This window comes from Coffea arabica, chromosome 5c, assembly GCF_036785885.1.
Source record: "Coffea arabica cultivar ET-39 chromosome 5c, Coffea Arabica ET-39 HiFi, whole genome shotgun sequence".
Taxonomy (NCBI): Eukaryota; Viridiplantae; Streptophyta; class Magnoliopsida; order Gentianales; family Rubiaceae; genus Coffea; species Coffea arabica.
In genome coordinates this window covers 45,526,115-45,662,271 of record NC_092319.1, presented here as the reverse complement: position 1 = coordinate 45,662,271, position 136,157 = coordinate 45,526,115, and the positions used below count along the sequence as shown (strand labels likewise).

The following is a 136,157-nucleotide window of genomic DNA, read 5'->3' as shown; positions in this document are numbered from 1 at the left end:
GCAGTGCAGAAGAAAGTATTGAGCGAGATGAGGGTTCCTGTGAAATTGCTGGATATAACCACCCTTTCTCAATTGCGTGTAGATGCACATCCCTCCTTTTATGGCGCTGCAACTGCTGCTGCTGACTGCACCCACTGGTGTATAGCTGGACTGCCTGATACCTGGAATCAATTATTATATAATCTTCTTTATTGATATACAGAACAAGAAAGCAAAAAAAAGATATCAGAATTAATCATGGGTTTCACACCAAATACTAGAAAACAATTAGTGTACAAAATTCTCCCACTTAGGCTGTTGGTGGGGTTAAAGAATCAAACATTGCCTCCTACCAGCCACTATTCGTGGCTTGCCACTTTAAGTGAAAGTGGCTTTCTCCGACGGTGGTTTCCGTTGGTTAGGTTTTCCTTCTTCTAGAATAGAATATTAGTAGATTATAGAAATGTTATCGTTGTGAACTGTACAAAATTCTCAACTTTGAAGAATTTTATTATCATACCGTACCATACAAAGGAACACTAGAGAGGCCCCGCTCATTCAAAATCAAATGTAATCCAAAGGAGTTGTTGATTTTTATTTTTATTTTTTGGTTTTGTATGTCAATTATATATGGAAAGATTTCCATGGTGATTCTCTTTAATTTTTAAAAAAAAATTTTGTCTTTCGCAATTCATGAACGGATTTGGTAATCAATGTCAGCAACTTAGGACCGGAGTTAGTGTTATACTTGTACAGCTTAAAATCATGAAATTTGAGAACTCTTTATTAAAAATAAATAAATAAACCTTACCACAAAAAATTTTTCAGAGCTAAATTTTGGAGACGAGCAATTGAGTACCGGACATTTGGTGCCCCTGCCCGCATTGGTACTACTTTCTTCTTTACTTTTACATTTTAATCACAGTTTTTTATTTTGCTGCCATAAAATGTTGCATAAATCTAAATTAGTTTTTTATTTTAACTAGCTAAGATTGCTTTCTAACTTCTTCCTAATATGGACTTAACATTTCTTTTAAAGTTACATATATACACCTTGAAATGAGAACTGAAGTTTGTTCACGGGTGTCCATCGGAGCATTCGTTAAGATATATTTTGGAAATGTAAGATTAATTAGAAAAAAATAAATAAATACAAGTAACGGAAGGTATGATTAAATAGAGAAAGTATATAAACGTATGGGAGGATAATAATTATTGATATGTGTAATATATATAGTAGATTAAGTGAATTTTAAATTTGTTAATAAGTGCCTTTAAAAAAAAACTTGTTTCTTTTTAAATTCATCTAAATTAAACAAAGATGTGTGTGGGAACAATCAATTATATTATTCATACTAAATCTAAATTGTGAGTTGCGGAACAATATTTAATTATTCACAGTAAATAATAGATTCTTTGTCTCCACCACAAATATACAATTTGTCTCTGTCAACCAAAACGATAAACTTGCCTTGTTTGAATTGCATTTTTCTGAATTTTTTGTAAAAAAATTATTGTAGCGATATGATATATGTGAGGTAAAAAGGTGATTGGAAAATGTATTCACAAAAAACGTACCAATTTTTCTTTGAAAAATTGCTATCCAAACAAGGCCGACCGGTGATGTATTATGTGGCATGTCCTATTAATCTTATAGCGAACAATTATGTTTACAACATTTGAGAATGTTAAGCACCTTAGATTGATTTGGTTAAAGTATCCAAATTCATCTAACCCAGAATAATTAACTATTAAAGAGGTTGTGAATGCTCTCAAAATATTAAATCTTCAAGACTCTTTACTATTACTGTTAAGGGTTTTTCTAACAGGGTGCCCAATTGACACCGATCAAAACACCTAAATATTACTCAACTTATTATGTACATATACATACTAATAATTACTATCCTCATTTGCATTTATATATTTTTTTATAATTAATCTTATCCTTTTAAAAGTCTAAAACTTGAAATACATTTTAATGAGTCACAGTAAGCACTCGTTAGACAGATCCTAATGTTAATTGCTATTGTCCAAACTACTTGACATGGAGTTATCCAAAAATGTAAGGGTATAATAATTGTAATTTTATATATATATATTTAAATGTTAAATTAACTGATCCTTGATAGAGAACCATGGGTTCATTTCACCCTTTATGAACGTAAATATGCGCTATTTTAGGGTCCCAATTGCTTTGCTCTTTTTCACATGACAATTGACACCAAGAGTTTATTCTTGCAAGCTGCAAGTTGTCAAAGGGACCCATTTCCAAACCAAAAAAAAAAAAGAATATATATATTTATATGTCAAGCGGACAACTCCCTTTATAGGAAATCAAGAAATATATGTCATAGATATACATGTACATGTCCTCCATATTACTATATAAGTGGCTATGTAGAAAGATCACTACAATGTGTGTGTGTGAGAGAGAGAGAGAGAGTGGGGGCTGCAAGAAGACAGGAACTTGTGAGTTTTGACATTTCTCTCTTCACTCCCTCTCTCCCTCTGAAGGCATTTTGCTTTTTCTCACTGCCCTGAAGGAATGAATTTTGTCTGGGCTCAAATGCTGCTCATTCCTCTTCTCCTGCATCTCGTTCTTGAGCTTCACCAAGCAAATGCAGGGAGCTGTAATTTCTTCCAAGGAAGTTGGGTCCCTGATTCTTCCTATCCTCTCTATAACTACACAGCATGTCCATTCATACAGAAAGAATTCAACTGCTTGAAGAACGCCAGGCCCGACCAAATGTACCTTAAACACCGGTGGCAACCCCAGGATTGCCAATTAGCAAGGTCTGAGCTCTTCTACCCGTGCATATCTCTGATCATTAGTCTTCTTTTCCCATCTTTTATGAAATTTTGGGTGTTTTGTTGCTGTCCCTTTCAGTATTATCATTACAGACCGCTACTACTGAGCAGTGGCTCATTAAGTTTCTGCAGCACCATAAAGCTGCTCAGACTTAGTCCGCAGAATATTAAAACCATATGTGCCATATTTCTTCCTCACAAGTCACAACATATTAAGTAAAGGTCGACCATTTGTTAGCTCATCTTAATCCTGCCTTTCTTGTACATCAGCGTAGAGAAATGCGGTTGGCATATGTAGTTTGAATCAGTATAACTAATTAAGAATGTAATTTCATGGTATTCATGGGATAGTGCTAAGTGCTAAATCTACCTCTAATTGCTTGCACTAATTTTTCTGCCAACTTTGATTAAGTAAGTTAAGATGGCATGTTAGTTTTGAGTTGTTTAGTTAGGCAGATTATGTATGACCCAACTGTCCAGAACCAAATTGTCACTGTATGAGTTATGCGCCTCATGTGACCATAAGATTGATTAGGATAGACACTTTTTTGTGATTGTACCTCTTATATTGTGTAACACCAATCAAGTGGTAACAGCAATGATCAGCTGATGGGAATCTCCAAGAAAACAATTAAACCAATGCTTGACAGCCATCGGCTATAGGATTCTTCTCTCCCTGCATTTACAGAAAGGCAAATAAATTACTAAACTAGGTGATTAACAAACTTATATCTACCAGAAGAGTTAGATTAGTGGGACAAAATGAAGCTTATTGTCTAATCTAATTGCATATTAATTACTTGTCAAGAAAAATTACTCATTGATTATAGGTAGAGAACGGTGAGATGGGATCCTTGTGAATTCTGTCTCTTATTCACGTGGGAAGGAAATGAATTAGATAGGTTATTGTTATTCACTGAATCACATCTTGCAAGGTAGAATGTCTTGTAGCATTGTTCCTGTGCCCTATGTTAGCCGCAGTTTTGGAATTCTTGGCTCCGTGTAAATCGCATACTAACACACAATCAAGTTTGGTGCTAAACTAATCATAACAATTTGACGACTCTCGGGTCACCAACAACATCACTTTCTTACCTCACTAGCCATTCTTTTTCGGTCCACAATTATCATTTCCACTTGCCTTTTTTTACATTCCTTCCCTTGAATATATATAAGTAGTCCGTGAAGTACAAACAAAATGCACTAAAATGAGATCGTTTGGATTGCTATTTTTTGAAATTTTTGTACAAAATATATACGGTAATAATTTTGAATATAAAAGTCGATTCTCTTTAAACTCCATGAGTGCTTCGGTCCAAATATTTGCACCGTTTGATTTCTTAGTGTCATTCATGATTCATAACGTACGTGACATTATTGGTTGCAGATTTGATGCTCGTGAGTTCTTGCTGAAATTCAAGGGGAAAAGCGTCATGTTTGTCGGTGATTCATTGAGCCGAAACCAGTGGCAGTCACTAATTTGCATGCTTTACGCCTCCGTCGGTAGGACAAAGTACAATGAAACCAGAGTAGGAGACGTCTCCATTTTCACATTCATGGTAATTGCTTGATTCACATGACATATTCAATTTGCTGCATTTCCTGCCTTGAAAATTTCAAAGTTTTTTCAATTATATCTTGAAGTTTCCCAATTGGATAGGATAAGCTCTTCTTTTCACGAAACAAATTTGGTAAGTTACCAATTTGACTGAATGGATTAATAATTATCATACAACATCATCCACGATTTCAATAATGATTTCATTGATGTAAAAATGAATTTGCCCATCAGATGATTTGGGGTTTCTTGGATCAACTCATGTGTGTATAAGAACAGTAACAGGAGGTACTGGTACAGAATAATACAGATCAAGATCGAGGAATGTCCAATGTCACGTGAAATTCTATTTTGACTGAAGGACCTCAACAACAATAAATTGAGAAAATAAAGGAAACAAGAAATGTTGTGGTCCTCCATCCCAAGTCCAATATGAACAGTTGGTCTTCTGGACATGAGTGCAAGAATTGATTTAAATCAGACATCAATTACAGAAGAAAATGCTGGCATTGCCAGATGGGTCTTTTTCTTATCACATGCTTGTTCCATAACCCTTGGCTATTAATATAGGTGCCAGAAACCTCATATTAAATCAGTTAAATGCCCATATTAAATATAGGTGCCAGAAACCTCTTATTAAATCAGTCAATTATTAACTTTTAATAATATGCGGTTGTGGGATGAATTTGATTCCTCAGAATTTCAATCTTTATCCCAAGCTGACAACCCCTTTAAATTTGTCTCCTTTTGGTTAAGTGAGGCTTCCAATTTAGCCAAAAAAAAAAAAAATTTTTTTTGTGATGTACAGAACTTGGGACTTAGAATGTGTACTAATCCAGAAAATTTCTTGCAGTGTATGTCTTGTGGCGACATGTATTTATCGCCTTGGAACCCGTTTGAATTTTTTTTTTTTAGGAAATTTTGTAGAAAAATATATTGTAACGATTTGATGTATGTAAGATAAAACAGTAATTGAAAAACAGGCTCACGGAGAATCCAAAAATTTTTATGTGGAAAATTGCAATCCGAATTTAAAGGAAATTTGCATTTTCCTTATTTTTGCAGTGAAAAAATATATTACAATAATTTGATACATGTAAGGTAAAAAAGGCAATTGAAAATGTGTTTACGGAAAACCCAAAAATTTTTTGGTGGAAAATAGTGATCCAAATTTAAAGGAAAGTTGCATTTTCTTTATTTCTGCAGTGAATATTCATTTTAGCCAACCTTTCATGTGATCGCTATTCATATTTTAATTATTTTTAAGTGTTGTTTTTGAATCACGTTTGGATTTTTTTTTCCCTTGGTAAATACATGTATGTTGCAGGATTTTGGAGTAAAAATTATGCTAGACAGAAATGTGTACCTGGTAGATGTTGTGATGGAAAAAACTGGCAGGATACTAAACCTAGATTCAATTGAGGGTGGAAAGCTGTGGAAAGGCTTAGACGTAATAATCTTTAACACATGGCATTGGTGGAACCGTAGAGGTGAAGGACAACCGTAAGTTTCATACAATATACTCCATGGTGTTCGACTATTCTGTGATAAATGATGAGCAAAAACAAAACATTGATGAAATTTATGTCATTTGTGAAAATATACTGCTCAGATGGGATTACATTCGAGTTGGAAATCAGACATTCAAAGACATGGATCGGATGGTTGCCTTCGAGATGGCACTCAATACTTGGGCTAAGTGGGTGGATGACAATATTGATCCTGCCAAAACTACTGTTTTCTTCCAAGGAATTTCTCCCTCACACTACAAGTAAGTATTTCTAATGGAAATCCCAGAAGAAGCTGCCAAACATATGCATGTATCAGTTTAGAAAAAACAGAAATCTTGACTTAGCTTTACTAAGTAATTTACGAATTTGCCAATTGAGTAGCATATTTTGGAGGGTCATAGCCTAAAAATGCAGTCTTGAATTTGTCACTTTACATTCTTAATCTAACTATCTTGTTTTGCCAATTGAAAATGGTCTTTGATTAATAATGTAAAGTGGAACTGATTGGAATGAACCGACGGCCAAAAGTTGCGTGAGACAGGAAGAGCCGGTGGTGGGCTCAAGATATCCAGCAGGACTACCACCAGCTCTAACAGTGCTAAAGAGAGTACTCAACACAATAAAGAAGCCAGTGCAATTGCTGGATATTACAAACCTTTCGCTGCTGCGAAAAGATGGACATCCTTCTATTTATGGGCTTGGCGCAGCCACCGGGGGAATGGACTGCAGCCACTGGTGTCTTCCTGGAGTTCCTGATACCTGGAATCTGCTACTCTACAATCTTCTTATTCTTTGATTACTTCAGTAGCCATTAGCCATTTTGATATCATATCATTCTTACTACAATAAATTTGGACTAAAAATTAATAGTAGAAATACAAGTTTGATTGAACATGATCATGCAAGAACGTCTATGTAATGTTGCTATTCTATGCAAGCATACAGTATATTTCATGGAGAAGTAGAACTAGTTTTTTAGTTGAATTGATTGAGTCACATTTGGATAATTTGTCTTCTTCCTTGCTCAGATGTTACATTATGTAGTCTATTTATGCATGGGACCGGTGAAAGTTACTGCAATAATGCTTGGTGGGTATGACTAGACAAAAGATTAGCATCATATTTGTCTTTTGCAAATTTTAATAGATATCTCCTTTTTTTTTTTGTGATCTGATGTTCATATATCAAATCATTACGGTACTTTTTTTTTTATTTAGATAGTCAAATATCCCTTTTCTTGGTTTGGATTGTCATTTTTCTCAAAAAATTTTTACATTTTTCAATCACTTTTTTATCACAATATATCAAATCATTATAGTATATTTTTCTATAAAAACTCCAGAAAACAGCAATCCAAACGGTGTAGTTAGTCGTTTCCTAGCTACTTCTGCCATTTTCCTCCATGAATATTCAACACCGGGTGTTTCATTCCGGGTCAAACCACAAATAGCATATTATAAGCCTTCGTGGTTAGGAGAAATATGGGACCCCATTTTCATGTTAAAGTGTAACAGTCAAACTTCTGGCTAATGTAACAGGCAAAATTACGATCAAACAAAAGCATGTAAAAGAACTACAGAAACAATAAATGTGGTGTCAAATGAACTAGCTTTAAACTGAATAATGAAGAAACAGAACAGGAATATAACATTAACTTCACAACTTTAAGGTTTCAAACCCGTTACCTTCCAGACGAAGCCGATATTAACATTATTATCATCTTTTTTTTTTTATTTGCTCTTTGCGATGTTGTTGCCATTGTTTCAACAAGCTTTGGGCCTCCCTTGTTTCTTTGAGCAAGCAAACCGGAAATAGAGGAAAGAAGGCTTTCCGTAGAAGACTAGATTTGAAACTGAAACAATCATGGAGGAGGAATGATGGACAAAAAGGAGTATACTCCACTGCAAGGACACAGCTCCCACCAATAAGTTCAGCTGCCAAAAGGAGCAAAACAGGCTGGGGAATCAACCCCAAACCAATAAAAAAAAAAAAAAAATTGCAGATTTCCCCTCCCCAAGCCATTCAATCTAACAACTCAAACACCACCAGGCACCAACTAACAGCCTATCAAACTCATCTTATATGGCCTTTGTTTTCTTCATTAAAAGCTTCATCATGCTGCATTCTCCCTTAAGTTCCCTCACCTCATCTCACTGATCCTTTGCTTCTCACAAGATGGGAAGCTGTCAATTTCGTTCTGTGAATACTTTTCTTCTAATTATATGTCTTTTTGTCATATTTGTTCGACAATCATCCAATGCCTTGTTGCTAGAGCTTTCTCATAACTTTAAGAGATCATCAGAATCAATTAGCAGCGGCTGCGATATCTTCCAAGGAAGTTGGAGCTACGATGACACATATCCCCTTTACAATGCATCTTCTTGTCCATTCATCGAGAAGCCATTTGATTGCCAGGGAAATGGCCGCCCTGATCAACTCTATCTCAAGTTCAAATGGAAGCCCAACCGATGTGAATTGCCTCAGTACGTTTCATTATAGTTTACGGTTTGTAGAATAGTATGCCCAAGGAGAAAGGGATGTCTTTTGTTGTAAGAGGTAGCACAGTTGGTAAGGCGTTACGTGCACTAAGCACAAAATAGACGTTGAATTTTAAATCCTCATCCCATCCCGGCTTGATCACTGCCAATTCCAAAAAACCAAAAAAAAAAAAAATTTTATTTTTCAACTACAAAAGTGTTTTATTTTTGTGGTGATCACATTTAGTACCATGTTTTAGTTTGACATTTAATTTGATGATTAGATAAGGAAGGCCAAGAATGTAACCTACATGTTTTTTTTTTTTTTTATTAAATGCAGATTTAATGCTCCACATTTCTTGAGGAAATTTAGAGGGAAGAAGATATTGTTCGTAGGGGATTCACTGAGCCTCAATCAATGGCAGTCCCTTACATGCATGTTGCACGCAGCTCTGCCCCAATCAAATTACAATCTTCAAAAGAAAGGCAACCTCTCTACCTTTACTTTCAGGGTGAGTTTCTCTGATTTTATATAGGCTCATCTATTAATTTTTGATCTCATGCATGCATGCCTTTTTAGCTTCGATCATCTAGTGCAAGAAAAGCAGACTCTTCCATTGATTAATTAATTAATCCACATTACGTGAACGATGGCAGGAATATGATGTTTCTTTGATGCTATCTCGCAACGCATTTCTGGTGGATTTGGTGGAAGAGAATAATAATAGAAGAATCCTGAGGCTTGACTCCATACAAAATGGGGATGCATGGAGGGGTTATGACGTGCTTATTTTTAACACTTGGCATTGGTGGCTCCACAAAGGAAGATCAAGATCGTGAGATTGTGCTACCAATATTCAAAATCTGGGTTTTATTCAAGATCAATCTCTAGCTATATGGTTTTTAAATCCCAACTCGTATATTTTTTTCAAAAATAAGAAACAAAAACACCATGAATCTTTTTTTTTTTTTTTTAACTACTTGTTTAGGAATACAAGAGTGCGGACCCATGTACCATCACTAGACATTGACATGCATAATTACAGGATCAATTCTTGGTAACAATTGATTAAGATACATTTTGGAAAGGAAAATGCCATCATTGTTAGCAAGAAATTCAACTATTTTCAACATTGCAACAGCTTGTGAAGTCAATCCCTTCGGTATTTTTATTAAAAAAAAAAAAAAAAGTAGTGATACGTTCTTACTAGTGTATTTATTTTTTTTAAAATTTTTTTAGTAAAAAAAAAAAAGAGAGATTTTTACTTACTGGTCTATTTTGGATGTCAGGTGGGATTATTTTCAAGAAGGAAACAAACTTTATAAAGACATGGATCCTTTGGTTGCATTTGAGAAGGGCCTGAAAACATGGTCCAGGTGGGTGGACTCTAACGTGGCTCCTTCCAAAACCCAAGTCCTTTTTCAGGGCATCTCTCCAACCCATTACGAGTAAGCCCTTCTTCCCTAACAAACAAAGCAGTGCAGTCCTATGGGACTTGTTCAGTCGTTCTGACTTGAAATTATTTATTTGCTTGATTTTAGATTTTAATTTTGATGTTCTTATTTTTTTTTTTAACACCTACAATTTAGAATTTTTTATAGAAATAAAAAAAAATTTTAAAAAATCTAGAACGGCTTGAATTGATTCTGATCATTTTCTATAATCACTTTCTGTATGTAATCAGCATTTGCCCCCTTACTTCTAACTTCTACTAAGATTAATGAAATGACATATTCATATTATCTTCTCTTTATTTCCTCCTTCATATTGTATGGTAGTATAGTGGCAAGGAATGGGATGCTCCAATAGCAAAATCTTCCTGCATTGGGCAAACTCGGCCGATCCTGGCTCCTGAATACCCTGCCGGACCACCACCAGCTGCGGCGGCGGTGGTGAAGAAAGTACTGGCTAACATGTCCACCCCGGTGACTTTGCTAGACGTAACCACACTTTCACAGCTAAGGAAGGATGGGCATCCTTCAATTTATGGTGATGGCCCTGATAGCCATGAAGGAAAGGATTGCAGTCATTGGTGTCTACCTGGTGTTCCTGATGCTTGGAATGCACTATTGTATGGAATCCTTGTGAGAAATGGACAACTAAAATGACAGTTGATTCATTAATTGATTCAATTAATGCAGCTATCAAGTGAAGAAAAACAAACTATTGTTGAATTTTATCCTTTTCTTTTTGGATAGCATAATATTATTATTTGTTTCTATTTGGTTGAAGCTAATGGTGACACTTGTACTTGTACGTGACAATTGCAATCAAAGGAGCAGATATATTTCCCCTTTCGCCTGGTAATCAGTACAAGGCAAAAAATCAGAATTTTAATAGAATTTGATGCTCTTCTGATTCTCAAATTAGACAACTATGCCTCAAAAATTAACAGAATTCTCTCATAAAAGCAAGAAGTTAGTGGATGAAATGAAATCCATCTTTCTGGAAAAGTTCATTACAAGAAGTTTGACGCTTGAATAAGGCAAAATGCTTCTTCTAGACAGATAACCAATGGATCTGCTCCGTACATTTTTTCAGTCATTTGCGTCAATGGAAAGTGATCACTTCCTAATATTTAATTGATACTATCTCGATGATGAATTGTTTGTTATTCATTATTAAATAGATGAAAGCTCAGGTTTCCTTGAATTATTGCTAATATACATAGAAACATGCCACATAAGATCCACAATCTATTTTTGTAAGCTGCATGGCATCCAAGCCTCCTAGGAAACTGTAAGGGACATACTACTAAGAACAAACTTCCACACCCTGTAAACACTTGGCATTTGGGAGATGCCTTAATTGCTGCTACTTATTTTAATAATAATAATAAAAAAAAAAAAGTTTCGTTACTTCGTCAGAATTTAACCCTCTCTCCATAAGGGACAAACTTTACCGAAATGGGTACACATGCTTCTCGCTGCAAAATTGTGGTACTTCTTTGCCTTGTGACATTTCTGTCTAACCAATCAAATGTGGAATGTGAAGATGAACAAGGGACACAGTCAGAAAGCTGCGATCTTTTCAAGGGAAGTTGGGTTCTTGATGATTCTTACCCGCTTTATTATGATGCATTGAGCTGCCCCTTCATCGATCCTGGGCTCAATTGTCAGAAAAATGGCAGACCTGATAGTATGTACCTAGAGTACAGATGGAATCCGATTGGTTGTGAGCTTCCAAGGTAATTGAATTTATCCATTTAAGCTGCCAAGACTGATTGCATGTAGTTTAGCCGTATTTGCTAATATCTTTCATGCCCCACATTCCAGAAGATCAAGAACGTGAAACTTTGTTCTCTTTTTGTTTCTTTCTGTCCTTTTCTCCAAAAGCTGCTGAAGTTTTTCCTCTGTTGTTTTTCTTAATGTCAATCTGCTAACATTTGAAGAGGGATGCTTGTGATTTTTTTTTTTTTTTTTTTTTGGTTAGTAGTATATCTTGCTATGGCGTTTTTGTTTGTTGGGCTGATAATGATGATGAGGACAACTTGGCACAGGTTTGATGGTCAAAACTTTCTGCAAAAGTTCAGGGGTCAGAAAATTATGTTTGTGGGGGACTCTTTAAGCAAAAACCAGTGGCAGTCACTAGCCTGCATGCTGCATTTTGCAGTCCCGAGTTCTAATTATACCTTAGTGGGATCTGGTGGAGGAGCACTCTTAAATCTTTCTTTTCCGGTAGGTTGGCAACTTACTGTGGAAAGAGCAATATAATCTGATGAAGTTCACTCATCTTACCTTGGCATGAGATTTTAGCCCCATTTTCACTGATGCTCTGTTTTTACTTGTGGAAGGAATATGGGCTGTCGACAGCGTTCTTGAAGAATGGGTTTTTGGTGGATTTGGTGGTAGAGGGAGTAGGCCTTGTTCTAAAGCTTGATTCCTTAAGTAGAACTCAGCACTGGAAAGGGGTTGACATTCTGATTTTCAACAGCTACCACTGGTGGATACACACAGGAAGACTTCAAACGTACAGTTTTATATTCGACTGGAATTATTGAAAACGACTTTTAAATCCGATGAAACAGGGAAATCTTGATTCGAGTACCTTGACTCTTTGATACAGATGGAAATATTTTCAAGTTGGTGAGAATCTGATTAAGGACATGGATCGCATGGAGGCATACAGGATTGCCTTGACAACATGGGCCAAGTGGGTCGATTCCAATATAGATCCTGGCAAAACTAAAGTTTTCTTCCAAGGAATTTCTGCTGTCCACAATCAGTAAGGTTCAATACACCTCCTTGTAAAATATTTGGCTTGTCTTAGTTTTAACATTTTTCGGAATATGTTTCTGACTTGTTGCTGGGAATTATATCCAGTGGGAGTGAATGGAATGAACCAGCAGTGCAGGACTGCAGAGGACAAACTAAGGCAATAGAAGGAGCAGACTACCCAGGCCAACATTATCCAGGGGAAGCAGTGGTTAAGGATGTACTAGGTAACATGACCAAGCCTGTCTACCTGCTAGATATAACATTGCTTACTCAATTAAGAAAGGATGGACATCCATCAAACTATGCAAATGGGGCTCTTGATTGTAGTCATTGGTGCCTTGCTGGAGTTCCAGATACCTGGAATGAACTCCTGTACGCAATGCTGCTAGAGAGCTAAGTGTAATTTTCCTAGAACATCCCAGTATACCAAACTCACTTTGCGTGAAAATCTTGAACTACAGAATGCACATTTCGGCATGCCATTAACTCATTGTTTCGTGAGAAAAGGGTAAGGATGGTTTTCAGTTGGCATCTAGCTTTCGATCACTGACAGAACCGCAATAACTTCTCAGGCAAAATAGAACGAGCTCCCTGTTTGATAGGAATAAATATTTGGCCATCCTGTCCACTTTGCATGTGAATTTTATTAAACTTAACAGATATCATCAAAGCTGTTTTTCTTTTCCTTCATCACCTGGTAAAGAAAGGGAAAATCATTGCAGAATGGAATGGAACTGTTGATATAACTCCTTGACATGATTTTACCCACGTGTCATGACCGTGTGTATGCAAATAGGCAACAGACATTTTGTTTTTAGAGAATCTTTCTCTCAAAGCTTCAAAGCTAATTAAGAGAAGTATGCTGTATAAGTACACAATTGAATCTGGTTAATACATCAGTTAGACAAATGAAACCTACAAAATGACCTCCAAAAAAGGTGAAATTTTAATTAGATGCTTCAGATAGAACTGACGAGTTGCTGAACCAAAAGAAGCAGAAGGTAAACTGACAGCTGATCTCCTAATAGATTTGGATACCATCTACTTCTGTATCCTTTTGTCCCTTATGGGCAAGTCAATGGGTTTTTGTGCCTCGTGAGGATGGTTTGGGCCTTTATATACTTTCAGATGATTGAATAATGCTCTTCCGAGCTGCATATAGAACAAAGAATGTGAATAATTAATGGCACACATAAGATGGGATAAGCAACAAGTGATTGTTATCTGTGAACTTTATATTGAGCACAGTTACTCACCCGCCCTTTTGGAAGCATGCCACGGACTGCATGCTCAATGATTCTTTCAGGAATTCTCTTTTGAAGCTGATCAAAGGTTTCCACTTTCATCCCACCAGGTCTCCCTGAATGCCTTCTGTAAAGCTTTTGGTTCCTCTTCTTGCCAGATACGGCTACCTTTTCAGCATTAACCTTTGACATATAAATAGAACATAAGTGCTCACTTGAAAGAATAAGGCAAGGCATTCAGGTTAAGCCATCATAGTAATGTCCTTGGAGACAATTCAAAGACATTAAACAACTATGTCAAAATCTGGAAAGTTACATGAAATTACAGGAGAAAACATATCCCAGTACAGACTAAAAAAAATCAGCCATTAGGCGACACATGTTTTGTCCGGGATAGAAATTTTGGGGAAAACACAACCTCTTCCCCTACACCATTTCAAGCAGCCAGAAGAATCCCTTGCTTCCATCACCTTTAGTTTTCCCAAATATAATGCTTTAGTTTGACTAAGCACAGTATTGAGAAAATACTGAAGAAAGAAAAAATGTTCAAAATAGGATGAGAAACATGCGAGGATCATTCTATAACTTAATGTACATATGGGAAAAACCAGGAGTTTTCCATGACAACCCACACCAGAAAGAGGTTGGCGGCCAAGAATTAGCAGAACTTAAAACACACAGAAACTCCAGAGTATAAAGTAAGCATACCACTATGACAAAGGCTCCCATGTCCACACTAGGAGTATAAGTTACTAGATTCTTCCCTCTGATATAGATAGCTATAGTTGAAGCTAATCTGCCAAGAATTTTATCAGTCGCGTCAACGATGTACCAGGGTTTATCAGTATTTACATGATCTGCAGCTTTGGGATACCATGTTGTGTTCCAAATATCCTGGACAAGTAGAAAGAGAACAAATGGTTATCAAATTCTCGGTTAAGCATGACATGGGACATCTATATGCTCTTTCCTACAGAATCAACAATCACACTGCATCAGAAAGGCACATATGTAGATGAAATATTAACACTTTTCACCCAGTACTTCCAATACCAATTTGCAAGTGAGAAAATCTATTAGAAGACACACGATCAATGGAGAATCATTAAAGAAACGAATGATGCCTACTTAGTGAGTCAAGATGAGAGACCAAGTTCTAATTGCAAGGAAGCCATTCTCTTTAGACAGTAAACAAAAGAGTGGAGCTTTCTCAGTAACGTACCAATTCGAATGCGGCAAAAAATTGGACTGAAATTTACCCAATATGGTCCTGAAATCGCATGCTGAACGATAATTACCATAATGGTGCCAAGGTGGAGCATAGTTCTCTTCTTTTTACTTCTTTCACAGAAACATTAGATTGTTGAATGTCTTTCCCATAGCTAGTAAAGTTCGATAGGTACGGGCACAGGGGAAAACAAAACTCCCTACTTCCAAATGGTGCTATAATAACTTCCAAGGTCCTTCCCATATAAGAAGGTGCAAGCTGCAAATCTTCTTACATAAACATCCCAAGTTTCTAACAGGAAAATATCATCTAGCAGAAATGCGACAGTTGATGAGATACATCTTTTCTATTTCCTGGTAATTAAACTAACTTTTGGCATTTAACTTCCTCAATACACGAATCCAACAAGGGATTCTATACCCAGTGCAAAAAACGAGTCTCAGATATCACTCTCCATACTGAATTTATCTTATTATCCACCATCTATATCGTCCCTAAAACAACTTAAAAGTTGCAGATTTTTAAAATAGTAAAAAATGTGGTATCATCTCATTGCTGCACAACAGCTAGAAATTAACTCATCTCACTTAATCACTGTTGCCTCCTAACAAGCAAGTTCTACACCAGCATTTTCGCAGCTTATAGCCACAAAGCTAATCAAAATAGCAGCGAGAGAAACCCAGACTAATATCATGTTTCCAAAGAATGATAGAACCATAAAAATTAAGCGAAAAAAAAAGCTCAATCTTGAGGTGCAAAAGGAATTCAATTGGAGTTTCCATCTCTTTCCAGCAAACACCCTGATGATGAAAAGATAAAATTTTTTTTACATAATTAAAATGGCAAGGAAGAATTTTTACAGGGCCATTAATTTCAGATTCTTCAAACATCCATCTCTGGTCCACAGGGATGTGAACAGCAGCATCTTTGCTTTGGCAGCGGACAAGGGCATTTGGTTTGGTTCTGATGAGGGACGGCCTTGTTGATGACAAGGCGGCAGAAATTGAGAATCCCAGAAAAGGGCTCTTCTTTATAGAAGAAGAAGAAGAAGAAGAAAAGGCCACTGGCGAAGAGGAGCTAAGAAACAGAGAAGATGTAGAACATTGTATTGCCATTTTTGCTGAAAATGGACTCCACTTCTTCCTATTTGGCCTTTGCAGAGCTCTGCGGGAAGTACTAGCAGTGAGTCGCGATAGAGAGGTGAAGATAAGATAGGGAGCAAAAGGACTTTTGCTTTTGCTCTTTTCTTTTTATCTCATTTTCTGTCGTTTGTTTTTTATTTTATTTATTTATTTATTTGGCGTTGTTAATTTGTTGTTGAGTTAAAGAGATCAAAATGTGATTTTGCATCACAAAGAGATTTGTTATGCCAAAATCTCTGTCGAATCCCTTTGACTCTCTTCTCACCATTGTCAAATAAATTGTGTCGGACGATTTTTTGAATTTTGAATAATAAAATATCTTTTCTAAAAAAAATATGTTTCAGAAAATCCAAATACATTAACCCTTTATTAGAAGAGCTATGTATTCTCTCTTTATAATTGAGTATTCTATTAATCATCATATTCTCTCTTTATAATTCAGTATTTTATTAATCATCTATGTAGCACACATCATGATAATTACGACATACCATACTCTTTTCTTTTAATCAATATTCAAGTATTTAAATTTCATATTCAATTGGAAAAATAATTTCACTATTAGGCATTTACTCATCAAGCCAACGTCGTCCCAAAAAAGTGGAATGAATTGAATTTATGAATAACACCTCATTGATAGTTCTACAAACCGGACAAAAATTGTAATTTGATTAATTATTGAGGAACTATCATCAACTGAAATTAGAGGCTTGTTAGGTTGTAATTTGAATGGCATTATTATGTCAAGTTTTGTACTTACTTAACGAATCATCATTAGGTCCTTTGTGCACTTAAAAAAAAGGAAAAAAGAAATATTAATAGTTTTATAAGGATACTAACATCTTCATTTGCCTAAATCTAAAAAAAAAAAAAAAAAAAAAAAAGGAAACACCATAAAGAACAATAAAAGTTGATTAGATTATTAGACTACCATTTTAGTTGTTGTTGTACTGGTACTTCAAGTCCTTGTACGCGCTCGAGTGAAGTCATGAACCAAAATTATGAACAAACCATTTCGGCTGCAATTATTTGTAAAAATATATTTATTTGTATCATCAACATGCTTTTTAATTATTTTTATTTTACATATATTTTTTAAAAAAATAATATAATATTTTTTTCAAAAATTTATTCTAAATAATCTATTACCCAAATACACTAGTATGGAAGCAGAGAATGCTGATTTTAGTGCATTTACTTCTGTACTGCCAGAAAGTTTTTGTTAGGCGATACTGCCCCTATATTTTCTTTAATGAGTAATTCCTTCCTAAGCACTTTTGGCATCTCCTTTTCCAACTTCAGTCAGCCACTCCAAGTCCACAGTCCCAAAGTGTATGAATCTTCTTAAGGAATGGCAATTCCTTTGTCAACCTTCTTAAGTTTCCCATCATCACCACCATCTCCACCGTTCCTGCACCCTCAAAAACCCAAAATCACAGCATGCCCAACTCATCTCCCAATACCCTTTAAACCCTCTACTTTCTCCCTGAATCCCAGACCAAAAACGCCCAAAAAAATGCTTACCACACCATTAGCTGCGGCCACCGATCCAAGCCTAGTACAACAGGCAATTAAATTGGTCCAATCTTCACCACCAACATGGCAATCTTCTCTGCTGAGTAATCTCCTAATCTTCATTCTGGGCAGTCCAATTCTGGTCTCTGGTTTGTCTCTATCTGGCATTGCAGCTGCTTTCTTGCTTGGCACTCTCACATGGCGCGCTTTTGGCCCATCAGGGTTCTTCCTTGTTGCTTCGTATTTTGTTATTGTGAGTCAAAATCAAATCTTATTCGATATTTCATGAAGATGCAATTAAGTTGATTATGGTAACGGGATTTCTTTAAATTTGATATGAGTATAACTAGTTTTGGATTGGCTCCATTTTCTGTTCTTGTGAGTAAAAAGCAAATCTTTATTGATCTTTATGCTGCCGAGTTGATGAGTGTTCTTGGAGGTTTTTCGTTTAATGCTTAAATTAGATTACACCTGGTTTTGGATTGCGATTTCCATTAAAAGGAATTTATGCAGTTATGAATAGGCTTTCATCCTTAAAAAATTAATATAAACCAATTAATGCTAATCCTTGATCCATCGATTGCATATAGAAAGGACATTTTTCTGGTACTTTGATTTTCTTATCTGTTATTCCTTTGTGTGTAAATCAGTCTTTTTGTTGTTGTGTTGTTTAAAACTGTTTCAACGCATACAAGTATGTGGGACTGGATAGAAAGTAGAAATATTTGAGAACTTGATCAGGAATGAATCATGTATTCGTGCTACTACAAGAAAGTAGATTTATGAATATAAGTTTGTCAGGGCACTGCTGCAACAAAGGTGAAAATGGCTCAAAAGGAGGCTCAAGGAGTTGCTGAGAAGAGAAAGGGAAGGAGAGGACCTGGCAGTGTGATTGGTTCTAGTGCAGCTGGATGTGTTTGTGCTGTCTTATCGATTTATAGGATAGGAGGAAAGGCATTTTCCCCGCTATGGTTGCTTGGATTTGTTGCTAGTTTCTGTACAAAGTTGAGTGACACCGTATCAAGTGAGATAGGGAAGGCGTATGGCAGAACAACGTGAGTACTGTCTCTTATTTTTCATTGAGTTCTCCTAGTTTCCTACAGGAAGAAACCAACTGAAAAGGGGAAAAAGAAGAAACACATGTCAATTTATGCATGAATAAATTTGACTTTTTATTTCCTGATTCCTTTTGTTTCATTTCACCTAAATTTAATCGTTTAGGTAATCAAAGCTTGCTTTTGGTGTATGTTCTTCACCAGATGTGTCCATCTAAAAGATCTGTGTTTATCTTAGAGGGGAGATGAAGAGTTATTCTGGATTAGAAGTCATGGCTTTTTAGGATGTATGTTTTCCTTGCTCTCATGTTTCAACTGTCAATCCTTGAATTGCAGATATTTGGTCACTACGTTTAAGGTGGTACCTAGAGGAACAGAAGGTGCTGTGAGTGTTGAAGGAACATTGGCTGGACTACTGGCTTCAATTCTTCTTGCTTCAGTTGGCTGTCTAATGGGTAATGTATGTCATTTCCATCGGATTCTTCTTCGTTTGGCATTCTCTGTCAATTTACTTTATGCTAAATTTGTAACCTAGAAGTCCTTTTGTCTTCGTTAGACCACACACACATTAATGGAGTATAAAATACAGGCAACGGTTGATACAATAGAATCAAATGGACTGTCCAGGTAGTTGGAGTTTACTCGCAATGTGCTCTGCTTTTTTGTTGAATGTGGGTTGGATTGAGGATGCGCATCAGATATATAGGCGTGTGTAATATTATGTAGGTGTCAGGGGGAACTAATTACACCTCGATTATGCAGATTGAAGTAGCAATAATGCTGAGGAATTGTGCTTTTCATCATATGAGGAACATGATTACTTCTGTTAGTGGTATATGTAAGTGAACGCACTGCATGCTCTCACTAAGAAAATTTCTCTTTTACAGATTAAACCATCCGAGGCCATTATATGTGTAGTAGCTTCCCAGATTGCTAATCTTGGAGAGAGTTTTATTGGTGCAGAATTCCAAGGAAAAGAAGGATTCAAATGGGTAGGTGCTATCATGAAAATTCTGTTGTCACAATAAGATTCTGCAGCACCCAACCCCTCTCCCTTCCCTCTTCCCACTTCTCCCTTGGGGATTGCTTCTCCCTTGTGTGTTTGATCTATGTCTACAAACTGTCCCATTCCTTTGCTTAACTTAATCGCCTTCCTCCCTTTCGCCGATTTGCAGCTTAACAATGATGCTGTCAACATCATCAACATATCCTTGGGCAGCATTTTGGCAGTCCTAATGCAGCAACTCATACTCCAAAAGTAGCAAATTTACCGAAAATAGTTCATAGATACCATCATTAGGAAGCATAGGCATATGATTTCAAGCCTGTTACTGCTTGTGTCAGCAACAAGCAATCGTGCATGGAAGAAAGCAGATTCAAAAATGGACGCCATTGAGGGCAAAACTCCAGGATATAGCCCGCTATTGTGAATTCTAATGAGAAACACATCCTCGATGAGTGACCCCTGAGATACAACGTAGTGATTAACCCAATCTCTTTATTTAGTGCAAGTGTCTGAACCTTTTCTTCTGAATTCGTTGCACGTCATTCTTCACCGCTTGTAGAAAATTTTCCAGCCTGTAAACTTTAGTGGAACTAATCATTAACTAATTTTATGTACTTTCATGCTCTGTTATTAGCATCGACTGTGTGCTAGATGATTGGCAAGAAAACATTTTTAACTTATTCTCTTGCTTTGATACATTATTTCGTGCTTTTCAATGATTGGGTTCAGATGGTAAACTTTATAATCAAGAAGAGTTTCAACAGTGCATGCTGATTAAGAAAATGCAGCATTAGAGGACAAATTAGAGCCTGGATTTGGACCCTTTTTTTTTTGCCTTTTTCTTTAATTTCCGTTACTAAAAATATTCTATTAGAGGTTCGTCGATTACTTAAAAAGATGCAGAGTATTGGCTGGATCTGGCGATTGTCCAGTGCTCTTTTTGAATACCTGCTAAGTGGTTTCTTGATCTCAAGTTCTCAACTGGTGGGTATTTTAATATACCCTTTTTCTTGAACAGAAAAGATAGCCTGACGTAGCTAAGGCATCAGCTTGACATCTTTGTAAGAATCAGATTTTTGTGACAAGTCCTTTCTTCAATTAATACGTTTTGCAAATCTGGCTGCAAGGTCCACAATTTTCTTCATTGCAAATTCAAAGAATTGTCAAGGCGTAGTTTTGCAATATGCGGAGGAAAAGGAGGTAAATACTGCCATTAATCAAAATGCTAAGGGCTGATCAAGAAAAAGCAGAAATGCATACATCAGCATGATGAAACACGATGACGCAAGAAAACTAAAGGTTGACTTCAGGCAGAAGGCAGTTTCATGCAACTCTTATTCGACTGGCCTGGAAGCTCCATCTGGATGATTATGTGTCTGTCAACAAAATATACTGTATTGGACAGTTTGTTTAAATCAACCTGTAATTGCCCTTTACATTGCCACTTGTTAAGAGTATATTAAAACAGTTTTGAGTAGAGAGCCAACTCCTTTTCTAAGACCAAGTTTCCAGCAGCTACATGTGTAAAAGCTAGTAGAAGCATGCCCTTCTCGTGTTAAGCTCACAATCTTCATTCGAGTTTCCGGCCTGAAAATGGCATCATTTGTGCAAGAGTTTGTCCTTACTAGCTCCCCTGATGGTCGAATCACTGCTTATGATGCTTACTCAGGTTCTAGCCTGGGTCAGTACAATGGCAGTCGAACGCCTCGTAAAGGGCTAACCATGATCGGTAAGAAGCTGATTGCTGCTTCTCATGTTTGTTCAGACACTGGCCTTGGCTCAGTTCACCTCTATCACTGGTGGTACTCCGCTCCCTTCCATCAACTCCCCATGCCTGAACCTGTTGCACCCCTTGTTGCTACTCGAGACGGATCGTATCTCTTTGCTGGTGGTGTATCTGGTCATGTACACTCCATCTCACTCCCTTCAGGAGATATAATTCTGTCTGTTGCTGCCCACTCCAAAGCCATAACCTGCCTGGAAATCAACGACGATGGATCACTTCTTTTCTCAGGCAGTGATGACGGAACCATTGCAGTGTTCCCTATACATCGGCTTGTGGATTCATTTTCTTCCAGAAGTTCAAGCTATTCGGCACCACTGCAAAGATTCGTTGGCCATCAATCTTCAGTAACGACCATCACAACAGGCACCGGTGGATGCAATTGCACCATAATTTCGTGCTCGTCAGATTGCACGTGCAAGTTCTGGGGCCTCATGCACACATCACCTCTCCGTTCAATTACATTTCCATGTACAATATGGGAGGTGAAAGTAGACCCCCTGGAGTCAGAGTTCTATGTTGCAGGGTCAGATGGATTGGTGTACAAATGTGCACTTAAGGTGAGATCCAGAATGATGATGAAACAAGGACCTCAATTGATCACTTGGAAGAGGCAGCATGATGATGCAATCACATCCATGGCCACAATGAACTGGGGAAAGAATCTTGTTACAGCATCAGAAGATGGAAAACTTTGCTTTTGGGACGTGGGACGAGGAGATTTGATCAAAGTTGTTGATCAAGAGAAAACGGGAAGCATCAGTAATGTGATGGCAGTAGCCGCAGGAGTAAATGGTCATGTCAGTGCAGCTTTGGCTAGGATGAGAAAAAGTGTCGCTGGTTTTGGTAGATGGGATTTGGGCTTCTCTGGTAAGAAGGACCTGTATGTTCCAATCACGGAGATGAAGGAAATGGAAGAGCATTTGGCAGTTTCAGTAGTGGACAGGAAAAGATCCATTGATACGCTAGAATTGGCCCTTGGAGCTTATGAGAGAGTGTTGAAGCTCATGCACAAGGAAGTAAAAGGAAGTGCAAGCAGCAGTAACAGTGTTGATCAAGACAAAACCGAAGGCAACTAAAATCAAAAACAAGATTTGGATTAAGTGCAGAAAAACAAGAGTTAATCATAGTATATTAGTGTGGAATCTTGTTTTCAAATACATAAGTCCTAGCAGAAATTGGAAGCCAATCTCTTTTTTCGGCTAGACAAGATCCGCATTTAAGCTTGCTAATTTTGATGACGGAAAAAATAGCTTTTATTTCCGGTATAGTAGCTGTGTGATCTCTGTATTACACCTCCATTTTATCAAGTAATTTTGTTGGATGATTATTATTCTCTAAACCTCAAAAATGAAAATTTTGAGGGGGCCATATGCATGTTGCTTTGAGCTTGGGAGGAAGGAAAGGAATAGAAAGAAAAAGTTTTGAAAAGATATGAAACTTTTTCCATTATTTGACAGTAAAAATGAAAAAGAAAAGAAAAGATCTGACTTTCCTTAATCTCTTTGAAAACTTTTTCCCCAAAGTTGGGTGAAAAAGAAAGGAAGACACGTAAGCCTTAAGTGAATTTTTTTCGAATATAACAAATATTATCCTTAAAATCGTGATACAAAAAAAAATTTTAATCTCCTCCGATGAATCCCACCATTACAAACGGCCAAATCTCCATTAGGTTACTTAATTCACATTTGTTTATAAGAAGGGCGTATTTGTAAATTAACTTATTTGAGTATATATTTTTTCCATTTTTCTTCAATTCCCAGAAAAAAAAGAAGAAATTATTTACTTTCTTTTCTTTTTTAAAACTCCCAACCAACTTACAAAAAAAATTGGATTCTTTTCCTTTCTGACTTATTCTTTCTCTTTTTTTTTTTTTTTTCTTTTCCATTCTAAACTCCCGAAGTAGCTATTATTAGAAGGACAGCAGAAGCTCTCACCGTGCAGTTTTTTCCTCACGGGGGAGAGACTAGAGAGGTGCCCCCTGCATTACTAATTTCACTGGCCGGAGACCATATATTTGGCTTAAGACGAGCTGCCACCACAGCCTTTTGCTGTTAAACTTAGAAGCCACAAATAAAGAAGATGATGATGTATAATTACAGAACAGGTACTCTTTTGCTGCTCCTTTCGAGAAAACAAGAGGATAAGAGTAGATAATCCCCTGATGTTTCACTGAAAATTTCATCTCCGCGATACCAACTTGCAGAGAATTATGTTCATCATCCATTTTTCAGGACCGCTAGTACTCCACGGAGGAAACCCAAACTAAATATTATTCATTCACCGTTACAGATCCTTCAAATGTGACATAAATTCAAACATGGGGAACTCATCCAGCAGACAAGTGTCAGCTTCTGACATAATCTTTTTTCCTCACATAATCTTTTTATTCCCAAAAAAAATGTGTCCTTGGACAGAGATTATTTGAAATAATGCTCTGAGAAAAAAATTAATTGAGAACATAAAAATATGTTTAAAAAACTTGTTTATGATGTCAGTAAAAAAAATTTTGCAAATAATACTCCATTTTTTTAAATGATATTTTGCTTGCATTATAAATGTATTTTTCAACCCATTTTTTTGTATTCGCAATCACCTTTTTATCTCACATACATCATATCATAAAAAATGGTATATTAATTATTTCAAATAACACTCTATCCTAACAGACCCAATATGTTTTCATATCAAATATAATGCTCGTAAGTTACCCATACAATTCTAAAGTAATCAGTAAATAAATGAATATTTTAAAAGTTCTTATTCCACATTAAAAAATCAAACGGACTTTTCATCACTTTATAATGCTTAATTTTTTTTATTGAATTTGTGTTAGATTGGTAACTAATATGTATTCACGTGCATGTATGAGAGAAAAGTTAATTGAGCCGTTTTAATACAAACTGATGGATCTGCACCCTTTCTGCAAATGAGTTAAATACGGCCAGAGATAATTTTCCCACAAGCAAGAAGTAAAATTTATTATTACTATTTTTTTACGTTTTACATATCCTCTTCAACGTACACTTGCTAAACCCTATAAACAGCAGCTACTCCCATTTTAAAGAGCACACTCAAATTTTTCTAGGTACACTTTCTGAACCTTATAAATGGCAACTACTCCCACTTTAAAATGGACACTCAAATTTTTCTTTTACATTTTACATATCATTTCCAACGCACACTTTTTAAAACCTATAAATAGCAGTTACTTTCACTTTAGAAAGCACACTCAGAGCTGACAATAGAAACTTTCCTGACAGCTTTCTTCTTCTTCTTCTTCTTCTTCCACTATCTGTTGAATTTACGTAACATTTACTAGTTCTGATTTTTCTTATTTATAATAAGAAGAAGACTTATTTAATCCTCGAAAACCATTTCAAGAAAAATGCTTGATTAATTCTAGAAAAACATTTCTACCTCTTGAAAAAATTTCTTAGAACCGTACTATTAAGCACCATTCAAACCTCATTTTATTAGTTTTAATTAACATTGTTTTTGGCTATTTTTCCTACACAATGGTCATGAAATTCAAGTAAACATCCTTGTCAATATCCAACGCAGATCTCATTTCACTCGGAGACATTAAAGATACAGCATTTTCATGTATTAATTTGACAATCCTACATCACCCAAATGGAACAATAACACAATATATTTACAATAAGGTAGGAATGACACCAAAAGCAAATACAAATTACTATAACTGCTCTAAATCTAAGGAAACGAAGCTACTTTCAAACACAACACCACACCAACTTATGAGAGAATTTTGATCCTTTATGACCTAAAGCAAGGAAAATTCAGAGGACGCCTACATCAGAAATGCTTTCGCCTTTTGAAGGTTGAACCATGTGACTGATGATTGTACAAGTTCTGCATAGGAGAGCCAGATATATCAGGCACAAAGACCGCAGTGTCAGGTGGATTCTGATAAGCCTTCTGCCAATAGAGTCCAGAGGCAGTAGGTGGGGATGGAATTTCTGGCACTGCCCAGGAAGCTTCTGGTACCTGACCTAAACAATCATCACCATCTAATTCTTCATCAGCAGCCCTTAAAATTGAGGAGCAATCTGAGCCTCCAAGCTTCCCACTATCGGCCTGGGAGAATTCACCGAAAGAACAGGGGCAATTAGGGCCTGCATCGGCTATTATTCCCTACAGACCTCTACAGGGTCACAGTAAGTTGAGAATGTTGCCTATGAAGGTTACAATTGGGATTTGAGAGGAGAAAAGAGCAGTTCCAAAGGTGCATCAAAAATGAAATACAAACAACAAACAAGGCCTATAAATATATCCATTGGAATAAAAGTTCAATTCCTCCAGACAATTAATGTACTGAAAGGGTTCCAAATCCTCTCCTAGTGTGTCCTAATTCTCTTGTTGGGTCAGTCAACAGAATAGCCAAATCAGCCATTCCCAAACCTTTCTGCCCCTTAAACACCTGAAATTGCAGCCTACTAGGAACTGACAAAAAATTCAAGAAACCAAAATGAACTAGCAAGTAAACAAACACAGGGCTGAAGGGTACATATTAAAAAGTACGATTATATATCATTAACCTTAAAAGAACGGTTATATATCATGAACTGCAAGTTCCAGAAAGATGAGGGAAATGGGCTTTTTTTTTCTTTTTTCTTTTTTTTTGGGGTATGAGGGAGGACCACCACGAAATACTGGTCACTTGTTGAAAGACATGCAAAGGGTTAATTTCTGTGCCTCTCCAACCCCTCCAGGCTCCAACCTTTTCCCTCTTTCATTAACTTTCTGCGTCTTTCTTTTCCCTGGTCGATGTCTTTCCAAGTTGAAGGAAAAAGATTGCATGTTCATGTGATTGTTTACTCAAAAGTCCATAAGGGCACAAGCAGTAAGATATAAGCTCTAGTTTCTTCCAAGCACCATGAAACTTAATGCACCTGAAAACTTAAGTAAATCAATTGCACCTCTAGATTAGCAATTAAACCAACATTGAGCCTAGACCTCTACCTGAGTGATAAACCCATCCAACCACATTTGCTAATCCTAGGATTCTGAGCACCATTTTGGACAATCCGTATATCCTCTGAATCGTGCCCAGGCCTTGCGTTTCATGCAAACATTTCAAAACCGGGTGCAATACTTATTTTGCTCCCTACTAGATTCTTGAGTGATGTAAATATCAAGCAATGCCATGTAACATCTGCTGTACACAGGAAGACTGGAGTTTGTTCCACTCCAAGAGAATGCAACACATGTCCAGTTCTCCATGCAGTAACTTCACCTTTGACTGAAAGCAAGTTCATACACAAGCAACAACAGACATATGCAAAGTGCAAATAAACAATTACTCTGTGTGTAATATACATACTCTGTAAGAAACTAATTATCCATTATCCCTATGGAGAATTGTATGATCAAGAAATCAAATGAACGTTGCCAGTGGCCATAGAAATAGCCTATCACCTATGTTGATCAAAGAAATGCCACAAGATTCATTATGACCTGAATCATACCTTAGATGAACCATTATCAATATAATTGTAACTCTGATTGAAGTCATTTAACCCAAGATACTCATCAAACTGCCACTGTGGAATACTTCCAGCTGCAGAACCTCCAGTTAAACGAGTCTTTGTTGGGACAAAATCCCCAACCCCATTGACCTGGGTGGGTAACACCTTATTATACTGACTACTGGAGGAAACAGGAGCAGGCCTCCTCGAAGGGCGGAGTTCAGTTTCTGATATTTTCTCACCAGAGTGAGAATTCCCTGTCAATGATGATGACCCAGGTTCAGCAGGTTCAAGCCCTACTTTTACTCCAGTAAGGAGGAACCTCTGGTGAGTGGAAACATAGGTATTGGCTGTATGGATGGCAACATCACATTTCCTGCAGAGCAAAGCTCGATCCTCTAGACAAAAGAAGTATCCAACTGTCTCCTGCAGAATAAAGAAATTCTTCATTAACATTCAGTTTTTAAGTTCATTTAGAGGATTAATTTTCATCAGGAATCTTAGCAGTTAAGAAAGTAATAGAGACATACAAATACTCTGATTGTTTTGATGAAAAATGTAGATACTGAGAAATCAAATAATGAAACTTAACCAATCTACTACTTCCTAGTAAAACTAAATCATTGATTCAATACTCGACCATGAAAGCTTACACCTATATATATTATTAATTCTGATGCTTAACGGTGGGCCAAAAGCAAGGTCTTGATGAAACAGACACATTGATACAATAAAATAACATGGCAGACCTCAGTGTAAAGCTCAGTATAAACAAGCGAAGCAATTCGCACATCAAAGCCTTGCACATAATTTCCACAACATATCAAAACTGTTGCATTAGATAAGGAAAGAGATTCGTCACGCATAACACTCGGCAAGAAAAAAATATACAACCTTTACCCAATTAAATAAACCATTATAGGTGTACCAGGTCTATCGCTGTCCTCTTAATATTTCAATACCACATAAAAAAAAATAGAGCATCTATTTCCCATATCGTTCCTAATTTAGGTACAGTAAAAGTTAGGGACCAGAGGCAGCTTACACCTATTTATAGTTCAGCAACTACCAACCCCCGAAAGCCATTAAGAGAATATATAAAACCAATCTAACCACTCAATGGATTAGCTAAAGGACACAGCATGCAATCCAACCATTAACCCAAAAAAATCGTACCATACGCTTGATAACAACCACAAGCTAAGTACAATAAGGTTGAAAAATCATCACTTTCTCAACCAATCATGAATTAACAGGTCATACCTCACCTCTATATAATAACCATAGAGAAGACCAATGGAGAATAAAAAAGAAAAACTTTTGCAGTAAAATAATCTTATTCATCAGATATTTCAACCACTAATCAAATTAAATACAAATTTCAGCATCCCATTGTATCCCATCACATCAAGAAGCATATTAACAACTAAACATCAGAACTTTTTTATAAAAATAAAATATTAAAGCAGGAAAATGTCCAATAACCATATCATAATTTTTTTTTTGTTTTAAAATAGAACTTTACCAATCAAATAAATTTATCCATTCGGGATAGTTTCAACTACTGATCAAATTAAATGCTAATTTCGACATTCCAGTTGCATCCCTTCATACCCAAAAACGAAATTAACAACTAAAAGCCACAATCCTCATCAAATTCAGCTGAATTAAACAGACCAAAAAAAAAAAGACCCACAACAAGAAGAAAGAAATCAAACCTGGCAGATATCACACTTGGGCATCTGAGAAGAAGAGGTAGAAAGAGGAACCCTTTGATGCTTACTAGCAAGCTTATTAGCAGCATGAACTTTTTCATCACAAGCCCAGCAAAGCGCCGCCTCATCAGCACAGCACAGTACACTTGCTTCAGCTACCTCACATACGTTGCACTGAATCTTCATCCTACCTATCCTAAATCTCTCCGCCTCAAAAACCCACTTGGAAATTCAATTCAATCTTTTATTTTCCCTTCCCTTTTTTATTTTTATTTATTTATTTATTTATTATTATTATTATTGGGTTGAAATGAGCGAACGAGGGCAGTGGGTGGAAATGAGAGACTGCGAAGGAGAAAGTGGGCAGAGGGGTTTAAGGAAAGAAGAAAAGTAGTTGTCTCTGTGATATTTTTGTGGGGATTTTTGGGAAGGGTAAGGCGGTTGCTTTGCATGCGTGTCGGGTCTTTAATAAATTATGAATGCGTGGAGCGAGTACGGATCTGACCCGCTGAGCTGGCACGGGTTATTAGAGTGAGTTGGGATCTTTTTTCAAGACTGGCACGCGCCTTGCTGGAACTGGAAGCAAGCAGAGGACCCCATAAATGTAGCAGCAATTGCTATTCATTTGAAGGACCAAAATCAAAAGATCTTCTTTGCTTTGTCCATCTAAATATCTTTTGGGTACTTTTACTCCGTCAAGACTCAAGATTCGAGTTCCCGTCCACTAGCTAAAATTATACTAACAATTTGTATAGTTTTTTTTTTTTTTTTTCCGTAGCAGGGAATGGATGGGACATACGAAACGGGAAGACGGCGGGGGAATTTAAATGTAGAATCTACGGAATTTCTAATTCTTGAAATTTTAATCTCGATTACTAAATCACTGTTTCATCCGCGAGTTTTGTATAATTGTTTGATTGATTTAAAAATAAATTTTTTTCCGACACTTATTGAACACATATAAACCACACTCTCACATATTATTGTCTTCTTATATTTACATATTTTTCTCGAATTAGTTTCACTCTTACTAACGAACGAATCGACACTTGAAACTATCTAAATCATTGCTACAGTGCCTTCAAAAATTACTCAATTATAGCTTCTGCGGCAATACCTCCATCTCTTAAAACTTTGTAGTGTTTAATCAGTAGAATGTAAAGAGAATATTCAATTATTTTTGGTAAGGAAAAAAATCAGAAGTATATGAATACTGAAAAGGGCCCTGTCAAAAATAAAAGGCTGATCTAGACAGTGTGTTAATGCATAAATCGAAAAAATACACTTCATGCTAAGTCGTACAGGAAGAGGACCAAGAAACTTTACTGATTTTACCTGGATATTAAATTTTTACCGCTCAAAATCTATTTTAGTACCATGCAGTTAGTATTAGGGCATGCCGATTGCCGACGACGTGATTATGCTTTGGTCCCAATAGTCCTTTTCATGAGATACTGGGGGTGGGGGGGGGGGGTGAAAAGCGTGCAGTTTGTGCTGAGAATATCTTCTCCGCCTAAAGCTTGGTGCTATCTTGAATTCTTGAACCCTACTTGCTATTATGGAGAAATTTTCTCAGCCACAACAACTAAAATACGAGATGAATGAAAGAAGCAAAAGACGAAGAGGAATGAGGAAATATGCTATTTGGCCAACATGATGGAGGCTCTGGATCCTTGTCACACTCACGCATTTGGTTGTTATACCTTTTTTACACTGTCCGATTAATTGTTCGATTAGTGTATTAAAAAAAAAGTAATATTAAATGCATCCTTTTGTTGAGTTAGTGTAAATCAATGTTCGATGTGACTTGTATATCATTTTCGATAAAAAAAAATGAGAGTATAAATTACATTAAATATTAATTTATGTCAATTCAGTAGAAAAATACATTAAATTGTGCAAATTTTACACCGATTTAAAGGAGTGTAACACATTGGTTACGGAGAATAGAGTGTATGGGGTGCAAATTCAAAAGGGATAATTTCAGATACCTCCCATGAGGTTTCTGACAGTCTCACTTTTTTCTTTTGTGGTTTCAAAAATATCACAAATTTCCCCAATCAGAATTTAGTTCACATTTCTTACATCATCATGGTCAAAAAGACTTAAATACCCTCACAAGTCAGCTAATATTTCGTGATTATCAGGAAAAATATATTCCAACTCAAGTAATTACTTTTTTTTACGCTATATCTAATATCCCTTTTACATGTATATATAGTCAAATAACTAATACCTAACATGATGTACATTTTTTTAACACCTACCCATTCAAAATTTATGTGTACCATTACACTACCTTTTATAGATATATACGGTCAAGTAACTAACATCTAACATAATGTATATATTTGTAAACTGATTGTACCTCATAGATCACCCCCGTGTAAGGTGTTTATAGGCAAATTAGTATTAGTCATATAGATAAAATAACATACCCACTGCAGTTTGTAAGGAGATGCACAAGTTGATCAAAGCACCAATAAACCATTTCAGATGTATACATACCATTGCACTATGCATATTGCTGCGATGACTAATTGCAATATGCATGTGAACAAATAATTGCATGTTCAATAATTTCTATGCATCGTACTTGGTCGATAACACGGTGTATATTATTACAACCAGATTGTACATTCATTAAGTATTTATACACATGCTACTTATTGAAGTAAATTGCATCTCTACTAAATATTTAATGCACTCTCATAAGCACTAATGGTTAATTTAATATGCAATTGGAACAAATAACCATCTAATAAAAGCTTTTGATATAATATTATTGATGAATAACATATTATATCTGAAATTATCCCCGGTTTCTAATTTATTTTTGGCTTTTATTAGTTTTCATTATTTCACTAATATAGCTTGTACACCTACCTCAGGGCATTTATGAAAATAAAATTCCCTCTCATTCCTGAAAACACTTTTTATGTTCACTTTTGACATCATGGGATGATTTTGTTACAAAATTCTAAATCTTAGGAAAGATTTGTGATATTTTTGAAATCACGAGGGAGAAGAGTGAGACTGTCAGAAACCTCAAAGGAGGTTTCTGAAATTATCCCAATTCAAAATACAAAAATATAAAAAGACTCGTACACGAGTAGATTCGATTTTCAAAAATTCAACTAATCAAATTGTATTATACCATTTACCGAGTAATATGGCACAATATGGATCATTGCGTATTTGAAAATGAATCTACCCCAAGTTTTAGCCAATATAAAAAACTCGTACAAAAGCAATGGAGCAACTTTCAAGGGTCCCATTACATTGATGAATGAAGGTGGTCGGGGGAACATGGTAGAGTTTCATATTCCACGAGGTGGTATTCTAGAAAGTTAATTAGACAACGCGAAATGGTGGAGTTATGTACCTATGCCGTTGCGACCGATTGGACTGAAAATGACTACAATGCTTGCCGGAAAATGACTTCTGTTAATTATACCTTTTTTTTTTTTCAAGAAAACAACACTATTGTTCAATGTAGTAGAGGTAAATTAATTTGGCTCAAAATTAAGCATGATAAAATGTAATTTATAGGATGAGAAATGTAATTAAGCATGATACAATAATCTGATATTTTTGCTCCTGAAAAATGATTATGATGTAGGTCATGTGATAGATTTAGCGTAAAAAGTGATGAAAATTTAGGTTAGAATCAAATTTTACGGACTCAAATTTGTAAGAAACATAATTTTATCTTTTTAAAAGTAAATGACGAAAAATTCATGTGACGAAATTTTGTATGCACCGTCAACCATGAAATCACCCACAAAATGAACTTATTAATTTATAAAGAGGGGCCAACTTAAGTTCAAAAGAGACATTAAAAAAATTTTAGAGGGGACAACATTATTTTGTTAATGAGGCCCTATTTTTTTAAAACTTTTTGAATATTTTGCCTGGACAAAAAATAGCACCATATTTGTTTGGATAAGAGTTTATTTGGATGATTTATTTGAGATAATTACTGCAACACTTTTTGTGATGTGATATATGTGAGATAAAAGAATGATTGAAAAGATAAAAAAATAATTGAAATTTGTGAAGTAAATTATTTTATTTCAAATCTTCTCAATCCAAACACACCAACATACTATCTTGTATCACATAATCACAAACTGAAAACGAGTGCCCTTGCAAAATGAGGGAGCATCATAAATATTTTTTTTGTACATAATTTGCAAAGCGTTACTCTTTTTTTCCAAAAAAAAAAAAAAAAAAATTTGTTGGTTTGGGTTAAAATTAGCGCTATTAAGGTCTGAAGTCTGAACAGCCAAAGATGCGGAGTCGAGCCTATTAATTAATTATTAAGAGGCCTATTTAAAGTATAAACTCCCGCCATTTTAACATTTACTTGAACCCAAACGTAGCCAAAGGGATAGAGAAAGAGAGAAGTTCCGATTCCGTTCAAAAGCAATTCCAGCTTGGATTCAATTGCTAATTCCGTAATTCACCTGCATTGTCAGAAATTTGCGATGAGAATGATTTGATTTAATTTTCAGATACATTTCGATCAGAAAGCCATTCGTAAGTTCTATTGCGAAGCTGTCAGTTTCACTCTCTCTCTCTCTCTCTCTCTCTCTCTCTCCCTATTGAAATTAGGAATTTTGCGAAGAAGCGAGCGACGGAGTTAGTTCGTAAGAAGAACTTTCTTCTATCATCTGGTAAATAAAATCTCTATCCTCTTGCTTGCAATTTCTGCTTTTGCATTTTGTTGAGAAATTTCGCATGATTTTAATTTCCCTTATTTGCTCCGCTGCTTGATTTAGTAGATTGAAAGTCTTGAACTTGATTAAAGTTACATTCAGCTTGTTTGGCTAGGTGATTAAGAGAGTAAACTGCAAGGAACAAAGTTCAATCTCAAGTTTTCCCCAATTATTGTAGATGATGTTTCTGTTGGAGGAATTTGACTTTTCACAGTTAATTCTACATCTTACTATGATGCCTATTGCAATTTCAGTGCCATGCTGTCGCATCTGTATTTGCAGCGTTGAATTTGCAGGATTAACTCCGAATTGTCTTTTTGATATCATGAATATAGTGTGTTCTTGTCATTTAATTTGAAATTTGAGATGTTGCCGAATGATCGTTTCTTGTTAATTATTACAGTTTCTTTACTAGAAAATTTTTCCTTTTCTTGTTTTTCTTTTTTCCTTGGTCTTTTTACCAACTTAATATTGGAATCTTGCTTCTTTTTTAGGTTGAATAGAGCAGGTTCAAGCTTTGTTTAATTGCTTCTATCTGCAACTCTTTTTTTTCTTTTGGAGCAAATAGTTATGAACTGCAAGTTAACTGAGGTACATGTGTTCAAGTGTCGATGCATTTTGGTTAATTGTTAGATTGCATTGAAGTTACCATTTCCAAGTTTTGATTTCCTAGTTTATTATTGGTCCTACTAAATGATTTGGCTGTTAACATTGTTAGATCAGTAGCCTAACTAGGAAAATGAGGAACATCAAAACATATACTTCTCTTATTGTTTAGATATGTATTTCTACATTCTTTTAACAGTTTTAACCTCCACCTCCCTGAATGCAAAATATGGAAAAAAAAGAGATCATTCTGCATCTTAAGACAAAAGCCGTCTTACATCTGGATCATGCTATCAGCTTAGCACTGTAGCTTGTGATTCCAAATATCACATCTTAAAAATGAGTTTCGACCCAAGCTTTTATTGTTTCTGGAGGAAATTGATTAATTGATTTGTTGCTTGAGTTCTCTAAGTTGTCTTCTTTGAAACTAATGGATCACAGCATAGTAGAGACACAAATCTATGAGAGAAGCATGTTGAAACTTGGTTATATTGATCAGGTCTTTTCCCTATTGTACCTATCTATTTGGTCACCTCTATCTAAACATTGAAATGAGATGCAATGCATGCTGGCGAGAATTGGAAGGACAGGCAGTTTCCACCACTTGTGGCCACCTTCTTTGTATCCCAATGCAATAGATAGTGCAGATCCTTTTGCAGTTAATGTAATTCCCCCCCCCCCCCCCCTTAAATTTAGAATCAGTAATAGTTGGGCAAGGTACTCCTTAACAACATTAACAGGTCCCGAGGATGCCAGTAAGATTCTCAGCAACGATGCTGCTTGCCCTATCTGTGATCAGGTGCTCTCTAAAAGGTAAGTAGCTGCTGATGGTGAACATAATAGCTTTTTGTTAGATAACCTGCTTGGACATTGATAATGCATGTCTCATGTTTCATGGATTATGAAACTAGCAACACCATACTACAATAACACAAAAATCACTCTGTTCTTCTCTTTTGGCCTTGGACTACTTTGCACAGTTTCGAGGTGGACCCTATACTAAAGCTAGTTATATGACTAATATCATTAATTCTGGCATTAGCTAATAGCTATGACATTCCACTGATTCTGTTGTACCTATAATGAATTATGATTTTCCAGCCTCATGAAATCGGTGGATATCAATCCAAGTGATGAATGGACAAATGTAAGAATTCCCCTCCTCGAACTTTCTGTGCTTTCCATAAGCTATCTTTATTTATTAATTTATTTTTGTGGCTTGGCTTTCTTTCGTTGCTAAGACTTGTCATTGCTGATGTTTAAGTATCAAAACTTGGTGAATTTTCATTTTTTTTGCAGATGGTCATGGCTGGGATATCACCACAAATATGTATCCTGAATAACTCTTTCAGAATTTTCTGACGTTCATTATTCAGAATTGGCTTGTTATAAGCGAAAACAGGGTAGAATTCTTGGAATATTAAAGAGTAATACTTCAATTTGGCTAGTCATCTGGTGGAATAGGGCAGAAGTTTCTAGAGAACTGAAAGATATGCCTTTTGAACCTTATTATGGTTGCCAAATTGTCCAAAGCTGTAGATTTTTGCTCTTGCAGGCTAGTTAAATGGATCACTTGAACTTTTGAGCTGTGTAACATGCAAAAGAAGCACTTAGATTTGTCAAGGCACATGCTTAGTTTCAAACTTTTTGTATGAGAAACAATTTTATCGGATCTTCTGTTTGATTTTCCTAAAAGAACACAGTGATGAAGAGTGCATACAGAAGTGTGATGTTCTACATCGGGCAAAAGGAGTTGGAGATGCAATTTAAAATGAATAGAATAGTAGCTCAGTGCCGGCAGAAATGTGAGGTGATGCAAGAAAAGTTCACTGAAAAACTGGAGCAAGTACATACAGCATACCAGAAAATGGCTAAGAGGTGCCAGATGATGGAGCAAGAGATTGAGAGCTTATCTAAGGATAAGCAAGAGCTCCAGGAAAAATTTGCAGAAAAGTCTAGGTCAGTCTGAACGTCATCCTACTGTGACTCGTTGATGTGGATTTTACACCACTGACCAGTATTATTATCAAACTATTCCAGACAGAAAAGAAAGCTGGATGAGATGTATGACCAATTGAGAAGTGAGTATGAGTCAACGAAACGATCCGCTATTCAACCTGCACCCAACTTCTATCCAAGGGCAGAGCATGATTTGTTCTCAAATCCTGCCAATGTGATGGATAACAGAGACCCTATCAGAAAAGGTAAACCTGTTCTTTTTATCGCAATCAAGACTTGATGAGATGGATTTTTGGCATTCTGTTCACTGAGTATATTTAAGCACATATTGCGCAATATACTATTCCTTCTTCAATTGTCCTGGTTGTATTCAGCCAAGAAATACTAGTAACTTATTTGTGGCAGATTGGTCGGTTCTCACTCCTGAAACTCCAGGACCAAGAGAGGATATATGGCCACCTGCAAGGCAGAACAGTTCAAACTCTGGCCCCTTTGACATCTCAAGTGGTTCACCTGCGCGACAATCTGGAATCCCTGTTGATGCTGGTAACAAAAGGGCTGGTGTTCGTCCTGTTTTTGGTGCTGGTGGAGGAGCTGGTGCTAGCAACCCGTCAATGACTTTGAGGAATCTCATCCTTTCACCAATAAAGAGGCCTCAGCTCTCTCGAAACCGCCCTCAATTGTTCACGTAAGCAAAAATCCTATAATATTATGCTTAAAGTGTTCTTGATTCAATACTGAATTTACAAGAACTTTTCCTTTTTCAGGTTGTAGATTGGTGGCCTTCTTGTTGTTGACTCTTTGATTGACAATTTCAAGAGAAAAGGGAAAAGTAGGGCTCATATTGCAGATGAGATTTTTTTATTATCTTTGACACGAAGGAAATTGCACAGAGTATACTTGTTGATAAAGCAACTGCTCCAACTAGAGGGGAAATAACAAATAAGCTGCTCTATCAGCTAAATGATCATTGTAAATTTGTAATACAAACCATGGACAGGTCATAATGGAGTTCTAGACTACAACTTTGTGCTTCAGATGTGTTATGTATGTCTACTAGTCTACCTGTATCTCATTGCAATTCTTTGCCTTGAAAGTCCGTTAAGACGGAAATTCCGCTACTTGGATAGAAGGTGATAAGAGTATTATAGGTAAGCTACCATAAATCTTTACAGCAAGAACGTGGGCATTGGTTATAGATGTCTTTGCGCTCCATATCATATTCTAATGCATTTATTGCCGTGGAGAATAGCTGACATGTTTTAATGATGAGAACTACTTACAACTGAAAGGAGAAGGCCAAGGAACCAGTCTTCGAGCCACAACAAATATAGTGTACAATATGACATTAAAAGAAAATGAACTTCTCATTACCTAATCAAAAAAATTTATTTGTAACCATTGCAATTTACAGATGCATGAAATGTACACAAATGTCTATTTCTTTTGTACAAATATACCCAGAAAATTCATGGATAATTTATGATAGGAAGTGCGAAGGCAAAAAGACATTTAGTGATGGAGCCTTGGGAGATAGTTCAATCATGTCCCCAAATTGAATAGAAAACACAACGTGGGAACCATCGATGTAGATTAGCCCTTCTTCAGAAAACCATTTGATTTCCATAGATTCATTGGACTTTACAACTCCATGCACACTGGAGTTGGCTCCAGGAGATATTGGCTCTCTCACCAAGTATTGGAGATCCCTAGACAAAATGGGCATTGGAAATCCACCAGCAGAAAGCATTGCAGCTGTTGATCCAGCAGCTGTTGATACTCTCAGACCACTTGATCGGCTGTTCAGCAATGGAGAACATTGATCCCCTTCTCTCCAGATTCTGTCAACAGAGAACAATATAATTATGCGACTGAAACCAGCATAGAAATATAGCCATATTTGTTTTATTTGCAATCTCAGCTTGAAGCTCATACTCTGACAGAGGCGAGTTTTCCTCTGACCATTCTAACATTCCTCATTTTAAAAGAGCCCAAGCACATGCAAACATTGTAAAGGGTGGCGCAACAAATTTGTGCATTAGGATCTTAAGTTGCTATAGTTAAACAATCTAAAATTCTGTATTACCTATATGGGCGAGATTTACCTGAATGAGAATCTTGAGACTGTTGCAGGACATGGATGTGCAATTAAAACGTCATTAAGAGGAAAAATTGAAAGCTGTTTAGAGTTGACATTTATGGACATCCTTGCAACTTCAGAAGGTACAGCCCGATTCTCAAGGATGTCATCCAACATCTGCAAGATGATCACAATCAAGAACTAAGCTAGAAGTCTCATGTATCCAGGGGGTGGTAACGATCAATTCCATTAAAAAAGGAATGTTGCCGTAGCTGGTCAAGTTTTACAGATTAAGGTTAGTTATTGCTGTGTACAACAAAAGCAGTAGAAGGTCCAATTGACAACTTTCAGACGAGATATTATCAGAAGTAGATTACTCTGGCAGATAGTTTGCTACAGAGAGACAGAGAGAAAGAGGGGGGGCGGGGGGTGTTTCAAATACAAGAACCAAATTTGCAGTAAAAATTCTAACTTATACTAAACTCTAGGTTTTAACTTCTCTGTGAACTGAATTATCTAGGCTTTACCAATCTCTGAAATTAGGCTTCACTAGAAAATAGGAGTAAAAAGGATTATTAACAAGCCAAATTCCCAGTAGAAGATGCTCTCTAAAGTATGCACCCGCAATTACCAGTTTCTATTCGTAGTTTATAGTTAATTGTTTCTTTATTATTATAGTTTAACTGATCAAGTTTGGATTAGGTGAGTGTGAATCTCACCTGTTCAAAATTTTTAATGGTTGCTGCACATAGATGGCCCGTGCTCCTCGTAGCATCAAAGTCTTCACTGTGTTCTTCCACCTATATTGCAAATGACATGAATTTGGTTTTACACAATCACATGTACCTTAAATTTATCAACTGATGTGGTAGAAATTTACAGAGTGAAACACAAGCATCCCAGCTTCATATTTATTATTGACATAACCTAACCTCTTCAGCTTTAGTGGGGTCGGAATTTATGCCAAGAATTGGGATTGAATTATCCATGAAATGGCTTGCCTGCAACAATGTACCATCACCTCCTATAGTGACAACCAGATCTACATCACGGATTGGCTGAGATAGATTGCTCCTATAAACAGTGTCCCAATCAACAAACTTTTTCTTCAAAATATTCTGACAGAAGTTTATCGCATTACTGTGAACTGTGCGCCTATTGTCTAGATAATTTATGACCTGTGTCATCTTCAACAGAAAAGATATCAGACATATGTGACTTTAATAGAAACAGAAAACATATAGGCACCCAATAGCAAATTGTGATCCGCTGGGATAAAATCTGTAGTAGCTGGAAACGTATTAGTTGCAAATAATGGACAAAAACAGAAACTTCCATATGTAATTTCACTAAGCAATTGCAGAACTTTTCTGGTCTCCCAAAACTTCAGACCAGTCCCGTGAAATGAAAAGGTCTTAAACAGTCCATGCAAAATATTCGAAAAGCAAAAGGAAACTTCTTCTCTCGGTAATACTTTCCTACTTATACTACCATATCTCATGAGCAAAAGGAAAAAAAAAAAAACAAAACAAAACAAAACAAAAAAACAAACAAAGAACTCTACTAAATTCTGTTGCAGACAAATGAAAAAGATCAAAAGTAACAATTAACAGTAACATATAATCAAACAGTTAGTCTGCAGGCAGTAAAGACTTTAAAAACTCACAAATAAGACAAATGTAAATGAGGAAATTAATGGGTTTATTGGATTCTTTTTCTAGGCTTCTTGTCTCTAGTGTAAGCTGAGATCAAAAGGGTTACGTACTTTGGGGCTGGTAAAGCGAGAGAGCTTGTCTGATTGGTGAGAAGGGTACACATCTAACGGCTTCAAAAGCAGCAATAACCGCCTTCTCGCCATATTCAATCTTGCTACTGTAATATATTAACGAATCTGATAGGGATATCGTGATTTTGCTGTTTCACCAAACAGGTGAATATGTATGTTTACTGGGATTTTTCAAGTGGGATTGCTTGATTTGGCGGCAAACTCGGGCCAGAAATGGAGGACTTTGATGTCGGACCAGTCAATTTACGCTTTTGATATTTAGATACTTCGCTTGAAGCGTTTTTAGCTTTAAATGGAGAGCGTGATAGGTCATACTTACCGCCGAAAAAAAGCGTTTCTATTCTCGGGATAATTTTTGGTTGACAAAAGTGGTAAGTTGATAGTAGTTTTCTGCATTTAATAAGTTTCTCGCTTCTGTACCAAGTTTCACCGTCTAAATGGAGGGGACAGGATCTCTTATCGTTTGAAAAGAAAAAAAATAAAAATAAAAAATGGAGGGGACAGGAAACGGTTGCTTCTGAAGGTTTTGTAAATATAGTAGTGTAATTCACTTTCAATAATATATAATTATAGAACAAAATTTTGTGCGTCTCATACATGATATGAAAAACGATATAAAAATTGCAATCTGAACCTTACATTTTTCTTTTGTCAAATCTTGGCCATGAATCTTCAGGAACTGTTATCGTTCTTGCTCCTCCTCCCAACTAAAACATAAATAAAGGAATTTTTTTTTTTTTGCTAAAATAACCAAGTGACGAATAATTTCTGATTGGAGGAGCTCAATGGAGCTAGTGAAATTCAAGAAAGAAGGAAATATGTGGTGTTTTACTCTGTATTTGAACCAAAAAATCGATAGTCAAATTTTCAATTTGAACAAGTTTAAGAACACAAAAAACTCACTACTGTATTTCAAACCTTTCACTTGCAATAGTTATTACAGATTTTTACTGACAATATTTTTAAAGGGGTAGCGAGGTCAAAAGTCAAATTAATAGTGAAGGTAAAAATGAAATATTCCCTACCTAAAACCTACCAAACTATTATATTACTAAAAGAGAGAAAGAAAGGAAAATCCCAATGACAAATTAGATTGTTACTGCTCTCTATTTTCATAGACAAAACATGGTACCACTATTAACGGAGAGTAATTATGAGTCTACGGCTGCAAACGAATTGAATCGCTCGCGAACGGATCGAGTCAAAATCGAGCTTGAACTCGAGCTCAAAATATTAAGCTCGGCTCGCGAGCTCGAATATATATATAATATATATTTATTTTTTTTATTTTAAGTATATATATATTTTTTATTTTAAGTATATATATATTTTTTATTTTCTTATTTTAATAGTAAAATTGCATATATATTCTTAATATTTTATTATTTATTAAAAAATATTATTTTATTTATTTTTATTTTTTTTCGAGCTCGAGCTCGAGCTTTAAATTTGCTGGCTCGTCGAGTTCGAACTCGAGTTCGAGTTTGATAAAATTTAGTCGAGGCTCAGCTCGATTAATCCAAAACTCGATTCGACTCGACTCGTTTACAGCCCTAGTGATAACTAGAGAACGGTAATCCAGAGCCCAAGGAGGTTCGGCCCCTGCCCAAAACCCGCATTATACAACCCAACCCAACTAACCTTAACCAAGCCGGACCCAGAACCCACGGTTAGCTCTAGACTACCTTACAACTCCTGCCTTGACCCATCCGTTTTACCAACCTACCCACTGGGTATACCCAAAATTCCCCCAGATTTCATTTCCGGATCAGAATATCCATTTTCCTCACGACTCTGTAATCCGTATCCTATTCTACCGCTTTTCGGACCCTCCGATCGGATCCTTCCCTGTTAGCATCACCGATTTCTCTCATCCAGCGCCAGAAACCTCAGCTTCAGATCCGGATTCTTTTTCTCGATCCATGTAAGATCCAACCCGAATTCGTTTGACTTTCCGGTTTTTGTTTTTAATCTTTTTTTGGATTATAATTTTTGTAATTAAATTAGCAAATTGACGTTATTTGTGCGCTGAATTTACCAACTGCTGAGAAATTTTTTTTTTCCCTTTCGCGTGAATTGTTTTACATTTTTCTGATTTTTGCTTATTGTGACTGAAATTTCTGAATTCATTTTCCTTTCGGAGTCACTGCGTCTGTGTGTGTCTGTGAACCTTTATATTTCAGATGTTTGGATTAGAACTTAGTAACTCTATTCTGGAATTTCGAGGTTTTTAAGGATGATTAATCTATTTTTTCTTGTAGATTTTAGAAAATCGTTGCTTAAGGATCTGAATGTAGTAGGTTAGATGAAAAATCTGGTTAAATTTATGTTATCCACTGTAGAAAGTTACACTGTCAAGGATACTTTTTTCGTAGTGTTGTTGATTGGTGGCGAAATTTTTTTCATGGAAGTAGTGGTTAATGGGATGTAAACGAGCTTAATCAAATAGAATACTACATTGTTTAGCATGAATTGAATTTATGAACGAGCTTGACACTGAGGCAAGCTCAAGCAGCTTTGTTACGTTTATTAGGCTAAGCTTGAACTGTTGATCAGCAATAAATGTTTTTCTGGGCTTGGTTTGAATTTTTTGACGAACTAATTCTCCAACAAGCTCTTGCCTAGTCCAGCTTAGTTCGAGCATTAAGTATTTTGTTTTGCTTTCAGTCCCAGTCAAGAATTAATCTCCATGTCTTAATGTGGTGAATGCAGATATAAATGCTTAATAAGTAAGTCCTTGCTATGGAAATTCCTGTTGAGACTCCTGCTAAGAAGACGAAGAGGTTGACGTCTGTAGTGTGGAATCATTTTGAAAGAGTTAGGAAGGGAGAAATATGTTATGCTGTTTGTGTACATTGTAAGAAGAAGCTTAGTGGATCGAGTAACAGCGGAACAACTCATTTGCGGAATCATTTGCTAAGGTGTTTGAAGAGATCCAACTATGATGTTTCTCAGATTCTAGCTGCTAAGAGAAAGAGAAAGGATACTGCTGTTAGCCTTACAAATTTCACATATGATGAAGTGCCAAGAAAAGATGAAATTATCACCCCCATTGCTTACAGAATTGATCCAGAACCGCGAAAAGAAGAACCTAGTCAGGCTGTCAGCCTGGCAAGTGCTAAATTTGATCAAGAGCGTAGTAGACTGGATCTTGCCCGTATGATAATGTTACATGGTTACCCACTAGCTATGGTGGAGCATGTTGGATTTAAAATATTTGCGAAGAATTTGCAACCCCTGTTTGATGTTGCGAGTAATAGTGCCACTGAACTTGATTGTATGACAATATACGGGAAGGAGAAACAGAAGGTTTATGAACTGGTACATAATCTGCATTCCAGGATCAGTCTTGCCATTGATATGTGGTTTTCATCAGAAAATGCAAGATATATGTCTTTGACAGCTTACTATGTTGATGGGGACTGGAAGCTACAGAAGAAGATACTGAACTTCATTACTTTGGATCCTTCTCATACAGATGACATCCTTTCTGAAGTTGTTATCAAATGTCTGACAGAATGGGCTGTTGAAAGGAAATTATTTTCCATGACATTTGATGATTGTTTTGCGTATGATGATATGGTCTTCAGGATTAAGGATTGGCTGTCTCAAAACAAACCTCTTCTGAAAAATGGTGAATTGTTTGATGTACGCTGTGCAGCACAGGTTCTGAAATCTATCGTTCAAGATGTCATGGAAGCACTTCGAGATGTGACGGATAAAATCCGAGAAAGCATTAGGCATGTTAGAAGTTCACAAACAACACTAGGAAAATTCAATGAGTTCTCTCAGCAGATTGGGATTAGCACAGACAGGCATCTAGTTGTTGATTGCCCAATGCAGTGGAACTCAACTTATTTGATGCTTGAAGCAGCAGTAGAATACAAGGGAGCATTCTCTCTCCTACAAGAGAACGACCCTTCCTATATGACAGCTCTATCTGAAACAGAGTGGGAGTGGGCAAGTGCTGTTACTGGTTATATGAAACTTTTCCTTGAAGTTACCAATGTTTTTGTTGGGTGCAAATATCCTACTGCAAACATGTACTTTCCAGAGCTATGTGATATTCACATTCAATTGATAGAATGGTGCAAGAGTCCTGATGATTTTCTAAGTTCTATTGCAGTGAAGATGAAATCCAAGTTTGACAAGTACTGGAAGAAGTGCAGTTTGGCGGTGGCAATAGCTGCAATCCTAGATCCCAGATTCAAGATGAAGTTGGTGGAGTACTATTATCCTCAGATTTATGGTAGTGATGCTGTGGGTCACATCAAGGAGGTTTCCAATGGTATCCGGGGACTTTTCAGTGAGTATGCCGTAAGCTCGTCTTCGGTGGATCAAGATTCTGCTCTGCCTGATGGTAGCTTGCCTAGTACTATTAATGGAACTAGAGATCGACTGAGAGGATTTGACAAGTTCCTTCATGAAACTTCAATAAGTCAGAGCATGATATCCGACCTTGACAAGTATTTAGAGGAACCAGTCTTTCCACGTAACAATGATTTCAACATATTGAATTGGTGGAAGGTTCACACCCCAAGGTATCCCATCTTGTCCATGATGGCTCGTGATGTTCTGGGGCTACCTGTTGCCACGCTTGGACGAGATCTGGTATTTAGCAACAGAGGTAGAGTGCTTGATCATCATCGTAGTTCGCTCAATCCAGACACTCGAGAAGCTTTAGTATGTGGCCAAGATTGGTTGCGCGTGGAATCAGAAGGTATGTTAAGTAGCTTCAAGTGAGTTTCTTTTTAAATATATTTTGTGATAAAGGACTCTATTTTTTTTTTTTCTTTTTGCATCAGAAAACCAAGTTTCCTTGAGCCATCCTGCTGTATCACTTTTCATTGAAGCAAAGTAAGATGATGATGATGGTATGGCACCTTAATTTACCTCTCACTCTCTTTGCAGAATGTACCCTGCATTTCCCCTTAATTTTCTTCATTCTGATGCTTGAATATTTGTCTTTGTGCAACTGCAAGGTTGTCAAATGATGACCAAGCAAGCTAACAGGTGTCAAATTATTTTGATGCTTATGCTGGCATAGAGACCGAGCATTAGTTTCCAGTTGTACGAGCATTCTTACTGGCACGGGTTTATATGTTGAAGGAAATTATCAAAACTGTGTCACATCATTCATATCGACAAGAAGTGGGAGCTGGCAGATGCTATACTAAAGACAGCCAGTTAAATTTACTGCTAGTATGTTAAGCTGAACCAGAAAAATTTTCTTCTTTTTAGGGGATTTCTTTTATGTGTCAATCCGTGCTGGGGAATGTTACAAATAATGCAGGAGAGAAATTAAAATATAAAACAGCTATTTTTTATGACAAGTTGGTTTAAGGGCTAACATTTTTAGTACTTGCTGCATAATACCAAATGTCATTACATAATTTTGTTTATACATGCTTATTTTGAAAATATAGATGATTCAATTTGAAAATGTTGTAAAGAACTAAGTACCCAAAGTTGTAGTATTATTCAAGCCGGAATGGAAGGGCAAAATGAAAATCATTCTTCTTCATCGAGCAGTCTTTTTTTTTTTTCCTTTTGCCACATGACGTTGTAATCATCCAATGTAATTAAGGAACTAAATATAATTAATTGGCCAAAATGTTCCTACTAGGGCAATTTCTATATACTAGTGTGTGTGTGTGTGTGAATGGGCGTGCTCAAGCGCATCTGCATGGCGCGGGTGCATGCATAGAAACAAAAATGAAGATCCGTATATCTCATCTTCTTTCTTACTATTTAATCTAGTTTGTATTCACCCAAAACTTCGCATCTCCTAAAGATCCGTTTGTTTATCGCTTATATGCAAACTATAGAGAAATTTAGAGTATAATTTGACTGAACATCCTCTCGACTCTGGGTATAGAATAACATTTATGCGTTGTCCAAATTCACTTACAAGTATTGATAAAATTAAATGTACAAGTGTGTGATGCAATTAGAATGTACTATTATTAGTTTTATCATATTTAACGACTGTGTCTTTTCAAAATGTACTATTATTTGTCCAATGAAAAATCTTCTTTAACCATAGACACTAAATACCCGCACGATACACGAGCACTCCCCCGTCCCGTCCCCTCTAGTAATTTGATATAGTTGGGACTTGATCCAATGCATTTGTTTTGAAATTTGAACGATGTGGTTATCAATTTGGCAAAAAAAAAATTTTTTTTGAGTAATTGAATAACTAATTTTTTCAAATAATATTTTGCTTGTAGCATAAACACATTTCTAAACTCACTTTTTTATATTTTTAACTATTTTTTATTTCACATACATCGCAGCACAAAAAGTGCTACAATAATTATTTCAAATAATACACTATTCAAACACAGTGAAAACATGTGTTTTTCGTTTAACAGTAATCTGTGTTCTTCTCTTCAATCTTGCGATTCTAGAATCAAGTGCTTGGTGGCAAGCACGTAGATCATTGTGGTGATGGAAGCTGGTTTATTCTGAGACTATTGGCTTTTGGGGAAAGCAAAGAGAATTTTTTTATAAAAAAAAAAAAAAAAAAAAAACCTCTTCTGGAATGTATTTTGTTAACACTATGGATCATTCTAATTTATTTATAATGCCTTAAATTAATGGTTAGATCATTCTAATTTGCTTTTTTATGTTCCATAGAAGTTCTATCGTGCTGCTGCAATTTTGTAAATATTACTATAAAATTAACTCTCTAAGATTTAAATATCAAAATGTCATGGACCCCCCGGAAGCCTAAAAGTGAAGCTGAGGCATTGATCACCATGACGACCCCAGTTGCCTTGCAAAGCCCACAGCTTCTGCAACTTGGCCGGAGATATGGTTTTCTGAGGACAGATTTCGTGAAAATTTAAATTATGCATTTCTTTGTTAATGATCAAAATATTTATAATTTCTTTGTTCTTTACTTTTTTCGCAAAGAAGGTGTATTCTCAGAAACTTCTTTTTTGTCGAAAAGAGGCATTTGCTTTGGGAATATAGGGTACATATGGCACTAGGATTTCCCGTACACGTTTGGAAAACAGCAGGAAGAATGCTGATCCAGTCATATATTCTTTCTCCATACATATGTATATATATATATATGCTTGTTAAAGGCAGGCAAAAGGTCCCATCGAAATATTGACATTTTTCTTCGTGGAAAGTTTTTTGGCTTCCGTTCTTGTATATAAATACGGAAAAAGGAAAGATATACTAGTATGTATGACTCTGTATTGTTGGTTTGGCTTATCTCTAATTGTGCTTCTAATTATGGAAATTTTGAGGGACTTTTTTGATCACTGGTCTCTTGTTTTTAATCATTATCTAATGTTAGCTGAAATTGGAATGATCAGAATCACTTTCAAAAGCCATAATTCTATGACCACATCAAATGATGTCTCATAACACTATTACAGCAGACGCAAACGATTTTTTTTTTTTTATTTTTTTTCCCCTTTCGTCCTCTCAATACTTATGAACTTACGATCTAAGGCTTGAGAGAGGGTTGGAATGGACGGTAAGGTGAGACCACAAAAGAAATTGTGAGTAAGAGATTTTAAATTCAAAACCCTTCACGTATCAAAAAAAATAAGGCTTTACTTGTGGTCTCATCTCGACAGAGTGGTCACATATAAAAAAATAAGGAAAAAAAAAAAAAAGAAGAAAAGATCGACAGAGTGGTCTCATCTCGAAGATAACAATTAATAAGGATCCTTCAGCCCCGTAACAAAATTTCCACTGTAATTTGCAGGAATTTGCGGAGAAACATTTTTCCAAAAACGTATTTCTTGGATTAGCATATAATAGTAAAGCAGCCTCTTTGTGGAGTTTTCAATTTTGCAAGACAAGGAGGGAACCAATTTGTCGAGAATATTACTGCATGCATGGAAATGGAATAGATATCGAAATTCTCTTTCCAACAAAAGATAATGATTGTGTCAATTTCAGGGGGATCATCACTCATAATAAGCGTATATGAAGCGACACCTGCCTTCCTTTTTTTGACCATTTGCCTTAGTTCCATGGTTTGTCCAATATTCTCGATGAAAGAAAATAAAACCAAAAAAAAAAAAAAAATGAAGCACAAAAAATTGTAAAATGGGACTAAATTCGCACCTTTCCATCGATCTTAAATTAATCTGCACTTAGATGTATCAATGACTTGTACTATATATTAGCATCGAAATTTACACAGGATGTAGATTTAAAATTCATGAAAAACCAAAGAATGAAGAACTTCTAGTTAAGCATATATGCAATTTAAACTTGAAAGCTATAAGGTGATCTCATAGATGGTTTAATTATTGAAAATTCTGATCTGATATAAAGTTAATTAGTTGCCACAAGAAGGAAAAAATTTCTGAAACTCTGCCCAATTAATAAAATGTAACTTGGGATATTTCACGACCAAAATCATGCGAGTTTCTTGAAACGACTACAAAGTGGTGAGCTGAGATTGCTTAATCGCCTAAACAAGCATCATGCATGCATTGTCCCAAATCAAGCAAATGTGACAGGAATCTCAAAGTTTTGCAAGTTGGTCATGACAAAAGTGAAAAGGCAATAATGCTTTTTGTAAAGCCACACATCCAACTTTTCTCATTCTGCATTGCATGGTGGAGTACTACCGCAACACAGTAAAGTGACCAACACATAGAAAAGCACTGTTGGCCGTAACTTGTTTTGCTCACAATAATATATACACATATACAGATATATATATATATATATATTATATGTATGTATATGTATATATGTGTGTGTGTTGGTTGCAGAGGGAAAAAAATTTATCTTAACAATTGATATAATGGATAGCCATAAAGGTTCTGCCACCAAAATAACCAAAAAGCAAAAGCCCATGAAATTGTGCGTGAGCTCTATGAGACCAAATATATATATAGTAAAAGGAAGAGGGGAGTAGGGCTGCAAACGAATCGAACCGCTCGCGAGCGGTTCAAGTCAAGCTTGAGTCGAGCTCGAACTCGAGTTAAGAATATTAAGCTCGTCGCGAGCTTGAGTATATATATATATATATTTTTTTTTTTATTTTTTTATTTAATAATAAAATTACGTATATTATATATCTGAGTTGAGGCCGTAAGAATAGAGATCGATGTTAGGTTCCTTATTCTTCACTTCTTAAATTTCATCTCTTTCCTGTTACAAAAGAGAAAAGAAAGGAAAAAAGATATCCTGTTAGATCAGATGGTGAAAATAAGCTCCCATCCAAACAAGGCCAATGGCCCCCGCAACTGAAATTAAAGCAAGAGAACGAGCAAGAAACAATACTTTAAAAAAAAAAAAAAACAAATTAAGGATCAACTAAAGTAGGATTTGATGCATTCCTAGGCCAGAATGAAGAATCAACCTACGTTCAAACATAGGTCCTTTTTACCAATGAAATTGTGGGCCTAATTTTTTTGACAATTAATAATATTTCAAAGTGAACTAATAAGGGAGAACAAATTCAATTCCCTCCATACGGTTGATCATCGATCGGTGGCCACCTTTTGGTCTTAATCCTCAAAAAAATTCTTAAAGCAAAACCAATGTCACCATGCCTACTTGTTGGACATGTCTTGAGCAGCCTAAAAGTTCCCGTCCTCTCATGTCTGCTAAGCAAATTCACTCTTTAATCCTTCTCATCTCTTTCTTTCCTGCAAATTCGTACCTATTGTATTAATTTTCTGATCCCTATATTTTAAATATTTTCACCTCCTCCTCATTTTAATTACGAATGATTTTAAATATATGTGTGTGTTTGATTTAAAAAAAAAAACATGAATATATATATATATGTGTGTGTATATATATATATCAGAAATGTACGTACTGTAAAGTGTGCTTGCGCAACAGCAGCAAAAATATACAATAAAGGAGGAGCCTTTTTTATTTATAACCTTACTTCTCCAGACCTCTTCGATCGTCTTCTATACTTTCAATAAAAAAGCGACTATCCTCTCTTTCTCTCTGGTTAATTGCAGATATCTTAGTAAAAGCTACTGCTGAAGTTCGTCCTTTCCACCATATCTCTTCGCTCTTCTCTTCTTCGATTTAGAGGTAAGATCTCTCTCTCTATCTACAGAAATATGCTGTATCTGCAATCTGCATGTACGCATCTATTTAGACATCTTGTCTTTGTTTCCTTTTGTAAAATTCTGTTAAACCATTTTACAAGTTAAAATTTTTCTGCAAGTAATCGAGTCTATTTCACTTTTACGTAAATCGTAAGCTTTAGTCATTCAACAGAAGCTAGCTGGTCAAGTGTACCTGAGCTTTTCCTGTTCACGCTCGGACACACACACACACAGAGATCAGCCAGAAAGCTGCACACAGTTGGAGGTGTGGGTGTGAGAGTTTGACAGGGTGAGCTTGTGGTGAAGGTTTTATTTACTATCATTTATGAAGCATTTCCTCGTGGCCGGCTTAGAAAGTTTGGGTAGGTACAAGGTTGGCACTGAAGGGTGAAGGGCAACTTTAGATTTATGAAACTCATGTTCTTTTTTTTTTTTTTTTAAGATCATCTAATGTTTCGGAAAGAATAAGGCCGGCTAGCTTATCTAGCGCCCTCCCTCCCTTTGCTGTTGGTAGAATTACGTGTGGTTTTTGAAGACTAAATTACGACTGTGAAGTAACTTGGATTCTTGTTCATCAACTTGACTTGACTGTCAAAGAATAGGGTTCGTTATTAGGTTTACCTTTCGGTGGTGGTGGTGGTACGTTATTGTTTTGGTCCAACCCTACATTTCTTTCCATAATAGGTTCTATATATGAGCCAAAATGCTATATGATAGTCAAATATATAGTAAAAAAAAAAAAAAAAAGCTCTAGAATTCTTAATTTCATGTTTTGATTGGAGAACAGAAAACGATCATTAATTTGCAGTCTTCTAATCCCATATCTAATTCAAGTATTCAACTTCTGCTTCTCATTTTTTTTTCCTTTATATATGCTTCTACGGATTTGTTTTTTTTTTTTGTTGTTAATTACACTATGATTGTATCAACCATGAATTAATAACTAGTCGAAAAGAAATTAAAAGAGATTCAATCTCCAACATTTTTGGGCTCTATTCATCGTATGACACAAAAACTCTTCTTTTTTTTTCTGCATTCAGTTGGCTGGAGCTATATATGTCGTCCAACTGAAAAGAAAGCTAAACAAATGTTTTCTTAATCAATAGATAGATTCAAAAATTTTGATTAAGACATTAATTTTTCTGTTGCTTCTCGACAAATAGTAGTTTTGATTAAGACCTTCGGATCCCAAAATTAGAATAAGCATATATGATCATTGAGTTGCAACTTGAGATTCTTTTTTGTCCAAGTGTTATGTTGCTTTTTACAGTATTTATTCTCTCAAATATAAATTTGATTTGTCCTTTTAATTACTTGGATCTCTAAAATTAAGCGTAAAAACCATCCATGTCCATCATTGTTAATCTTTTTGGGGTACGTAGTTTAGATTAACGCAACATAATACAGGCAAAAACCATTCTAGTCTAGTCTCGTCTTCGATAGATTTCTCGGTCCATCCCTGGCGCGCTCCCATGGTTCTAGTGGCCCCTATAAGTAACTAACTTATGGTTTCGAGAGTAAATCAAAGTCATTTAGTTTTCTTTCTTTTGGCTCAAATTAAAAGACCCTTGATCAACTACTTACTCCTAGTTATTTATAAGCAGCGAATTATATATGGTCTCCAAAGTATATATTATATTATCGTAGGCAGTCCCTTATAAGCGAATGTGGTGTCGAGGACCGAATTCGCTAGCGTCTCTCGTGGGCAATTTGGTTGGTCTCATCAAACCTCCTTAGAAGTTGATATACAATGCACGTAAGGATCCGAATCCTGTGATTATCGTGTTCGGGGGATGGGACCTCTCCTCCCGAAATGGAGTGGAATTAGTCGGACCTGTAAGAATTGACCTGGACACTCGCTCCGTCAGGAAAAAAAAAAAAAAAAAAGGACCGAATTCGCTAGTAGTTCCTTATAAGCAAATTATTATGGTCTCGAGAATAGAGTACGTGTGACGGAAATCGAAATCACTGAGTTTTTTTTTTTGGGGCTCAAAAGGCCCTTGAACGACAACTACCACTGTTTTTACTCAATTGAAAGGCGAGGGCAGGGACGCGGGTGGAGACAAGCCAGCGGGCTCGCGCTGGGATTCTGTCTGGTTCGCAGGTTCAAAGGAGAGTGGCACTCCACTTGAAAACTAAAAAGAAAATTTGTGAAAAGGAGGGTATCCATCAACAAATTTTGGTGGCGTCTGCATGGCTGGAAGGCTTTATGCACCGTGTAAAACGTACACGAGGATTCTCTTTTTCTCTCTCTTTGATAATTCTTTGCCACCCGGAGCCAGAATCTTTTTTGTTTTCCTCTTCTTCTACCCATCTCTCCCCCTCTCTCTCTCTCTCCCTCCCTCCCTCACTCTATTACTTGGTACGGTACTTCACTCTTGAAATCACCGCTTTATCATTTGCCTTCTCACTCTTCCACCGCCTCAAATTTCTGGGTTCTCGATTTTAACTCAAGACCCTTGTCATTTTCGTTCAATTAAGGTAACACCCATTTGGGCTGGCATTGATTTTCTTGTTTCTTGTTCTAAATTTGAGTGTTGATTTTTCTGTTCTTTTTTTTTTCCTTCCTCCACTGTTTCTTGATTTTTTCTCTTTCTTTTTCAACTTACTGGCCAGAATTATATTGCATAGCTCTCATAAGTTAGTGTGATTCTTTTGCGTGCATTATGTTTGTATGTTTTTCCTTTTTTTTTTCTTTTTTCTTTTACCCTCCCCATGCCTCCCTACACTCTTCCTATCTCTCTAGCATACAATTCGAATCTTGAATGTGAACCTGACTGCAGCATTATGTTTGTACGTTACGGTAACAGGATGAGTTGGAAAATTTTCGGCAAAGTCACTTGCTTTCCTTCAACATTTGTTTCCTATATTGGCCATTCTGATCATGGGGCATGCTTACATTTTCGTATTTATCAAAGGGGTAATTTTGTTACCTGTCATCTCTGGTTTTTTCTTGCACTGAAGTTGGGACTTGGTTCTGTGACCCTATGAATTTTACAGCTGGTGTTATTCTGGAATCTTGGGATATATAATTAGAGGGGGACTTAATGGTAGACCCCATTTTTGCCCTCACTCAATTCTGTGGATCCCATTGTCTTTGTTGTCTCTTTGTTTATGCTTGTCCTTTTTGCTAATATTTATTTACCATGAATGTTGATGGCCCTCTTTCTTTTTCCCTTGTCTTTGTCATCACTGTGAAAAGAAAAGGATAGAAAGTTGTTGTACTGCTGTAGAATTTTGTTTTACATTATTCTGTTTTAGGAAAACTGGCCATTATATTTGTCCTTAGTGTCACATTTGCTGGAACTTTGTTTTGATCTGCGCATGTGTTAGTAATTTGTTTAGTCGATATGCAGGACATTTGGTGGTTCCTGGGAAACAGGAACTCTATTAAATTTAGTATTCGGAGGTCCAATTCTAGATTGCCCGTATGCCTGGAAACAAGTACAACAGCAATTCAGCCACCCCCACATCTCGAATTGAGAGGCTTTTGAGAGTAAGAGAGTTACGGAAAAGCAGCAGAGCTTCTCAGTCAAGTGATTCTATTGATGGCAACATTAGGACTGAACTCTCTGAACACGATTTGCGCCTCAGAGATGGGGATGTCTCGGGAGTTTCATATGTGGAGCAATATTTGGAAGGTGCCTTGGCTGCACTAGCACTTAATGATGGATGGGAAAGGATTGATGGGAAGCCCATCAGGCAAAGGCTTTTGGTGGTGGCTAATAGGCTTCCAGTGTCTGCGGTAAGGAGAGGTGAGGAAACATGGTCATTGGAGATAAGTGCTGGGGGTCTAGTCAGTGCTCTACTTGGTAAGCATTCTTTTTCTCTTCTTTAGACTTGACTTTATCAGCAATAGGTTCTATTCATTTTGTTTTGCTACCTGTATTGACTATTGAGGATGGCAAACAGAATGTCTAATTCCTGGAAACTTTGAATCGTTGAAGGTGTGAAAGAATTTGAAGCAAGGTGGATTGGCTGGGCTGGTGTAAATGTACCAGATGAGGCTGGTCAAAAGGCACTTACTAAAGCATTGGCTGAGAAGGTGCAATCTATAGGCTTTCTTTTGCACGAGGCTTTTAGGCCTTATTGATCTTCATTTTTTGCAGTATCCAGCAAAATTATGTTTATGGATGTTGCAGTATAACTGGAATTTCATGTCTGAGGAATGCTAAGTTAGATATTTATCTTACTGCCTCATTGATGTTCTGCAGAGGTGTATCCCCGTCTTCTTGGATGAAGAGACAGTTCACCAATATTACAACGGGTATTGCAACAATATATTGTGGCCTCTTTTCCATTATCTTGGACTTCCACAGGAAGACCGTCTGGCAACTACCCGGAGCTTTCAGTCCCAATTTGCTGCATACAAGAAAGCAAATAAGATGTTTGCTGATGTTGTGAATAAGCATTATGAAGAGGGTGACGTTGTTTGGTGTCATGACTACCATCTCATGTTCCTTCCAAAATGTCTCAAAGATCACAATAGGAACATGAAAGTTGGTTGGTTTCTGCATACACCTTTTCCATCTTCTGAAATTCATCGCACATTGCCATCTCGTACAGACCTGTTACGTGCAGTACTACATGCTGATTTGGTTGGGTAAGGATTGGACAAACATACTTATCTATGTTTTCTGTTGCAGTGGTACAACCCTATCTTGTCAGAAGGGTCATGGATCGAGCCTTGAAATCTAGGAATTCAAAGATAATCTAGATTCTTTTCTTTTTTGTTTTGGAAATAAGTAAACCAAAGTACACAAAGCAATGACTAATTTTTATTTCACACAGCATCACTTTGAGAGAATAATTATCATTTATCCACCCAAAAGAAACTGAAAAAGCAATACAAGAGCAGCTCAGTAACATGAATGCAGAGTTTTGTCACTGCTATGTTCATAAAAGATACCCTACAGATTATGCCTTGATACCAGCTAGCTTAATCAACATGGATTCCTTAAGCTGACAAAATTCTTTGTGCACAAAGCAAGGCCTCATATTTTGCTCGAGTCTATATATTCTGATGAGTCATTCCATCATGCATATTTGTAGTCTAGTCTGTTATTTAACTGTTTATCTGGGCTCTGTCTCTGTCTCTGTTCCAAATTAGGCACTGCTGGCATAGTCCAATCTAACTTGACAATGAGTTCAACCTGTTCATGGGTGAATTTCTGCTGGGAAATCCCTTTTCTACTCTCGCTACTGTCTAAAATGTATTTCTTTGTTAATTACCTCATCTTTCATCTTGTAATTGCCACATTCAATGATATCCTGCACTTGACTCAAGCTATTGCATACATCATCTTAAAGTCTCCTTTAATATACTAAGATTGACGCATGGAACTTGCAAGCTGAGTTTAAGCTGAACACGTTTTGCAGCTTCCACACATATGATTATGCAAGGCATTTTGTTAGTGCTTGTACTCGAATACTTGGATTAGAAGGTACCCCCGAAGGAGTGGAGGATCAGGGACGGCTGACCCGTGTGGCTGCAGTATGATAATCTAATTTGTGCTTCTTTTCTTTTCTTTTTTTCATTCATTTTCTCCTGTATAAGTAATTATTTTTTTCTTTTCTCATTCAATTTTTGTGTAAAAGTAGACTGAAGACTGCGTGATTAGTTTAAACTGCTTCACTCTTGTAACCCTTGCATGTGTTCTGTTTTGGTGGAAAATAGTTTCCCATTGGGATAGATTCAGAACGATTCATTAGAGCACTTGAAGTTCCTCAAGTTCAGGAACACATCAAAGAACTAAAAGAAAGATTTGCTGGGAAAAAGGTACTCTCTCTCTCTCTCTCTCTCTCTCTCTCCCATACCCTTTTGCCTTCCCATATTTTCTTGCCTTATTGTCTCTATGGCCTTCTGATCTTAGTGATAGAAGCCACTTCTTTATTTAAGTTTGATGAAGTTCGGCAATTCTGGGTGATGTTTGTATGTTTATCTTCATATATGATCTCCATTTGGAGTCCATATGATTGATAAAGTATTAGATTCCTGTATTATGATTTGTATAAATTGGAAAATCTGTATTTTTGTTTGAATGTTTACATCTCATATCATAAGATTTCCTCTCTTCTTCTTTTGTATATTGATGAGCATGCAATATGTATCACCTGTGGTTGTTCACAATTGTATCCACCCCCTCTGTCTCACTCTGACTTTCTCTCACACTCTCACACACACACTCTCTCTCTCTCACAACACACACACCCACATCCACCCACCCACCCACGCACACACCCTCCCCAGCCATAACCATACGCACACCCATGGATACATGCATGTATCATATTTGCATAGGCTGTGCGCTCACAAGAGTATCTATACAGACATGTAGGATATCAGCACATTCCCCAATCTTTTTATCGATCTATCGAGCTTTTAGTAGCTTTGTGCATCATATTTTTAAGTGATTACCCTAATTTTGTATAATTGAATTTAGGGTGAACTATTAATTATATATGCTGCTTTTACTACATTTTTTTGGCACTATTTACTTTGATTCTTACCAACTCGTGGCATTGAAATCTGAAAACTCAGTTATGTACCATGTTTACTATAGAAATTGAGCAAAACATGTTGTCAAATATGCTTTGATAGTCATTTCTTGTTGTGTTCATGCACGATCTGATTCTAGGATGTTCTAATTTTATAACCCAGAATGTTTCTTTCAGGTTATGTTAGGGGTTGATCGGCTTGATATGATTAAAGGAATTCCTCAAAAGATATTAGCATTTGAAAAATTTCTTGAGGAAAATTCCTATTGGTGCGATAAAGTGGTTTTGCTGCAAATTGCTGTGCCAACAAGGACAGATGTACCTGAATGTATGCTTTTGAAATGATCAGCTCTTTTAAGTTCTTCTGTTCTTGGCAAAGCCATTAGTGCTTCTCCAGATATCAACTCTTCTTTCTTCCCTTGGTTAGCACATTTTGTATTTCCTTATTTATATCTTCTACAAAGTGATATTTCTCTTATCTGGTATTTACAGATCAAAAGCTTACGAGCCAGGTTCATGAAATTGTTGGACGCATCAATGGAAAATTTGGAACTCTAATTGGGGTTCCAATTCATCATCTGGTCAGTCTTTTCATTGATTTTAACGAATCTATTCTTTGCTTTCTTCAATTGACCACTAGAGATGTTTACTACTGAAAATAAACAGTAGTTCTTCCCCTTTGGGCAAATAATACCTTTCACAGCTTGGTGTCCTTAAGTTGATCTCTTACATAGACTACAGTTTTTTTGGTAAAACCAAGGATGGTGACACTGTTTAATGCATCATTTCCAACTGCCATAGGATTTAGGTTATAGTGCACTTTTGAGATTTCTTGCCCAAGGTAACTCACATGCTGTAATGTGGGCCTATACATAATCTCATGCCCAACTTCTAGGTCTTTAGTCCTCTTTCCATCCACTTATGAAGAATGACTGAAGTATATTCCCTATAAAGTTACTCTGGCGGAAAATCAGTTTTTCTTTACCATTCTCTAATATTTAAAAGATGAAGAAATATTTTGCTGCTTTTTTTTTTGTGTATGTGTGATTATAAGCAACCCCATTTTCAGGTATCATTTGGCAAAAATATGAATGTAAAGTATCCATCCCTAAAGCAAATTTTTTTTCCTGCAGGATCGTTCTCTTGATTTCCATGCACTCTGTGCGGTCTATGCCGTTACTGGTACTAATTCTATGTTCTCAAGATCTTCAAATCCTCAGCTTTTGGAAGATAAGATTCTGTGTCCTGTATATGGCTAATGAACCTTACAAAATGTAATTAATATAGTTACTGCTTAGAAGCTAACTGGATTAAGAGCATGATTACCTAAATTGTTTAGTAACGTTTGTAGTGTACTTTTGATTTTGGCTGATTTATTGCCACACTTTGCTTTGAGTGATGCAATTTGTGTGCTAACTTGATTTTGCTGGCTCTAATACATTTTTTCAGTGTTTCATGTTTCTGTTCTTTCTTTAGCACATTGAGTATTTGTAATTGGAACTGGCTACTTGTAGAGAAGAGGTAAATTGAAGAAAATTGATTCTTATTGTACTAAACGTGTATAACTGGTAAAAAGCAAATGGAAAATAAGGGAGAAAAGTTTCATTTGCTTGTTTATAGTTTCTAAGAAATTTTAATTTGCATTTTATTGGGCATGAGGCTTTGGCGTTGACACGTCTTTTCGTCACCTGTCCTCCTCTCAATTCTTTTTAGGGCTGCTATGTAAATTTTCAGTCACCTTGAACATGAAATATGAGAAGCGATTCATTTCTTTTCCAACTTCGTCATTTTCAGTCCAAGAAGTTACCTTAAACATGTTTTTTTTTTTTTTGGTTTAATGGTTTCTAGATTCTAAGTCATCAGTTTCGTCCACTTTAATCATCTTGAATATTTTTATTTGTGGAACTCGAAATTAGTTGGACACAATGAACTGGTTCATTTTCAGACTTAGTCTTTAAGTCTTAATTAAACTGTGTTTTATGCAGTCTAACCTCAAGCATTTAGGATCTTGCATTAAATTGTAGACTGTGACCAGGATTTGATGGCTTTGCTGCAATGATACTTAGATGACTCACTTTTCCTTCTCATACACTACCAGTTTCAGATGTTATAATTTGCTAGAGGCATCAACGTCCTCTTCATGTACTTAGAGTATTCTAACCTGTTATAACTCTTTCATATCCTTATCTTCTTGATGAACATTAATTTTTACACATACTAGCTGTCTAGGCATTCACTTATTAGAATGAAAGTAATTGGGTATAGAATATTATACTAATTTTTTTCTGGAACATATTGGGATTATTTCCCCATTTCTGTAATCTAGTCTGAGGGCATGATTCTGTAAGAAACATGTTCACAGCTGAAGCAGGCTGAACCACTGAGCGATGGACCATCTGTGCCCTAAATGATTGGACTAGATTAGGGCCTTCATCATCCTTAACATGTACCTATAACAAGATAAAAGTAAAATATGTGTGTGAAATATTGGCAAGTTAGGTGGTTGTGTAAGCAATTACGAGATAAACATGTTTAATTTTGTTTGAAGGCCTAAAGTAAAGTATGAAAGAATGACTTTCATCATTTCTGAAAACAACTGTCAGCTCTCTAAAATTTCAGTCATCTTGATTGCAGAAATTATACTGATATCACCTAGAAGGTTGACTTTGGAAACCACAGTGGAGTTTCCCCAGTATTCATGGCTATTTCACAATTATTTGTTGCATCTTTTAGATCATATTGTGCTTCAACCAAATGGTTAATTCTTTTGCTTCAATAGTGCATATTGGATTATAAGAGATGCAACCCTCATATTACTTTAGAAGTATTTACAGTTTTGTTGTCTCTCTTGATCTACATCTGCCTTTAGGCCTTTTAACACTTCCAAATTCCAATCATCATCTGTGTCTTGCTGATCAGATGTAGCACTTGTCACATCTTTGCGAGATGGAATGAATCTTGTTAGCTATGAGTTTGTTGCTTGTCAAGATTCCAAAAAAGGGGTTCTCATTCTCAGTGAGGCAAGTACTGCCAACTCTTTGATACTGAAAGTTGTTTGTGATGATTTAGCGATTGAAAAATGAAGGTCATTTTCAAGTATATGCCCTGAAGGCAATACTTTATGCATCTTCTTGTTAGTAATTAGTTTCACTGGACTCTAGTTTGCTGGTGCTGCACAATCTTTGGGAGCTGGAGCAATCCTGGTGAATCCTTGGAATATTACTGAAGTTGCTGCTGCAATAGGCCAAGCATTGAATATGCCTGCTGAAGAAAGGGAGAAACGTCACCGACACAACTTCGCACATGTGACAACCCATACTGCTCAAGAATGGGCTGAAACTTTTGTTAGGTTTGTGAACTTAAGAGTGTGATTATAGTCTCATTTCTTTTGAAACTCCATAAACGCTTAACTTGTCTCTGCTGTCTAATATGATAAAGATTAGGAAATGCTGTACATATTGATGGATAGAAGACAACTGCTAGACTTCCTTTTCTAGATTTTGTGCTGATACATTGTGAGAATATACCAATTGGTTTTCTTTTTCATTCATGCCACATATTGTAGCCTTTCTACCTAAATTGCCTACCTGAACTATTTAAGAACTAATTTTGTTGCAATTATTCTTCTTATGAGTCTAAATGCTTGAGCACTCCATGACTAATGACCAGTGCTCAAACTTCCAAATTTTAGTAGTAGTTTTGTGAAGGTTTTAAATACGTCGACCAAACTACAATCATATACCAGGAGTACCACTCATATCATGATGGCTTCTTTGAGACCACATGAAAGAATGCCTAATCTTTCTGTGTAAATGTATATAGGTATCTTGTTGGTGGAGTTGGTTCTTTTGACCATAAGAACCATAAGAAACCAATACTTTTGTTTTTATCAGCGCCTTTTCATCTTGCACTACCTTACCATATACTTTCCCTTCTTTCTCGGCATGTCCGAAAATAATGCCTCCTTTCTAGAAAATTATGCTGATTTAACAGACTTTAGATTTTTATCGACACTATTTTTTTCCCCAATTCCAGCAAGATTTGAAATAACTCATCTTTGAACTTCTGAAGGGTCCCAAAACCGGCGCGGAGAAATGTTACAACACTTCACATCTCTTTGGAGTAGATGGTAGACCTTTCTCTCTTTATCAAGAGATTCTTTGATGCAGAATTCATAGTTTGGGGAATCCCACAGAATGGTGAATATGTGGGTTTCTAGTGTCTCTACTATCATTTTGATTTCTTTTTTCTTCTTTTGGTAGATTTCTTTGCACTAGCATTTGTATCATCATCTATTGAAGTTTTGATGGCCATCATACATCAATTTCAAATATACATTTTTACACTTTCCTTATTTATAAATAGTCCTTGAGAAGCTGGGCCTCCAAATATTTTCTATACTACTAAATCTTTGACTTGTAGTGCTTTTACAAAAGATATTATATGGAATAAAATCATGTCAAGTTCAGTCGTACCTTCTAAGAGTTGCAGAACTCTTGTCCTCTTCTTGGCTTGTATTCTTTTACCAAATCTATCTTGTCTACAACCCATCTATTGTGCTTCATCATTTTTCATTGGCCCTGTGTTTGTTATATTAATTATGTGTCCTTGGCCTTGAACCATGGGATTAAATTTCACTGAACCAATACATTCTGGAATCGGCCTCAGTAGTCACCTCCTATCTTTTAGTGATTGTGCATGTGGTGACTGTCAAAAAATAATTTACTGCATTGTTTTTTCCCTTACTGACTGGCCTCTCTATTGTCATTATTTAACTTTATGCAAGTTATAATGATGGCTGAAAACATAAAACATTGAAGTAGGAATAGCATGAAACAGGATGATGTGCTTCTGTTGTAATAAATAATTATCGTAGCTACTTCGTTAGATGACACTCAGTTCCATTCAATATGATAGGATTTGATTTGACATGAAATAAGAAAGAGGAAATGACGTAAGGAATTTTCGGAAACTGAACTACTAGAGTACTCATTCAAGAGTTTGAAATTTGGTTTGCAGAGATAGACGTCTACTTGAAATTGTCTGCTAGTTAACTTTGACCTTTATGTCAATTCAGCCATTGAAGTTACTGTTTAATGGTTGAAGGGAATGGGTAAGATCAGGATCATGTATAAATAAATTGGTTTAGGAGAATTAAACGTATTGTAAGATCCCAGAATAGAATGCATGTCACCAAACAGGTAGGATAGAAACACAGAAATTTTGATTGCAATTTCTGTGTCACACGAAATCCATATGGAAGAGACTGTGTTGTTCAAAAGCTTCAAAATATTCCAGTAAAGTCCTTTTGTGCATCAAATATTAATTCACTATACTGATCAATCAGGACATCTTTACTTGGACATCAAATATATTAATGTAGTTTGAGAAAATTTGAAACATATCTTCATCCTTTGCGTGATAAATTAAATTTCATTTCTAGTATGGATTTGTATAGCTGTCACTCTCTCAACCCTTGGTATAGATTCTATTGATGGAATTAAAATGGTAGAAAGGAGGTGATACGGTTATAATGCGTGAAAGCGGTCATGCAATAGCGAAACTTAGTACAAGGTGAAGTGATGGTGATGGATAGGTATTTATGTTGAAAAAACACTCCTTTTATTCCCTGCTTTGGCATAAATTGTCTCATGCACTTAAGCTGATGGCGAGCCAGAAGGAGATTAGAAGGACTAGGAATGTGTTTAAACACAACTGAGGTCAGTATTGATCATCAGGTGATTGTCAGAAGGAAAACTACTTTTACCCATATTTATCTAGAATTTATTAGTAAGTTGAAAAAGGGAGATTTTGGCAAATGTTTTCAGCTAAAAATACTCAATACAATTTGCTTTGTCCAAAAGAAGTGTGATGAATTTGTTCTGTGCTATGAATCTAGAATTTTTTGAGCCATTGATGCTCTTAGCAGGCAAATATAACATTGCCTTGAAGTTAGAGTTTATTGGTTTCCATGCAAACAAGTGACCATTAAGGATCGACTTGGTATAGTGATAACCTTTATCAATCTGCGTATAAGTAGGTACAATTGGAGTTGAATCCATTGCTTCTCAGTTATTTTGGCTCGACTTTGTGGTTGTTATGAGTTGATCTCCAAAATCTCATTTTGGCCAAAAAGCCTAATTTAATCCACATGATAGAGGTAGTTCAGTTCTGCACAATTAACTTTTTCAACATTGCTACACATTTGATCTATTTAAACTGTATACGCAGTTGTCAGCCATGTGATATAAACCTCTTCTCTAACAACTTAATATGCTCTAAACTAATATCCTTAAGTTGCAATTTGCAGAAAAATGATTTACGTACAATTTTTATGTGCATTTTTCATTTTTTTTTTATGCCTCTCTTAGGGGATTCTGGCGAGTTCATTTATTCTTTTTACACGTTTATGGCAGCCATAATGAATTCCTACAATGTTTAATTAATTCAATGCATTCAAATGCAGTACGAAAGCAAAATCTGCACAGATTTGTTGCTTTTTCAAGAGCTATCAACTTAGTGTGCTTCTGAAAACATTAAAATTGTTGTGATGGCTCAGATAAATACCCTAGCTATTTATGTTGTCTCAATCTCCATCTTTTGCTTTCTTTGCTTAGAGCTGATAAACTGAAATTGAGTGTCTTTTAACTGGTTTTGCAGTGAATTAAATGACACTGTTATTGAGGCTCAGCAGAGGATAAGAAAAGTTCCACCACCGCTTAATGTCACTGATGCAGTGAAACGCTACTTGCAGTCTAATAACAGATTGCTCATACTGGTATAATGATGTCTTTCTCATTTGAATTTTTTTTTTTGGTTGATTGAGTAGATTTTGCTGCATTGGGCATTTGAGTTCATAAAAATTGAATGATACAATTAGTACATGCTTTTGGTTGTGATGTAGTTAGTAAGCAATTTTGTCAGTTATATTACGGTATAGAAACAAATACAGACTTGATTTGCGTCAATTTGCTTGTTTCTTGTATTTTACTGATAAAAGTTCTTTGTACAGTTATGTTGTGGTACAGTATCACTTGCTTACAAGTGTAATGTCTTTTTTGAATCTTTAAGATATTTTTTTTAGTATATGACATGAAGTGACACATCTGCCAAGGTGTGATATGGAAAATGATGAGAAGAATAAGCTAAAGAAAGTAAACATCAGGATTTATCAGGTCACTGACTCTACTAATTTTGGGAGTTTGTGATATATAGCATATTGGGTGAGCATTAACAAGTAGAAAGAAGCGTCTTTTGAATAAGTTGGTAAAATTACAGGGTGCTTAGCTCATTTTTCTACCCTTACGACAAAGTAGAGAAACTAAAGAACAAAGAGATGAGACAAATATAAAACTTATCTCGTGGTGCAAGAAAGTAAATGATCGAAAATTGGTAAAGCAAAAATTTAATAAGTGAACTTTTTGATGCATTTTATGCTATAATGCTGAGTTTCTCTATTGCATATTTTCTTTCTCTCTTGCTTCTTGATTTAAGTTATAAAGATCTTGCTTGTTTTAGCTGGTGACATATGTGGTGTAGATTTGGCCATATCAAATCCAAGGAAGACATCATGGACTAAATATCAAATATCTATAATGTGGATATTTAGGGCACCACTCATGTATGTGTGTTAGATCGTACCATGATTTCATGGCTGTTGGTTTTAGATCCTATTATGATTTCATGTCTGTTGTTTTTGTTCTGTTGTGAATGAACCAAAACTGTAGGGTTTCAATGCTACACTAACTGAATCAATAGATACTCCTGGAAGAAGAGGTGGAGATCAAATTAAAGAAATGGAATTGAAACTGCATCCGGAGGTGAAAGGACCATTGACAGCTCTTTGTAGTGATCCAAAGACAACGGTTGTTGTCCTCAGTGGAAGTGATAGAAGTGTCTTGGATGAGGTACGGGATCCCTTTTAGGTTCTTTACTTTAGAATGTCTTGTACATCATTGTGAAATGTGTGTCTTTGCAGAACTTTGGTGAGTATAACATGTGGTTAGCAGCAGAGAATGGGATGTTTCTGAGATCTACCAAGGGTGAATGGATGACAACAATGCCAGAGCATTTAAACATGGATTGGGTTGACAGTGTAAAGGTATATACATGTATGGTGGTATTTTTATTGCATCTTTTGGCCTCTGATATTTGGATTCTTTTGTCTACTTTTCAGCATGTCTTCGAGTATTTCACCGAAAGGACACCCCGATCTCATTATGAACTCCGGGAAACTTCACTTGTATGGAATTACAAATATGCAGGTAACTAATCTGTTTCACTGGTGTTCATCCAAGTTTGTGTTGTTGCAAATTCCCATTGCTACAGTTTTTTTGGTTATTGTCTTCTTCTCTTGGTTCCATGTTAGATGTGGAATTTGGAAGATTGCAAGCTAGAGATATGCTGCAGCATCTGTGGACAGGTCCAATCTCAAATGCATCAGTTGATGTTGCTCAGGGAAGCAGGTCAGTTGAGGTACGAGCAGTTGGCGTGACAAAGGTGAGTGGATTATTCTCCTGTTTTCTTTTTTTTTTTTCCCAGCTTATTTTTTCTTGGTTGGCGAGGTTAGTACTCTGCCTGAAATGTCTAAATCTATTTTAGCTTAAAAATTGTCACCAGCTCCATCTTTTACATTATTAAACCCCCCCCCCCCCTCTCTTTTTCCCAAAAAATATACAGGGTGCTGCAATTGATCGTATATTGGGGGAGATAGTCCACACCAAAGCTATTACAACTCCAATTGATTACGTGTTATGTATAGGTCATTTTCTGCAGAAGGTACATTTATCTAATCTTCCTGAATACATTGAAATTTTCTTGAATTTTTTGGCATCATTTTAAGTACTTCTAGTAAGATTCTTATTTTGCATAATGGAAGATGTTGCTCCATTTTAGTATCTTGGCTAAATGAATAGTTGTTAGACTTTCTTTCTGAGAATGTTTGCCTTGTTTTTATATGATTGCTCTTGGAATGAGCAGCTTCCCACACTTTAGTTTCTCTCTCTCCTTTTCTAAACCTATATAGAAAAGAAAAACTCAAGTGCTAAAAATTACATATCAACAGTTTTCAATCCAAGTTAGCTATACAAGTGGGCTATGGATTCTCCAACTCCACCTGACTTTGTGCACAGTCCTATGCTGGATAATGGATGATGGGTAAACTGTCAAATTAAAGCTAACATGAGAAACATTTGTGACCCTGCAGATATCATTTAGGGATATGTGAAAACAACAAGTGAAAGCTCCTCTTGCAGAATTCATCACCTTGAACTATGATCATGGAATTAATTCCTGAGTTATCTCTGTGCTAAACAAATAGGTGTACAGAAAAGGGACAGGAAGGATATGTAGCCTGTGTTTCTCTCTCTGTCCTTTGTACTACTGATATTTTTTATGCTCTTGCTGCGTATGTCAGAAAGATTTCACACTATCAGCTCATTCTCTTTCTTCAGTGTATTTTAAACGGAGAGAGAGAGTAAGAGAGAGACCTCCTTTATCTGCTTCTTCTCAGGTTTTTTGAAGTATTTCTGCATGATATTAATGAACTTCTGCCGTCCAATTCTATATGTCAGCTGTTACCTGTAATATGCTTGTCACCATTTGGGAACTCATAATCAGTACTAATAAATATTGCGCTGCCTGAAGATGGCATGAATTTCAATATATCACTAGAAAAGTAATAAGCATGTTCTGTCGGGAGGCTATTGCTTCAATTATTAGAAAGGCAGTCAGAACATATAAATACAAAATGCAGAACTGAAAACATCTGTTGTTGTAGAGGCTGCAGTAACAACCTTGTGAACCATCCCCACTATGCTGGTGCTCATACGCTGGTTGACTGTTGCTTATTTTCTTCCATGTTTGACTGTTGCTCTCTTTTCTTCAGGATGAGGATGTCTACACATTTTTTGAGCCAGAGCTTCCCTCTGATGCAATGAGCATTCCAAAAATCAAGGTCACTGATGCAATGAAATTCCCTGTTGAACGACGGCCAGCTCCAAAGCTTCTGACCGGCAGGAACAGCTCAAAATCATCCCAGCATAAGTCTCAACGACCAGTCCTCAACTCTGGGGGTGGGAGGCGTTCATCCCCTGAAACAACATCGTGGAATGTGCTTGATCTTAAAAAGGAGAATTACTTCTCCTGCTCTGTTGGTCGCACTCGGACAAATGCTAGATACGTCCTGAATACATCCGCAGAAGTAGTTGCATTTGTAAAGGACCTGGCTGAAACATCTTCCTGAAGCTCCTTACTAAAATGGGATAGTTATCATAACACCTAGGTCAAAGTCTGGATGCTATGTTATGAATGTGTAAGCCAAGATAGCTTCTAGTAATTCTTTTCTCTACTGGGCTAATTGAAGTGTCGTTGTCAAGTCTAAAAAAAACCACAGCAGAATTGTGTTAGTTTTTATGCAGACATCTCAGTTTTTATCTCGATGGAGACTTTAGATGCATCGAAATATATTTATGTGCAAAATCGCATCCTGAGGATGTAGATTTCTACAGTTACAGTTGTAACTGTGACTTGTTCAGTTGCCTTGACGTTGGCTCCAAGATGATTTTATCTAGCTGTCCTCTTTTAACTTGCATTTTTAAGTTTTCTTGTATACGTTGGTGATGTGAAGCATCATCGCTTCAATTAATTATATGTCACTTGCTAAATGTTTGGAGCTAGTTTGCCCAGAAGGCATGATGGAGGAGACCAAAAATGGAGGTGTATCCAAGAATTGTGTCATCTGTTCCAAGAATTGTGTCACCAAAAATGGAGGTGAAAAAAAAGGAACGAGAAAGCCCAATTCCATAGCAGAAAAATGGATTGTGTTATCTGTTCCTTTCTTATCTGTTGCAAGAATTTGAGCAAAGCTCATGATGCCTGTTAGTATGATTAACCCTTTCTTATCTGTTGCAAGATTATATGCCACAATTGATATGAAAATATTCATGAACCGATAGTTTTTTTTTTAAAAAAAAAAAAAAAGAAAAAAGAAAAATCCTTTGTCTACTATTACTGAATTGGCAGAAATGGTGGTGTATTGACAAGGTTATGATATCTTTATATTGTATTAACTATTGTTTACCTGTTCATAACTTTTACTTGTTGAACGGCATCTCATGATTATTTATCTTGCAATAACCAGATTGTAGGCGAGGGGAAAAAGTCACAAATCATACACAGATTCATAAAATCATACACAAAGATTCATTTTCGCAAGATTATGCCCAGTTTCTGCTCTAAACAAAGGCATCATTCAACCCCGGCTTCGGATCGGAATCAAACAAATCAGATTAGAGGTAGCAAAATGAGTGACTTGGGGGATGGGTTTGGGTTGGGTAATGTGAGTAATGGGTATAAGTGAGTCAATCCATTTAATTAGATGGAATAAATGAGTAAGTCAAAAAATGAATTGGGTAACCCAATTATCCATTGATAACCCAATTATTTTAAGTTTTGCAAACTTATTTAAATTCATTTAAGTTAACAAACTGAGAAAAAATAAAATTATAAAATAAAACCAACAAATAATAATAATAATGAAACAAAAGTAGTTAATATCATAACAAAACGAAAAATCTGAAAAAAAAAAAAAAAAAAAAAGGTGGAGGAAGAGAGGAGACTTGGAGAAAGACAATTCTAAATGGATTAATTGGATTTGATGGGTTATCCAATAATACCCATTTATACCCATATGAAAAAATTTAAGATATCCATATCCATCTATTTATGGGCGGGTATGAATAAATTTAATTAAATAGATTGATTTGCCACCTATATAAATCAGATGAACAAGTAGTGTTAGAATTGAAACCTTAGATCATCTACATTAGCGCCCAAGACTGACAAATATCTTGGGACGATGAATGCATCCCACGTATTATATCGATGAAAATATAGAGAGGACAATTGAACATAGATCACATGATAGATTCCAACTGTTACAAGCCTTGATGATAGGGCAAGAAATTTAAGAAAGCCCTACTCATATGGGAAAAAAGAACTAGTGAAACTTTTAGTCCGTAGACAGATGAAAAAGAACATGATAATATTCCTACTCGCTATCCGGAATCTGTAACAATGGAAAAAAATGAGCTGACGCTAAGATGAGAAACGCTACAAACTAACGTACAAAATCATATAATCTCTAATGCGGAAAATGCAGAATCAAACCCCAAGAGGTTTGCAATCGTTCTATGCAGAAGGATTCTTGTTTGGTTCAAAGACGTACTTTATCAGCGACTCCTTGATTGGTAGCAACTCAGGGAACTCGGTCTTCAATTTGGTAGCATCCATCTCATTATTGCTTCGGGCGGCAACTATCACTTTTGCTTGTTCTTCAAGGGTAAAGTTGGCCCATTTAAATTCTGGATCAATGTATTTTTTGTACATCTCCAGAATCTCATTATGGCTAACCACTCCAGGATTTGTGAAGTTCCATATGCCCCTGAGATTTCTTTTTGCCATCTCAATTGAGATAGGAAGAAGTTCATCCAAGATAGTCATGCTGTTGGGGATGTCAACCACTTTATTGTAGCGGGATATCTTGGTAATGAAGTTTCGTGGATTGCTGAGGTCTGAAGATATTGGCATCCGGACCCTGAGTGTGCACACATTGTCATATTCTTTCAGCAGCTCTTCAACCTGTATGGAAAAAGAGAAGATCAATCAGCAACATTCTATGTGTACAAGTTCTTCAAGACACGAATATTCTGTCAAGGAAAGAGACGTTACCATGGCCTTGGTCTTTGAATAGAAAGATCCAGCAAAATTAGGTATATCTTCCTCCTTAAACCCGATACCAGATCCCTCTGGATGAGCAGCATCATATTCAAATATACATCCAGTAGCAAAGTTCATCATCAGCAGACCATTGTCTCTGCATACATCAGCTAAGGTGAGAGTCCCCGTAACATTCGTACGAATTGTTTCAGTCTTATGTGACTCGCACCAATCAACATTGGGTCTGCCCGTAACACCAGCAGCATTGAAAACATGCGTCGGCTTGACAGCTTGAATGTCTGCCAAAAGCTGTGACCGATTTTCCAGCCGCCCCATTCCATACTCATAAGAAATCCCTTGTTTCTCACATAATTTCCCCAGCAGACCACCAATCCACCCTGTCCTACCATAAATCAAAAACTTGAGGACTGGTTTATTTGGTGGGTTGCTGCTCTTAGCAGTAGGGACCACCATTTTGCTCTGATGAGAATTCTCTAAGACTTCAGAAGAGCCAGATTCATCCAAATGCCTTTCAATTCCACCAGGCATCATCAACATTCTAGGATGAGGAAGCAACGCTCCAGTGACATCCCCCCACCAATCTGGGTTGCTGATATACCATTCCATAGTCTTTTTTAGTCCTTCTTCCCATACGGTCCTCTCTGACCAACCCAAGTCCTTCAGCTTCTCATCATCCAGGAAGTATCTCTGATCATTGAATGGCCTGTTCTCCACAAATTGGATGTTTGTCTCAGGATCCATGTTAAAAAGTTTGCATATATCTTTAGCAACGTCAATCACTCTTCGCTCCTTCTTAGTTCCAATGTTGTATACATGACCAACTTCTCCCCTGTGAAGAATAACTTCAAATGCCTCAGCAACATCCTCACAGTAGAGATAACTTCGTACATTAGAACCATCACCGTGAATGGGAAGAGGCTTCCCTCTCATAGCCAAAAGGATAAACTTTGGGATTAACTTTTCTGGAAATTGATTAGGACCATAAACATTATTTCCTCGCGTAGTTATTACAGGTAAGCCATATGATCTACCATATGCCATAACAAGCATTTCAGCTCCAGCTTTGGTGGCAGAATACGGGTTTGTAGGAAGGAGTTGTGAGGCTTCATGGTTTCCCACAACGGCATCTTCATCAGTCTCACCATAGACCTCATCAGTGCTCACATGTATAAATCTTCTCACACCGCCAGAAACTTTGCAAGCCTCTAACAGCACATGTGTGCCATAAATGTTGTTCTTGGTGAATTCAAAGCTATTGCCAAAGGAATTATCAACATGGGTCTGTGCAGCAAAGTGCATAATTGTGTCAATTGACTCAGTGATAAGCAAGTAGTTGACAAGATCAGCACTTGCAATATCCCCTTTAACAAACTTGTATTTTGGGGACGATTGAGAGGGAAGCAGGTTCTTCATATTCGAGCAATAGTCAAGCTTGTCAAGGACAACAATCTTGTAATCAGGGTAGCTTCGCACCAGCCGGTTAGCAACATGAGATGCAATAAATCCAGCTGCCCCAGTAATGAGAATATTCTGCGGCTTGTATGGCGCCATTTCAATCACCTCTAAAAATAACAAATCACAAAAACACAGTTCCTCATATCAAGAGACAGTTATAGGAATATACTTCAGCGATAATATCAATTACAACATCCATTTCAAATAAACATCCCTTGGCAATCAAAATATGGAAAATCGTATGCACGACTCCTAACAATCCCCTCCACACCTGCAATAAGCCCTTTCAAGACATTGTGCTAGCAGTTGCCAATACCATAATGCTATTAACGGACACTCACAGCCAACAGTTATAAAAAAATTGCTACAAAACAACAATCATTGCCCCCTAGCTTTGCGAGGGTGCTTAAACAAAAATACCTCATAAACAAGCATAAATCAATCAAAAAAAGCCCGACATCAGTACTCAGACAGCATGATTCAGCACTTTCCTTAAATCTTTCAAGGTAGCAACAACTTGTTGACAAGGAAAGATTACAAGACCAATTTTCTCCCAACATACATTCAAGAATGAGTAAATAGTACTTGACCAAGCTGGAAACGTTAGGCCAATGAAATAACAAGCACTTCAATCAGATCATAACCATCTTAAACACCATAAGCATCAAAAAGCAAACAAAACTCAAAAACTTGCCAAAACAAACGCATTTAAATATTAAAAAGGAAAGAGATAAAAGAACCCCCCCCCACAACAAAAAAAAAATCGGAACAAACTTGCACCTGATTCTATCAGATCCATCCAATAATTTCCGAAAACAAAAACCAACCCATTTTTCCTTTCCCTCCCTTAGTTCAAATCTCTGTACCAATATTAATACCTGCAGCTGCCCAAACAAATTTGTAAAACCCACAAACAATATGCAAAAATAAGATCTGGATCAAATGAAGCAATGCCAATCACAGATCATACACAAATGCATAAGAATTAAGCACATTTCTCTAAAGATCTAATCTATTTCCATCATAACCGAACCCCAGATAATAAATTCCATCAGAATTCTAAAATCAATAACCAAAATTTTTTTTTAGCAAAAAAAAAGACCAAGGAGTTGAGTTGGATAGATGATAAACTTACAGGTAAAATTCAATTCAATTGAAGTCTAACCCAGATGAAACAATGCGGAGCAAATATATAGAAAAAAAGAGAGAGAGAAAAATTTTTTGAGCGATGAAGAGACACCAAGGCGAGAAGTGAGGATGGTCAAGCAATGTCTCTGTTTCTCTCCTTTCTTCTTGATTTATAGGACTACATGCAGTACAAATACGATCAAGGGGAGAGAGAGAAATAGAGAAAGAGAGCAGTGAAAATTCACATTGCGTGTTCGGATGGGACCGGTCACCGGTTGGGGGTGGATCGAGGGGGAAAAAACATGGGTCAGGTGAAATTACGAGAACGGGCTTTATATGGTGTGGCAACTGGCAACTACGTCACGCGGTTTTCGCGGTGGTGGTGGTGCTGGCCGGGGTGTCGGCGGCGAGAAGAACTTATGCATTCCGTGTGACAGGTGCAGTTAGTTCCACACGCATCTATCAGGGAGTTGAGCGCCACGCGTCGGCTGATTTTGGGGGGCAAACATGGAAAGTGAAAAATAAAGCCCCCCTGAAATTGGAAAAGTATTTGTCTAGCCAGATGGGATTTCTTATTAGTTCTACCAGCAAATCTAAAATTCAATTTATATTTTAGACTGCAAATTGTTTCTGCAGTCCATGGAGTACAATTGGCTGCTTTGGGCAAGCAAGCATTGGTTGGTGCCTTTGATGGGTGGGTGGAATGAACAAATTCTTTTGTTTCATATTTTTACGAATCTGTCTAACACGTGTCTGCGCGATACTGCTTAAAATATTAATATTAAACAGGAAAAATGTACAAATACAAGGTACGGTAATAATTATTAATGTGCATTCACGTGATAGATTATGTATAATTGAAGTGTTTTAATAAGTGTTAATTGAGTACCCGTTAAAAAAGTCATATTTTATTTGACTATTTTATTCCGTTGCTATTTCACATTTTGTAGGAAACTTCAAAAACAAATGGGGATTAGCCGTTTCTAATTGAGATGATAAACTAAAAGTAAGAAAAACTTTAGGAAGATTTTTTTTTTTTTTTTTTGTCTCTTTGGCTTCGTAACTTTGTATAACAGGCATTGGTTAATGGGCATGGGTGGTCAAAATTAAATCAAAGAGTATATGAAGGTCAGAGTAAGAGAAGTGACAAATGTAAAAATGTATGCAAATAAAAGGCCAAAGATAAACCCGTATTATGCACCTGCCAATTTTAGGCAACAATCATTAATAAAAGACCAAAGAAAGCTTTTTTTGTTTTCATTTTTTTTCTTTTCCAATTTTCCTTCGGTCTTCCCAAAAAATCAATATTATCTAATTAAGATTTCAACATTTTGGGTGCGTTTGATAAAATTAAAATTTAAAAACTGGAATTTAAAATCTAAAGTTTGAAGCCATTAAGTTATTGATCTGTTAAATATTAAATCAAATACATTTGAATACATATCATATTCAATGGTACATATCATATTCAATGGTAAGTGAATAGTTAATCACTTAATTTTGGAAGCAAGTTTTATCTAGAAAATTCAGTGCCGTTTAATTAATTTAAACATTTAATTTTTAATTATCAAATGATTTAAATATATTAAGATATAATTTTATTAAATTTAAGTCCTAAATTGAGTTATCAAATGGTTTCGTGTCCCTAGCGAAAAAAATATAATAAGAAACACTCTTAGCAGTCAAAACCCCTGCAGACAAAGCCCACAAATGTAAATAAGACTGGAGATTGGGTTGGGCTGGGCTGGGCTGGGTTGGGTTGGGTTGGGTTGGTTTGTATCCAGAGGTCCATACTCCGTAACGTGGCAGATGATGCTTGATAGATGCTACTGGCCTTGCTTTTGCTCTTCTTCGGATGGTCTGCCACATCTATGATCGAACCTCAGAAATTCGATGTTGAAAAGTCTATGGCCATATCAAAAGCAGAACATGCACGCGTACTATGCCAGCGCGATGCAGTGGACGATAAAGAGATGCCATAATTTTTGAATGTTCTACCAACCTAAAGCCAATAACCTTTACCAACCACTAGATATTATAAACACGTGTTGGTGATTTTTAAAAGTGTCAATTACAACCCAATTATATTAATCCATCCAAATTCACCTACTAATGATTTGCCTAAATCCATTCATTAATTTAAAATGAGTACCTAATTAAAATCATGTAATTGGTGGATTGTATATTGACTTGACTCACTCGTTTAAAAATAATTATACATTTAAATTCAACAATATTTAATGAGTGTTAAGCGGATAAATTTGAATTCATTATCAATTTCATAACAATAAAATAATACTGTTATTTCTTGTCAAACAACATACAAAAAATTGAAAAATAAATAGATTGGTAAGTGACTTATAAATGGGTAATTAGATATACCCATTTATACTCCATTCATATCCATTTCTTTAAACTAATATAAAGGGGTTGATCCAATTATACCTATTACCCAATTATCAGTGTTCAAATCTGTCCAATTCACCTATGTTGACACCTTCAATGATTTTGTTAATACTAAATCTAAGAAAAAAAAAAAATTTTTCCTCCTTTCCCCGTTACACATGAATTCGTATCTGCAAAATCTTGAGTGAACTTCAACTTTGAGATTACTCTTTTTCTATTTCTTGTTGGGGAACTTATAATTTTCAGTTTAATTAAGCATCTAATATCTATGAAAAAGGTTCATCAATAATTATGTCAGCTGAAAACTATATAATAACAAATTTCAGTCCATTGTAAATAAATACTGCAATGACAGGGGTAGGGTGTGCAGAAGCAGGTTAGAAGCTAGTTACCTTGAGGCACGCCCATCAAACTCTGTTCCAAATGGTTGCATGCAACTTGGAACTTGAAGATCTCTTAATTAGTATGGTTTTTAATTCACGAATGAAAAGAGAATTAGGGTCTAATAGGAGGAATATGATGATTTCCATGTGATTGAGATTACGCAGGAATTGTGGAATTGACTAAAGGGGAGAGAATTGTGATGATGACGTGAATCCCTTTCAAGAGGGTAATCTATTTATGGGATGTTGTGTAGGCTTAAAAGTCACTCTACTAAACTTCATTGACTCGTGGAGCCCCAAGAACAAAAAATTTAGGGTTAAATGCAAAAACCCCCCACAAATTATATATTCAGTTGCAGTTTACCCCCTAAACTATAATAATTGGCATTTTACCCCATTGAATGATATATTTGGACAATACTACCCCTACTATCTTAAATCCTTTCTTTTTTTTTTTCTCTATTAGCTTTTTTCATTTTTTTTCATTTTATTTTCTTTTTGCTCTCCTTGTCTCTTGGAACTAGCCAACATCTCTCTCCCATGTGAAAAGACTTATATCAAAAATTTTAATATTTTTTAAACTGCTTTTTAAATTTGTTTATTTGTTAAATTCATTCTTAATAATTTGTCATAAACTCTTTGTTATTACAAAACATATGTAGCTTATATTTTAAAGTGTATTAATCTAGTAATTCGACAATTTAAGTACCTATAAACTAATTAAGAATTCACAGTTACCCAACTACTTATAATAAAAGTAACATTATATATCACATAAAAAAGAAAAGTTAGCAATTGCTATTTGTAGTGAAATAAAAAATAAGAATAAACAACAATAGTAGTTCATCTTTTTTGTTATTGATACTACTAATGATTGATTAATCAATTTCTCTATTTTGTTATTATACATTTGAAAAGTTCAATTTCTTAAATGACATTGACTTCAACATTTGGAAAAAAAATCTTGTATTCCATAGATTTTTTTTTTATAAAATATTGGCATACGAAATTAAGAAATAAATAAATTTTGACTAATCTAGTCTACTTATTTAAACAATGTTTAAAGACAAAAAGGAAGAATTTAAAAGAAAATGATAGGGAAAAAAGAAAAATAGCAATGCTTAAAATAAAAGGGGTAAATTTGTCCAAACATATCATTCAAGGGGACAAAATGCTTATCATTATAGTTTAGGGGTAAACTGCAACTCGATATATAGTTTGTGGGGATTTTTTACATTTAACCCAAAAATTTATTACCCTTATTTATTTATTGTGTTAGCTTCTCTTGAGGGAGAAATTGCAGTTTGTAACATTTTTTTCTTTTTTTTATTAGATTGTGCTTTTTAACTTCTGAGCATGGTACAGTATTCTTCTGGGAATTAACAACGTGTCAATGAGAGATATTAAGATGTGACTATGATTTTGTGTGACAGACCGGAAGATTGCAACTCATCGATCACTTTGCACGAAATATGCCCAGCAAAATGCATTTTTTTTTAAAGCAGCCAAACAATAGTGTGGCTCAAGCAACGTTGTCGGCCGCGATTTGCTGGTCGATTTGAAGCCTGGAAGAAAAGCACATCAGAGCAGGTGATTGATTATGGCAGGCTTTCAATCTTTAATGTAGTCCCATTGCATAGAAATTAAAGTCAGCAACGTAATGGGATCAAGTTAGTTAACCTGGGGCCCGTTTGCGTCTTTAATAGTTTTTTGGTGAATTTTATAAAATAACATGACCTGATAACTATTGCAAATGGTTAATTACTAGTATAAGACTTTTTTTTTAAAAAAAATGTAATATTAAATAAATTAACTGGTGTACTTATAACAAATATTTAGTTATACTAAAAAATTCTAGACCAACACATTTTACATTTAGACTATTGCACCCCGTGAACAAAAGGTCTTAACACCGCCACTGCAGTCTCCATTCATCGAATAGGAGCGATGAGAGTAGCACTTGATTCGATTTGGAGTTGAAGAGTGCCCTTTAGATTTGAGAGTCACTTTTTCCTTTTGTTTTTTTGGGTCAAACACATCGATACACACACACACACGCACTAAACAATTTAAACCGTGACAACACGCGGGAAGCTAATTTCCCTAATGTCTTCCTCCAAAAATGGTGGAAACAAAACAAGGCATTCCATCAAAAAAACTATCAAATCACGGCCTTGTTTGAATTGCATTTTCTTGGATTTTTTTGTAGAAATATTAATGTAGCGATATGATGCATATGAAAAAAAAAAGAGATAATAGAGAAATGTAATTATGAAAAATGACGCAATTTTTCGACGAGCAATCAGAAGCCTGATTCACCAAATTCACGAATTCTTGTGCCCCTTAACTTTAAACTGCGATATAAGTAGTTCTCCTATGAACCACCATTAATTGTTCTCATTTTTATATATGTCCCTTGCCTTTCTTGATCTTACAATCTTAGATTAGATTAGCCATGTGTTTACGAGGCTGAATACTTTGGGGGGGGGGGGGGAGGGGAGGTCTTAGGAATGGCCTTCAAATTTCTCCTCCTCATGTTCTATTCATTCATTCATTCCCACTGTTCATCACTTCATCTTAGACTAGATTAGGCATGTGTATTTATGACGCTTAATCACTTTGGGGTTACATTACATGCAAAGTCATTTGAAACGTCTTTTTCTGAATTATGCCTATATAGCCTAACAGCCAGCCAGTCAAATGAAGCACAACTTTTACGGGCTCCTCTCATCTCACGAGTCAAACGTTGCTTTCTTGTTTCAATTTGCTTCGTCCCAGACCTACGACCTTATCATGTTTTCCTACTTTTCCAAAAAAATCTTGACCCGCACTCTAGCACGACCATTCCCGAAGAAAAGCCTAGAGACCTCAGAACTCGGGAAGCTTCAGTCCTATTGCAATGAATAGTTGGCATATTTTCTTTCCTTCTTTCTTTATTTGAGAAGAAAATTGTAGCAGTGGTTCTCTGATTGCAGTGAGGTAAACTCGATGGCATTGGCTGCCAATAGATCAGATGCAGAAATTTCAACACAAAAAAAAGAGTATAATTGAAAGTGCAGAGCATTATTTATTGACAAAAATAATAAGGTTGAGGTTAAAATTTTATATATTATACTAACATCTTGAATTTAAAGGATAAAAATAGAGATTTCCTCAGGATTACAAATTTTTTTTTTTGTCCAAAAAAAGGACCTGGACCCACTTCAGGCCCCAACCCTTATTTGGATTGTTGGTTGGATTTTTCCCTATTTTTATGACTGGGATCGAACTCTGGTGGATGCTCTAACTAGAGGTTACAATTGACATCTATGATAAAAACACTCTTTGTGTTTAATCCAAAGCCTAGTACTTAGTGCTTTCATCTAGCAGTGGTGGGTGCTTATTTGGTTTCTTTCTAGTAACAAATTAGCAATGCTTGGAAGATATTCTTGCTTTTTTTCCACGAAATGAAACTTGAGTGTTTGGAAATTCTCTGATTTGCATAGAAGACGGTAGTATAACTAAACATATCTTGGATTGGGAGCAACTTTTCTTGCATTTTGTGAGTTGTTCCATATTTTGGACAGGGCACAAAAGATGCCCGACATATAATGCTCTCACCAATTTTCTGATTTTAAGAATGAACTTCTTCCCTACTAATCATATTAGAATTCTTCTATTGTGTGCTTACTCTTGGTTTAGCGACAATTAAAACTGTAACGCTAAAGTATCTTCAATTCAAAATTTTATCCTCACAAATGACATCGATAGAACTTTTTCCCTAACCAACTCTCTATACGAGGCTTGTTCTAAAAAAATCCAACTCTCTATGTTGATAGGAGGTTAAGGGTTCAAATCTTGCCTCCTATCAATATGTCTTTATATAAAGGTTGTTTTAAAAAAATCCATATAAGTGCATCTGGTCTGATAGTGATTCAATCTCTATTAGATTCCTCCGACTCAGTTGGATCGTCCTTTAGAGTAAGTTCCCCAGTAAAAGTAGGAGTAGGAGGAGATTGGATTAGATATGTCATTACGTTAAAAAAAAAAAAAAAAAAAAACTCGCTGCTTTGTTCTGCTTATCATGTGCTCCCAAGGCATAAAATAAAATAAAATAAAAAATGAAAAAGTATGCAAATTTTCATTTGTATTCTTCTTGTCACATGAAACCATGCTACGTGGAGGCTCCTTATTAATTTTCAGCATGCAAGTCCACTTTTCCACCGTTTTCCTCCTTTATGACGAGATGTCACAGCTTACCAGCTGGCTTCAGCTAGTCGTACACATTATTCTGATTTCTTTCTTTTATCAAAAATTGCTAATGCCTTGTGAACCAGAAAATATGCTCTATAGGAAATATAAGGAATTCCTTTTTTTAATTTTTGTTTACCAATTATTGTATTTTGTTTCATCTTTCGTGTTGCCAAAATTTGTCCTACTAGCTGTTTATCTAGGTCCATTTTGTTTGAGAGCCTAAATTTAATTTTAACAGAGTCCTACGACCATACGTGAAAATTATCAAATTCGGACATTGCTTTTACGATGTTTTTTCTCCCTCCCATCGGGCATGAATATGCTATAATTATTCCATAAAAGAGTTTCGGCAGAGGTTGACTTGAAAAGAGCACAAACGGAAAAAACGTGCTATAAAACTCTCTCGAAAACACTCTTCGAAAGAGAGAGACACAAAAAGGGCAGAAATAAAAGTAGGCTGAGACTGAGAAAGGATACTATTTCTTGATTTTGATTTGTAGTGGTGGAAACTATATTGGGTTTTTGTTCTTTGAGTAAAAAGTTGCAATCTTTGATGGTTTCTCAGGCTTCAATTCAAGTTCTTGAAATTTGTAAAGATGCAGCCGGAGGTGCAGGTATCTGCCTTTTATCTGTATCTCTTCGTTTCTCTTCTTTCTTTATTATTTTGTTCAATTTTAAACATTGCATGCAAGTCACTTGCTAAACAGCTCAGAGATTGAAATTCCTCTTTGCTGCTCATTGGTTTTCCGTTTAGATAAAAGTGGCCTAATATTTGGTTTTGCTGGTATTAAGATGAAAAAAAGGATGTGTTAATTGATAATTGCATGAGGATCTCTTTCAAAAATTACCCTACTGTTCTTCCTCTTTGGTTGTTCTGTTGGCAGCCAATCTTGGCTGGTGCTTAAAGGGAGAAGATAATTGGCTGAAAACGAGCAAAAGCAGAGACGTGTTGGTCTTTATTTGCATTGTTGGTCAAATTCAACTGAGTTTACCCTTCTTCAATTTCACCTTTTGGTTTGCGAGTGTTTGATATGCAAAGTCCTTACGTTTAGGAGAATCTGATAAAAGAGTGAAATAGAAGATGGTGAATAGAGAGTTGTTGCTGCTGAGACCGGGAGGGAGGTGGGGGGGGGGGGTGGCGTGGGGGAGTAATTTGTTATTGAACACATAAGCTTGGAAGTCTACATCAATTGTGCTGTTGTATTTCTTTATCCTGTTTTGCTTTCTGTTCATTGTCAAATCAGTGTAATTCCTAGCAAATTGTTCAGCATAAACTTTATCAAAACTCAAGGGGCTTGTTGCAGACTGTTCTGAAATAAAAGACCTGTTTTTCAGAAGACGCATAATTGTTCTTATTCCGCACTTAATTAGCTCTGCGAACATCTACATTTGTGTTTCCGTATTGCATACCGCATTTGATTTACTAAAGCGATCTTAGACCTGATTGACGTTAATGTTTTACTTTCTTGCTTCTTGTTTCAGGAAACATCTTTGCTTTTGGTCTCTTTGTATCTCCCATGTGAGTGCTGTCCTTGATCTTTTGATTGTTGTTGACAGAAAATTTCTTTCACTGAAAATATATCAGATAAATTATTAATCATCAACCAGCCTCTCTCTGACTGAAAATCTGTACAAAATGGAAAAGTTTTGAGTTCTCATTTGTTGTTCGGTTTGCATCTTTATATCCAGACCTACATTCCAAAGGATTATAAGGAACAAAACAACTGAACAGTTTTCTGGGTTGCCGTATATATATGCTCTCTTGAACTGCTTGATCTGTGCCTGGTATGGCTCACCTCTGATTTCTCTGGACAATATACTGGTTACCACGGTCAATTCAGTTGGTGCAGTTTTTCAAGCAGTCTACATAGTCCTATTCATAGCATATGCTGAAAAGGCTAAAAAGGTTAGGCACTATTCATTTACTAAATAGTGTTCTATTTTAAATCCACGTTCTTATGTTTTCAATTAATGCTTTGTTCACATATTGGTTACAGCTAAGGATGCTTGGATTGCTGCTAGCTGTTTGCAGTGCATTTGCGGTTATTGTACTTTGCAGCCTGCTTATAGTTGATTTTGAAGTTCGACGTATTGCCATTGGTTTTCTGAGTTGTGCTTCCCTTATCTCGATGTTTGCATCCCCACTGTTTGTTATAGTATGTCAAACCTTTTATTTGAGAAATATATCTTTGATTACTAGTTTAATAATGTTCATTGCTTTGTCCTGATCAATGTATTTCTGCAGAATCTTGTGATCCGGACAAGGAGCGTTGAATTCATGCCATTTTACCTCTCCCTTTCCACCTTTTTGATGAGCACATCCTTTTTTCTGTATGGCATCTTTAACTTTGATCCTTTCGTATATGTAAGTTACATTAATTCATTCCGTTTCACTTGATTTCATGCTTTGGTATGGGCCCATAGAGTACAACTGCACAACAAATAGGGGAATTTTTCTTTCCAATCTTGCTTGCACCGTCACCCTCAGACAGTTGTTGACTGAATTACAGGTCCCGAATGGAATAGGGGCTTTCTTGGGAACTGTGCAACTAGTATTATATGCATACTACAAAAGTGCATCTAAAGAAGACACTAGAGAACCCTTGCTGGAGTCTTGTTCATAAACATGGAACAGATATACAGCGAGGTACATAAATCTCTGCTCCACAAGTACTCTATGATGATTAGGCCTTTCATTGCCTCTTATGCTGGTGAATTTGATTTCTGAACATGGCGTTGATAGTTGTCTCCGCTTGTCTCCCTAAAATTTTTTTTATACATATTAGACTGCTTTGTGATTGGTTCAGAATAGTTTGCGTTCGTAGTTTCTGTTTTATCCAGAGGAATCTTTGATGTCTGTTTGTACAACCAATATGAGCTGATCTTACTGCTCTGAAATGCTTGAATTGTGCTTTTTTTTGTTAGGTATTTCTTGATGATCTACACCCTGAATAACACTTTGCATACCTTCAAATCTCTTGAAGATTGATGAAAGTTCCTATGCAACATTGCTTTATGAGCTGCCATGTCATTACTTTGGCCTGCAACCAATCCTAGTCACATCCCCATCGTAGGTGGTCTTGAGAGTCTGGGTGAAGGATCGTTACAAATATATCAACACTTCCTGGTTTGTCCGACGTTCTGGTTTTCATGGTCTTCTTCTGCGCTGAGCCTTTTTTGTTGTAATTATTACTACTCTAAATGAGCATGTCAGTAATCTTTATGTACATGATTAAGATTGAAGCCGTTGTGTAAATTCATCCATTACAAATTTTTGAAAAAATTCCTGTTATCGGGTGCATTTAGTAGGATTGCAGAACATCATAGCGCAAGTATTTGAGTTACAATTCTCCCACTACCCAACAAAATGACCAAAAATACGATCCAGGTAAAGAAGAAATGAAGAATGCCACTAGCGGTGGGCTGCTATTTTGTCATGGAGAGAATATTAGACTGCATAATTAGAGTGGCTACCCCAACCGGCCTCTTGACCTTTTATGCACACAAGATACTTTTTTTTTTCCCCCGGAAACGATAGATGATTTTATTAGATTTCTGTATGAACTATACACGTAGTGAGCAAAGGCTCCATTAGAGCTATACAAGTGCCTAAAGGCACTGAGGAAGTAACCACTCCTCATCAAAAGAGACATGCTTAATGCATGATCACAAATGTTGGTTGTTCTAACACTAATTTCATTCCTAGCTAGAACATATGAGCATCTCACAAACATTGAGCTTAGATCCTTAACATACTGTAGATGAGAAAACAGTCTCATATCTCTAGTCTTGTTGGTTTCTATCATCCTCATCAGCTGCCTCTGAGGGATTCCTACTTCAATCCTCCTCCACTGTTGTTCCCTTGCTTTGATCATAGCAACTTTGAGAGCCATAGCATTATCCATCAGGCTATTCCCTCCACTGAATTCCTTTAGCGCCCACTAAGCCACCAACTGATTGTTTCTAGCCATTGCGTAGATACCAACTCCCATTTGACTGTCTTGTCCTTTGAGTTTTGACAGCAAAACTGATGTGGATTGGGGTCTCTTTGTCTCTGCAATCTTCCTGTGTTGCCCCAGCTGCTATTGTTTCTGGCATGCTCATCATGTTCTCTTTTGCATTTGCATCCTGGAATTCTAACCACTGCATTTGAGCTTTCTGAATTATCTTGATTGAAGATCTCCTGTTTTCCTTAAAAACTCACTCATTTCTTGCCTTTCAAATCCACCAAAGAATGTTTACAGTTAGTGCTATAAGTTCCATTCCTTCAGGTCTACTTCTGGCTTCTGTTAGAGTATTCCACCATCTTTTGAAGTTCCCGCTTTGGTCTTCAATTCCATCCCATTTCACCGGCGATAGATTCCATACTCCCTGAGCATTTCTGCAATGGCAAAGTTGATGCTCCACAGTTTATATGTCTTCACCACATTTCCACATATTGGAGACCCCTTCTTTGTCCTGCTGAATACTACCTCGTTCACAGGCAAGGCTTTGTTCAAGCACTTCCAGATGAAAATTTTCAGCTTATGCTTTACATTGAGTTTCCACAAATGTTTCCACAGATGTTTCTCTTCCAAACTTGTCTCTTCTCCTGATTGTCCTTTTTGCTTTTTGATTGCCTCCCTGCTCATTGAGTCCCTCGCACAAGATATTTGTAATACCACCTGTCTAGTTAGACTACTGTATTATAAGGTTTCTCCTTTGATCGTTAAAAGTTTGTACAATATTGTCTTTATGCTATATGCATTAGAAGATAGTACATTCAATGGAATTGCAACATTTCAATGCATAATTAAGGGCTGTGGAATGGTACTGGGTTCAAGTTTTCTCCATGCTGGAAAACAGCATCAGGGCTGGATGATAATTGAACCTAACATGGATCATAGTTTTACTGCTATCCGCTTGTCTGTTGGTTGAACAAGTAGCTGTGACAAAATTCGCCTGCTCAGGATACGTTGTTTGGACGTTCCTAACACGCGGAAGCACAATCGTTCTCACTTCTGCATTCTTTGGGATTTTGTGCATGAAACTAATGAAAACGAAAGTCCATTCCTGGGCTGGGATAATGGAACTACGGAAAAACACTCTTTCTCAAGCTATTCAGTCTTTATCACAATTGGCACCAAATTTGCAGTTTTCCAGCAGAGAAGAAGTAAAAAGAGTCTCAGTATTAGCCGTGACATTTCTAATTCCATACACGTGACGACGGTCAGTTTCTCAATGGATCTGGCATATATTAATGGTGCAACTCAACTCAGCGGGGGAAAACATGAAAGAAAGTGAACTGCAACAATCGCGAGAATTCAGTTGTAGGAATTACTCCTCCTCAGTTTCTGCACAGTTTTAAAAAATACACGGGGCTGATATATGATCCTTATCCGGAAAATGCAAATGCAAATGAGACACCAGTGTAGAATCAGGTGTGACATAGGATTGCAAATGCATAGTGCCCTGTTGTTCTACACAATTAATGAAGATGAAGATGGTGGATCATTTGGCTACTCTGATGATATAGATGCTAGCAAATAAAAATTAAGTAAAGCCAACCAGGGAAAGAATTGAAGGGAAGAACGTCCAGCGCTAGCTAGGTTAACCAACTTTTATGCGAAGTCTTCTTTCACATTTGTCTCTTACGGTTTCAACATTTTTAGCACCCAAACACACAGACCTCTCTTTAGACCTGTAGCAAACAAATTGCAAACTTATAATCTAAGATATAAGAGCAATTCATCATATCATAGTTCACACAAAAACATTATAAACAAAAGTTCAACTGGGAAGTACAATCCCAGAGTCAAGTGTTGAGTATTGACTGATATCTGTTACAGGAAGTCCCTCAGAGTAGTTCTAACAGAAGTAGATGGTCTTTCCTGATCACCCTGTCACGAATACATACACATCAATTTAGACGGAAATGAGCCTAACTTAGGCCTGCAAAAGACCCTATCACAAGTCTTTCAAAGTCTATACTCAAGAGAGTTTATAATCAAAGATAAATACCTGAAAATCATCAATACTTTGAATGTCACCGTGCTGATCAAGTGGCCTTCCTCTTTCATCATAGAGAATAAGCCCACTAAACCTGGGCAACTCACACTTCTCCCCCATCAATATAGGCCTTTGCCACACCGCAGAACTCGAATTATGACTCAACCTTCCCAAATTTTCTTCACACTTTTCCCCTCCTACCACCAGCAATGGTGCAGCTCTCTCCCTCTGACTTCCACTTAATCTTCTTTCTTCCAATTTGCTCACACCACTCCACCTCACCGAACCCATCAGCAACTCCTTCACAGCTCCCCATTTTTTCATCTGTTTCTGATCAGACCGCTTTGCTTCATCTGTTGCTTCAGTATTCATGCATGGTTCTTGATGAACTAGTCCACTTCTTTTAGCCCTCCTCTTTAGGAATGTGGCAAAGCAAGCTCCAATGACCAGAAAAGCAGTGCATGCAAAAAATGCTACAGCTTCTTGGGTTGATAGCTTCCACTTATCTTCTAATTTCCATAGAGCATCCATTGATTTGAGAATGATTAGAGAATTTCCTTTTTCCTGACGTGAAATTTTGGACAAAATTCCAAGAGAAAATGTAGCGTTGTAATGCTGAATGTTTTGCAAGGGTCATGTGAGAGTCACCGACAGATGGGCTTGGGCCGTCGGTCTCTTTATCGTGGGCCATACATTGAATTTTTATTTATTAGTAGCCGTTTGCAATTACTCACCGTTGAAGTCGGATTGATCAATTTCACGGGAAACTCCCTATTAGAAGTAAATAATGACATCAGCTACTGTGTTTTACTAGTATATATTTGTATTAGACTATTAGACTTCAATGCAACAGTCATGTTTTTTAAGTCATAGTCACTTCTTGTTGTGATCAAGCAATATTCTCTAACCAAGAAATCTTTCGCTCCCCAAGTACGCTACAAATTAATCGACCATTCAATGCATTCCCTGTCTTGATATATAATAAATATAGATTGTAAAGAACAATATAGAAAATTCAGATGCAAGGATTCTTTTTTCTTTTTTTTTCCCAGCAACGATAAATTGTATAACGTACTCTATCATAAACTAGGAGGAAGGAGAGTCTAAAGAAACTTGTGTTAGGGACTAGTGAATATACAGATTCAACTAGACCAAGAGAGTGTTATGACACTACCTTTAGATTTTTTTGCTGTAGGTGAGGAGGGACTTACTGAGCCAAGCTCAGTGGTTAGATGCAAGCATTCAATTGTACCAGAGATTCATATGGTCTGGCTCAGTGGTTGGATGCAAGCATTCAATTGCACCAGAGATTCATATGGTCCAAAAATTTGCATTTATTTCAGGCAAAACCAGTCCATGTTATAGCATTGGATCTTTCAAGAACTTCATCAGTGTTCAGTTAGTCCATACTGATGAAACAACCTTGGAGCACTATACAATGTACATTGCATGATGCAGCGGCAACCATATCTCAAACTTGCTGCCCTCATTAACATCAGATGTGAACCTTGTCAGAGTTAGGAAAATGATTTGGCAGTAAAGAAGGAAGGGGCTCAACAATTGCAAGAAAATTGTTTTCTGAAATTGGAATAATGTAGACAATCAATCACCTTCTTACACAATCATTAAAAATTGGAATGATGTAGCCCAATTCTCATGCGTAAAATGTGCCATCTATTTAGCAGTGGGCGCGGGTGAAGTACCCGCCCCATTCACCATTTTACTGATCCGACCCGCACCTTGCGAGTCAGCCATTTTCTGACCCTTACCCATCCCAAATATCAGCAGGTACCCTATAACGGGTACCTGCTGAGATAGAGTCGGATCAGCGGGTACCCGTCCCGTCCCATTTATCATTTAATTTTTTTTAAACAAATATTTATGCCAATTGAATTTTATATTTTACACATTCATTTAAGATTTAATAATTTTTTTTCTAAAAAAAGGTTTCCCATCAAGAAACAAGCATATGAAGAGAATATAAGATAAAGGAAAAAAATTAAAAGAATTCAAAATCAATAAAAGTTTGAAATAAGTAACACAATTTTTAATATATATGTTCCACATTAATTAAACTTTTTTCTATAAAATATAAGATCATGGCCTTTACAAATGAATCTTGTAAATAAACTATAGTCTCTCATATTTGTAATGCAATTTGTTCAATAAAATTACTTATTTAGTTCTAACTTATTATTTTATAGTGTGTGTATAAAATATATATATATATATATATATATATATGCAGGGCGGATCGGGTACCCGCGGATTTTTAATTATGTAACCCTAATCCGCCCGTATCTTAGCGAATACCCGACCCTCTTTTGACCCGATCAAAAAATAAAAATCGGATATCCTAATTTTCGGATCAGACCGGATCGGATATGACGGGTTTTCGGGTTAGCGGATAATTTTGTCCACCCCTAATCTATATTCATATATTCAAGTGTACAAGGAAATATTTTTACATAAAAATGTTTCAATGTTACACCTCTTTAATTGTTGAATAGTTAGAGTATGTTTGATAAAAACTAAAATTTAAAATTTAAAATCTGAAATCTGAATCCATTCACTTATTGAATTGTTAAGTAATAAATTTGATACATTTAAATATATATATATATATATATATATATATATATATATATATCACATTAAGTGATAAGCGAATAACTTATCACTTATTTTTGAAAGCAAGTTTTGTTTAGGAAATTCAGCACCATTTAATTAATTCAAATATTCAATTTTTTGTTATCAAATGCTTATGAACATGTTAAAATATGAATTTATTAAGTTTAGATGTTAAATTGGGTTATTAAACAGAGTCTTAGTACTTCAGGTCCTCCTATTATTTCAAAGTGCCCCAGTAAAAAGAAAAAATAGAGATGTCAATTGGGTTTTTCGAGTTGGGTTTTGGCAAGTCTTGACTCTACTCATAAATTATACGGTTTTCCAATTTCAGGCTTTTTTTATTTTTGGCTAAAATTAAAAGGTTTAAACTCAACTCACACTATTATATGAGATTTGAGTTAAAAAATTGGACTCGACCCATGTTCATAATAAAAACATAATTATATATAATATATATATTATATAATTATGAATTACTATAAATTTATATATATGTGTATCTGTGTCTATATACATATATATATATATATATATATATTAATTGGCCCAGCCAATTGAAGCATAGACTCGGCTGGGTTTTTGGATTGAGTTTGAGTTGGTCCAACTTTATTGGTAGTCCTAGAAAAAGAGAAAGTGACATATAAGATCGTAGCTGAATTGAATTTAAATTAGTTAATCTTGAGCCCAAACGCTAAGGCCCATTTAAAAGGATCAAGCTAGGATTTTTCTGATATCCCAATTAAAGTCCGATGCGTTGCTCTGTGATCTCTCCGCTTCAGAACAATGCTATACAGTGTATTAGAAGCAATTGTTGCAGAAGAAATGCAAATTAGTAGTATCTTTTTTCTTAAATTTTATTTACTTTGGTAATAAGTTTTTAGGTAAATTACACTTTTTAAAATATCCTTTTCTAAAAATAAAAGTTTAACTTTAAGTAAGAAAATTTATTCTGATGGATTAAATTAAGGATCCAAAATTTAGAGATTCTCGATTCAAATCTCTTGACTCTCTCCGTTTTCTTAAACATCATCTCTCCCATAAGTTTGACTGGTTGAGTTCGTGACTAGGAGTGTTTCGGCTCGCGAGCGGTTCGAATACGAGCTCGACTCGAGCTCGTCAATATCGAGTTCGAGTCGAGCTCGAGATCAAAAATATTAAACTCGTTGGCTCGCGAGCTCAATTATATATATATTTTATTTTAATAATAAAATTATATATATATCCCTAATATTTTATTATTTATTAAAAAAATTATTATTTTATTCATTTTTAAAAATAAATAATTATTTTTATTTTTTAAAAAATAAAATAATAATAATTATTTTTTTATTTTTTAAGCTCGAGCTCGAGCTCGAGTTCGAGCTTCACAAAATTAACACGAGCTCGGCTCAATTAGCCAAAATTTGACTCGAGTTCGGCTCGTTTGCACCCCTATTCGTGACTGCCTGAATTGGGCTGGAAACTGAATACTCTATAATTTTTCGATATTGGACTTGGCGGAACTCTAGTCCAAAAGTGAGCCTTTCTGGTCAGGCCTAGTCTGCTAAATAAAGCATGGGTCAGAAAGCCCAAAGAGCGGCTTAGAAAGATTAAGAAAAGAGGAGGCAAGAAACAGCATGAAACCAGAAAAGAAAGTCTAAACATAGTGGCATCTTTAAAGTCTTTCAAGTTTAAATGGGTTTAAATGCTCATCAATAATTGATATTCAGGGGGCAACAATTGATATTCAGGGTAAACTTCAGCAAAGGTTTGGTGACAATTTCATCAATAATCAGTAGTTAATACTGGCCTGAACCCAATTGTCTGGGGTTTATACTTTTGATTACAAAAGCAAAAATTCCCGTTTCAGTTTGCTCTTCCTTCGTCTTTCTCGCAAACCCCATCATCGATTCCAGGCTTTATAGCTAATAAAAGGTTAATCATCAGATTACCACTTGGCCCTTTTCTTCATTTTTCTATCCTTTTCTACCTGTATTCCTTTTGCGCTCATCTGCATATCTAGCCTTGAATCTGTCTGCTGAATTATCTTTACAGTTTTACTTCTTGATTCTGCTGTTAATTAATCTAATCTTATACTGGATTTTCTTTATGTTCTTGGAAAGATTTTGACTTTTTCCCACCCTTTTTTTTGGGAAGGCTGCGGTTGGCTTGTATTAATTGCATATATTCTCCATGTTTGATGGCGTAGAATCTTGATTCTGTTCCTTGGTCTGATAATGTCTTCTCAAATTATTGACAAATGCATATTTTTCGAAGATGGTTTTGCGTTAAATTCAGACTTTAACCGTTCTTTGGCGTCAAAGAGCGAAACTTTGACCATTGTTTATTGACTGGAAGATGACATTTGGGAGTTACGATTGGTCTACCAGAATACCTGCTACTAGGAATTTTTCCAAGCATCCACAAAATTAAAAGAAAATATTTAGCTAGTGATAGCTTTGGTTTTTTATTTATTCAATTTGATTATCCTTCATATGCTGACTGGGAAATACTTGTGCATCAGTGCCTAATTTATCCGCCATTCAGCTAGTGAGTTTTTGTAAGCAAATCAAGTGAAAAAAAATAATGGCTGGAAGAAATCGTGGGCCTCCTGTGCCAATCAAAGGTATTGCACATGGTGGGATGCTTCCACCTGTTCACGAATCTCCTCAGTTTGTGAGAGGCCGTGGGCCAGTTCCTCATCCTGCATTGCTGGAGGAAATGAGAGAACCACCGATGGGTATGGATCTTAGACAACTTCCTCCTCACCCTGCTATTATAGAGGAGAGATTGGCTGTTCAACATGATGAGATTCAAGGTCTGCTGATTGATAACCAGAGGTTGGCTGCAACACACGTGGCGCTCAAGCAGGAACTGGAAGTTGCACAGTTTGAGCTTCAGCGCACGCATGAGTATGCAGGTTTATTGCATGCAGAGAAAGATATCCAGATGAGAGAACTTTATGAGAAGTCTGTCAAAATGGATAGGGATCTTCAGGCGGTGGATAGCATGAGGACTGAACTTATGCGAGTACATGGTGATGTTAAGGAGCTAACTGCAGCAAGGCAAGAGCTTACAGCTAAGGCTCAATTGATGACTGAAGATTTGGCTAGAATGACTGCTGAGTTACAGCAGGTCCCTGCAATAAAGGCAGATATTGAAGGTTTGAAACAAGAATTGCAGCGAACTAGGTAGGAACTTTTGGTGCGTTTTGATTTATCTTTAGACTTTGCATCTGGATTTTTACTTCTTTCTTTCTTTCTTGGCTTTTAGGACTGCTATTGAATATGAGAAAAAGGGGTATGCAGAGAATTATGAGCATGGTCAGGTGATGGAGAAGAAGTTAGTCTCAATGGCAAGGGAGCTAGAGAAACTTCGTGCAGAGATGGCAAATGCTGAAAAAAGAGCTCGCGCTGCTGCTGCAATTGGGAATCCAGGTACCTGTGGGTATTTTATCTTGCCTCGCTGATAAACTGTTAAGCAATGGGCATATGAGATACGTCATCTGTTGCATTCACAAAAAGTTTAAATCTTGCCTCATAACTTAATTGGATGGAATTTTATAGTATGTAAAGAGCTGCACATCTAAGTGCTGAAAAGCAGCCTCGATGAATATTTTGTCAGGGGCCTTACATTTTATGAGTTGAAATATGCAATTTCAGGTCCAGGTTATAGTGCAAATTATGGCAATGTGGAAAGTATTTATCCAGTAAATCCCTATCCTGCTAGCTATGGCCTGAATCCCATGAATCCCATGCATCCTGTAAGTCCTATCTCTGGCCCTCTTTATCAAACACAAATACAAATACATTCTGTACGACAAAAACGCTTCCACTAGGCAGGGCTTCCTTTGAGGCCCTAGACTTATAGTACCTCTAGGAGACTAACATTTTTATAGCAGGTGCAAACTTCCATGGAAGGTTATCCTCAATATGGACCTGGACCTGGTACCTGGGGTGCTTATGACATGCAGCGAGCTCAAGGACCCAGATAAATAAGTCCATGCTAGACCGTGACCACTTATTTTACCTTACTAATATCTGGTACTACAAATTGGATATTGGCTTGTGTTGGATATGCTGTGTCATGATAGACTTCTTAAAGTCATGTTGGACATCTTTTTTCCTTGAGCAAAAGTAGACATTTTGTATGATTTTAATGCTATGTCCTTGCAAGGAAAAGGAAAATGTTGGTTTGTCCTGGCATATATCTACTGGTTTTTCCCATTTGTTCAAATAATTATAAGTTTGTCTCTGTTTTGGAACGTACGATGTACTGATGTGAGCAGCAGATTGTGCGATTCATATGTCTGAGAGCATAGAAAATGTCCTAGATGCTAGTCATTTATATTTAAGTTGGTGCTATGCCTTATTTTCTTCCATTGCTAGGACCAGTAGGGCATTCCTCCTTGATGAATTGAACTACGATTTGAAATGAGTAATAGGTAGACACAATAGCTTATTGGGTTTATAACATTGCATCCTGTAGGCGTCCTGTCTATCAATACTGGAGGTTATATCTTGTCTCCTTCATGTAGTAGTTGAAGTGATGAGATGGAGAAGATTTCTTTTTAGGTTTAGACAAGCTTCTGACCCTTATAAATGTAGCTTTTGCTTCCAAATTCAAGCAAAAACTAGAGCCTTATCAGTTTTTTACTTATAGCTGAACTTGTGGAATGAGGGCTTTTAGTGGAGAAGGAATTTTGAATATCTTAGACTTTGGTGCATTACAGATCTGTAGGCAGGTCTGATTTATTCCGCATACATCCTTGTGTGTTGGTTCCATGTTTATGTATTCAGGAGGGCGGCCACTGGGGTGAGGGGGGTGGGAGGTGGAGGGTGAGTGTTTCTTTTTTTTTTTGCCTCCCTTAATATGTTATTGGGTAGGTGGAGGGTGAGTGTTGGTTTGCCTGGTTCTGAGTTTCTATAGAGCTTGCAGCTTTTGGTTGCACCAAAGCTCTTCAGCATTCTTGTTATATTTGGCTTTCTATCTTTAACTCTTTTCGGCGGAATTGACTGTTCTAAAGCAGGCAAAGTCGACTCTGTGCAGTCGATGTTTCTAGCTTTTGATTTGATTGCTCAATGACTAGTTGGGATATGTTTTGTTCTGGTGATATTGCCTTTTCTTGCTCAGTGAGGAGAATTATTGTCTAGAGGATAGAGCGGATTCTGTTTGGTGTGGAGTCATCTGACTACAATTTAGTTTTTAGGTTTTATTTTTGTTCTTTCTACGTAAATATATTTATGGGCGCTCTATATCTATTGTCTAAGAACAGATTTTCCCCCTATTGATGTGTCTTTGTTATAGAAAATGTTGCTCAAAAGAAGTCGAAGGTTAGGATTGGCTTTTTGGGATGAGTGTTAGAGTATAAAGTGGAGTTGAGCAAGGCCTCTGCCCTCTAGTTTGCTAAAGGATAAGCTTCAAAACATGATCTTTTACTTGTTGAGCTAATCTTCCTGGTTGGCAACACTCTTTCTCCCTCTTCTCTCTCTTTCTCATTCTCTCAACTTCAAGGCCATAGTTGAGATAATCTTCCTGGTTGACAACACTCTCTCTCCCTCTTCTCTCTCTTTCTAATTCTCTCAACTTCACAGCCATAGCTTGAGAGGAAAATTTAGTGTAGTACATTCTGTTAAAAAAAAAAAAGATTCTCTTAAGCCAGCCGAATTTTTATGTGCAAACTATGCTGCATAGCTTTTGGGACCTGCAAAGATATGAGAGGAATAAGAATAGTCTTCTAACATTTATGTTCTCTTTTTTCCTTTTGGGGGAGTCAGAGGAGGGGGAAGAGGGGGTGGTGGTGCAGGGTTTTTGTTGGATGTAGCATTGGTAAGTGAGTCATGAGTATTGTCTGTCTTTAGTCTAGGATATGTTGGTTAGGCTTCCAATGAAAATGTACTTCATGATGGGTCCTTTGGACATAACATCAGCTGTTAAGGAATCATAACGATTGCTCAAATCTAAACTGTTGAGAAGACATGTTCGATTATGGAGCTGCAAGATGAATTTCTCATACAAGTAAGTAATGTGATTGCCTCTGAGCTCATCATCTTGTTCCTTTATTCATTCTGTTGGTTGTTCTCTTAAGCATACATTAAAATGTGAAGTCTTTGATAGGCTGAGTTACATCTTTCCTTACACTGATCTAGTAGTTCACTCAGAGTTTATGTCGTTCCCAGCAATTTTCCTTATGTAACATCTTTCAGTGTTCGATTATGTCAAGAAATTTTTTATGTTGTGGCTATCATAACTTGTAAGATCTTGTGTATCGGACTTATTTAGAGATTCTTTCTTGCTGGGAACAGATTTTCAATGTTGAGGCTTCCCATATAGCCACTGTAAGTTATCATCACACTTTTGGCTTAATGTCTGGTTTCACCGACTCACTCCACGTATGTACCATGGGCTTGTGTCCCTTTGCCCCTTTGCCTTCACAAGCATCAGCAGCGATCCCAATGCTCCTATGCTACTGGTGTTGCTTGATTTCTACTATGTGCTTTGGGTGTTAAAAATAGGTTTAGCTATGACGTGGCTGTCAGACTTGAGCTAAGGAAATCAACAGAACATTTGCGTGCCTTTTTGTTTGCAACTAGTACATGTCACGTGTACATTTATTTAGGCACGTGTACATTTCTTTTATTTTATTCCAACCCTAAGCATTTCTTCATAACAACCTATCACTTTGATCTAATCTTTTGTTCAGGGTCTGCCGCTACTTCTGTACGATGTGTATAGACATTTCATCTTCTGCTTAGAAACATATCGTTCTAAAGATATCTTTCTTCCTATTGTAATGCTGACAGTCTTAAGAGAACCAGAAAGTGTCAGACAACAGTCTGAAGATGGTGCACGCTGAGATTGGATGACTGGCAGCTTGAAATCACCTTCCTAAAGTATAAACACATACTACTATGATGATTTAGAATGGCTGAAGTGCAATTGAAGTTTTTCCACTGTGGCATTTATAGATTCACAATATGGATGCTTAGCTGATTGTTTATTGCTTTCAGATTTTGATGTCATTTAACTTGGGACCTTGATCTGATGCCTTAACTTCCAATTGTTCTCCATGAATTGGTAAAAGATGAAATGCTTTTCCTCCTCCCAACGCAAATGAGCTATTGGATTTTGGCCAGCAAAGTTATTAAATGAGTGATGAAAATCTAATGGTTCTAATCACTAGATTTTTTCTATGCTATCTGTTTGCGTGCTTATGTGTTGGTTACATAGTGAATTGTGAAGTGTTTAGGGAGGCCCAGTATTATAGGATTTTTGTCCTGATAATTAGGTCAGGTTATGTGGTTCTGTAGTTTCCTTGCAAGGCTTCACAAGTGCAGGAGCATGCTCGCTTTCCCTTGTTGGTTTTGGACTTGGCTAGTTTACTATTCCATAGTCTTCTTCATTAATAATTGGACTTGGTCCTTCATTCTTGTTTCAATCAATGCAGACTACACATCTGATTGCCGTTAATTTTGTTTTCCCAGTTAGCAATTTATTTATTAATTTGTTTTTTTTTTTGTGTGTTTGCAAAGAATTTAACATAGATGAATCTTGCTGGCTATTACTGTGGTATGTTTGACATTGAAATTGTCATTCTTATTCTCCAGGTTGCAAGAGCTTGGAAGTGGGAACTTCCCATCTCTCCTGCTTGATTTGTTGATTTTTCACTTCACAAGGGATGTTCTTGCTTTTTTGTAAATTTGAAGGTAATAGTTACATAATAGATGTCTTAAATTGAACAATTATGTGTTGTTCTTGGACTAGAAATATATTAAATAATTCTTATTCATTTCCTCCTAACTTAATTATGCTATGAGCATATTCACCTGAATTGCCTAATGTACTGGTTACTCAACAGGAGCTTGTACTGGATAATGTACATGGGGTCTGAGCTGCCCTGAGGGTTGCTAAACGAACTAAGAGTCTTATGGTCGTATTTTACCTAAAATGAAGCGTTTTACACCTACCCCTCAAAGCTGGAAGAAAGCTGACAATCTGTGATCTGGAACAAAGAGTACCAGAGTACTTCATTACGTAGTTGAACTAAGATTTGCCTGTTTGAATTCATTAACATATTTCTGGCAATTTGATTCATAAGGTTTACAATGTAATTGTGATCTTTTAAAGAAATGTATAGGTTGGTATCTGTTTACTGTAGCAGTGCATGGCTTGGGCTCAAAGCAGTATGGATGATGCTCTACATGAAAATGTACCAAGAGGCTTGAACGCAAGAGGATCATTTTGCAAGAGCAGAAACAGATGATAATCTACCTCGCAAACATTCAGCTCCCCTTCAATCCCAAGGGTGCATAACTTGGCATTACTCGGGCTGAAACGTACAAGCGCATGCTCTTTGTAAAGGGGAGTGGATACTTCAATGGAATCTCTTGTTGTCAAGTCTTCAGTACTTGAATGCGAAAGCAGCATGATCCATAATGGTTTTAGGTGACAGGAAATTGTATTTGAATGGTAAAGACCAAGATTAAACTTGTATGAGAAGATCTGCCATTAGGGTTGGTCTCATGTATTTGAGCTGGCAGTTCTATTTGCATTTGGTGCATTGGACCCAATTTACTATGTGTACTCGCAATCCTTGCCAGGACTTTGTTGTATGAAACTTCGAAGAAGTTTAATAAAACAATGAAAATTTTTATGCCAGGGACTCTTTCAGAAAGTTTTCAGCGGTTGTGATCGCTGAGTCCTCATTTTTGCTTGATATAATCTGCTGCAACGAAGCTGTTTTGTCAATGATGCAGAGGAGGGGGAGGGAAGGGAGGGGTGGACGGGGGAGTTAACTAGGGAATAGTGCGTTCAATTAACAAGCTCTAGGGAATAGTGGTTTTGATTCAGTTTTCCCCTCCCCTTCTTCCATTTTAAAAAATTTTTGCTTCTCTCCTTGCGCATTTATTAAAATTTACCCCTCCCCAGCTATGAAATATTTATAAATTAAAGAAAAGGAAATTTGACAAACTGTTGTAATGGTATTTGCATCCAAGTGCATGTATTATGCTTCAAAATTTTCTTGAAATTCTACATATACAAGTACGTATTGCAGTACAAGTTAGAAAAAAAAAAAAAAAAAGGTACTGCAGCACAAGTTAGGGAAAAAAAAATTCTAAATTCCAGAATTTTAACAACTTTTTATGATTACTTACTCTCTAACATGTAAGCATTCCTCACTTGATCAATTACACTTGTGCACTTAACTCCGAATATTTTGGGACCCGACTTGACAGGTGGTCTTTGTTTTCATTGTAACCTTAACAAGTCAGCATGCCTCCCTGTGCTGTGTGAGTCCAGGAGGTCCACTGTCCACAATCCATAGTCCACTCTCCAAAGTCCAAACTACAGATTCCAGATTCGGGGTGGGGGTAAAAATGCAATCTTCATTGTTCATGATTCATGGAACAGCAAGAACCTGCTACCCAAATTGTAGTAGAATAGGTGGAATAGCTGGAAGTCCCACTTCAAGGAAAAACACATCTTTGAATTTTTCCAATTTCAAACTCGCTAAATCTCAAGAAAACTATCAATTTACAAAACCCGTCTCACTAGTCCCGGCTAAACCCAAAAGGTCACTTCTTTGTGGCAATTCTTCGAACGGTACTGTGAGTGTAGATGATGGTGGGAGTAGCAGCATTGCAAGTAATGCTAGCAGTGGCAGGAGTTGGATCGAGGCTGTTGGGGATGCTATTTCTACTGCTTTTCCTTTGTGGGTTGCTATAGGTTGTTTGCTGGGGCTGCTGAAGCCTAGTTCCTATAATTGGGTGCAGCCCAAATGGACTATCATGGGGATCACTCTAACTATGCTTGGCATGGGAATGACTCTCACTTTTGATGATCTTAGAGGTGCTTTGGCTATGCCTAAGGAGTTGTTCAGTGGATTTGTGCTCCAATATTCGGTCTGCTTTGCTTCCTTTACTTTTCGGTCTTCCATTTTTCTGTCTTCTCGATGCAGCAAACCAAGTATTGGATTGTTCTTGGAAGCTGTTTATGTGATGAATTGTTTGGAGGCTTGTTCAATTCTGACTTTGTTTATTGAGCAGTTCTTTTGCAGTTTGAAAATTTCTAAATGGGATTTTCTTCTCATCAGTTTTCTTAATCTGTGGGTGTTGCTTACAATTACACTTACTTAGTGGTAGTATGTAGCCTCGGGTTTTGAGATCTTGTTGAAGAGGGTACACTACTGAATCAAAGTTGCGGGTATAGTTATTTGTTAACTATCTATGGGTGGTTTGAACGAATCTTGGACTGTTGGAAAGCTAGCATTCAATCTCTATTACTTGATTCCAGTTTTTCCTCCTATCCTATGCCACTTGTATAAAGCTTTCTTTTTCTTTTCCCTTTTTCCCCCCGGTTGCTTCAAGATTCAAAGTAGTGCCCTTGTATTATCTACTGACAAAAGTCAAACCGATAAAGTTGCATTAGATGCAGGCCTCCAAAGGGGTATGTTCATTGACATTGATGGTATAATTCCACACATTTTTTGAGCTTGAATTTTGACCAAAATTTGATATGAAGCAGCTATCAGAAACGTTGGAATAGGTTAAGAAGCATTTAAAGTTGCACTTATAGTTAAATGGATCAGTCATTCTTACTGGTCATGCCTTTGATATGTGGAGGAGGAGTTGATGCTCTTTTAGTCTGAGTTTTTCTATTTGGCACTTTTGATCCACGGTGTCATCCATTTTACCATCTTGGAAGTCTTTTCCACAGAAGTTTTGCATCTGTAAATGTGATGCTCCATGCACTCAAAAAATAACTGTAGGCTACCCTAGAGCACTGATGGAAGAAGATGTGCTTTCTGTATGTCTGGTTTCAATGTCATTTAGATTGTGTTTATGGGTGAAAGTGTATAATTGATGGTTTGGAATAGAGGTGGCAAAATGGATAAATGGTTCATAATTGGTTTTGACTTAATGGATGGTGGATAAAATTTATCCAATCCATTTAAATCCATTTAATAAATGGATCTAAATGGATTAAATAAAAACCAATTATCCATTTATAATCCATTTAAATATTTTACTAGTTCCCTTATTCCACATTTTTCTAGTTTAGAAGACAGCCCATGGAAATGTAGTAGTGAGCTGATTAGTCCAAACTTACGAAGACTCCCCAAGTCCTCGGACATGTTTTTCTGAGTCTCCGAGGCCAACACCCAACATCAACTGACCGCAATGGCGAGAGCGCTGCCCCATTGGCTGGCGAGCCGTTTCAGAAGTTCATTTCCTTTCTGTTTCATTTATTTGGTTTTTAAGTAAATGGATATATATGGTTTTTGTGGATAATCCATATAAATCCATTTAATTTAATGGTTTTACTTTGATTAACCATTTAAAACCAATACTATAAATGGATAATCCAAATCCATTTAATTATGGATTATATGGATGGATAAATGGATCTCAATCCAAATTGCCACCTCTAGTTTGGAACACCAATGTTACTACAAACTGTATGATATTTGGATTCAGGCTCTGTGCTGAACTGCTTCTGTTCTTGGTGAGGGAAAATTATCTCACGTTCTCTTTTTCTTTAAAACCAAATACTTGGTTTGTCAGAATGTAAATGTGGCTATTACATAGTGCGGTTCAAATACCTCCTAGTACTAGTGTTTAAACTGAGTACTCCAGGGATATCTGGTTAGTTTGATTTCCAATTTGCCTGTAAGGCTTACAGGACTTATTTACTCCTTGCAGATAATGCCACTATCTGGATTTTTTGTCAGCAAGCTCTTGAATTTGCCATCCCATTATGCGGCTGGCTTAATTTTGGTTGGGTGTTGCCCTGGAGGTATGCCTCCATGCCCTTGGATCTTGTGCATAAACTTTTTTGTGGCAGTATTCTTTGTCTTCCCTGTTTTCCTCATACAAGTTATGTCGTGTAATGATCCTTAGGAACGGCGAGCAATATTGTCACATATATTGCACGGTAGGTAAAAATATAGAAGGTGCTTATAACAATTTTTTTTTTTTTTTTTTTTTTAAATTTTGCATGCCTTGGTTGGGGATCTTAATGGCATTCTTCTGTAACAGCGGAAATGTGGCCCTTTCAGTGTTAATGACTGCTGCTAGCACCCTATCTGCTGTGGTTGGTAACTCGTCTTGCTGTTTCAATATAGTTTTTTTTTTCCTTATTTTTTTAAATTTGATTTCAATGGATACTTTGACTGTTCCATTTGAGAATCAGCGCAACAAATGAATGATTATTGGAATTGCTTCATTTAACCTTCAAGCATGAGACTCCTATTTACTGTACTAAAAGTAGAAAGGAAAAATGCTCATTCTGATTTACGAGTTCTTATTTGAAATATAGCTGAAAAGTGCTTTAATGCTGTCCATGCACAAAATCTTCCTTTGTTCTTTCAGTACTTCTTAGATGCTTTATTTTAGTTGAAATGCTAGTCAGATTTAATGCCTGAAAAGGATTATGTATTTTCATGAAGGCACGTCATCAGAACTAATGAAAGCTTGACTGACCGTTTTAAGATTTTGTCTCAGGTTATGACCCCTGCTCTTACTGCAAAACTTGCAGGGCAATATGTTGCTGTAGATGCACCTGGATTATTTATGTCAACCTTGCAGGTAATTCTAATTCCCTGCAACAGCAGGAATTGGTTCTTCGGTTGGTGTTTTCCTGATCATTCTTTCTTGCAGGTTGTGCTTCTACCTGTTCTAGCTGGCGCGTTCCTTAATCAGTATTTCCAGAGCATTGTTAAAATTGTCTCTCCCTTAATGCCACCCATTGCAGTGTTAACTGTGGCAGTTCTGTGTGGAAATGCAATCGCACAGAGTTCTTCTACAATCCTAATGTCTGGTCAACAAGTGGTTTTAGCCACAGTTCTTCTTCATGCATCTGGATTCTTCTTTGGCTATGTGCTCTCAAGGATGCTGGGCCTTGATGTATCTTCATCTAGAACAATTTCAATTGAGGTTGGCATGCAGGTTTGTGCTTATGCAAGTTTTATGTAACTAGATTGTGATTCTTTAAACTGTGAGATTCGACAATGGAGCGTGTAGCGCCTTTTAGAAATGGACTAGTTACTTGTCATGGTGTGAAACATTTACCCAGAATTATTCCTACAAGTTTGAGATAATAATGTATATGGGTAGTATCTGAGTAGTGCTCTGCATTATGGGAGTATTGCTTTACCCTTAAGACGTTACCAGCTTAGGTCCAGTACTGCACTAAAAATTGGTGTGTTAGAGCATTTCCAAAATGTCTAAAACCTTCTACCTATTAACCCTGGGGCTTCACTTGCTGCTCAAAAGAGTAGTGCAGATGAAGATTCAGTAAGATCATAAAACTTTCTACTGTGAATTTTATCTAACCTGCTGGTACTGGTTTACATTTGATGTTATAGTTGCAAGTCAATGGTGAAGCTTGGGCTTCTGGCTGATGAATGAATGTTAGTATGAGCTTTGAGATTCATTGTGATTTTCTGTTTAGGAAAGAGGGCTAGAAAAATATTACCAAAAACACAAGTGGTAGTAAGATGTAGCCTAATAGTGGTGTCGTGCTTTTAAAAGAGAAACGAAAAAGCAAATGAAAGAGAAAAGGAAGTATAAAACTTGACTTTGATTTATTGACTGAAACAAGAAGGTATGGCGTATCATTTTTGTACCATCTGACAACGGGGTAAGCAAACGCTGAATGGCGACTACAGCTAAGTGTACAGAATTTTGCCATTTCAAAGATTTGACTAAGTTTTAAGGGAACTAATTGTCCTCTTTGAATGTGAATGACGTTATGAAGATAAGTTTGTTACTCACTTTTGCTGCTTGTCTTGTTTCAGAATTCGGTGCTTGGCGTAGTTCTTGCCACTCAACACTTTGGAAATCCTCTGACTGCAGTGCCATGTGCAGTTTCCAGTGTGTGTCACTCGATCTTTGGTAGTGCCTTAGCTGGAATCTGGAGACAATCTGTCCCTGCGCAAGTGCAGAATTAGTTCATCACAATTTGTAACTGGATTGAGAAAATGAAGAGATTTAGCATGAGAGAATTGTTCATCGAGACAGTCCAAATCCTTGGTTTCTTTAGCGGCTTATTGAATCTCAATCTATTGGTCCAAATACTTCAGCTCAGTCGTTGCTACCATTAAGTTAATCAACAAAACAAGCAAGAATTATTTCTATAGCTGCAGATTCTGCAAAATCATAGTACCATGGCAGGTTGAATATTAGTATTTGGACAGGAGGTGGATTTCTAGCTCGAGTTAGAGCTTTCTACTGTGGTTTTCCATATCACGCACAAGGGGATTCAATCATATAGTATCTGAATTAGACATGCACCTCAGAAAAGAGACTTGATTGACGTCTACATACAATTTGTATAATCTGCCTGCAAATACAAACGTGCAAGGACCAACAGCAAAATGAAGCTAATGAGAAATCGCCATCACTTGGGTAAAGTAAAACCCTTTGGGATTGAAATAAGCTGTTGAACTTTCTCAAAATCCTGACTTGGGTTGAACGGTCAATTTTGATCCGATCACTAAAAGCAAGAATTTGATAAGATGGCATCTTTTAATCATGTCCCCAAAACTAATTAAAGCTTGGCAGGGTAAGGCAAGTCTTGGGGGTTTTTTTTTTTTAAATTTACTATTATTAATACCGTGTTTGTCTCAACTTACTAGTAAGCCGAATAAACAAGGAATTTCCCCCTATAAATTCAGCAAGAAGTAATCTATTTTCAAAACAATCTCAAACTTGAAGGGTCTGTCTGGCAGGTTTGTTTATAGCCTATTTTAGAAATAATACAAAGTTTATAGCCTACAGAAATGATGGAGTTGCTAGGGAGCATCGAATCTAGAGATGGCAATTGGGGTGGATGCTCGAATTAATGAGGCAGGGATGGGATGGGGGTAAAATGCTCCTCCCATTAAAAAGCGGAACGGGGGATGGGGGACTATACCCCCGCCCTGTCCTCGCTTAAATAAAATTATATATATATTAATTATATACATAACATATTTAATATTATTAGTTATAAAAATCAAATTATTAGTTATAATTAATATTATTAGTTATACTAATAATTATATATCTATATTAACACAAATTATTGATTAGTTATATTAATACATTTATACTAAATTATTAATTATATTTTTTACTAATTATATATTTTTATTAATTATAAACCTTTACCCTACAAACACCCACAGGAGAAGTGGAGCGGGGCGAGAGCAGGGCATATGTTTAGGCAATGGGGCGGGGCATTCCTAACCGGGTCTCCATTACTTTACTAATAATTAATCAAGACAAGTGGCGCTGGAAGGAAAATTTTTCATCTAAAATTTCGAACACTGGAAGCCCAAAAATTTTACATGAGCCCAGCCCGCCAAATTCAAACTAGAAACTCAGAATTTTCAGGTCTCTTTTTGCCGCTTTTTCTTCCCACCTTCACTTTTGCTCAGTTCCTAACCCCAATCTCCCCAAGAGCCAACAGCAGACAGACTTTCAAAAGTCTCCAAATACATGCTTCTCCAAACCTTCCCCAGTTCTCAATCCCACATTTATCTCCTCCAAATCTCAATCCTACATCATTAATATCGGTATTCTGTGCGACAATTCGTTGAACAAATGGGGAACAAGCTTCATGAGTTGCCTCCCCTCAAGAGATACAAGCTCATTCAACAAGAAGAAAAGCTGACCCAGAACACCCATCCAAACCACCTCAATTTTCCAGCCCCCTCGTGCCTTCCCGCTAAAAAACGCCAAGAATCCCGCAATCTCCTCCCAATAGATCCCATTTCCACCACGGCCGCCTATTCTTTACCTGCCAAGAAGAGAGTTTGGGCCATCCAACCATTCGATCTCAATATCGAATATCATCAGCCTTTCTTGGATAATACCGAGAAATCCCAGACGGAGTCTGAAGAGGTAAACCAAATCCCAGATGCCAAAGTTGACAGTAACGCACGTGAAGGCAAGAACAAAGCAGAAGACAAGGAGGACAAAGTATCTGAACGTGAAATCCAGGACAAGGAAGGAAATATTCGACTTGAAGAATTAAATGAAGAAAATAAGGAGAATGTAGACAACGGCGATGGGGATGACGAGGATGATGGGATTTTATGTGCTATCTGTGAAAGCACAGACGGAGATCCTTCAGATCCAATTGTTTTTTGTGATGGCTGTGAGCTAATGGTTCATGCAACTTGCTATGGTCACCCTTTTACAAAAGGTATCCCAGATGGTGATTGGTTTTGTGCAAAATGCTTGGCTTCTCAATCACCTTATAGGACCAATACCTCCAATCATATTAAGCCATTTTCTTGCTGTCTCTGCCCTGTGACTGGTGGTGCTCTGAAGCCCACAACGGATAAAGGCAAATGGGCTCATCTTGTTTGTGCACTTTTCGTTCCTGAGGCATTTTTTAGTGACCCTGAAGGCAGAGAAGGGATTGACGTAACTAAGGTTCCAGACAGGAGATGGAATCAGAAGTGCTATATTTGCAAATCCAAGAATGGTTGTGCCATCGATTGCTCTGAGCCCAGATGTCCATTGACTTTTCATGTGACTTGTGCGCTGAAAGAAAATCTTTGCATTGAGTACTCTGAAGGAAGGAATAAAAAAGTCATTGTTGCTGGTTTTTGTAGAACTCACTCTGATCTATGGGAAAAGGTGAATTTCTACTTCTGCTTTAGATATTGTGCAAGAGTTTCTTTTTTTACTTTTTTTTTTTTTGGTTTTAATGGATGTTTTTCTCTTGCCAGCAACAGAGAAGTGGGAAGTACAAGATTGTGGCAAGGGATAAGCACGAGAAGTAGCAAAGATCTGTGGGTTGTGGGATCAAGAAGCACTATCTGATGAAATGCTAATTTTGCCTTAGATTTGTTGGTATTAGGAAATTGGCTGATTTGTGTTACGTGGGATTTTGTCATCGTAATAGGCAATCGTTTGATTTAGCGTGTAGTATGTGGATTCAGCCATTACAGAAAGTTTGATTCATTGTCATTCTTTGGTTTCATAGAGTATATTTACTTCGGTAAATAATTTTGTTTATACTAGTCTAACCATTATGAAAAAATAAATAAATAGTTATACGAATATATAATACATAAAAATTTAATAAATAGTAGTCGTTTCCTATGAAATATCAAACAATTTTTAGCTACCCTTTTTCTTTTTGGATTTATAAATCAAATGATTTAGGTTAATTATTCAATGAATCAAACTTTTTGGATGAAGAATTTATAAATGGATATGGATGAAGAATTCATAAATGGATAGAGATAAAGATGATAATATGTAAAAAATATAGCATTTGTCTAGATAATCTCGTAATCTGAAAACACAAATAATAAATATAGAAACCAAAGTAGATCTTGGAGATAAAAAAAAAAAAGAATTCATGATAATAATTTAGATTAGGATAAAATATAGAAACCAAATATGTGGATTCAGTCGTCATAGAAAGTTTGATTCATTGGCATTCTCTGATTTCATGGAGTATCTTTACTTCAGTAAACAATTTTTGTTTATATTAGTTTAAAAACCCGTGCTATGCACGGTAGAATGTTATGAAAAAATAAATAAATAGTTATAGGAATATATAATACATAAAAATTTAACAAATAGTAGTAGTTTAACATACGAAATATCAAACAATTTTGGGAAAATCGTCAATTTAGTCCCTAAATTTTTTTTTTCTGTCAATTTAGTCCCTATACATTATTTATAGCCAATTTAATCCCTAAACTTATATTTCGGTTCCAATTAAGGAGTTTAGCGGTGGCGCCACCGCATAATTTCCATCGGCTTCCCAATCTAGCAACCCAGAAGGGGTACTTTAGGGACTTCCACATTCTATTTTCCTATTATTGTGAATCGGGTCAGTTTGTGCTAAGCGGACCGGTAAAATAGCTGCTGGTCTTCCAGCCAGGTGGAAAATGCTCCAATATAAAATGCTTTAAACGAGCATAAATTTCTCCACGTTATTTTTGGCCGGTGTCAGCATCTAACATTTTCAGTTGACCGATGGAGGAGTGGACTTTGGACCGATCGTCGTCAGAATTGTAGCCGTTAATGGGGCATTGCTGCGCCAAAAGTGTTTCAGTCTCAGTCCGCAAGGTCGACGATCCCGTCGCCGCCTTCGATGGTCACCCCTCCGCCACTGCCACTTTCGCTGGTAACTCGGGTACAGCAGATCACCGCCGGAAGCCCAAGGCCAGCAATATCTCCGGGCCCACCATCGGCCAACGGTCACTCCAATAAGAGCACGCCAGCTCATTCCTTTGCCGCCAGCCCATGGCAGAGTCCTTACCTTGCAGGTGTTCGGCCTTCGCCGTCGGAGGCGAGAACTCCAGGGAGGAAGCTCCAGGGAGGAAGTTTAGGTGGCCCTTCCCCCTTCCTTGGCTGGCAAAGCCCATCATGTCCGCGATTCTAAAACAACAAGGGGCGCCGGCGAAGCCGAATGAGTGGCCGATACCTGAGCATGACGAAGGTGGAGCAGCAGACAGTGAAGGAAAAGAAGTGGGAAAAGAATTTCGTTGCCAAGTATGAACTGGGAAAAGAAGTGGGGCGTGGACATTTTGGACATACATGTTGGGCCAAAGGAAAAAAAGGAGAGCTCAAGAATCAGGTAGGAGCTGTGAAGATCACTTCCAAAGCTAAGGTGTGTGGTATGTCTTTACAGTTTGCACCACTTCAAAACTCCTCCCTTTTACATGTGTGCTGATTTTTCGATTTTGCTTCTTTATTTTCTTTATTTCTGCGGACTATGGGCTCTGTTCCTCGGATATGGGGAACCTGGGATTTTAGAAGATGATGATGAAGATGATACAGGGGATTTCCGTTTGAGAAGACAAATTGAGAAGATTTGTGATGGCTGGTGAGAATAGTAAAGTTAGCCGTGCAAGGATAAAAATAAGATGAAAGTCAAAGAAAAATATGAAAAATATCGAAATCCCTAAAATACCCCTTCTGGGTTGCTAGATTGGGAAACCGGTGGAAATTATACGGTGGCGCCGCCGCTAAACTCCTTGATTGGAACCGAAATATAAGTTTAGGGATTAAATTGGCCATAAATAATGTATAGAGACTAAATTGACAGAAAAAAAAGTTTAGGGACTAAATTGGCGATTTTCCTAACAATTTTTAGCTACCCTTCCTCCTTTTGGATTTATAAATCAAATGATTTAGGTTAATCATCCAATGAATCGAACTTTCTGGATGAAGAATTTATAAATGGATAGACATAAAGATGATAATATATAAAAGGGAAAATCGCCATTTTAGTCCTTGAACTATTTTACTTATGCCAATTTCATCCCTCAATGTTTTTTTAGCCTAATTTAGTCCTTCAACTTAAATTTATTGTCCAATTAAATCCTTTCAGGAACGCACCACCAATTATTCCGGCACAAAATCACCACCCAATTAAGGGCAATCCAGGAATTACAAAGCAAGGGCCAAAGCTAGAACCCAAAAAACTAAAAAGGGGAGAAAAACAAAATTTCGACCAAATTGGGATAGAAAATAGAGATCGTCAAAAGTTCTCTCCAGGACCATCACCAGTATCATCAAAAGTTCTAAAGAAATTCGCTCAAGTCGTCTATCTACCTTCCATCAAATAGGGGTTGAAAAACTTGAAATGCCTCCTTAGCAAGTCTAGCCTGTCCAGTTTTCGCATACCCAGAAAATCATAGTGATTCATGAAACTACAATTCTTTTAAGCATTTCATCAAACACTATTCCGGCTTTTCTGACAAAATGCAATCTAGAATACATATTGAGCAAAGAACTACACACAATGTAGAGTGCATATTGAGCAAAAAAAGCTGCTCACAAAAATATCCCACAAATGAGCTGTTTTTATGACAATCACACAAGATTTTACCCCAATTAATGAATCCTTTGGGCAATAAAGAAAACTCGAGAACTATGGCTAGAAGGAAAAGACCAGTGGTCGACGGCAAAAGACACAAACATGTTTTTGTTGGAGATGGGTCGGGGGCGGCGAATGAGATGTTTGAGGCGGCCAATGAGGAGGATGTCCAGAAGTGCTCCTAAAAACAGGTCGAGGAGAAAACGGTTGGCGATGGCGGCGGTGGTCGAGAGAGGGTAGAGGAGGAGGGAGAGGATTAGAGGGCAGAAGAGGTGACCGCCCCCTGAGAATTCGAGGAATTTGAGGAGCCTGTAAGGATTGTTGGGCGGAGGGAAAGGGCAGTGTCAAATTTAATGAGGTGGCGGAGGATGATGGTAGAATTGTTGGGGATGTTGAGCCTATTTTTTGCGGGTTTGGATGGGTGGATTCGGCGGCCGTCACTCCAGGGAGTTGTCTACCAGCCGCTTCTCTGGCTCCCTCAAGCCTGGATCGAGGAAGATCAACCCAAATGACGGCGGATCGGGTGGGAATAGGCACCCTAGCCATAAGGGCCAAAAACTATGGAAAGAGTGTGACGTGATTGGGGAGGAAGGATTGCTGGAAGACCCAGAGTCACGAAAGCCCCTTCCCAGGTGGTGCTATTTTCTCGTCTTCATTGTGGGATTTTTCTCGTTTGGTGATTCCGTTATCTGCTGGTTATCACGAAAGAGTGTAGTTTCATGAATCACCATGGTGATTTCGTTAACCAGCAGATAACTAGTTTGCCAGATTCCAGCCACTTCTTTTGCAGATTTTTGTTTTTCTCCCTAATTTAGTGTAAAATTTTTGTTTTACCCTTTTTGATATTTGAAAATTTTCCAATACATTAGATGAAAATTTTTCATATTTCTTTATTTTAATGTAGGACATGACTTGTACTTCCATTCTTGCCCCTGGTTAGGTAGTGTTTTTTCATGTTGGAAAAGGTTTAGTGGGTGGCACCACCATAAAAGGATTTAATTGGATAATAAATTTAAGCTGAAAGACTAAATTAGGCTAAAAAAACATTGAGGGATGAAATTGGCATAAGTAAAATAGTTCAAGGACTAAAATGGCGATTTTTCGTATATAACAAATCTAGCATTTGTCTAGATAATCTCGTAATCTGAAAACACAAATACTAAATATAGAAACCAAAGTAGATCTTGGAGATAAAAAAAAAAAGAATTCACAATAATAATTTAGATTAGGCTAATACATCTTTACTATACTAAAAATGAGAGTTGGGATTGCTACAATAAATATGGACCGGTTATCCCGTGATTGTTGTGACTTTGAAAAGCGTTTTGGTCTTTTGCCATTCAGTAGTAGTGGCTTCGCTGGAAATTCGCTGCTGTCCGCGTGGCCTTGTTTCCTCTGATTCTTAGCAATTTAGGCGATGAGTTCACTGCTATCTGCATGACCTTGTCCCCTTGATTCTTTCCGTGGCCTTCTTTACCAGGTGTTTCTACTTTTAGTACAAGGGAACCTTGCACTTAGTTGCAAGCTGCTGCCCGGTTGATTTTTAAGTCCAAAGGGTCCTCCTGTTTTGGAAAAAAAATAAAAAAAAATATATGAAGGACTCCCGTGGCCGTGTAAACATTTTTTTTCCAAAAGGATAAACTTTCTTCATAAAAAAAATGCAATTTAAGAAATGGATTATAGTTTTTAAACTTTTACAGTAGTCCTAATTTTTCTTTCGAGCATGAAAAAATGATTCTATAAATACATATTTTCGGATTTTAAACACGAGTTTGTTACCCCATTTGTAAAATAGATCCACCGCCTAAATTATGGGCAACTTCGGTGGCTTTTGCATTCGTGCTTCAGTTGTGTGCTTGGTCAACTTTGGTGGCTTTTGTGTTTGTGCTTCAGAGTTCAGATGTGTATTTGTATCTTCATCGTATAGTTGTAGTTGCTTCAGCTCCCCTGGTGAGTGGGCGGTGGGTGGTGTCCGAAGCGGTCTACGGGAGCCGCACAAAGCTCTCTTGCCTATGTAATCTTGAGAGAAAGCTATCTGAAAAGCAACATATTGAATGTGTTTCTTTCTCTAATTGAAGGCCTGGATTTGGCGGTTTTACAAGGTGAAGTTTTCGCACTCTCACCTAGCTGATCTTGTGAGCAAGCCATCTCAAAAGCAATTTCTTCTTCCAATTAAAAGCTTCGGGTTCCATAATTTTGCAAGTTGAACTCTTTGCTTTATTTCGGCCTTTTGGCCCTTTTCTTCCTTATAATGTGAGGTCTAATGAGTCCAAATGTTTGTTCAAATCATTGCAATGGTTCACCGAAGGGTGTTAAAAATTTTAGAGAAATTTTATAGGTTTCAACTGTTATGAAATGGGAGCCATTGTTAGACTTGCTATGGCCATCTTGCTGCATGATTATGGTTTTTCTGGTGATCAGTTTTTATGTTTTTGTCCCACTTGAAAGAATTTGCAGAACAATTGAGTGCATATGAGGTATCTACAAGGATTTGTCTAATGCATTGATTACGCATTTTAAGTACAGTTTTGGCCTCAATAAAGGCCTATCTGTCCTTCAAATTTCTTTCATTTAATATGAATGTGTATCGTCTTTGTTGGGTATATTTACTTGGACCAAGTGATGTCATCCTGTATTTTACAAAATTATATCTGTCAGCTGTACTTGTTTAACTTAGCACAAGTTAATCACTTCTATGGCATGGTGAAAGTTGGGATTGAAGTAAAAAGACAAGAGATCCCATCCAATTAATGATCTTTTTCTTGGTTGATTAGGTAATTGTTGATCATTCATTTTTTATGTGCTCTAAATTAAAGGTAAGCATATCACCGGTGCTAGCATCACTTGTATGCACAAATTCATAATACTCGCATGTAGGATCAAGTTTGCTCTTATGCAATTATGTCTTGATGTCTTGTCTTGTTGAATTAAAATTACTGGCTACTCTTTAAGGCCATTAATTTCAGAGTAAGATTATTATGGAATTTACTGGCTTGCCCAATTTGGACCATGTAACAACCTATTACAGTTAGTTTATCTTTATTGTTCTAGCAAAAAAAATCTCATTGCATTGACTGTTAGATCGTCGATAATTTATTGCAGTTATGAAATACTAATATATCAATACTAATATATCGTATCGATATCTCACTTCAAGTCAATTAGTAGTCCAAGTCCAGTAGGTACAAAAATCTCTTCAGCATCATAAAGAAATTGAGTAAACAAATAACGACAATAACCAATTTACCTAAAGTCAAATTTCCCATAGACCATAGTTACTAGCACCCATCATGTATTTAATATATAACCATTTTATATTAATTTGTTTCCCTTCATTTGATCTTCTTTAACATAGACCCAGGGCAACCTCACGCATCGCGTGAGGCTGAAAAAAACTAGTAATAAAAAGGGTAAAAAACAAAAAAAAACCCCCTGTGATAAACCTAATAGACAGAAAAGCCCCCCATGGTTTCAAAATATACAACACGACCCCTCATGCTTTGAACTAAATTGTAAAGGTGACGGAATCCGTTAAACTTAACGGAAATTAACAAAATGACTAAAATGCCCTTATATAATAAAGCAAAAGACAACTCAAAAAAATCATTTGTTTTATTTTCTAAATAGAGAGAATTGAGGGTTAAGGGGTAGAATAGGTATATTTGATAAAAATTAGGTATAAAATTTTTTTTTAGATTCCAATAAGTCATTTCCGTTAAATTTAACGGATTCCGTCACTTTTACAATTTAGTTCAAAGCACAAGGTGCCGTGTTGTATATTTTGAAATCATAAGGGGTTTTTCTGTGTATTAGGCTTACCACAGGGGGCTTTTTTGTTTTTTACCCTAATAAAAAAGATGTGGATTCAGCCGTTACATAAAATTTGATTCATTGGCATTCTCTGGTTTCATGGAGTATCTTTACTTCGGTAAACAATTTTTGTTTATACTAGTCTAGAAATCCATGCTATGCACGGTAGAATGTTAAGAAAAAATAAATAAATAGTTATAGGAATATATAATACATAAAAATTTAACAAATATTAGTAGCTTAACCTATGAAATATCAAACAATTTTTAGCTACCCTTCCTCCTTTTGGATTTATAAATCAAATGATTTAGATTAATCATTCAATGAATCAAACTTTCTGGATGAAGAATTTATAAATGGATATGGATGAAAATATATAAATGGATAGAGATAAAGATGATAATATGTAAAAAAATCTAGCATTTGTCTAGATAATCTCGTAATTTGAAAACACAAATACTAAATATAGAAACCAAGGTAGATCTTGGAGATAAAAAAAAAAGAATTCACAATAATAATTTAGATTATGATAGTATATAATAAAAAAGATGTGGATTCAGCCATTACAGAAAGTTTGATTCATTGGCATTCTCTGGTTTCATGGAGTATCTTTACTTCCGTAAACAATTTTTGTTTATACTAGTCTAGAAATCCATGCTATGCACTGTAGAATGTTATGAAAAAATAATATCTAATACATAAAAATTTAACAAATAGTAGTAGCTTAACCTATGAAATATCAAACTATTTTTAGCTACCTTTCCTCCTTTTGGATTTATAAATCAAATGATTTAGGTTAATCATTCAATGAATCAAACTTTCTGGATAAAGAATTTATAAATGGATATGGATGAAGAATATATAAATGGATAGAGATAAAGATAATAATATATAAAAAATCTAGCATTTGTCTAGATATTCTCGTAATCTGAAAAACAAATAATAAATCTAGAAACCAAAGTAGATCTTGGAGATAAAAAAAAAAAAAAGAATGCACAATGATAATTTAGATTAGGATAATACATAATAAAAAATATGTATGGACCAGAAATCAATTTAGAGTTTGAAAATTAAGATTTTGGAATCAACTCATTACCTTTTAGAAATTAAAATAAATAGAAAATTTATAAAAAAAGAATTGAGAGTTTGAAAATAATTTAACTTTTGAAATGATGAGAATACAGTTTACAATCACGCTATTGAAATCAACTCATTACATTTTACGAATTAAAATAAATAAAAGAATCTGCAAAAAAGGAATTGAGAGTTTGGAAATAATTTAAATTTTGAAATGATGAGAATATATTCTACAATCAAGATTTTGAAATTAACCCATTACATTTTAGGAATTAAAATAAAAAGAAAATCTACAAAAAAAAAGGAATTAAGAATTTGGAGGTCTAGGATGACTTCTAACCAAAAACCCTTTTGTAATTTATATAGATATAGATTGCCTTTTTATATGATTGAATGATATTAGAATTGTAACTTATCCAAGGTATCGGCTCATTTTCCTCAAAATGATTCTAATTGGCATGAGGAATGCATCTTGCTGCATTAATTATGGATTAAAAATGCATTACGATTTGCTGAGTTTTCAACTTAACTTCTTATGGTTTGAAAATTTACATTTAGTTTCTCATGGTTTTAACTAAATTGAAATTGAGATAGAAATTGTCTAAACTATATATTGATGCAAAATGTCAAAATTGCCCTTTAAAAATAATAGGATTACATATCAAAAAATCTTTTATGATTTGCCAAATGTTCGATTTAACTCCTTGTTGTTCGAAAAACTACATTCTAGCTCTTGTGGTAAATAATCTCAATAAGTCTTTTAACAACTACATTTTTAACTCTCTAGGTTCGAAAACCTATATTCTACTTGCTCATGATAAACAATCTCAATGAGTTCTTTAACAATTTCGGAAACCTACATTTTAGTTGTCATGATAAACAATGTCAACAAATTCTTTAATAACTATATTCTTAACATTCTATGGTTCGAAAACCTACATTCTAACCCCTCATGATAAACAATTTCAATGAGTCCTTTAATAATCACATTCTTCTAGCTTGGAAAATGACTGTGGTAGAAACGTTTGAATGGAGTAGAAGAAAATTAATGCAATGAATTCAATTTAATTCAAACCACGAGGGGCTGGAATGTAAGTTTACAAAGTATAGGGAGTTAAGTTCAACATTCGGCAAATTACATGGGGCTTTTTGATATTTTATCCTATTGTTTGTAAAAGGCAATAATGTTATTTCATGTGCAACCATTAGTTTAGACTGTCCAAATTTCAATTTAGTTAAAATCACTAGTGGCTAGAATATAGATTTATGAACCATAAGGAGTTGAATTAAACATCTGGCAAGCCATAAGGGGCTTTTTGATACCCTTAGTTTATCTACAAAATCTTTTTTTTTTGAGGCTTTGGCTGGAAGAGGCTGACAAGTGACAATCTTTAAAGATTGCGAAAGCATTACATAAATGATCGGCATTGCCAAAATGGCAATTATCTGGGAATATAATGGTTTTTTGTTTTTATTTCCCATGGTCATTTAGGACACAACTTAGTATATAGGGTTAAAAAAAAAAAAAGCCCCTTGTGGTAAGCCTAATACACAGAAAAGCCCCCTATGGTTTCAAAATATACAACGCGACACCTCGTGCTTTGAACTAAATTGTAACATTGACGAAAATCGGTAAAATTAACGGAACTGATGTACTGTAAGCTAAAAACAAATTCTTTATACTGTATAGAACATCAGCAACAGTAGGACGAAGGGGTCCTTTTGCTGGTGAAATTGTTCCACTCACAGGCTGCAATTGAAGTAGAAAATATGAATGTTTGAAGGAAAAATGCTTCATTAAATCACTTTTGCATTACATGAAATCCAACCTGAGAACATGATTGTCTAGCAGGCACATTTTTTGCTACACTCGCAATTGTTGGCTGCGTATACTGCTTCCCGGGCCTACAGCTTTTTTTTTTAAACAGGTGCAGCTTGTTCTTGGGACTGGTTGCGGAGGTACCATTGGTGAAGGAGCTGATGAATGAAGTTTTGAACTTGATTCAGCTACATTAGTGTCAGGTGCCTATAAAAAAACAAGTTCATTTTAATGTTCAATTAAAATGATTTGGGACAGCAATTAGTCTCAGCCTATGAAATCTGTAAGCTATGTTACCTTGTAGAATTTAGAGTTGGGATGAATGGCATTCTTGCAGGTCCTTGAATTGTGTCTTGGCTGAAAACATCTCTTGCAAGTTACCACAAGACCCTTTCTGGTTGAGACTTGACCCTTTTTAGGCTTGTCAGCCGCCCTTTGCAGAATCTTTTTGGGTCTGCCAGGCATTCTTCGAACTGCAGGAGGTTTTGGGGATTGTTCTTCACATCTCACCCAATACTTATTACTTGGGACATGTATGATAGTGTGCTCATATGTTTTCAAGTAATTTTCTCTACTGTAGCAGGCATGCACATAATCAAGCAAAGGCAATCTACGTGCTCCTATTGCAGCACATGCATGAGCACAAGGATAACCTGTAAGCTGGAAATAGCCATATGTGCAAGTCTTTTCCTTCAGATCCACCACAACAGATTTTCTGGACCCACAATCAATTTCATATTTGTTCTTGCCATCCCATGTGGGAATACACAGCCTACTGAATTTCAGATTCCTATCAATCTTCTCTGCAATGTTAGGACATATTTTTCCTTGAAATTTCTGCATACCAGTCCTCTTCACTTAAATCCTTTGCATGAGCCTTCTTCGAATCCACTCAAGCATCCCTATGACAAGAAGCTCTCTAGCTTCTAAGATATAGTTATTAAATGACTCACAAAAATTGTTTACAAGAATATCACATTTGCTACTTTGTCTAAAATGTGACCTGCTCCATAAAACACTTGGCACTTTTTGTAGCCATTCAGCTGCATCCTTTGAAGCTTTTTCAAGAGAATTCATTGCTAATATCCAGTCCACTTTATTCCCAGCACTTGCTGCTGCCCAGAACAAGTCCTTCAACTCTTTTCCTTTGAACTTCTGTTTGATATTTTGGTACATATGCCTCAAGCAAAACCTGTGTTCAGAATTCGAAAATAACTCATTCACTGCATGGACCAGTCTTTTTTGTCGATTTGAGATAAATGTCCAGGGTATGTTTTCCATACCAAGTCCCAAATCAGCCATTAGTAGTTCCAGAAACCACTTTCATGAGTCATACCTCTCTACCTCGACCACTGCTACAGCTATTGGAACCATATTGTCATTGCCATTTCTACCAATTGCTAACAACAACTGACCACCAAACGCAGATTTCAAAAAACACCCATCAAGACCAATTATTGGTCGACAGCCATCGAGGAACCCCTGTTTGCAAGCATAAAGACAGTAATACAGTCTTTGAAATGTCCCTTGTGAACCTTCTTCTGCTGTATCAAGCTTAATCTTGACAGTGCTACCAGGATTTGTCTCTCTAATTGTAGCTGCATAACTCCAAAGGTGGTGATATTGCTCCATATCCGTGCCAAGCATCTCATCTTTTGCTTTTTTCTTTGTTCTGCGTATCTTGGCAACGGACCCGTTAATCATTAGATCTCGTCTAATATCATTCTGAAATCCATTCACGGCACACTGCGGGTCACCTCTTATCTTGTCTTGGTACTTCACGCTCAAATACTTGACTGTTGCATGCTTATTGTTGTAATCTCTAGCACAAACATACTGGCCCTTCAATGATTTAATTTGAAAAGTAGTTTCACCTTGGACTGGTGTTGCACGAATCCTCCAAGAACAGCCCTTTGCACACTTCGCAATAATTTTTTTTGAGTAATTTTTTACCCAATCAACCTCATAACCCTCTCTTACCAACCATTCGACCAACACATATCTAAAAACTCTGAAATTGGAAAACTTTTGCCCAACCTTCAACTCAAAATGTGGTTTGAGAAACTCCACTTCAGGGTTAAAGTCATGACATTCTTCATGGCCTTCATCATCAAATCTGCACTTGTCCAGCAACTCTTCATCAGAAATTACTGGTTCTTGCCAATCCTCTTCTGGTGTATGTGGTGCTCCTTCTTCTGTTGATCTTTCTTCAGCCTTTTTACTGTTCCCTGCTTCAGCTTGTGATGGGATCTGAGATGGGTGTTGGTCAGCAGCTTGAGATACAGCTTGAGATGAAATCTGAAATGAGATATGAGGTGAAATTTCTCTAATGCTATCTGGCCCTGCAGACTGCTTCTTATTTTTACTGGACTTTTTTTCCTGACTAGTTTCACTTTTGACAAGACTCTTGATAGCCACCTTCTCAGGGAAAGAGAACACGTGATAAGGCTTAAAGTGAGTGGAATGTAGTATTGACCCACTCCCTGGTTTACTACTTCTGTTCACATCTTTTTTACTTGTAAAAATGTCCTCATCCTCTTTTTTTTCCTACCCCTCCTTCAACCATTCAGACTCATCATCATCATCATTAGTGTTATTTGGCTTACTTGGATTGCAATTACTAAGCCCATCTTCTTTTTTTTATACCCCACCATCTCTGCTGTCTATTTTGGTGTTATGTACCCCATCTGCGTTTTTATTTGTTGTTGATGCATCCATTGTCGAATTTGGCTCCAACACATTGTCCCTACCATGTTCTAGTGGCTTTTCAAAAGGATCATCCCCACTACAAGCATATATTATCCTTGTTGCCAAACCCCAATGTGCTTTATTCATCAATTTAACATCATCATGGTCCCTAATTGGATGTAGACCACCATCTAAGTCTACTCCTGGAGCACAAAACCAGAAAGTCACTCTAGTTGCATCCTCATCCACTTTTTTAAACATTCTGCAAAGGCTAACTATGCAGATGTGGTCCTCAAGTCTATTTTTAAAGATAGCCATACGGGTTCCTGTGTAGTGGAGGGCAGGATATTCTCTAAATTTTTCATCAAAATACATATGTATATCTACTGTCTCCTCTGACTTGTCTTCTTCTGTTGAATGTTTCAAGGAATATAATAAGGGATAATTGCAGAAACCTCCCCTGAATTTTATAATAATAGCATTGACCTCTCCTATCAATATTGAAATAGCACTGACCTCCCCTATCAAAAGTTGGAGGCAATTTAATAAGCAAAAGTGGATCAATTTACTAAAGTATCCCTGACATGATTTAATTTTACCAAATGAATGTGATGAGTACTTTCATCAAACCCAACAAAACATTTGTTAATAAAAATTACACTAAATTAACTATTTCTGCATAGTTTAACTAATTAACTAAATAACTAATAATCTAATTAATTAATAACTAATTATCTAATTAACTATTAACTAATTAACTAATTATCTAATTGTTAATAGTTATTAACTAATCAAACTATTTCTGCATAATTAAACTAATTAACTATTAACTAATTATCTAATTAACTATTAATTAATTAACTAATTATCTAATTAATTAATTAATTAATTAACTAATTTCTGTTTATCTAATTAACTAATCTCTATTTATCTAATTAACTAATTAACTAATTAACTAAAGTTGTTGTCTGTCCGAAACTAATAAACTATTTGCATGTTAAACTAATTAACTAATTAGCTGCTTAACTAATTAACTACCTAATTATCTAATTAATTAATTAACTAATTTTTGTTTATCTAATTAACTAATTAACTAAAGTTGTTGTCTATCCTAAACTAACAAACTATTTGCATGTTAAAATAATTAACTAATTAACTAACTAATTATCCAATTAATTAATTAACTAATTTTTGTTTATCTAATTAACTAATTATTTAATTATCTAATTAACTAATTAACTAAAGTTGTTATCTATCCGAAACTAACAAACTATTTGCATGTTTAATTAATTAACTAAAGCTGTTGTCTGTCCGAAACTAACGAACTTTTTGCATGTTAAACTAATTAACTAATTAACTAACTAATTAGCTAATTAATTACTTAACTAATTAACTAATTTCTGTTTATCTAATTAACTAATTAACTAAAGCTATTGTCTATTCGAAACTAACAAACTATTTGCATGTTAAACTAATTAACTAATTAACTACTTAACTAATTAACTAATTAATTAACTAACTAATTAACAAACTATTTGCATGTTAAACTATATGCAGTGCGCATTACCTATTTAAAGTATCAGCTCTTTATAGGTATTTTACTTTTAAACATTTAATTTATGATGAAAATATCAATGTTTGTAAGTAAAATTCAAAAAGTGTTACAAAAGATATCAATATTCTTACTTTCAAACATTTAATTTATGGCCCTATGCTCCTCCCTTTTTGTAAGAATATTACTGGAACACTTTTTGAATTTTACTTACAAACGTTGATGTTTTTATCATAAATTAAATGTTTGAAAGTAAAATACCCATAAAGAGCCGATACTGTAAATAGGTAATGCGTACTACATATAGTTTAACATGCAAATAGTCTGTTAATTTGTTAGTTAGTTAATTAGTTGATTAGTTAAGCAGTTAATTAGTTAATTAGTTTAACATGCAAATAGTTTGTTAGTTTCGGATAGACAACAGTTTTAGTTAATTAGTTAAACAGCTAATTAGATAAATAGAAATTAGTTAATTAGTTAATTAATTAATTAGTTAATTAGTTAATAATTAATCAGATAATTAGTTAATAGTTAATTAGTTTAACTATTAACTAATTAGATAATTAGTTAAGCAATTGTCAAGCAAATAATAATTGTCAAGCAAGAAGAGGGCAAAATTGGAAGAAATTTCTTATCTCACATCTACAAAAGTTGTCAGGGAGTTTCTGCAACAAATTGTTACTGTTCAGGGGAGGTGAATGCAATTTCTAAACCTACAGGGGAGGTCAGTGCAAATGTCAGAAATCTCAGGGGAGGTTTCTGCAATTATCCCATATAATAAATATGCTTTAGTCTCCCAACTACTATGTCTCCATCATTGATATACAGAAAATCAAATAAATATAAAAGCACAAATAGAAAACCAATTTTAATAGCATTCTGGACCACTAAACCAGAGAAGACAGTAACAATTATAGAAAATTTACTTACAATTCTTTGTTAAATATCTTGTTGTAATAACAAGTGACTGAGTTGTACTCAAACACACAAACACACACAAACAAATCCTACTCAACACCCCTAATCAGCAAAAATTTCCCATCACAAATGGAAATTTCAGAAATTATTAGCGTCACCTAGTCAACACCCAAATATCAACAAAAAATCTCAACTTTAAATCCAAACTTGCAGTCCCAAATCAGCAAAAATCTCCCATCAGAAATGGACATTTTAGAAATTATTTGCATGACTCCTAGTTCCAACACCCAAAATTTTTAAAAAAAAATCTCGACTTCAAAACCAAAGTCGTAGTCCTAAAACAGCAAAGATCTTCATTTTAAATCCAAAGTACCAGTCTCAAAACTCACAAAATCAGGAATTTTTTAAGGTAAACAATATTTGGGTGTAAATAACATCATCAGCCCTCAAAATCTGAGATGGGTAACCCTAAATTGTAAACTAATTATAACATGCATGAACTGATTTTAATTAATTATAACATGAACGAAGTATAACATGCATACCCATTTGCCTTCGATTTTCTGGAATAAATCTTCGTCTCCTTCAATCTTCTTACTTGATTCCGTTTGGTTGGGCTTTACTACCTCTCTCTCTCTTCGTAGGGTTTGAAGGGAAGAAATGAGTCCGCTCAATTGCATTTTGGGTATTATACAAGGGCATATTGGTCCTTTCATCAGTTCCCGTTAATTTTACCGATTTTCGTCAGTGTTACAATTTAGTTCAAAACACGAGGTGTCGCGTTGTATATTTTGAAACTATAGGGGGTTTTTCTGTGTATTAGACTTATCACAGGGGGCTTTTTTGTTTTTTACCCTAGTATATATAAAGCTTGAAAGTGTACCACTATGTGCATGAGCAACTGGATTCGGCATAAGTAAATGATTAAACAGCTATCTATCGAATATCGAACACTTGAAAATGGGGCAGCAGCCATTTTGGTTTTTTCTTGAACTTTGTTATGTTGCTATTTTCTTAGTGGCTTTGAGGCCAAATAGGGTTGCAGGGTGCAGGAAAGAAGAGTTTGAATCCGCCATAGGTGATCCGGGGATGAAAAGAGATGATCTCAGAGTAGCAATTGAGGCATGGAACCAGTGCAACGAGGTTCACAAAGAAGCCCCTCAAATGGGAAGCCCCAGGCGAGCTGATTGCTTTGATCTCCACAAACACACTTGTCCAACTTCACATGGTAACTCCTCCACCTCGTGTGCGTTGTCATTTTTTTAAAGGATTCAAATGCTAAATGACATATTTCATCTTTTTCCTAAAAATAAATCTAGTAAACGTCCAAGCATATACAATTTGTAGAGAATTAGAATCTCATATATGATTTGCTTGTTTTGTCATTTCTATTGAATTTATTATTTATAATTTTGTATTTTATTTTTTTACAACAAGTCGTAAAAAATTTATTATTCTATGCCTTCTTCCAAAATAAATTGTATTTTCCCTTTCAGTTTGTCATTTTATGAGGGATAAAAATTTTCAAGTTCATGATGGTCCCCTTTTTTTTTTTTTTTTTTTTTGGGTTTGTAATTCGAATGGTCTTATTTTGGTTTAGAATTTGAGAAGTTACTATCTCTAGATAGTTACCATGCATCTTCAATTGATCATCTGGCCTTTTCAAGAAAAAGAAGATTTTGATCTTGTTTTATATTAAGACCTTGCATCTTTACTGTACTACAGATTTTTTATTGATTCATACAGAATATAATGCCATTGCTTGTATGATCTGGCAGTCAAGTTGGTTCACAAGGTAAAGAAAAAAGACAATAAGCTTGGCATAGCAAATGCTAGAGCCCAAGGCTTCAAGAACATCAGTGTCGATCATTACGCAGCCTGGAAAGAGCTATTCTTGGGTAAGAAATGCCAGGTGAAAGACAAGCCAAGGCCCTGGCAATTCTGGATGATTATGCTGAAGAGTGGAAACACAGACACATTAGCTGCTATTTGTCGCAAAGATGGCAAGAAATCCAAGCCATTTCCACCGGGGCCTCGTTTTCCATGCTTTGGCAAAGGTTGTATGAACATGCCGAGGATATATCATCAGTATACTAAAGTGCAGAAGCATAAAAAACATAGGAAAAATCTCAGAGGAAGTTTTTTCGGTACATGGGATTTGGACATGGATATAAAAAACGCAGCTTGTAGGAATGACACTTCGTATTATTCAGTTGTGTGGAAGAAGAAGATTGGCAAGGGAAGTTGGGTTTTTCATCATCTTCTCAAGACATCATCCAAGTACCCCTGGTTAATGCTCTACTTGAGATCAGATGCCACAAGGGGATTCTCTGGGGGCTACCATTACCAAACCAGAGGAATGTCCAAAATTGTGAGTGCCTCTTATCCACATACCAAATTGTGGGAGGCATGTTGCATATTTTGGCTTAGGAATAATCTTTACTTGTCAAGGTTAGAGCAAAACTGCTTCTTCTTTTTTTTTCTTTTTGCTTTTCTAATTGTCATAATGTTTGGGACTATTTCATAATCAGCTAATGCAATTCAATTTTGGCTTGGAAGATTCCCAAATCACCACATTTCAAAGTCAAATTCACATTGAAAATAAAGAGAGGAGGAGGTCGAAATAGCCAATTCTACCTCATGGACATAGGTAGCTGCTGGAAAAACAATGGAAAACGTTGCAATGGAGATGTGACCACAGACGTTACGCGATACAGTGAAATGATTATAAATCCCAGCACACAATCCTGGTGCAAACCAAGTGATATCAGTAAGTGCCCCCCTTACCACACCTTTCCAAATGGAACTCGAGTTCATCGCGGTGATAAGGAACGCTTTCCTTATGATGCTTACCACCTTTACTGTGCTCCCGGCAATGCTAAGTATCTTGAGGAACCATACAACCTATGTGATCATTATAGCAATCCTCAGCCTCAGGAAATATTGCAGATCCTACCTCATCCTGTTTGGGGAGATTATGGATATCCGACAAGGAAGGGTGAAGGCTGGATCGGGGATGCAAGGACTTGGGAACTTGATGTTGGAAGACTTTCACAATCTCTTCATTTCTACCAGGATCCAGGCACTAAACCAGCGAAGAGACATTGGCCATCTGTGGACTTGGGAACTGAGATTTATCTCAGTGGCAATGAAATAGCTGAATGGAGTGTAAGTGACTTTGACATAATAGTTCCAAAGAAACACTATCGCGATTTTCGGTGAACGAACATTGTTGAGGTTGAATTTGTGATTATGACTTTAAGTAATTTCCTTTAGATATAGATGTTTCAAGCTCATCTCTTACTCTATTGACGACACTCACACAATTGTCGAAGTTCGGCGAAGTTAAAATCAACTGAAGCAAACTGAGGTAGACTGGCATTACAAGAACAACTGCTTAATCCAACCTCCATCCGATAAAATAATACATAGACATGACATAGTAACAATAGTTAGTTGAGCCCAAAATCAAAATGCACTCTTTTTTTTTTATTTATTTATTGCACCCTTCTGCAAAAGAACATCTTGATTATGCTTAATCGAAGGGTAATATTTGTCTTTGTGTTCTTACATAGATGTTAGATCACATCTTTCTCCCCAAATTATTGCTTTCATTCGCATAATTTGAAGTCATTTTCATGTGATTCAACTAAATCATTAAGTTGAATGGTTTAGAGTTTATTCAATCGATCGAATGGTATAAGAGAAAATTGAAAAGTTTATGGGCCGCACTGATGCAATTGGACAATGAGGGGCCGGGGCAAAGTAAAACCTCTGTATCTTCGGGGTGCATTTTGTAATCAATAGTCAAAGTTGTTAGCGGCAATCTTCGATCACACGGGTGTAATCAATTTGAGTCTAGTTCAAGTAGTACTCCGCTCGAATTTGACTCTGAGTTAAAAAATTTGAACTTGAGTTTCAACTTGGTTTTGATTTTATTTTGTATTATTCGAGTTTAATCTCGAGCTTATGCTCATCGAACCCAATAAAGCTTATTTCTAACTCAATCGAGCTTAATCGAATTTTAAAAATATAAATTGATATTTTGTATAATTTTAAATAAGGGACAAAATAGATATTTCATATTAATAATTAAAAAATTAAAAAATATATATACATGTGAAGGTCGATGAGCTTTCAAATTTCACCTATTAAGTTCAAACTTGACTTGTCAAATAATTCGAACAGCTCAAACTCAAGCTCAAAATGGTCAATATAAGTTCGAAATTGAGTTTTGATTGAGCAAACTTGTGAGATATTCCATTAAATTCGATTGGTTTGCACTCTTATTCCACTCTGCACGCCTCAATAAAAGTGGTCAATGACAAACTTCCTACTTGCACTTGTTTAAGCTTATCAAAATTTATTTCACCTTTGAATCTTGGTTTTCTTTTTCTTTTTCTTTTTTCCTTTATTTATTTTTTTTTGGCAAACTCCCCACTTGCAGTTATTTACGCTTATTAACATTAGTTTCACCTTTGAATATTCAAACTTTGGTTTTTTTTTTTTTCAATTTCACATTTTTTTGGGCAAATTTCCCACTTGCTGTTACTTGAGCTTATTAACCTTCCACTTACAGCGTAAAAATAAAAAGCTTACTAAGCTTAATTTGACCTTTGAATCTTCAAACTAGGTTTCTTTCTTTTTTTAATTTCACATTTTTTTTAGGGCAAACTTCCCTGTTGCAGTTATTTAGGCTTATTAACATTAATTTCACCTTTGGATCTTCAAACTTGGTTTCAATCCTAAATCTCTTGATCATGCCTCAAAGGTTATCAATATCCTGGAGGGAAAGGTTCTTACTGTTCTGCAACCTCAGTTAATTATCAAATGTTTTAGCTGACATGCATCAAATTTGCAGAATCAATTTAATCAAGCTCATCTATGGTCATTTGAGCTAAGATCACTAGAAAAACTGTTCATTATTTTGGTAGGAAAAGATGATTTGGTCGCTATCAACTAAAACCCTGAACGGTTTTAATTGTTTTCTTGCACTTCACGAAGATGCAAGGTCGCTTAAATCTAATGAAAGTCAGAGTAATTCGATAGCAACTCTTTTCTTGGCAGCAAGCAATTCTCACTAAATAATGTTGTAGAAAATAGAAGGTGGAAGTAATTGCACGCTAAAAAGTCAACATGTACTATAATCTTCCCCATGGAATCAAATCATGTATCATAACAGGCAAGCCACCATTAGAAAGCTATGAACTCATGGGGTGCTTTTGGCTCTTATCAACAGAAGAAGACGGAATCTATATCAAGCTAAGCCCAGTGGACCTTGATATTTTCCAGTCAGCGAATATTTTATGGACAAGTAATCCTCAATTCTGGATTTCTACTTACAAAGTTTTGAGTGGGAGCAATAACAAAGTCAATGAGGCTCTCAGTCCTCACACATCAATTTCCATCCAGTTGTTGAACTTAAGGAGAAGACTAAGAGAAATTCATGAACGGCACATCTATTTTTCTTTCATGGTAGAAGTTTTTTATGGAGAGATCCTTTTGGCTTATTAAAACGGAAGCATCTGACAAATAATAAAGGCTGGTAATTAACTAAGGCAGCCATGTTTCAGTGGATTTATACTCGTAAATTTGTAGTCCTGATTTCAATGATGGAATTGCTAGTTTCTACGGAGGAAGCTTACATTTCAGCTATTGGCGATCCCGGCATGAGGATGGATGATCTTAGATTGGCAATTGAGGCATGGAATCAGTGCAACGAGGTTGGTGAAGAAGCTCCGAGGATGGGAAGTCCTAGGAAAGCAGATTGCTTTGAAGTCAATTATTCTACATCACCAAGTGAGTAGCCAATTTACTGCTATCGCCTCATCAGTTCTTTACCGGGAATTTTATGTTTTCATTGTACTTGAATGACCCCTTTCCGCTGGTGATTTACTGATGATCGATTATGTTACATTGTTTTGAATTCAACTTGGGATTGGAAAGTCAGCTTAGTTCACAAGGTAGGCGAGAAAGACAATGCACTTGGTATATCGAGTGCCCCTTCGCAAGGGATCGGGGAACTAGATGTCAATCAATATGCAGCATGGAAGGAGCTATATTTAGGCAGCATATGTCAAGTGCAAGACAAATCAAAACCTTGGCAGTTTTGGAAAATAATGCTGAAAAATGGCAACATGGATACTCTGGCTGCAATTTGCCCTGCCAATGGCAAGAAAGCCAGTCCTTTTCGAAAGTCCGTCTTTCCATGCTTCGGAAAAGGTTGCATGAACATGCCATCAATGTACCACAACTACACCAGTGTCCAAGGATACCAAGGTTCTCATACACTAAGGGGAAGCTTTTATGGAACATGGGATCTGAATTGTGATATGAATAAGACAACTATACGAAATGGCACTTCATATTATGCAGTAACTTGGGAGAAGGTAGTGGGAAAAGCTAGTTGGAATTTTCACCACGTACTCAAAACATCACCAAAGTATCCTTGGTTAATGCTCTACCTTCGGGCAGACACTACAGAAGGGTTCTCTGGGGGATACCACTATGAAACCAGAGGAATTTTACGAGTGGTATGATTCCTTCATCCAAATGGTCAAATTCCTACATTCAGTCTAATATTTCAACTGCTACCACTTGCAAACGCCTAGAGGTTTTATATCTTATGGCATCTTCTACTTGGTAAAGAGTCTTGATGCTCTGTGTTTTCTCTTTTTCTTTTTCCTTTATTCCCCTCAGATTCCAAAATCACCATACTTCAAAGTCAAGTATACACTAGATGTAAGGCGAGGAGGGGGTAGAAGAAGTCAATTCTATCTTTTGGACATCGGTGGCTGTTGGAAGAACAATGGAAAGCCTTGCGATGGAGATGTGACAACTGATGTCACTAGATACAGCGAAATGATCCTAAATCCTGAGGTATACTCATGGTGCAATCCAAGTAGTCTAGGCTCTTGTCCTCTCTACCATACTTTTCCCAATGGCACTCGTGTACACCGCACAGACGAGAAAAATTTCCCATACAAGGCATACCACCTATATTGCTCTCCAGGCAATGCTAAGCATCCAGAGGAGCCCCATAGCTTTTGTGATCCTTACAGTAATCCACAGCCCCAAGAAATTCTGCAGATTTTGCCTCATCCTGTTTGGAGTGATTATGGGTATCCAACAGAGGCAGGTGAAGGTTGGATTGGTTATCCAAAAACTTGGGAACTTGATGCTGGCAGATTGTCACAGGCACTTTACTTCTATCAGGTACTCCAGTAATTACTGCTACAGCAGCTAGCCTGCTGCTAACAACCTTGTCTTTTTTGTTTTTTTTTTTCTTTCTGATCCTCATAAGATCAGCGACCGACCAATCTCTCTCTGGTCCTATTTTGCCTAGTTCTTTTCACTTTATTATTCATCATTTCTTTCATGTTAACTAAGAGTAAGGTAACTGCTCGATCAACGGTAGTGAGGTAACAAAAACAAGTATTCAATCCATTTATGAGGCTTCTTCTTTGAACTAATTGGTTCCTCAGGATCCTGGCTCCCCACCGGCAAAGAGATATTGGCCGTCGATCAATGTGGGCACAGAGATTTTTGGGAGCGAGGATGAAATTGCAGAATGGACAGTTAGCGACTTTGATATTGTCGTTCCAGAGGAACAATATTCCCGAGGAACACGGATGTCAGTAAAAATATATCTGGTCTGCTGTTTCCTCATTTCTTATCCAATCATTTATCAAATTTTCCGTACTTAAAAGTTTCTTGACCAAAATACTAAAAAACTCCCTGTGATTTACCAAATATTTAATTGAACTCTCTCTATTTTGAAAATATAAACTATAACTCCCTGCGGTTTCAACTAAATTGAAAATTAGACGGAATACATTCAATGCAGCGGTTGTACGTGAAATGTCAGTATTGCCCATGTAGAAATGAACTCCCTATGATTTGCCGAATATTTAATTTCACTCCCTCTAGTTTGAAAAACTATATTATATCTCCCTTCAATTTCAACTAAATTAAAAATTGAACATAAGGCATTTCACGTATAATAGAGGCAATATTAACATTTCATATACAACCATTAGATTGGATGATTTTCGTTTAATTTTTAATTTAATTGAAATCACAGCGAACTATAGTGTAGGTTTTCAAATCAAAGGAAATTAAATTAAATATTCGACATATCACAGTAAGTTTTTTTGGTATTTTATCCCAAATTTCTTTAGGAATAGACTCTTAAAGGTCTTGAATGTCAATGTCCGAATCATACATATAATGATGCTTCCATGATATTCTCTGATTCTGATCACTCTGTATTTCCTGTCGCCCTTTCCACTCTATTATGTGTTGAAAATTTTCAAAATTTGTATTATGTGATTTTAAGACGTATATACATTGTGATAAATGTATATTCATTCATGAATTTGAAAATTTCATGAATATATTCATGTATGTGGAGTTCCATAAATGTAATGATAAATTTATGTCTTTGATCATAGAATCATGTGATGCATGAATTAAAATACATGAATTTATACACAATACCTTAAATCTATTTATACAAGTTTTTAAGAATAACTTCACTTATTTTTTAAATAATTTTTCCTATATAAACAGATCAATCTACTTCTATCGGTTATAAGAAGTTCAATGGCTAATCCAGACATCCTAAAATTCCAACGGCAGTCGAGTGGAGTCCCGTATGTAATTAGTAGACGTGAAGTATTATTTCAATTTAAACGAAGAACTCAACGACGAAAACCTATTTTATTACTTAAAATCAATTTTACACAAGAATAAACTTTACAGCGACTTGAGAACAAGAAGTAACCCCTACTTTACTCAAGTCTCAGGATACTCTGAATTTTACAGTTCAATGCACCCCTACTTAAAATCCGGCCAGACAGCAAAGAACCCCTAAGTCAGCCCATACTGAATGGCACCAACCTCTCTATGAGCAGCAACAGCAACAGCTGCAGCGCCAACTGCACCAAATTGAGATTGTGCCTGTAGCAATTTTGCATCAAGCGCAATTTGACTATTTAACTGGACGGATTTTGCTTGTGACTGGTAATAGAGGCTGTGCTGCTGGTGGTGACTGTTGATATCAGTGGTAATGACAGGAGTTGACTTGGCAGGCGGGTAGTGTTGTTGATGCGGCAATTTTGCCTGAGCGGAGGAGTCCTTGACAGCTTCAGGAACATGATGCTTATCTTGATTCTTCAAAGTGTTAGCGGTCCTAAAGAAATACTGGGGAGACATGGCCTGAGGAGGAAGGACGGGATTCTGAATGTACGCTCTTCCATCATAGGCATTATTTATGTTTCTGACGTTCTCATACGGTATAACAGGTCCCACAACTCTTCCAGGTTTAGCTATGAAAACGAACGAGTATCATCAGTACAGACAGGGAGAAGCGCAGTAACAGTGATCAACTAACAAAGACCAAGAAAATTTTGAAAATACCCATATTAATGAGAAAAACAAAGTAGGACCAAGATAGAATTGGAAAAGTAAAGCTTTATCAAAGCAACAAGATACACACTGACCAGCAAATCTACCATGTAAAATGCGCACTAGATACATGAAGTAATAGTGAGTTCCAGTATAACATTTTTTAACCGAGCGGAAAAGCAAACAGTGGCTTGAAGACAAACTATGACATATCATGTCATAAATGTCAAACAATTTCCGCCCGTAACAGGGTTACTTGCAAATTCAAGCACCACACCTCTCTTTCTGCAACAATAAAATAGCCGTTTCCTTGTATTTCAAACCAGAATGCAACTAAAATCTGAAAATTTCAATTCTAATCATCCATACGTATTAGACAATAATCACATGAAGTCAACTAGAAGAAATAGTTTGACAAATCCAAATTGATGATGAAACATCCATGCTCAGGTAATGACGTTGTGTGTTAGCTGGAAGGGAGACAAAATGGTTGCTTGATATACAGTACAAATTAGCAAGCAATATTAGTGGCACAATAAGAGGGGGAAAAAAAGTTGTGAGAGAGGAAAGAGACTTCGGATTCCATTTCAAGTAACGCCAAGTTCATTGCCCCGGGAAAACTGATTAACATACGAGGTAGCAGTTGTTTTTTTGGGGGGGCGAAGGGTTTGAAGGAGGGTGCCTTGAATACCTGGTGGCACACGTGGTGGTGCCCGCAAAACCTTTGCTGGAGTCCCAGAGATGGTTTCTGAAACATTAACACTGCTCGAAACTTCTTGACTGCTTCGTCGATTATCAAAAGCAGAATCATTCTGATCTGATTTAGGAGCGATAACGCTTGAATTGACGGTAGACCTAAAAAACACGTGACAGACTAATGTAAGCCAACAAACCAGGAAAAAGGGAGAAAAAGTTTCAAATGTTTTATTGTTAAAGAATGTACTCTTGAAATAACACATTCATACTGATGGAACAGAAAGACAGGAAGTGGAACAAAAATCTACCGTGGAAGAGAGACGTGCTTTCTCTCAGGGGGAATAACAGGCCCGCTTTTGCCACCATTTTCCTCGAGATAGGCAAATTGTTTTCTAAAATGACCAATAGCACTGCAGAGTAAAAACGAACTCCACTATTACTACTTGATACCAATAAATTACATCACCACATAAAAAGTAAAGAATTTGAAGCAGAGAGTTGTTAGAACCTAGGATAGAGAAAATTTGCCCCATCATTTCCAGCCATGTAATCCTTCAGCAGTTGAGGGTGGTATTCTAATATCTCCCGAAATATTAATTCCCTAACGTCCTCCTTAGTCACCCTTCGGCGCTCAAACTCAAACTCTAGCTTTGAGATTGGCTGACAAGAAGGTTCCCTCTCAATCTTTGCCAGCCCCTTGAAATAAGGATGAGCCAATGCCTAATAAACCATATAAATCAAGTTTAAAACCAAATTAATCAAAATAAATACTTAATTCTAGCCTGTACTTCCCGTGCTAACAATACAATCATATTAACTTCCATTTTGAACAATTTCGACTGACAAAGCAAAAAATACCTCTTCAGCAGTTGGTCGGTCCTTAGGATCAAAAGCTAAGAGTCTTTGTAGTAGTCGAAGAGCCAAAGGATCTGCATTTGGAAATTTCTCAATAAAAGGAATCGGTTGCTTTCTCCGCATATCAGTCAAATATTTTCTTGCCTTCTCATTGCGAACCTGCATCCACAACAGAACACAAGTTCAAACACACTCTTGATTGATAATAGCCAATCCTAAACTATCAACTAGTGACACATCGCATAAAAAACATAACATACTCCAGATATCGTATCAGCTGATGGTGTCCCCAGAAGATCAGTAATCAGTTCCAACTGATGAACGACACTTTTACCCGGAAACAGAGGCTTTCCAGTTAGTACCTCAGCGAATATACAGCCAATACTCCAGATGTCAATTGCAGGTGTATACTGCAAGCCAAAGCCCACATTAATCAGATCAACACTATCAAGCAAGATTAGAAAGATAGTCATAAGACATTCAAAATTTGATGCAAGACCTAACACAGTTACCTGAAGAAAGAAATTTCAACTTCCAGGAGAGTTCAATATCCTCCCTGAACAAGGAATTATTTAATCTACACATCACCACTCAATGCACGCAGAATACATTTCATACAGAAATGAAATGAGTTACTGAAGCATTAAAATCACAAATTCTACTCACGACAAAAGAAGTCAATGCAAAGAACTCCCAAGTTAATCACTATTTTACCCTACTTAGCCTTTCAATTGACACATATATTTTGAAGCATACTACAATGTATAGTCAAAAAAAGGGGCACAGGAAACAAATTGCTCACACACACACACACAGAGATATATATATCACACACACACAGATATATATATATATATATATATATATATATATATATATATATTTAGCCACTCTGCTTCATACCAATTACAAAATGTAGATTCCTGCTTAATTCTTTTTCACAGGAAAATTATAGAACACCCAGTGAAACCATTCTTTTTTCATTTATGCTGCAATGCTAAGTGTGCAAAACATACTCATGTGATCCCAATTTTACAGAACGAAAAAGCTAGGGGACATACATGCAATGCCTTATCAATGAAATTTAGCAAGTTTACTTGAGGATGACAAAAAGATAAATACATTTACTAGATCCAATAAGAAGCATACGGAAAATTGACAACATAGGACGATCATTTTCAGCCCCAGCATTCATCTTTTGCAGCAAATATACCACATTCATGCAAGTTTCTAACCTAAACACACAGACTCACGCATGGAGGGAGTGCAAGAGACCATGGAACAAATGACAATTCAATAACAATGCCTTACAGTTGAAAAGCAATATCATGCCCAAGTAACAATAGATGAAGGCTATGCACACCACATATCACATGTATCTCAAAGGACCTTGGGAAAGGATTAATTCTGCCATATACACATGAAAAGACAGTATACCCAAGTGCAGCACTACCTTTGAGAAGAAGGATCCACATAACTCGGGAGCCCTATACCATCTTGTAGCAACATAATCCTACATGGTAGCACCGAGGGGATCAAAGGAATCAGTATCTCAGAATTTCTTTTGGCAATCATAAAAACAAGAAGAAAGCCATGTGTGTGTGCGTGTGTGAGAGAGAGAGAGAGAGAGAGAGACTGGGCAAGCCATACCGTCCAAAAAATTGTTGTAGGAGTATCACTAAAAGCAACTCTCGCTAATCCAAAATCACATATTTTAAGTTTGCAGTTTGCATTGGCCAATATATTTTTTGGCTTAAGATCCCGATGATACACATTCGCTGCAACCAATGAGCATCAGATCAGAATGGAACTACTTATCAGAACCCTCTTAAAGAGATGAAAATTCACAGCTACGTGCTTCAAAATCAATACCAGTAAGAGAATAGATAAATTTCATGAGAAAATTACTCGCAAGCTCACTGATGGACTGAATCTACTTTATTGAATGCATTCCGTAAATAAAATCAAATATCTCTTACACGAACCTGTATGCATATATTTCAGTGCACGTAGCATCTGATAAAGGAAAAATCGATGATGCTCATGCGTCAAATCATCATTCGCTTTAATAACTTGGTGAAGGTCCGACTCCATAAGCTCGAAAACGACATAAATATCTCTAAATTCTCGCTTTGAGGGTGGCATCATAATCCGCTTGATTTCAACAATATCAGGATGTCGTAAAAGCCTAAGCAGTTTAATCTCGCGCAAAATTCGAATAGCATCAGAAATATGCTCAAAGATGTCATTTATCTTCTTTATTGCTACTTTTTCTCCAGTATGTGTGTCAATGGCTGCACATACAACTCCATAGCTCCCCTTCCCTATTACTTCCAGAATTTTGTAACGGTTGGCATCCCCATACTCCGTAAAAAAATCTGCCTCCTTGGAGCTCTATCAGATGATTAAAAGTCAGATAATAACATTTTTGTTGACTAAGCAAAGGTGATGGACTTTACCATCAGCAGGAAATAGTGATAATGAAGCAAGTAAAACAAGAAAAAGAACGCATGATGCCAGAAACTCACCAAGACACAAACTGGGTTAACATGAAATACCAGAACCCCACAACATTATATACTGAAAGCAGCTTAGTTACGTATTATACTCAAGGATGAAAAACTCAACTTCGACTTTGCAAGGAAAAATTGATTTTGAATCATCATGTGGCAATGCATTTAGTTTTACAAGAGAGAAAGGGAGAAAAAATCTCATTTCACAATGCATTGAAGAAAGATATAGTGCAAAGTTTATCAGATGTCTGAAACTGGAAAATCATCCAAAAGCATACATTCAAGCACGACAGCAACTCTGCAAAAAGAAGAAAAGATACCACTGAAAGAAATCACAGAATATTGCAAGCTCATTTCACTACTGAATTACCAACACACAGATGCATCAATAAATCTATCAACGGAACAAAGCTAGTAACTTTGTAGCTTTTTTTTTTCTTTTCTTTTCTTGGGTGAAAGGAGTAGCCTGGTTGCTGAAACATAAGAGCAACAATTTAATACCAAATGATCAGCGACAAGCATATCCTTTATCACTGAATACACTCTTGACTCAACAAATTTCCAGAGTAAATTCAATAAAGAAAACAAGTTTCTGCAGCCAACAATCCTTCTAGAACTTATATTTTAGCACACTCAGGATCTACATTTCCCGTTGCCACGAGTTGCATAAATCTCCGTTAAAATCCTAAATTCTGATCAGTTAATTATCACCACACCTCAATCACACCGCATCTTTTCCACAAGTTCGTAGAAGAGTTAATGCAAGCACCCAAAAGAAAAGAAAAGAAAAGAAAAACGACCATCAAAAGAACTGTTACGCATTAACTTCCCAACCAAAGAGAAATAAAACCCTCAGAGTACTTGATCAAGATTGATTCTTTTCTCCCAGCACAGGACCTCTCTTCCTTAAAAACCCAAGAACAACCACTTCCCCCCACCCAAAAAAAAAAATTAAATACTCAAATGTTTTAAGCAAAGCAAGCTCGGAAAAAATTCCTCAAGATCTCTACTTCCATCTTCAAAATTCTACAACACTAGCACACAAAATTAACACAAAAAATCGCTTCAATGTATAAATAAGATTTTATATCAATAAGAACGCCAAACTACCAACCTTTTTGCGTTGATCTTGCTGCATCTTTCTCCAACCTTTATTTAAAATACCAAAAACTCGTTGTTCTATCGGATTCACTTCTTCCTCTTCAGTAATAGAACCGATCAGATCCAACAAAACACACCAACCACAAAAATAGTACCAAACAAAGAAACAAAAACCCCGAACACTTTAAACCAATATTACTAAATTGAAATTATAAACCGCATTTCCTCCACCGACGCCTGAAGTTTAACCACTAATTACAAACCCGTCGGTCCAATATTTTATTCTAAACCCAAAAGTCTTAACCGAACCACCACCAAATTTCCCAGCTCTCTTAAAAAATCCAACTCCTAAAAATGCAGTCTTTCACGAAGAAGTCTCGGAAACTGTATACAAAAGAGCCTGGAATTTCAGTATAACGGCGGAGGGGAAGGGAGGAGACTAGGGTTTCTCGGGGAGATCTGATCGGAATTTGATCGGAGGAATGAAAAGAGAGAAACGGAATTGTTGAGGTAGAAGGAGTTTTATAATGCAAGTGTGGACTCAGTAGTATACAGTGAGAAGAAGAAAAGGGCAACGGAAATTGTTTCTGTGGTTTTGCGCGTTCTGGATTGGAAAATGGGAAAAATATTTTTTTAAAAGGAAAAAAAAATTGAAAATGAAAATGGGGCTGGGATGGGTTATCTAACGGCTATTACTTACTTATAAAGGTACGGAATTTGGTCGGCTGTTTCTTTCACTCGTCTCGTCTGCACGCGGCAGTGGCTTCTCTCCGGTAATTTCAACAACTTCCCAAGGGTATTTTGGACCTTCTTAATATTGTAGCATTTATATAAGTTCGTCTGGATTGGATTATTGAAGGAAAAAATCCTTTATTATTCACAAATTTGTCAAGATTTTCTATTAAAAAGGTGAGAGCAAGATTCCATAAAAACTTTTGGTAGGTGCAACCGTGCAACATCAAAATGAAGGACGCCTCTTATCTAATTTTTCTTTTCATGATGACTCTTTTTTTTTTCTTCTAGATCTTTTAATGAATTGAGCAATTCGCGCAAACATGTTTGCTCGGCTCGTCCAAGTTATTAAAAAAAAAAAAACTCGATCATTTAATAAATGAATCAAATTCGAACACGATATTAGGCTCGTTTAATAATCGAGTTGAGTACGAACCTATTCGTAAGCTATTCACATAGTTAGTTAACACATATATAATTATAAAAATAAATAAATATAAATACATTTAATAATATATTATATTTTACTAAAAAAGTAATTATACATAAATTAGAATTATTTATTTTTTAAACCAAGAAATACATTTAACTTATTATAGATAATGTATTATTTATAAAAAATATAATTAAATCACCTCCAAACTCAAATTCGAGCTAGAACTCAAATTTGGTCCGCTCAATTTAACAATTCGAATTCGAATTCAAACTTAAATTCAAATATTTATACAAATAAATTAATCAAATTCGATCAATATTTATAATTTGTTTAATGCTCAAGTTGAATTCCAACTCTATTCGTATAATATACGACAGATTCGATTCATTAAAAATTCTCTATTTCTTCCCCAAATCAAAATATCAGGCCAAAAGAAGAAAGGAGAAAACAAAATATTAATAAGCCTATTTTGGTACATAATGAAATTCTCTAGTCGAGTATCATGTTGAGCACTCAATAATCCAACGATTTGACATTTTTGCCTGCGCGATAGTCCCACTAACTGTGATGAGTTTGTCTTATATCAAATACTAATTCTAATTATGAATCCATTAAAGAATAATTTTATGATGACAACATCCTCTTTAATTTATATTTTCTACAAGGCATGACCCTGTAATGTGCTACTCTATCAAATGGATTATAACACGCCAGAGATCCCTATTGTGAGAGAATCTTGCATATACTAATTAAATAATTTGATGACTGATAGCTGGTAACAATCATGAGTAAACAATTTTTCAATTAATGTTATTTAACAAAATTTTTTAGTCATCTATTTACTTAAATGAATTTTTTTGAAGCAAATCACTTAAATATGACATTTTGGTGAAAGGCAAGGCACCCTACCAAGTTAAGGCGGGTGGTTTTTAGCCATCCATTCAACTTTGATGGCTTGTGTATTTTTGGAAGTTGGAAAATGCTGCGCCAAAGTCTCGCTAGATTATGTGAGTAGCATCAAAGCACAAATGCAAGCTGCAAATACAGCTGCAATTGCAATTGCACTCGAGAAAGATATTTCTTCGTATTAAAGAAATTACAGCCAAGAAAATTTTTTTATCCAAACTAGATTTGTACAATGTTACTTTCAATCTTTCCTCTACGGCTCCACCACATTAAATGTTGAGGCTCATAAAAATATGTGAAAAAAAAAGGTTCCATGGTGGTCACAGATGCCATATATCAAAAGGCAGCCCATAACAATAAATTCACTTGATGATTCGCCAAAATCAAAAAGTAGCCTCAAGTTTCTTCACATTATTGGGGTCAGCAG

General features: G+C 36.3%; 22 protein-coding genes across 53 annotated transcripts in view; 15 read left to right on the top strand and 7 right to left on the bottom strand.

Moving 5' to 3' along the window:
* The window catches only part of LOC113688526 (protein trichome birefringence-like 41), a 4,574-nt gene extending 3,992 nt beyond the window's left edge, over positions 1-582 (top strand). The window contains exon 5 of the mRNA XM_072051224.1: positions 1-582. This exon is cut by the window's left edge and continues 97 nt beyond it. Within this exon, the coding sequence (XP_071907325.1) occupies positions 1-195 (195 nt within the window). The 3' untranslated portion in view covers positions 196-582.
* Positions 583-2,384: 1,802 nt separating this feature from the next.
* Positions 2,385-6,843, top strand: LOC140007825 (protein trichome birefringence-like 41). 2 transcript variants are annotated; one of them, XM_072051223.1, is made up of 5 exons: positions 2,385-2,775; positions 4,178-4,349; positions 5,676-5,851; positions 5,961-6,119; positions 6,388-6,843. In XM_072051223.1, exons 1-5 carry the CDS (start codon positions 2,528-2,530, stop codon positions 6,653-6,655), a joined length of 1,023 nt encoding a protein of 340 aa, XP_071907324.1. In that variant the 5' UTR covers positions 2,385-2,527; the 3' UTR covers positions 6,656-6,843. The 2 variants fall into 2 exon arrangements, with proteins under 2 accessions (XP_071907324.1, XP_071907323.1); XM_072051222.1 differs by having other exon boundaries at positions 2,386-2,775; positions 6,355-6,843.
* Positions 6,844-7,705: 862 nt separating this feature from the next.
* On the top strand, positions 7,706-10,610 carry LOC140007549 (protein trichome birefringence-like 41). The gene is made up of 5 exons (XM_072050222.1): positions 7,706-8,342; positions 8,677-8,848; positions 8,994-9,172; positions 9,627-9,785; positions 10,121-10,610. Exons 1-5 carry the CDS (start codon positions 8,035-8,037, stop codon positions 10,443-10,445), a joined length of 1,143 nt encoding a protein of 380 aa, XP_071906323.1. The 5' UTR covers positions 7,706-8,034; the 3' UTR covers positions 10,446-10,610.
* Positions 10,611-11,050: 440 nt separating this feature from the next.
* Positions 11,051-13,044, top strand: LOC140007823 (protein trichome birefringence-like 42). The gene is made up of 5 exons (XM_072051220.1): positions 11,051-11,524; positions 11,837-12,014; positions 12,131-12,306; positions 12,403-12,561; positions 12,660-13,044. The coding sequence occupies exons 1-5, from the start codon at positions 11,244-11,246 to the stop codon at positions 12,949-12,951; spliced, it is 1,086 nt and encodes a 361-aa protein (XP_071907321.1). The 5' UTR covers positions 11,051-11,243; the 3' UTR covers positions 12,952-13,044.
* A 226-nt stretch (positions 13,045-13,270) lies between these two features.
* Positions 13,271-16,247, bottom strand: LOC140007824 (large ribosomal subunit protein uL13c-like). Its single transcript, XM_072051221.1, has 4 exons — positions 15,887-16,247; positions 14,507-14,692; positions 13,811-13,981; positions 13,271-13,706 (listed from the first exon to the last, which is right to left on the bottom strand). The coding sequence occupies exons 1-4, from the start codon at positions 16,139-16,141 to the stop codon at positions 13,596-13,598; spliced, it is 723 nt and encodes a 240-aa protein (XP_071907322.1). The 5' UTR covers positions 16,142-16,247; the 3' UTR covers positions 13,271-13,595.
* A 1,184-nt stretch (positions 16,248-17,431) lies between these two features.
* On the top strand, positions 17,432-20,424 carry LOC140007822 (protein VTE6, chloroplastic-like). Its single transcript, XM_072051219.1, has 5 exons — positions 17,432-17,936; positions 18,485-18,738; positions 19,075-19,198; positions 19,626-19,730; positions 19,914-20,424. The coding sequence occupies exons 1-5, from the start codon at positions 17,520-17,522 to the stop codon at positions 19,998-20,000; spliced, it is 987 nt and encodes a 328-aa protein (XP_071907320.1). The 5' UTR covers positions 17,432-17,519; the 3' UTR covers positions 20,001-20,424.
* A 913-nt stretch (positions 20,425-21,337) lies between these two features.
* Positions 21,338-22,606, top strand: LOC140007385 (protein ROOT INITIATION DEFECTIVE 3-like). The gene has a single exon (XM_072050138.1). It carries the CDS (start codon positions 21,338-21,340, stop codon positions 22,604-22,606), a length of 1,269 nt encoding a protein of 422 aa, XP_071906239.1.
* Positions 22,607-25,108: 2,502 nt separating this feature from the next.
* Positions 25,109-29,167, bottom strand: LOC113688604 (B-box zinc finger protein 22). Its single transcript, XM_027206479.2, has 3 exons — positions 28,738-29,167; positions 27,020-27,445; positions 25,109-25,628 (listed from the first exon to the last, which is right to left on the bottom strand). The coding sequence occupies exons 1-3, from the start codon at positions 28,918-28,920 to the stop codon at positions 25,347-25,349; spliced, it is 891 nt and encodes a 296-aa protein (XP_027062280.1). The 5' UTR covers positions 28,921-29,167; the 3' UTR covers positions 25,109-25,346.
* A 3,899-nt stretch (positions 29,168-33,066) lies between these two features.
* On the top strand, positions 33,067-37,057 carry LOC113743772 (E3 ubiquitin-protein ligase CCNB1IP1 homolog). Of its 5 annotated transcripts, none has more exons than XM_027271863.2 (9): positions 33,070-33,413; positions 34,561-34,682; positions 34,802-34,874; positions 35,163-35,208; positions 35,361-35,391; positions 35,765-36,020; positions 36,102-36,265; positions 36,456-36,708; positions 36,788-37,057. In XM_027271863.2, exons 2-9 carry the CDS (start codon positions 34,613-34,615, stop codon positions 36,792-36,794), a joined length of 900 nt encoding a protein of 299 aa, XP_027127664.1. In that variant the 5' UTR covers positions 33,070-33,413; positions 34,561-34,612; the 3' UTR covers positions 36,795-37,057. The 5 variants fall into 5 exon arrangements, with proteins under 5 accessions (XP_027127665.1, XP_027127663.1, XP_027127664.1 ...); XM_027271860.2 differs by having other exon boundaries at positions 36,426-36,708; XM_027271864.2 differs by lacking the exon at positions 36,788-37,057 and having other exon boundaries at positions 33,067-33,413; positions 36,456-36,712.
* Positions 37,058-37,368: 311 nt separating this feature from the next.
* On the bottom strand, positions 37,369-40,275 carry LOC113687807 (NADH kinase). 3 transcript variants are annotated; one of them, XM_027205329.2, is made up of 5 exons: positions 39,866-40,275; positions 39,033-39,287; positions 38,820-38,900; positions 38,126-38,277; positions 37,369-37,861 (listed from the first exon to the last, which is right to left on the bottom strand). In XM_027205329.2, the coding sequence occupies exons 1-5, from the start codon at positions 39,956-39,958 to the stop codon at positions 37,501-37,503; spliced, it is 942 nt and encodes a 313-aa protein (XP_027061130.1). In that variant the 5' UTR covers positions 39,959-40,275; the 3' UTR covers positions 37,369-37,500. The 3 variants fall into 3 exon arrangements, with proteins under 3 accessions (XP_027061130.1, XP_027061132.1, XP_027061131.1); XM_027205331.2 differs by having other exon boundaries at positions 39,033-39,174; XM_027205330.2 differs by having other exon boundaries at positions 39,033-39,278; positions 39,866-40,274.
* Positions 40,276-41,582: 1,307 nt separating this feature from the next.
* LOC113688034 (zinc finger BED domain-containing protein RICESLEEPER 1) lies at positions 41,583-45,236 on the top strand. The gene is made up of 4 exons (XM_027205616.2): positions 41,583-41,810; positions 42,599-44,606; positions 44,692-44,760; positions 44,869-45,236. Exons 2-3 carry the CDS (start codon positions 42,629-42,631, stop codon positions 44,745-44,747), a joined length of 2,034 nt encoding a protein of 677 aa, XP_027061417.1. The 5' UTR covers positions 41,583-41,810; positions 42,599-42,628; the 3' UTR covers positions 44,748-44,760; positions 44,869-45,236.
* Positions 45,237-49,774: 4,538 nt separating this feature from the next.
* On the top strand, positions 49,775-67,033 carry LOC113688072 (alpha,alpha-trehalose-phosphate synthase [UDP-forming] 1). 2 transcript variants are annotated; one of them, XM_072051217.1, is made up of 18 exons: positions 49,775-49,927; positions 53,301-53,756; positions 53,892-53,989; positions 54,159-54,547; positions 55,324-55,438; positions 55,622-55,723; positions 56,620-56,770; positions 56,935-57,023; positions 57,576-57,624; positions 59,362-59,462; positions 59,604-59,791; positions 63,103-63,220; positions 64,170-64,349; positions 64,421-64,543; positions 64,619-64,706; positions 64,811-64,941; positions 65,122-65,220; positions 66,329-67,033. In XM_072051217.1, exons 2-18 carry the CDS (start codon positions 53,375-53,377, stop codon positions 66,683-66,685), a joined length of 2,760 nt encoding a protein of 919 aa, XP_071907318.1. In that variant the 5' UTR covers positions 49,775-49,927; positions 53,301-53,374; the 3' UTR covers positions 66,686-67,033. The 2 variants fall into 2 exon arrangements, with proteins under 2 accessions (XP_071907318.1, XP_071907317.1); XM_072051216.1 differs by lacking the exon at positions 49,775-49,927 and adding an exon at positions 51,985-52,425.
* A 1,313-nt stretch (positions 67,034-68,346) lies between these two features.
* Positions 68,347-72,072, bottom strand: LOC113743720 (trifunctional UDP-glucose 4,6-dehydratase/UDP-4-keto-6-deoxy-D-glucose 3,5-epimerase/UDP-4-keto-L-rhamnose-reductase RHM1). 2 transcript variants are annotated; one of them, XM_027271797.2, is made up of 3 exons: positions 71,771-72,072; positions 69,172-70,742; positions 68,347-69,081 (listed from the first exon to the last, which is right to left on the bottom strand). In XM_027271797.2, exons 2-3 carry the CDS (start codon positions 70,729-70,731, stop codon positions 68,632-68,634), a joined length of 2,010 nt encoding a protein of 669 aa, XP_027127598.2. In that variant the 5' UTR covers positions 70,732-70,742; positions 71,771-72,072; the 3' UTR covers positions 68,347-68,631. The 2 variants fall into 2 exon arrangements, with proteins under 2 accessions (XP_027127598.2, XP_071907316.1); XM_072051215.1 differs by lacking the exon at positions 71,771-72,072 and having other exon boundaries at positions 69,172-70,906.
* Positions 72,073-79,164: 7,092 nt separating this feature from the next.
* LOC113743261 (bidirectional sugar transporter SWEET2-like) lies at positions 79,165-82,086 on the top strand. Of its 3 annotated transcripts, none has more exons than XM_072051210.1 (7): positions 79,165-79,399; positions 80,268-80,304; positions 80,475-80,691; positions 80,783-80,941; positions 81,031-81,150; positions 81,296-81,432; positions 81,711-82,086. In XM_072051210.1, exons 1-6 carry the CDS (start codon positions 79,339-79,341, stop codon positions 81,407-81,409), a joined length of 708 nt encoding a protein of 235 aa, XP_071907311.1. In that variant the 5' UTR covers positions 79,165-79,338; the 3' UTR covers positions 81,410-81,432; positions 81,711-82,086. The 3 variants fall into 3 exon arrangements, 2 of the variants coding, with proteins under 2 accessions (XP_071907311.1, XP_071907312.1); XR_011815283.1 differs by having other exon boundaries at positions 79,188-79,399; positions 81,031-81,116; positions 81,711-81,895; XM_072051211.1 differs by lacking the exon at positions 81,296-81,432 and having other exon boundaries at positions 79,188-79,399; positions 81,031-81,116.
* Positions 82,087-84,495: 2,409 nt separating this feature from the next.
* On the bottom strand, positions 84,496-85,419 carry LOC140007821 (uncharacterized). The gene is made up of 2 exons (XM_072051214.1): positions 84,786-85,419; positions 84,496-84,664 (listed from the first exon to the last, which is right to left on the bottom strand). Exons 1-2 carry the CDS (start codon positions 85,302-85,304, stop codon positions 84,608-84,610), a joined length of 576 nt encoding a protein of 191 aa, XP_071907315.1. The 5' UTR covers positions 85,305-85,419; the 3' UTR covers positions 84,496-84,607.
* Positions 85,420-89,005: 3,586 nt separating this feature from the next.
* LOC113688560 (protein FLX-like 1) lies at positions 89,006-96,041 on the top strand. Of its 20 annotated transcripts, none has more exons than XM_072051205.1 (8): positions 89,007-89,318; positions 89,908-90,574; positions 90,657-90,820; positions 91,046-91,146; positions 91,282-91,426; positions 94,187-94,276; positions 94,991-95,089; positions 95,242-96,041. In XM_072051205.1, the coding sequence occupies exons 2-5, from the start codon at positions 89,970-89,972 to the stop codon at positions 91,375-91,377; spliced, it is 966 nt and encodes a 321-aa protein (XP_071907306.1). In that variant the 5' UTR covers positions 89,007-89,318; positions 89,908-89,969; the 3' UTR covers positions 91,378-91,426; positions 94,187-94,276; positions 94,991-95,089; positions 95,242-96,041. The 20 variants fall into 20 exon arrangements, with proteins under 20 accessions (XP_071907305.1, XP_071907306.1, XP_027062207.1 ...); XM_027206406.2 differs by having other exon boundaries at positions 91,282-93,401; XM_072051209.1 differs by lacking the exon at positions 94,187-94,276 and having other exon boundaries at positions 91,285-93,401.
* Positions 96,042-96,631: 590 nt separating this feature from the next.
* On the top strand, positions 96,632-101,470 carry LOC113743210 (probable sodium/metabolite cotransporter BASS1, chloroplastic). The gene is made up of 7 exons (XM_072051199.1): positions 96,632-97,285; positions 99,086-99,179; positions 99,284-99,317; positions 99,422-99,476; positions 99,887-99,970; positions 100,043-100,330; positions 101,182-101,470. Exons 1-7 carry the CDS (start codon positions 96,761-96,763, stop codon positions 101,332-101,334), a joined length of 1,233 nt encoding a protein of 410 aa, XP_071907300.1. The 5' UTR covers positions 96,632-96,760; the 3' UTR covers positions 101,335-101,470.
* Positions 101,471-102,597: 1,127 nt separating this feature from the next.
* LOC113687728 (uncharacterized) lies at positions 102,598-104,347 on the top strand. Of its 2 annotated transcripts, none has more exons than XM_027205268.2 (2): positions 102,598-104,014; positions 104,113-104,347. In XM_027205268.2, the coding sequence occupies exons 1-2, from the start codon at positions 102,971-102,973 to the stop codon at positions 104,158-104,160; spliced, it is 1,092 nt and encodes a 363-aa protein (XP_027061069.2). In that variant the 5' UTR covers positions 102,598-102,970; the 3' UTR covers positions 104,161-104,347. The 2 variants fall into 2 exon arrangements, with proteins under 2 accessions (XP_027061069.2, XP_027061068.2); XM_027205267.2 differs by having other exon boundaries at positions 102,602-104,014; positions 104,107-104,347.
* A 9,544-nt stretch (positions 104,348-113,891) lies between these two features.
* On the bottom strand, positions 113,892-116,988 carry LOC140007384 (uncharacterized). Its single transcript, XM_072050137.1, has 3 exons — positions 116,572-116,988; positions 114,223-116,472; positions 113,892-114,132 (listed from the first exon to the last, which is right to left on the bottom strand). The coding sequence occupies exons 1-2, from the start codon at positions 116,986-116,988 to the stop codon at positions 115,249-115,251; spliced, it is 1,641 nt and encodes a 546-aa protein (XP_071906238.1). The 3' UTR covers positions 113,892-114,132; positions 114,223-115,248.
* Positions 116,989-120,010: 3,022 nt separating this feature from the next.
* LOC113688881 (uncharacterized) lies at positions 120,011-122,345 on the top strand. Its single transcript, XM_072050221.1, has 3 exons — positions 120,011-120,331; positions 120,867-121,454; positions 121,643-122,345. Exons 1-3 carry the CDS (start codon positions 120,044-120,046, stop codon positions 122,303-122,305), a joined length of 1,539 nt encoding a protein of 512 aa, XP_071906322.1. The 5' UTR covers positions 120,011-120,043; the 3' UTR covers positions 122,306-122,345.
* Positions 122,346-124,236: 1,891 nt separating this feature from the next.
* On the top strand, positions 124,237-127,391 carry LOC113690202 (uncharacterized). Its single transcript, XM_027208028.2, has 4 exons — positions 124,237-124,882; positions 125,030-125,616; positions 125,783-126,298; positions 126,568-127,391. The coding sequence occupies exons 1-4, from the start codon at positions 124,648-124,650 to the stop codon at positions 126,787-126,789; spliced, it is 1,560 nt and encodes a 519-aa protein (XP_027063829.2). The 5' UTR covers positions 124,237-124,647; the 3' UTR covers positions 126,790-127,391.
* A 394-nt stretch (positions 127,392-127,785) lies between these two features.
* Positions 127,786-134,323, bottom strand: LOC113688950 (mitogen-activated protein kinase 19). The gene is made up of 10 exons (XM_027206778.2): positions 133,670-134,323; positions 132,028-132,436; positions 131,693-131,820; positions 131,496-131,555; positions 130,303-130,452; positions 130,046-130,201; positions 129,696-129,907; positions 129,496-129,597; positions 129,183-129,346; positions 127,786-128,412 (listed from the first exon to the last, which is right to left on the bottom strand). The coding sequence occupies exons 1-10, from the start codon at positions 133,691-133,693 to the stop codon at positions 127,955-127,957; spliced, it is 1,863 nt and encodes a 620-aa protein (XP_027062579.1). The 5' UTR covers positions 133,694-134,323; the 3' UTR covers positions 127,786-127,954.
* Between the last annotated feature and the right edge of the window lie 1,834 nt (positions 134,324-136,157).

Coding starts and splice junctions, on each gene's coding strand:
- LOC140007825 (XM_072051222.1), top strand. CDS start 2,528: ATGAATTTTGTCTGGGCTCAAATGCTGCTCATTCCTCTTCTCCTGCAT. Junction 2,776..4,177: donor CAGGATTGCCAATTAGCAAG/GTCTGAGCTCTT, acceptor TATTGGTTGCAG/ATTTGATGCTCGTGAGTTCT. Junction 4,350..5,675: donor TCTCCATTTTCACATTCATG/GTAATTGCTTGA, acceptor TGTATGTTGCAG/GATTTTGGAGTAAAAATTAT.
- LOC140007549 (XM_072050222.1), top strand. CDS start 8,035: ATGGGAAGCTGTCAATTTCGTTCTGTGAATACTTTTCTTCTAATTATA. Junction 9,173..9,626: donor CACAAAGGAAGATCAAGATC/GTGAGATTGTGC, acceptor TTTGGATGTCAG/GTGGGATTATTTTCAAGAAG. Junction 9,786..10,120: donor ATCTCTCCAACCCATTACGA/GTAAGCCCTTCT, acceptor ATGGTAGTATAG/TGGCAAGGAATGGGATGCTC.
- LOC140007823 (XM_072051220.1), top strand. CDS start 11,244: ATGGGTACACATGCTTCTCGCTGCAAAATTGTGGTACTTCTTTGCCTT. Junction 12,015..12,130: donor TCTTAAATCTTTCTTTTCCG/GTAGGTTGGCAA, acceptor TACTTGTGGAAG/GAATATGGGCTGTCGACAGC. Junction 12,562..12,659: donor ATTTCTGCTGTCCACAATCA/GTAAGGTTCAAT, acceptor AATTATATCCAG/TGGGAGTGAATGGAATGAAC.
- LOC140007824 (XM_072051221.1), bottom strand. CDS start 16,141: ATGGCAATACAATGTTCTACATCTTCTCTGTTTCTTAGCTCCTCTTCG. Junction 14,693..15,886: donor AATCTGAAATTAATGGCCCT/GTAAAAATTCTT, acceptor CTACTTGTCCAG/GATATTTGGAACACAACATG. Junction 13,982..14,506: donor TGGGAGCCTTTGTCATAGTG/GTATGCTTACTT, acceptor TATATGTCAAAG/GTTAATGCTGAAAAGGTAGC.
- LOC140007822 (XM_072051219.1), top strand. CDS start 17,520: ATGGCAATTCCTTTGTCAACCTTCTTAAGTTTCCCATCATCACCACCA. Junction 17,937..18,484: donor TTGCTTCGTATTTTGTTATT/GTGAGTCAAAAT, acceptor TAAGTTTGTCAG/GGCACTGCTGCAACAAAGGT. Junction 19,199..19,625: donor TTGGCTGTCTAATGGGTAAT/GTATGTCATTTC, acceptor TCTCTTTTACAG/ATTAAACCATCCGAGGCCAT.
- LOC140007385 (XM_072050138.1), top strand. CDS start 21,338: ATGGCATCATTTGTGCAAGAGTTTGTCCTTACTAGCTCCCCTGATGGT.
- LOC113688604 (XM_027206479.2), bottom strand. CDS start 28,920: ATGAAGATTCAGTGCAACGTATGTGAGGTAGCTGAAGCAAGTGTACTG. Junction 27,446..28,737: donor CCAAGTGTGATATCTGCCAG/GTTTGATTTCTT, acceptor TTTATTCTGCAG/GAGACAGTTGGATACTTCTT. Junction 25,629..27,019: donor TTGATAATGGTTCATCTAAG/GTATGATTCAGG, acceptor GAATTCTCCCAG/GCCGATAGTGGGAAGCTTGG.
- LOC113743772 (XM_027271860.2), top strand. CDS start 34,613: ATGAGATGCAATGCATGCTGGCGAGAATTGGAAGGACAGGCAGTTTCC. Junction 36,021..36,101: donor AAATTTGCAGAAAAGTCTAG/GTCAGTCTGAAC, acceptor AAACTATTCCAG/ACAGAAAAGAAAGCTGGATG. Junction 36,266..36,425: donor CAGAGACCCTATCAGAAAAG/GTAAACCTGTTC, acceptor TATTTGTGGCAG/ATTGGTCGGTTCTCACTCCT.
- LOC113687807 (XM_027205329.2), bottom strand. CDS start 39,958: ATGGCGAGAAGGCGGTTATTGCTGCTTTTGAAGCCGTTAGATGTGTAC. Junction 38,901..39,032: donor ACCCCACTAAAGCTGAAGAG/GTTAGGTTATGT, acceptor TTTGCAATATAG/GTGGAAGAACACAGTGAAGA. Junction 37,862..38,125: donor GTCTCAAGATTCTCATTCAG/GTAAATCTCGCC, acceptor CTCTGTTGACAG/AATCTGGAGAGAAGGGGATC.
- LOC113688034 (XM_027205616.2), top strand. CDS start 42,629: ATGGAAATTCCTGTTGAGACTCCTGCTAAGAAGACGAAGAGGTTGACG. Junction 44,607..44,691: donor GTTGCGCGTGGAATCAGAAG/GTATGTTAAGTA, acceptor TTTTTGCATCAG/AAAACCAAGTTTCCTTGAGC.
- LOC113688072 (XM_072051217.1), top strand. CDS start 53,375: ATGCCTGGAAACAAGTACAACAGCAATTCAGCCACCCCCACATCTCGA. Junction 64,707..64,810: donor ATGGAATTACAAATATGCAG/GTAACTAATCTG, acceptor GTTCCATGTTAG/ATGTGGAATTTGGAAGATTG. Junction 65,221..66,328: donor TAGGTCATTTTCTGCAGAAG/GTACATTTATCT, acceptor TCTTTTCTTCAG/GATGAGGATGTCTACACATT.
- LOC113743720 (XM_027271797.2), bottom strand. CDS start 70,731: ATGGCGCCATACAAGCCGCAGAATATTCTCATTACTGGGGCAGCTGGA. Junction 69,082..69,171: donor ATTCAAAGACCAAGGCCATG/GTAACGTCTCTT, acceptor TTTTCCATACAG/GTTGAAGAGCTGCTGAAAGA.
- LOC113743261 (XM_072051210.1), top strand. CDS start 79,339: ATGGTTTCTCAGGCTTCAATTCAAGTTCTTGAAATTTGTAAAGATGCA. Junction 79,400..80,267: donor AGATGCAGCCGGAGGTGCAG/GTATCTGCCTTT, acceptor TTCTTGTTTCAG/GAAACATCTTTGCTTTTGGT. Junction 80,305..80,474: donor GGTCTCTTTGTATCTCCCAT/GTGAGTGCTGTC, acceptor CTTTATATCCAG/ACCTACATTCCAAAGGATTA.
- LOC140007821 (XM_072051214.1), bottom strand. CDS start 85,304: ATGGATGCTCTATGGAAATTAGAAGATAAGTGGAAGCTATCAACCCAA. Junction 84,665..84,785: donor AAAGTATTGATGATTTTCAG/GTATTTATCTTT, acceptor TATTCGTGACAG/GGTGATCAGGAAAGACCATC.
- LOC113688560 (XM_072051204.1), top strand. CDS start 89,970: ATGGCTGGAAGAAATCGTGGGCCTCCTGTGCCAATCAAAGGTATTGCA. Junction 90,821..91,045: donor TGCTGCAATTGGGAATCCAG/GTACCTGTGGGT, acceptor ATGCAATTTCAG/GTCCAGGTTATAGTGCAAAT. Junction 91,147..91,281: donor CCATGAATCCCATGCATCCT/GTAAGTCCTATC, acceptor ACATTTTTATAG/CAGGTGCAAACTTCCATGGA.
- LOC113743210 (XM_072051199.1), top strand. CDS start 96,761: ATGCAATCTTCATTGTTCATGATTCATGGAACAGCAAGAACCTGCTAC. Junction 99,180..99,283: donor GGTTGGGTGTTGCCCTGGAG/GTATGCCTCCAT, acceptor AATGATCCTTAG/GAACGGCGAGCAATATTGTC. Junction 100,331..101,181: donor CAATTGAGGTTGGCATGCAG/GTTTGTGCTTAT, acceptor GTCTTGTTTCAG/AATTCGGTGCTTGGCGTAGT.
- LOC113687728 (XM_027205267.2), top strand. CDS start 102,971: ATGGGGAACAAGCTTCATGAGTTGCCTCCCCTCAAGAGATACAAGCTC. Junction 104,015..104,106: donor ACTCTGATCTATGGGAAAAG/GTGAATTTCTAC, acceptor TTCTCTTGCCAG/CAACAGAGAAGTGGGAAGTA.
- LOC140007384 (XM_072050137.1), bottom strand. CDS start 116,988: ATGTATTTTGATGAAAAATTTAGAGAATATCCTGCCCTCCACTACACA. Junction 116,473..116,571: donor TAGACAGCAGAGATGGTGGG/GTATAAAAAAAA, acceptor AAGGAGGGGTAG/GAAAAAAAAGAGGATGAGGA.
- LOC113688881 (XM_072050221.1), top strand. CDS start 120,044: ATGGGGCAGCAGCCATTTTGGTTTTTTCTTGAACTTTGTTATGTTGCT. Junction 120,332..120,866: donor GTAACTCCTCCACCTCGTGT/GCGTTGTCATTT, acceptor CTGGCAGTCAAG/TTGGTTCACAAGGTAAAGAA. Junction 121,455..121,642: donor CCAGAGGAATGTCCAAAATT/GTGAGTGCCTCT, acceptor TTGGCTTGGAAG/ATTCCCAAATCACCACATTT.
- LOC113690202 (XM_027208028.2), top strand. CDS start 124,648: ATGTTTCAGTGGATTTATACTCGTAAATTTGTAGTCCTGATTTCAATG. Junction 125,617..125,782: donor CCAGAGGAATTTTACGAGTG/GTATGATTCCTT, acceptor TATTCCCCTCAG/ATTCCAAAATCACCATACTT. Junction 126,299..126,567: donor AGGCACTTTACTTCTATCAG/GTACTCCAGTAA, acceptor TTGGTTCCTCAG/GATCCTGGCTCCCCACCGGC.
- LOC113688950 (XM_027206778.2), bottom strand. CDS start 133,693: ATGCAGCAAGATCAACGCAAAAAG. Junction 131,821..132,027: donor ACTGAAATATATGCATACAG/GTTCGTGTAAGA, acceptor CATTGGTTGCAG/CGAATGTGTATCATCGGGAT. Junction 129,908..130,045: donor ACCGACCAACTGCTGAAGAG/GTATTTTTTGCT, acceptor ATGGTTTATTAG/GCATTGGCTCATCCTTATTT.